The 144,179-nt window shown below is 39.5% G+C and overlaps 6 protein-coding genes across 7 annotated transcripts; 5 read left to right on the top strand and 1 right to left on the bottom strand.

Annotated features, from left to right (window-relative positions):
* Window positions 1-28,618: 28,618 nt before the first annotated feature.
* mmp2 (matrix metallopeptidase 2) lies at window positions 28,619-45,521 on the top strand. Its single transcript, XM_042517002.1, has 13 exons — window positions 28,619-28,943; window positions 29,142-29,368; window positions 30,412-30,560; window positions 31,435-31,563; window positions 32,377-32,550; window positions 33,271-33,444; window positions 34,921-35,094; window positions 35,847-36,002; window positions 36,175-36,301; window positions 40,999-41,135; window positions 41,761-41,920; window positions 42,241-42,350; window positions 44,350-45,521. The coding sequence occupies exons 1-13, from the start codon at window positions 28,791-28,793 to the stop codon at window positions 44,451-44,453; spliced, it is 1,974 nt and encodes a 657-aa protein (XP_042372936.1). The 5' UTR covers window positions 28,619-28,790; the 3' UTR covers window positions 44,454-45,521.
* Window positions 45,522-46,773: 1,252 nt separating this feature from the next.
* lpcat2 (lysophosphatidylcholine acyltransferase 2) lies at window positions 46,774-59,045 on the top strand. The gene is made up of 14 exons (XM_042516902.1): window positions 46,774-47,061; window positions 47,443-47,585; window positions 49,992-50,209; window positions 50,818-50,930; window positions 51,253-51,313; window positions 51,670-51,728; window positions 53,028-53,062; window positions 53,251-53,305; window positions 53,590-53,672; window positions 54,021-54,146; window positions 54,305-54,458; window positions 55,088-55,186; window positions 56,667-56,808; window positions 56,992-59,045. Exons 1-14 carry the CDS (start codon window positions 46,951-46,953, stop codon window positions 57,168-57,170), a joined length of 1,578 nt encoding a protein of 525 aa, XP_042372836.1. The 5' UTR covers window positions 46,774-46,950; the 3' UTR covers window positions 57,171-59,045.
* Window positions 59,046-64,974: 5,929 nt separating this feature from the next.
* Window positions 64,975-93,312, top strand: slc6a2 (solute carrier family 6 member 2). Of its 2 annotated transcripts, none has more exons than XM_042516726.1 (15): window positions 64,975-65,060; window positions 65,470-65,938; window positions 67,775-67,906; window positions 71,229-71,466; window positions 79,254-79,392; window positions 81,604-81,738; window positions 82,620-82,723; window positions 84,839-84,963; window positions 85,198-85,310; window positions 86,617-86,745; window positions 87,589-87,688; window positions 88,368-88,468; window positions 89,460-89,627; window positions 91,020-91,091; window positions 91,470-93,312. In XM_042516726.1, exons 2-15 carry the CDS (start codon window positions 65,644-65,646, stop codon window positions 91,491-91,493), a joined length of 1,875 nt encoding a protein of 624 aa, XP_042372660.1. In that variant the 5' UTR covers window positions 64,975-65,060; window positions 65,470-65,643; the 3' UTR covers window positions 91,494-93,312. The 2 variants fall into 2 exon arrangements, with proteins under 2 accessions (XP_042372660.1, XP_042372731.1); XM_042516797.1 differs by lacking the exon at window positions 64,975-65,060 and adding an exon at window positions 65,073-65,110.
* A 4,165-nt stretch (window positions 93,313-97,477) lies between these two features.
* On the top strand, window positions 97,478-99,043 carry LOC121944212 (E3 SUMO-protein ligase ZBED1-like). Its single transcript, XM_042487937.1, has one exon. It carries the CDS (start codon window positions 97,478-97,480, stop codon window positions 99,041-99,043), a length of 1,566 nt encoding a protein of 521 aa, XP_042343871.1.
* A 14,610-nt stretch (window positions 99,044-113,653) lies between these two features.
* On the top strand, window positions 113,654-137,340 carry slc12a4 (solute carrier family 12 member 4). Its single transcript, XM_042516538.1, has 24 exons — window positions 113,654-113,871; window positions 124,175-124,272; window positions 124,369-124,500; window positions 124,883-125,029; window positions 125,328-125,382; window positions 126,131-126,261; window positions 126,386-126,627; window positions 127,031-127,245; window positions 127,781-127,945; window positions 128,266-128,364; window positions 128,489-128,546; window positions 128,670-128,844; window positions 129,160-129,278; window positions 129,865-129,963; window positions 130,156-130,275; window positions 130,479-130,583; window positions 132,396-132,564; window positions 133,290-133,485; window positions 133,705-133,874; window positions 134,204-134,335; window positions 134,656-134,763; window positions 134,975-135,162; window positions 135,361-135,494; window positions 135,590-137,340. Exons 1-24 carry the CDS (start codon window positions 113,736-113,738, stop codon window positions 135,679-135,681), a joined length of 3,285 nt encoding a protein of 1,094 aa, XP_042372472.1. The 5' UTR covers window positions 113,654-113,735; the 3' UTR covers window positions 135,682-137,340.
* On the bottom strand, window positions 136,489-143,806 carry dpep2 (dipeptidase 2). The gene is made up of 11 exons (XM_042516631.1): window positions 143,748-143,806; window positions 143,067-143,227; window positions 142,826-142,952; window positions 142,523-142,652; window positions 141,952-142,102; window positions 141,421-141,490; window positions 139,995-140,171; window positions 139,160-139,244; window positions 138,993-139,068; window positions 138,374-138,509; window positions 136,489-138,095 (listed from the first exon to the last, which is right to left on the bottom strand). The coding sequence occupies exons 2-11, from the start codon at window positions 143,222-143,224 to the stop codon at window positions 137,892-137,894; spliced, it is 1,314 nt and encodes a 437-aa protein (XP_042372565.1). The 5' UTR covers window positions 143,225-143,227; window positions 143,748-143,806; the 3' UTR covers window positions 136,489-137,891.
* Between the last annotated feature and the right edge of the window lie 373 nt (window positions 143,807-144,179).

The raw sequence follows: 144,179 nt of genomic DNA, 5'->3' as shown, positions 1-144,179 counted from the left end.
AAGAGGGGTGTTAAAGAGAAAACACCATGCAGTCCTGACACACTCGGCCCTGCCTTGGGGCAGCCGAGCAAATTTATGGGTGTACTTTACTCATTACACCAGAGAATAATCAGCCTTTTAAAACAAACCTATAATTTTCTGGGTTTCTAATGTCCACAGGTCTATTTAAATAATTTTGCTGCTTACTCTACTCTAAACTGTGAACAAAAGTACCTCTCCATATATGACCTATGAGCTCTTTCTTATTTATTGCACACGTACTTGTGTGTAATAATTGTAAATTATATGTCGTTGTTGCCTTATGCTTCTTAAAAGTATAAACTAAAATGGATATACAAAATTAATGACTGGGAATATCAGTCATGTGATATCTTCACAGCAATAACTTGCTTAAAATGATCTCATTAATGAGCCATAATTCTTGTCAACAGGCTACTAAACACATACACACAGCTATACACAGTTCACCAAACACTCCATCACTGAGAGCAGAAACCTGACCCTCCATTCAGAACAAAGTGGAAAAACGCAGGCAGAGTTAAGAGGGAATCAAAAGGAGAACGATTTAGAAATTCAAGGGGATCAAATGGTAGCTTTATTAGGAGCTGAAGCCGCAGGGCTGGGTGGAATGAAAGCCCGGTCTGTGCGAGGCCTTGCTGGCCAGGTCAGGCGAGACACCCAGTGAGAGAGAGCACTCAGGCCTGGAGGAGCCTTCACACCGTCAACCAAACCCTCAAGGGTCATCCCACCCTCCTGCCTTAGCATACCGCCGCACAAATGTCTTTCTCAAAGGGTACAGTGAGCAGGGGGGCAGCCAGGTAACCCAACGCTGATGGGATCACTCAGCCTCTCTGCAGGCAGGGCGGTCATTTTTTTTTGTGATCATCATGTTAGCACGGTCGCTTATGAGATGGCAAGCTTTTAAGTGAATGGGCTAAATGAATGGGAAAAGCATCGCTCTGAGCAGCAAGTGCAGGTGACGACAATTCAGGTCAAAGATTATCTCGCGTCTTGCAGGGGTGTGTGGAACAAATCCAATTTTTGCAGCAGGGACAGAAAGTAAAGCAGGCCAAAGAGGATATCATTCATAATTACAAGGCTTAGCCAAAGCAAATGCTCCCCCACTGAGAACTGCAACAATGGCCTTAATTACATTTTTTTCCTCCAACCCCACCTCAAAGTAAAAACATGGATGACAAATTTGGCATTGGGATTCCAGCTCATGGCTACTCTCTGTGCCAATTTCACTTTTTTGCTTGTTGCCAAGACAAATCATATTAACATGTTACTAAAGAATACTAAAACCTTTTGGCTACACACCAGCCTACCGGTGCCAGTAAACTTCATTAAAGCGAAAAATGCTTTTAGGAAACCTTTCCTCAGTTGCAATTATAAATAAGTTCCTTCATGGAGCCCCCCGTCATGGGTGGGCCAGCAGCCCAGGGGCCACTGGCGTGCAGACAACTGATCACTAGCCTGAATGGAAAGCAAGCCCAGGGAGCCAGCTCAAGTAACTGCTTTGTTGCAGAATAAATGTCGCCAGCAACAAAGTTTACAAAGGACCATTTGTCAACATGTTTATGCAATAAAGGTCTATAACTGTGGTGACGACAGCCAAAAAAAAAAAAGTGTCTGAACCCATCAGGGAGAGGTAAATAGTCTGTTCTGACATAACACGAAATAGCCTCGGTGGGGAGAGTCTCATAGTGCTTGGATTGAAAAGAACAAAAGACTCAGTGGTCGATCCAGTGTGAACGTGTAAGGTGAGATGACTGGAGCTTCTGAGCACTACAATACTGGAGACTCTTACATATTCCCGCCAAAGGCCTCTGTCTCTGCCTGGTGTTGCTACTGATGAAAACAAAACTCTCCGACTTGCCTTCCCTAATTAAATCGAACTAAAACACACTGAATATGCAATTCATAAGAAGCGTTTCACAAATCTGGCAACGCTCACAGTTTTTCAGCCTCCTTATAGACCCCTGAGGTATAGGCAGGCACATAATAACATATTAATTTAGTCTTAAATTGCATTATTTATTACTTCATTTATTTGCTTAAGAAGCATTCCCAAATCTAGGAAAACCTGCCTGTTTCACCTGCCTGCAAATGAGCAATCTATTGAGACAAAGGAAAAATATTCCAGGCTTTCCAACAAATACATCTGGGCAAATTAAAGTTAAGTTTAGATAAAAGACGTGCAAAATTAAACGCCTAAAGCACTCAAATGTCACACCTAATACAACAAAATAATTACTGAACATTTTATGTTTTGGCTGTAGGTTAAAATCCTCCTCACAACAACCTTTGGTGCCAAAAGCCTGCAAAATACCTTAAGTGTCACAGCAAAAACACAGGCAAAAAGACTTCCTCTCTATTCCCCTCTTGGCCTTGATCAGCTATAATATGATATGGTTGTTAGAAGACAATTAGAGATAATTAGACATACATTCTCAATTCTTGGATCAGGATACAAGTCTTAAAGGATCAATGTGTTGGGGGATTTAGTGGCATCTATGATGAGGATTGCATATTGCTGAAACCAGCTGAAACTTCTCCTGGTTATAATTATTTCAGTGTTAATTGTTAAGGAGGTTTCTAACGGGAGCCCAGGTTGTCACAGAGGTCCCCTCCTCTCCAAAACAAATAGACCAGGTGATTCAAACTGGTAAAAAATATTGAAAAAAGCAGTTTCACGTTAAAAAAAAGTGTTTCTCCAATGCTGTTCAGACATTCAGGAGGTTTTTACAATGCAAATTGAGGTCTCTTCCTCTCCGAACAAATGGACTTAACATTTTTAAACTGCTAAAAACACTAAATAAAGCAGTTTCATGTTTTAAAAAATCAGCAATCACCTAACCCTAACCCAATCAACATGACAATCTCCGTGCACAAGGAGCCACTCCCTATGTAGATATAAATGGCTCATGCTAAGGTAACAAAAACACAACAATTCTCATTTTCATGTGATCATACAATAAAGAAAACATATTTACTATATATTTTATTCCATTTCTACCAATAAATCCCCCTGAATCCTACACACTGGACCTTTAACTGAATGTCATGAAGTCGTAAGTACTGTCGTGTCTTGTGTGTTAACATGTTTTTGCTTTGCACAAATTGTTCAGCGTGGCACTTCTCAAAACAAGTTGCAGAACAAGAACTTGTGGTTTGGTTCTATTCAAACTGCTCTTTTCATATCCTCATTAGATAAGGTGAGCTACTGAGTGTTGAGATCCACTGACAGCCTATTAGGACCTTTTCATCTGCAGCTTGCCTCCTGAGACTTGCTTGAGACAGGGCTATGAATGAGGGAGCTGTTCAAAGAGGCCAACCAAAGGCGGTTTGCCGTCTCCTCGCCACTCCATCACTCAGTGACCCCTCCACAGGACACGCCATACCAATCAGCAAAGAGGCCTTTAAAAAAATCACCCTACCTGTCCCATGTGATCCCCGGTCAGTTAGCGGACCCCTCCCTTGATAGGCAGTGCCAGAGTAACTGGAGGAAGGCCCTTCATTTCAAAGAGGCCATTAATCTTTCTTTCCTTCTCTTTCTGACACCTGAACCAGACCCACCCAGCAGCCAGCCGCTTCGCAACAGCCTCCTCTCTGGATCTGATCAAAGCCACACGACAGGCCGCCCAAAGAGAACCAGAACCATGATACTACCACTAAAACACATGTATGAACACATGCATACCAGGTAAAAAAAAAAACGGTATATACCGACACACAAATATACACTTTTTTGTCAGCTTACTTACAGGTAACCATCTGAGACTGACACTGACAGCAAGCTGATCCCTTCCCCTCATCTCTCCCACACTCACACGCACACCCTAACACATCCCTACCTGACAATTTCTCTCATTGTAGTCAGACACCAAACGAAAGGGAGTTGAGAGGCTTTAGAGTTGACTTCCGACGCTTGCTGCAAACGAGTTGCCTTAAAGATGCTCTTGAGGACGGGGGTTTGCCTAAATGCATGTCTGTTTGAACACACACACAGGTGCACTCACACCCAGATGTTATTCCTGTGTTACTGACACTAAAATGATGTTTCTCACCAAAACCCCTGATACTGGTGCTTCCTCATGAACTGGGTGGATGACGCGATGACAGTAAGTTCAGAGGATGCAGATGATGCGCAGTGATACGACAGCTTACAGCTGTGATACCTGTTTAGACAAACCCTCTGACAACAAGATGTGTCACTAAGCAAGGCTTTAGCACAGCCGATTCCCTCATAACAAGATGCGGATTTGCTTGCCTCATAAGTATGGAGACTAGTTGACGGAGCCTCTCTCATGACGGTGAGCGCTAAGCCACAATGTTTACACAGCCCCTCGGGGCTATTTCACTTTCCAGCACCAAAATAGCAGTCATCTCCCAAAATCTTCTTGTGAGGAGAGAAAGTCTCATTGATGAGGATAAGAGGAGAAAGGGACAAGACAAGCTTGGGGATTAGAGGCCCTAAACTCCTGCGCAGCACACTCCACCGTCTGGTGCTGTGCATTGAGCCATCTTGACAGGAGGGGGCCGTTTGGCATTTGAGGAGGTTAGATGGGGTCATGAAGCGTTGCTCAGCGGGGATTAGGAGGCGTGTGGCCCCCTTCGCTTTTAATCAAACCCTTCCAATCAGGTCAGATTACAATGGGATAAGCAGCTCCGGCACATTGTGTGGGTAATACTCCTCTCTTGAGGGGTCTCCCAAAGTCCCCTCTCCCTGCAACCAGAGGAGGGCTGCATTATGTCAAGAGCATGCAAATTATTTTCATTATTGCTTTTTATTAAATAGGTTAGCCAAAAGTAATGAAGTAATATCTAGAAATATTGTAATAGGGACTTTTCTATGATTTCTGTGAACACCCTTTTTTCCAATGGCCTACTGGAGCTTTAAACATTTGCTCTTTTTTTCCACAAGTTTGCCTCAGGGCAAACACTCTGTCCTTTAATGTTGCCCTTGTGTTGCACATTTGATTAAATTTGAAGTAACTTCATGTCAAACGGGTCGTCATAACTAATTGCTGTTCATATAAACAACAGAGATGTGGCTGTCAGGAAGTGAAAGGAAAATCTGTTAATGTCTTAGATGAGTGCAGCTGCCGGTTTGATTCACACACACCTCTTTAGATCCACGTTAGGCAGATCACAGAGGGGTTTTGTCACAACTGACTGCTTTACTAGTTGTTTCAATTCTGCAGAGCTTTTCTGAAGAGTTAGGTAAACAGTGTTAACAAGGTAGAGGTTTTCATGGTCTGACTGAACAAAAGCCAGAGACGAGGCACTTTGCCTGAGCTACCAATACGGCATGATCACTATCCTTAATCTGGGAGTCAGGCTGCATACCTTCTGATTTCTCTGTTAGAACATGGGGAGAGGAGCGGCCCGTGGAACTTCAAAGGGGCAGGGAGACGCACATGGCTGCTAATTTTTCAGACTGGGCATATGTGGCGGAGAGCTTGGATTTTGAGGCTCTCCTCTCACTTCAAAGCCAGGCGCCTTAAAAGGTCTGGCTGTGTTTTGACGTGGATCTGCAGAGGTGAATGAGAATCAAGCACCCGCTGCAGACCCTTCAGAAGTCAGGCTCACTCTGTTTAACCCCCCCTCCCTGATTCTCCCTCTGCACACACTCTCTCCTCCCTGCCTTGACAAAGAGAAGAAGAAAAACAAGAAAATTCAATAATGCCTTTGAGAGGCAGGATTACCTGAGGAGACGCCCGCGCTGCTATGCCGCGAGTGAAATCTCATGTGCCCTCCTCTCCGTCTGCTCTCACCACATCCCTCCCCCTTTTCACTCCTCTCTCCTTTCTACTCCCAAACTTGGCTAAAGACAGCCCTCAAAAAGCACATCAAAACTCTCCTTTGATGCCATGGCAGGCAATTAACCCCTTGAGTACAAAATTACAGATTGCTGGGGATGTGACACATTTTAGATGGGTTGGGTGGCAAGTGTGCATGTGCCTGCTCAGGGGGTGTGCGGGATTGGGGTGGGTGGGTGTATTGTTTGTTTGTTTTAAAGCGGGCTACTTCTTTAATGAAGTGATGCCGTGGCAGATTTGAGACAACCCATTTCTGTCAGTTTGAAAAGTAAAGTAGGGTAAACCTCTAGAGAAAGGGCTAGCTTCACCGGAGGAAGTGTTTGCACTCGATTATTTGTACTCCTGCTCACTTCTGATGAACAATGCTGCAATACAGAGGGAACAAAGGAGCCAAGCTCCTTGCGAATTTTAATTAAGTCGTGGGCGCAGCCAAACAATGATGAGGTCTATCCCAATTTCAACTGTGTTTTTGTGTCACTCGCTCCTCTTGTGTTGCTTTGCATAAAAAATAATTAGGCTGGGGTTGGAGCAGCAGCGGAGGATGGAGATGGCAGATAAAGCCCGGTGTTCCCTTGACTGATGTAGGTGATGAAGTGCATTGTACGTCACTGGGTATTAACACAGATTGAATGCCATGTGCCGTTTTGGCACTGCACGGATTTACAAAACGACTCTATTTTGGAGAGTGGTCCATCGCAGGGCAGGTGTTGTAACAAGCTTTGCCAAGTAATGCAATGACACTGTAGCGGAGGTGTGACAAGCACTACACGATGTGACAAGAATGGCATAGTGTGAGCCCAGTCATCCTGTGCGCCGTGACTGGTGACCCCTGGCAACAGGGGCTGTCTGTCTGATAAAGTGCTATGGCTGTTGTTGTTCATGCAGCTGACATTAAACACATCAAAACACCTGAGACCTTCAGCCTGAGGCATTCAGCCCCAGCAGTGTGTGTGCGCCAGATAAAACACGGCACAGGCCAAATAACACTGTTAAAGCTGAGAAAGTGACTGATGAAGATGTACACACACACACACACACACACACACACACACACACACACACACATAAACATACACACTTTTCTGTTTTTGCCTCAACATTTTATTATTCATGAGAGCGTGGACCTACCACAGCTTTCCCTCATGGCGAGTACCATTTGTGGCTTGCACCCATGGGTCTTTCACCTGGTAGCTTGGGAGTTAGTGATGCTGTCAGTCATGGCAGTGGACGCCCTCAACTCTCTTGCACATGTGAGGCCTCAGAGTGTCTCTCTGTGCACTGCCAGGCGCTCACACGCACAATTACCTAAGTTCAGGAAAACACGCAGCACTCTGATCTCGACAATTAGCACATATCACAGCGGTCGGGTACACAGCATAAATCTGCAGTTTTTCCTCCGCTGACGACCAATGAGTCATTTTTCCTCCCTAGCTGCAGACTCCCAGCCTTTTTATCCTGCCAGATACAGGCAAAGGCTTCTGATCTCCTCAAAACATTGTTTTACAGGGGGCTTTTCGCGCCGCCCTCCCCTGGCAGACAGCGAGATTACACAGTGATTATAAGCAACTCAATATTGTATGACAGCCTCTTCTACGTGAGGGACTTACAATCATGTTTCATTAATTCAGCTTGAATGAAGCCTCATTTCAAGCATAGAAGGAGCTTAAGATTTATGTGAAATTAATAACATAACAGATGTCTTCAGTATATCTTATCTCTAGTATAAGTAAGGGGAATCAGATTTTTTTTTTTTTTTTTAATTAAATAAATAAATAAACAAACTGTAGACCTGCGTACAACCAGACTTACAGGGGTGGCACCCAAGAGTTCAAGAGCTCTTCACTTATATCATGCACTGTAAGGTACCAGAGGGGGTGTCAAATGACAGATTTGTATCAAATGGCCTTATTTAACATTGCCTCTCGGCTTTAATACAGGCAAGCCACAGCGTGCATCACGTTGGATATTTCAATAGGATGTAATCACCCGGGGATCTTGCTGAAACATGGTATGCATCAGAGCTTTCCTGTTTTTAATTTTTATGAGTTGCCATTACCTCTCATCTATTCTTTTCTTCTGTAACAAAATGCATCTGTGTTTCGAAAAATGTCTCACGCACTTTGTTCAAGCTCAGAGAGCCCTACACAAGATAGCCTCGGGCCAGAACCGCTGTACTCCCTTTCCCTTTTGTATGCACTGTCTCTCTGCATAGACTAAATATGGGGACAAGAGCTTCACAGCCTACTGTCTTGCGTGGCGCTGCCCTCCCCAGGTACTCCGCCAGCGCAGCTCAAACAGAGACAGTGGGGAGACAGCGTTTCTCTGCTTCAAAGAGGGGGAAAAAGATAAATCATTCAGGTTGGGCTTTTGTTCCAATATGCCATGGAGCTGCGATCACAATCCCTTTTTCCACCCTCTTTGTTTTCAGACTTAAGCGTCTGGATGTGACAGTCAATCTGACTTCCTCTGCAGGTTGTTTATGCAGCTCAATCACGATAATTCTTCAAATTTGAAATGACACCATTGACGTGCTCACTTTTGGGAAAGTGGAGCTGTGAGATCAGCTTGTGCAAAGATTGGCCACTTGTCATCTAAGAAAACAACCCAGAGTGTATATTAAATATACAGATATATACTGTAGATGAACTATCTGATGTTTCAAACAGTACAATAAAGGCAATAGAGAACAATACGTGCACGCTCTGAGATGAAATGTGATTAAAAAATGATTAGTAGAAGTTTAACTGACAAACTGACAATGATCAGTGTTATTTTTTAAGCTATTTGAGCTGAGACTGATATTGATTTAGTGTAATTAATTTAATCACATCCATTCTGCTCCACTAAGTCAGTTGAACCGTGCATTCAACTTTTTGTCATCCTCACTGAAGAGGGCCTGTATTTATTCATGCTCTCAGTCATTGATGTGAGCCCTGTGTACGTCTTTGTCAGGCGAAGCTGCACAACTCCTGTCAACGCCAGCCTGCCTTCCCGCCTGGTTAAGTCGTTTAAAGGAATACAATGCAAACAGAAAAAACAATAAAGGAAAATCTGAGTTATTAAATTGGATATTGCAGTAATGCATAATCTAACTTCATCTCAATGGATCCGATGGAAATTCTTTGTTTAGCCAGAGAGAGCTGAGGCACTCTAATAATTGAAAAACCAATTCAAATTTATATGAGAGCCGGGTCTATGCAAAAGTGGGCGGATGGAAGAATGAGGTGTAGGGGTGCATTAATCTTTATAACATTATTATTTTTTCTTCATTTCCAGAATAACAATTGTCTGCTGTATAATAGGATCAAAGTGAGTTTGCTAATAATGTGTGAAGAAGAAGGGGCTTACAGTATGTCACTCAAACACTTTCTAATGGTTTCTAATTCAGTCTGAACTCTGCAACCCTTTTTGCACCGCTCACTCTGCTTTACACATCAATGGGCACAGTGGCCCTCCAGCTCCTGCCGAGAACACAGTGGGGCAGAATAAAACACAGCATTGTGCTAAACTGTCTTTAATCTATTCACTGTTAGGGCTCGCCTAATGTTCGGTGTTTCTGTTTTATAATTACATCCAGACAACAACTAGTACAACGCTTAACATTCATCATACATTCGTTCTACATCGTGCCGTCACACCATGGAAGCTGTAAAAAGAAGCAAATTCTTTGACTACAGCTGCATACATCAGGTCGTTGAGGTGAGTTTTGGAGATTTGGGGCAGGTGGTGGTGTGGGCGTTGAATGTGTATTAGTGTGACATGTTGTTCATTTACAAATAAACAGGGGAACAGAGGGTGACAGGGGGTCCAGAAGAGGGAAAAGTGCTCCTGCTTGTGGCCCCGGGGGTGATGTGTGGAGAGACATGGAGCCCAGAAGCTCTGGCCACTTGCCAGCGCTAACTGTACTTCTCCCGCTCCTCCCTGCTGAGAGAACATCCATCTCCCTCCCCGGCCTGACACTCCGTTTATTCCCAGATTCATTTGTCATGTCCCCAATCAGCTGGATGAATAGAAATGCTGTGACCATGATGAATGGTGATTCTAATTAAGACCAAAAAAAAATCTACACAACTTGAGATGCTATTTCCCTTTTTCCCTACTCTTTCTGTTTATCTAATAAAAGGGTACCCCCTCTTCTTTCCTGCTGGTGGTGAGTGATGGCCTCAGCAGTCACTGTCAGTCAGCTGTAGGTCATCTGACAGCAGAGAGAGAGACGGTGAGAGGCTGGATGGGGAGTGGGGGGCAGCTGAAGTAACTCTGGACCCAGGACGCTTTTGTTTGTTTGTTTGCTGTGTTTAAAACAAAGAGCGCATGGCATTGAGAATTCCATCTGAAGGAACTCCCCTCAGAGATTAGTTATTCAAAGGCATGCAAATGACATCGCCATGTGCTGGTTTACAAGGGGGTTGTGTTCATTTTGGATCTGCTTAATTGCTTCATTTCTAAAATAACTTCTCTGTTGTTTACCAGCACAATACAGATAAAGGCTGTGTACAGCAGAGCTGTATTGCATTTGATGCGTCCTTTTTTTTTCTCCATTGTATGTGCATTTTTTCACTGGTTGGTCTACAATGTGTTGATCAAAAATTCATGGGCTGCTTTTTAAAATACAGTATGATGTGGGTGAGGTCCTTTTGACAGCGTATTGCAAACACAGAAGAAGAAAAATGGAAACACTTGAAAAGAGGTGAGCAAAGAACCTCAGTGTTATCTGTTCTGCTTAACAGATAGAAAGGTTGTGATGCTATCATTTTCTGCCTGTTTAGGCGGCTTATTTTACCACCAAAAATCATTGCAATATAAAAACCTTAAAAGAGCATACGTACTGCTCTACCTGAATAGTCTTTAATGAATGGAAGAGGGAAATGCAGTTTCTACCAACAAAATCTGTTCATTCAGCTTTTTTATCCATTGTTTGTTTGTTTGTTTAAGAAAACACATTTATTTTTTGATTAATCCTTTACTGCAATCCATATGTTACAGAGATTAAATGCATTTCTGATTTGCTGGGCATTGGTCTATGCGTCTATTATATTGAAATTAATGTAGGCAACTACATTAATTTATGATTTGATAAATTAAAATATGTGATTTAAAGGTATCTTAACCATGCCAAGGGGCATGGTGGATGACATAACACAGGGCAAGATGCCCTCTAAGCTACAGACCACTGCAGATCACTGTTTGAGACCAACAAACCATGAAATTGGCTGTATTTTACCTGACACTGTGTTTCCAGCAGCTATATAGCCACCAAATGTGGGGATTTTTTAAGTGACTTGCTGTTATTTATTCATGGGCTTAGTGACAGGAAAAGCAGTTGTCAAATACAAGACATCACTGCATTACCTGCCAAAGTAGTGCCACGAAAAAGTAGTTGTTATTTACCGAGATATCACTGCATTTACTACCAGGACAGTGCTACCAAAACAATTTGTGTTTTTTTTCTACAGAAACTGATGACTTCTCCAGCCATGAATGTGTCCCCAAAACCCAATCTTAAAGCCCAAACATGTTTTTTGTCCTGACATAATCAAGAGCTTTTGTGCCTAAACCTAACCCCTTTTTAACCACAGTGTTGAGACACAAAATTTCAACATAGACAAGAATTTTTTTTTTTTTGCGATTGGGCTGCTGAAACGAACACACTAGGATCCCTTTAGTGGGTCCTCGTCCCCGATCCCTGTTAGTTATATGAAACGCTTTGGGCTGTCTGCTAACCCAATGTAAACCTATCCACAGCAATATTAGAGGCTCAGAGCAGCTGCTATACAGAGCGGCAGTGTCTCCATAGGAAGGTGGCTGGGATGGTGGATTGGCCAAACAAACATAGGACTTTCCCTTGTGTTAAAACAAAGTGTCATACTGACTTATTTTAACAAAACATTATGCAAGCTACGCACTTACATCATATACTTACCTCATGTCATGTATTTAAGTCACGTCACATTATGTCTAACTGTAATCCTGTAACAAACATACTTATTTGACGCCATTCTAAAAGACCTAACAGAGTAGTTTTGTTGCCTAAACCTATCAGCGACTGTTTCACAATGTTAACCACATTTTACAATGTGCACCCTCCTAAAGATTTTTTATACAGTAAATATGCCAAAAAAAAATCAGATTCCGGACCAAATATAAAATCACTGCATTTGTATTTGTAAAAAAAAAAAAAAAAAAAAGGAGGAGAAGAAAAAAAGGCACAAAACCAATAATGCAAATTTTCAAAGGCAAGTCGGATGAAGAATAAGAGTTTGTGAATGTGTGTCATTATGCATGAGATTACATGGAGGAAGCGATAGTCAATGGGCCTAATCCAGGAGAGGAAGTCCAGCAGTACTTGTGTCGTAGCAAGTTAATCACCTTGGTTAGGTGCAGAAAGGCCGGATTGAATTACAAGAAAGCAGCGTATCTGCGGAAGTAAGCCATGCGTGACATGCCTGCACTCCTTTTAAACATGCATTGCCAGCAAGGGACTCAGCATTTGAAAATCATTGAAAAGAATCAATTACTGTAAATGCAACAGGGGCAGTCAAGCATGTAACTCACAACATATCTATGCATTGCAGTTTGGGGAGCCTAAAGCAGCACTTGGACTATCTATTGTGAGGTGATGTAGGGTAGCCAACACTATTTTAAACGAATACCCATAATACATGGCACATACATCCCCTCAACGACACTGGATACATTTCTAATGCATCTTTTGTGAAAGGCTAATATCAGCCGACAAAGAGTGCCAGATTTATTATATCAGATACAAAATAACATACGCCCACACGGTGATGTATTCAGCTGTCATTCAATCACAGCAGGTAAAATTGCTGCCAATTTAATTAAATACATTTAAAAAAAATAAATAAAAAGATTCTGCCACTGCAGTTTGTGATAAGCACATAGCTTACTTTGAAGGCAGTATTTGTCTTCAAACCAAAGTCTCCAGTGAGACCTAGTGCAAAAGCAAATGGTTTTTTGATTGCTGTCCTCAACTAAGCCTTTCAAAATAACCCCAATATTGCCCAAATATTCTTATTATGTACACAACATAACCTGCTTTACTTCCAATCAGCCCAGAAGCCTTACTTCAGCTTTATATCAGTCATAACATGCCTAATCCCATGTTAAACGGAATAACACATAATAAAAGCAAAAAAAATAAACATCATCTCCTGGTCAAGGCCTAAATCTCTTTTCCATGTCCATCTTGAGTGGACAAGCAATGTTATTTATTGTGAAACAAGGCGGGGACAAGGATCAGAGCTCCTCTTTGGGCACCATCTGAGGACTGAACTACTGTTTTCACATCATATCCCAGTGTAGACAAGCTGTAAACCCGCATTGGTATGGCCTAGGCCCTTTGTTAACACTTGTATACTGGTCGTCCTCTTGATCAGAGATACTCACAAATATTGATCGCGACAAATTTTTTGACATTGTCCCCACTGCCAGAACAGCAACCTTGAAAAAATAAGGGGTAATGCAGAAGAGGATTGCCTGTCGACTGTAGCTCTGTCTGTGTTGTGGAATGACACCCCCCTCCCCTCCCTTCCTCTTCCTTAGTGCCTGTGTATGCTTATGCTGGCTGTTCTTGTTTGAGGGGCATTGCTTGATCATTCATTATTAGCTCACGTCTGTCAAAACCAAACAATGAATAGACTGCTCAAAATTGATGACTATATAGAAGTGCATATGAGCAAAAAGGCTTTCATTTAGTGCCCTACTCTCCATGTAGGAGGTGACAGCCATGATGGATATGACACTATACACCAGATTTATCTTGGAAATGGAATAATTATGCACTTAATGCATGACTGGTGGTCTGCATTTATACTGATAGCTAACAGGGTAGGCAGCAGGATAAGCAGAGGGGGTTGGACAGTAAAATCCCTGAAGCTTTATAGCCTTAGGCCCCATTGGAAATCTTTAACTACTGGGAAACACATTTTCTTTGGTCAAGGTTAAGATACAAGTCTACATATGCCAAGTGACACTCTGACAGTGTCACCTCCGCAGGGACGATCGGCTCATTGCAAGGTGACCTTAGAACAGCTAATGGTGACTAATACTCCTGTAGAGGGAAGCTAAGGGTCATAACACGCCACACCACTTACAGGAGAACGATACAGAGACACCAGCTAACACCGATCAATACGCCGCATTACAAATTCCTCCATCTTTCTTTGTTCCTCTCTACAAGATCAGACATGGAGACACATAATGTAGAAATAATGTAGATTTCCATCTAATCTCCTGTGAAGCCAGAACACAAACACCTGGCATGTAAATGCTCACTGTTTCAAGAGAACGACTTTCCATTACAAGTTCTCAGTTTGGCTGTTGCTCAGGGAACTGAACAAACAGCTTTACATGCAGTGCTGCCTTTGTAATTGAATGTGCATTTTCCCAAACATCAAAAATGATCTGAATGTTGCAGCGGAGGCCCTCTCTCTTCATTTTACCTCCGCCTAACTTCTGACAGGGTTTCTTTCTTATACCGTTGGGGCGGAGGATGGAATCCCTCAGTAGTGTCGCTGAGTGTTTTGTGTAACACTAGACAAATAATCCTTCCCTCTCAGAGGCGTGAATGTATTTTACAGGTATCCGTCATCCAAGTGTCAATCCTGCCGGCAGATTTCACACGCCACTGGCACCACTGCACCTCTGCCTGCTCGCTTCCTGATTGCATAAATACTCCCAGTGACACAGTGGACTGCATCCAATTCCACACCCGCTCAGACATCTCAGGCAAGTACATGCACAAGTCATGAGGGAGAGGGGCAAAAAAACATTAACTAATAAATACAGAGCACCAGTTAAGGACAGGATGAGGCTTTTATCTGCAAGACTGGTTTCTCAACTCCTGAACTCAAGAGGTTCATGTAAAAAAAACCCACTAAAGCGATGCTGTACATCATCAGCATAAAAATGAGCAAAGCTGAGAAATTTGTCATTTGGGAAAAGGGTCATAAGAGTGCCTATTAGCTCATATTAGCTAAATACTCCGTGTCTCCACACCTCAAAGACAGCTACTCTGTGATTAAAGTAATTGTGGTCATTAGCCATGCATTTTTTAAATAATAAATTCCCAGAGGCTTAGTATGATTACACTGTTGTGCTGAGGGCCTCTGAAAAGCCACAAATCCACCCTGGCGCTAAGCTATGTACGACAAATGTTACAATGCCAAATTCCAGGTACAGGATGATGAACAGCAGCTGAATGGGAAAAGGGTTCCAATCCATCTGGCAGGTTCCTATTCACTTCTGTTCCTCTGGTTTTAGAAGTGTGCCGTGGAGGTGCACCGCCGTGCCTTTGATCAGCTGATGGAGACAATGCCACTCTCCTCAGCCCTGTGGCACGGGGGTTTACCTGCTGCTAAGTCAGGTATCACAGCCGGGGACCGAGCACCTTAAAGAGGCTTTAACCCTCCTCTGGATCAGGCTGACATGATTCATGTGGGTTGGGTGTGGATTTGAGTCCCCGCTGTGGCACAGCGTCTTTCATGTCAGGCTGTTTATGAGAATATGGAGATGGGTTTTGCGTGCTCGCGGGTGTTCCTTAAAGCAGCGATACGACCTCAGGCTGGGCTTGATCCCTGACGAGTCAGAATCTACCTCTCGATGAATCTCTTGTAGCACACTTAATACCCATAAGAACATGGTGCACGAGGCCCCTCATCTTGGTAACAGAAAGGAATTTGAGAGCAGATTAATATTATGAACAGTAATATTCCCCCGGCGGCATCTGCATGCGCCAGGGATTACAGGGCTCTGGGGTGATTACCGGCAGGGGAAGAAGGGTTACAAGTCCAAAAAACTTTTCATCTTCACCCAGGGCACAAGAGCACACATATAGAAAGACATATAAACACATGTTAACAGAGCGTGTGTACGTGTGTACCTGCCCGCTTAAATTAAGGCCTTGTTATGTTCATCACAATTTATTTCTTCAGAAAAGGTATGCTAAATTGGTCACATTTTCTTACATATAAACTCAACTTTTTACTTATTTTGATCATTTATTTATAATTTCACACTGAGAGCCAAAATTCTACATTCCAGCAAGTAGACATAGTAGATATATTAATAAACATATCAGATGGACTGCATTACATTGGGCCTACCCAATGCTAAAGTCAATAACAAGGTCTGTCACTGTTTCTGAACATATTATCAATCATATGAATTACCCCACTACATCTGATTTTAACAGAAGCCAAATTTCTGTGATTATTTAATTTTTTTTTCTCTCTCTCTGATGTGTGAGTACACTATTAGTTTAGTGAATTAAGAAAGGATCATACAAGGCGAAAGGTAGCAAAGCTAATCTCCCACAGGATGGCATCAGAGATCCCTCAGGGCTCCATGTCCGGCCCACTGTAGATATTAGTTTTCTGTGAGGCATGAGGACCTGCCAGGTTTAAGGCCCTGCTCACTCTAAGCCTCATTATTCCCCCTTGCCACTGGGCTGACGCCAGGCCACGCGTGCAAAGCAAGCCAAGGAAATCGCCTTCAGGACTCGTCTTATGACAGAAGACTCAGCAATTTCCTCAGCACCTTTTGCGTGAGGATAACACACAGTCCACTTTGGCCATGTGCAACCAATAAGTCGGCCTAATGAAGGCCAGGCTGTACGGGCAGAGGGGGGCGAGAGCGAGCTGAAATGGGCCTCTCATGTCAGAAATTATCCAGAGGAAAGTGGTCTGACACGCTGTTCTGCTGCTAGGTGGTGGCGTGAAAGAAAAGAAACAACACTGTTTCCATTTAGAGTTAAGTCGGAATCACAGTGCGCCAAAGATTGCACACACTTGTGAGGGGAAAACAGCAGGATATTTCCCTTCTTTAGACTCTAATGTTGACTTTGTAGATTCCACAAGGTCTCAGGGATTGAGCAGAGGAAGGAAGGCAAGGGGCACTGCAGCACGCTGCCATGCAGAGTCTGAGTTTGTCGGCAGCTCATAAGCCTGAAGTTCAAAGAGCAATCTGATAGAAAAACTGTCTTGGCAGTGGTTTCCTCCCGTGTGTTTGCCAGCAGACTTCTTCCGTCAGACAGCACCCAGTAGTCATCAATTAGAAAACTGAAGGGTGCCATCCACACACAAGCACAGCCACTATCTGGGTGTGAGTTGAGGAGACAGCATTGCTGAAAAGGCCTACAATCATACGGGACCAATAAACAGCAATGCTATATGATATGGGCTTTCAGACTATACTACATTCCTTGCTGTTTTTGTTTAAACTGATTCTGTGAGTAAAATATGATCAATGTGAAGCAAACTTAAAAAAATAGTTGCAAACAGAAGACAATAAATAAATCATTCTACAGTGTTCTGCATTCTTTTTTCCCCAAAATGTTGTCATTCTCAACACACAGCACATTACTGTATTTTACACACACTCTCTATAGAAGATCACTGAACTAAAAGGGGATAATACCTCAGGCATACAGCATAAAAAGACAGAAACGGGGCTCAAACATATGCTATCATAGGAAACCAAATTTAGGTTGTAATTCATGTATCATTTGCAAGCAATGCCTCATCAAAGTAATTATACCTATAAAAACCTAACAAATGTAGAAATTAGATAACTTAATCCAAGTGTAATAAAACGGGTGGGAAACTGGGTCTATTTTTGCTCCATAACTTTGCTACATTAAATAATTTTCAAGCCATTCATTGGCCATTCAATTAAATGCTATTTTTGAAGGTAATGCAATGCAATGTAGGAAGTAATGCCTGAAAATGCAAAGCTTTAATGTTTCTATAATAAGTTGACGTGGATTGACACATTATATCACTTTCGATGTTATTTTCTAAAGCCTTGGATGGTAAAGTAAAGCTGCTATAATCAATACCTTTTCATGAGTCCCTCAAAGTGATCAAACTGCTTAGAATTATCATCTGCACAAATTTTGGCCACAGCAGGAAGCTGTTTTCAGCAGCAAAAATTCTACAAACCTCTAGTGCGCTACATGCTTAGCCCCAAATGACAGGCAGAGACTAGCTGGTGCACAGTGGAGAATTTAGCAACTAGAGAGCCAGATATTTCCCCAGGAGTTGGTGGAAACCAACCAAAGCTAAATGGAGTGAATATTGGACTAACATTGGCCAACTATCCAGAAACACAACTCCAAATGAATGCCAGGTATTTCTGTATTCTTGCTTGATGTGTAAGCAAGTTTACCACATCAGCTTTAAAGGTGGTAGTAATGTGTTCACTGTTTGATTATGCTGCCCCCAGTTGGCCAAAAAAAACTGTTGAAGCAGGCTGAGTGAGTCCAGCACATATTTGGATTTTATTATTGACATTTAAACAAGATACAAATGAATAAAAAGAACAGAAAATGTCAACAAAATAAATACCACAAATGCTTTAATAGCACATTATTTAAAAGACACAGGCCTATTCTTTACTGCCTAACAAATTGTTTTTGGAGATTAAACAGACTCTCAATTCTGCATGAACAACAACATGTGACACAAAAGGCTTATGATCCTTAGACCTTTTATCTAAATATCATTTAAAGTCTTGTGTGAGGAAACATCTCAATTCATAATGCTTGAAATTTATCATTATTGGGATAATACATTGGATGAATTACTTTGCGAAAGCACCAGATGCCTGGAGGGTGACCTGTGACAATTCCATACAACACGTCTTCAGAGCTTGGGGAATTCATTTTCATCTCCCACTAGCTGTCTTAATCACCGTGTTTCATTGTGACAGAGAGTTCACTGTGGCTGCTCACATTTCAAGAATGGGACTTTAAATGGGTTTCACCGCTGTTCAGTCACATTCTTCATGAGCAGCAACAAGGATTTTTAACCGAATTCGGACTTTGTGATCAAAACGACATCAATTACTGTTCACACTTCATATTATCCTTTTTTGGTGAGGACTGCCTATCAATTGTGAAGACAGGGTTTTAGAAAGTGCAGAGGTGGAAATCCACATCACACAGAATATAACTTTTACAATATGGTAAATGTATCAATCACAGTCAGGCCAGCTGTGTGAAAGGTTGACGGGATTAGCATTTAGGACACATAATAGCAAACCATCTGTTTCTGCTTTGTATCCTCTTTAATCCCCTGATCTCCAATTGACAAGTTTCATTTCCACAATGAGATATACAGATTTAATGCGTGATTTTGCAATAATAGTAGATATTGTTAGCTGACTGTACTTACAGAATAACATCAAATAAGATATCTCTTGCTAAAAAATCATGGGAAAACACCCTTTAACATTAACTGAAACATAAAAAGATCTGCTTTCTTGTTCCAGGTTGTTTAAATGACAATAGTTCTGGAGTTAAAGATGTGGTTGAAAACTGTGGGTAGCGGTAAAAAGAGTCATATCTGTGCTAGAGCAAGGATGCTGTAGAAATCAATACCCCGTTGCATTTGCATTGCTTTGATCATGTACAGCAGGACCGGGAGATTAAGTAATACAGATTCTGCCTGACAGGCCGATCATTAACACTAGTTTGCAATCTGTCTGTGCATCCACTCGTCCCGTCTAACGCCTTGGGAAACACAAGTGTTCTACATAAGTGAATTTAGGAGGGCACATGTAAGACAGTGGCTGTAACAGGCCGATCAGCCTGCTAGGTGAGTGTTGTCTCTGTAAATCATTGTCTCACTTCAATCACACCACCACTTAAGAAGGGAAAGAGGTGTAGGTGAGATCAAATGCTGCAATTTCCTGAAAAAAATAATCATCAGATCTTTGTAACTGAGGATAGATGGAATTTGGGTCAACAGTGACCATGTCGGAGGGCGACCTTTGCCCTTTGTGTCTCTCCTTTGTTCACCCTCTTCCCTCTAATCCAGTCAAGGGTCATTCTTCTTAAATGATTTAGCACACTGATCCAAGGACACAAAGTACTTTTTCATATGTCACTAATATTCATAATGCTCTCTACATATGACTTTTCAGGCCAGTCTGCCCCATTTTGCGTAGTCTCTACACACACACACACACACACACACACACACACACACACACAGACACACAGACACACAGATATGAAATGATAATACAGAATAAATCAGGTCTCAATATGGCCCAATTGTGGAAATCTCTGTCCCTGATACATTACAAATATCTGAAATATAACGTGGTGGATTATGCTTTGATATCAGCTCTTACTTACCGTATGTGTTCAGGAAAAAAAAAACACCTGCCCTCTATCCCAATAGGATCAGCAGATTAATCTTGGTAAGACGTAACACACACAGATGGTCAGACAGGAAAAAAATTAGAAAAATATGCAATATGAATACATTTGTCTTGTGTAATATCAAATATGATTCATCTATCATGGAGATAATGGCTTGATGCATTGGTGTACTTAGCAAAGAGACAAAGTTAATTTCTTTATAGGCCAAATTTTCCTACCAAGATCCCCATATTATTATATTATATAAATTAAATGTAAGCCATCTATCTGGTTTGAATAGTAATAGCAACAGCGCTACCTTGTGCATTGATTCATTTCTGGCCACATTTCAATGCTGCAAACACAATGCACTCAGGAAGATATGTGACTGCCTGCCATATGTTATATATTAATCTATACAGCAATAAATACACTCTGGTGGAAAATCAAACAGAGACCAGGAGATTACTTGTCTTTTGCTACTTCTTTCAACGCAACGAGCCTGTTGAGTGTCCCCTGTCAGACATCTGACTGTTGTTTATTAGGATGAATAGAGAAAGGTGATATGGTAATTTGGAGCAGCACGATCGCTGCTCCCCAACGGCCAGTGGGCCTCAGCTTCCTCACAAAGGTCTTTTTCAATATCCTGAAAACATGGACGGTGGCAGCGTGCATGCTATCCACTACTTAAAACACAGGGGGCCTATGGGCTGCAGACACAGCCCTACAAGACTCAGATCACAGGTAGCAGCAATAAGAGGAGGCATGGCTTCCAGGGTCAGAACACTGGCTCATACATCGGCACACTTCTGCCACTTCATCACACATAACAAAGCTGTTTTCATGCAGCAGTCTAGACACTGGACTCATGTTTAAACGAGCCATTACTAATGCTAAGATTGTGAAATCACAAATACAAAGTCCATTTAAGTTATATGGTCTCAACTCTTGCAAATATGTTATGGTTATTGTTTGCTGTGTGGAAATAAAATGAATATTTATTCTCCCTTTTTAAACCAGCAGTGTGTAGGATTCATGGAATTTAGTGGCGTCTAGTGGTCAGGATTGCATATTGCAACCAGCTGAACTCATCCTATGTGCAAATGTAAATTCCTGTTTAGGAGTCCTTCAGCAATTGCTGTTCAGGAGGTTTTTACTGGGAGCTGAGTTATACGCAGAGGTCTCTTCCTCTCCAAAACAAATGGAGGTGGGAATTGAAACTGGTAAAAACACTGACCAATCAGCTTTAAGTCACAAATCAGTGTTTCTCTGACCCTATCCAGCTTGTTGCAGATAAACCGAACAGGATCAGCAGCCATAAATGTGTGCTCACCTTCTTCCACATGAATTATCTACAGAGGTCTCCTTCTCTACAAAACCATTGGACCGGTTGATTTAAATCAATAATAAAACTGAACAAAGCAGTGTGATTATTGATTGTAAAAAACAAACACAAAGCAAGCAAACAAATGCTGCTCACTATGGTGACTAACTAGAGCCAGTGTTTGGGTTTGTCTGTTCGGGGCTACTGTAGAAACATGGCGGAGCAACATGCATAGACGAGGACCTGCTCCCTGTGTAGATGTAAACGACTCATTCTAAGGCAATTAAAACACAACAAATCTTATTTTCAGCCGACTATACACTAAAGAAAACACACTTGTTATATTATATTCAGTTTCTGCCAGTATATCCCCCTACATCCTACCTTAAAAAAGCGCAAGAACCTAAAACACATCTTTCAACAGTGGAAAAACCTCTTACTGGTTGAGCTGTGTTATCAGAGGATAGTCAGAGTTGTGTGTTTCTTGGAAGCCTGCAGGGTGCTTGCAGGTGAAAAAAAAAGTAATTCAACTCCCTCTTACTAACAAGGTGACTAGGGGTCAAAGAGAAAAAAAAGAGAAAACTTTATTGAATCATGCTCCCTCACCTTCAAAGGTGACTTGGAGCTTGTTATTGACAGGGAATAGGAAATTCACTTTGGTCTGGAATTTGTGACGGTGGGCCCAAACCATAATAATGAATGGCCTATTGAGCTTTAAAGGCATTACTGTTATCTTCCAGGAAGCAGGTTTGGTAAGGTGACTGTGGGGATTTGTTTGAGCCACTTCAAATGTGATGTGACTGATGTTTGAATTTAGGAGCGGACAAAAACAAAAGAAAAAAAGAATGAAATCCAGCTGTTGAAATTTGCTGTTTTACGTAATGTAGGCATGCCAAAATATACACATCAAATCAAATCCTGTTAGTGTTTTTGCAAGCTCAAATCAGATTAAAGCTGCTTACCTGAATAGAGGCCTGAGGGCCAGGTTTCTCCAGACCTAACCTGACTTACTGTGCAGAATCTTTACAAAACTGATGTATTTATCAAAATGAAATGACCTAGGTTTGAAACTATCCTCACCTGTCAACAAAGTGCATGGCAATGAAATATGTGAAAAGGAGGCTCGGCAGTTTAAAAGCTGATGGAGCCAGGAAGGAGTTGCCAGGCCTGGTCATCGTCTTCTTCTAATGAGTGAAAGGAAATGATAGTGAATCTGATTTCCCGAAGGGTCTCTGTTGTTCTGGAAACACTATTCTCATTCTCTTCTAATGGACGATTACTTATCTTCTCATTGTTTTCTCATTCCTAATTACACTTGGAGGGAAATAAATCACCATCAGCATAAAAAGATGGTATTAATGTATGAACTCTGGCTGAGGTGGGACCCTCGGATTATAAACCAAACTCTTAACAAATAAATTGTCACACCTAACGATGAACATCGGGGTGAAGTCATTATTATTTAACTAATTCATATGCTTAAAGCTACTAGTAGGCAGACAGAAGCTTCCCAAGTCGACATATGCAAACAACATAATAGCTCATCTGCGGCGCAGCTCTCTGAACTGTCAAGAGCATCAGACAGACGGGAGCCTTTCAACACTTCTTTCACTCACTTGCATCATGCAGTATTTCATTTTCATCCAACAATCCAGGTAGCAGTGTTCCTGACTTATCAAGGCTATCCATTTACTGTGACGGACAAATCAGATCACTGTTGAAAAATTCATCCCAGAGGGTCAGCCTGCGCACAACAAGCAAGAGCCACGGACTGCACTCTGAAATTACCACTGTGAATATTTCACAGTTACTAAAAGCAATCTAAGGTAGACATTCATATTTCATTTGCATGTCCGTGTACCTCAAGATATCTTTGAGAGTAATTTGTTTTTGATGTGAGAAAGGCATCAATATTTGAATTTCTTAAAAGATAATGTCTCCATGAGGAAACACAGCATTAGCAAACAAGCAGTTTAGCTGTCCTGAGTTGTGATAAAAGACAAAGCAGTCCCCCTCAATGTTTAGCAATATGTGCATCTGTATACCCCTCCCAATAAGACTTGAGTCTATTTAATTTATCAAAATGACAACATGCAATGACACTAATCATTTACAATACATTAAAACATGGTTGCACCAGATTTGGCAAGACGCTAATTTCCATCTGTAGTCATACAACTGACAGACTGACACACAATACATACAGTTACAATACAGGCTACACGAAAAGCAAATGCCCCCCAAAAAAGACAATAGACACACACCCTACAGCACAAAACACAACATGATGAACATAATAACCACATCTTTAACATGTGCAAACAATATGCACTTCACAATGCAGAAATCGGCACAAAACACACAACAACCACAATTAAAGTGACCAATATTTTACAGCGCAAAATTTCTTGGGGTTCTCCCCCAGAAAATTATTACAAAATTTCATATGTTTGTGCCCCAAAGTTGAAATGAAACCTAAACCCTTGACTTAAATATAAGCAGACTCCTCAAGGAACAAGAAACAAGGCAGGAAAAATATGAAAACAGGTACCAGAATTAAGAAGTTATTAGTCAAAAGGTTAAAAGGCAGTGGTAAAGAAAGAGAAGTATTCTGCTAAAAGAGAGTATAAACTGTGAAGTGCTGTTCCGAGGTCAGCCCTCCCCTCTCTTGCTTATTTCTATCTGCTGTTGCCAGCCTCTGCCACAGAGTGGTGCCAGCACCGCTGTCTTGGAGTGAGGCAGGGCCAGCCCCGTGTCCTATAAACACACACAAATCATTTACATGCTGTACTCATCAAAGGCAACTCTTCCTCATCTCCGCCGAGATTTGCTGCTGATCTGAGCCTCCAATATTGCATCTCAGAGCGTCGCGGCTAACCTTTGCAACTGCCAAGAATGTGATTAATTTTTTAAATACAGCTGTTGACCTATTATTGAGATGGAGAGGAGCCACGAGAGACACTCATCTCCTCTCCTCTGTATAATGGAATGCATTATTGCATCAGTGTTTACAAGGCGTGCTAAAAGAGAAACAGAATGTGGGAGAAAGCATTAAATAAAGCAATTCGGCTAATGTCGCTTTGGGCCTTGTGCACACACACAAAATGTCAATCAAAACTGGAAATTCTTTGATTCATTGCAGTTTGCTCTGGCAGTTGCATCGGAGAGAAGAGTGGTGACACAATGTGGAACAATAATTACCCTGCAGTGTTAAAGTCCTCTAGTGTCTTGGTGCATTCATAAATAAAATATGTTCAAGATAATGGATTTATGTTCAATAATTCATCATCGGAATGTTTCAAACCGAGTGATATAATATGTGTCACAGTCCTCTGTAACACAGTGCTTAGCCAAATTAAGTTATCTTGAAACAGATTTATTGACAGGGCTGTTGCTGCATTCATTTACTCAGCAACCATTGCTTAATTACTCCTGCAAAGCTCATAAAACAAACAATGCCAATAGACTGATTCTAAACCACTCAGTGTCAGTATTAACTACACACCCAGGCTAACTATGTATTCAAGCCAGGACCAACAGTACTGAACACTCGATCCTCTCAAGCACTCTGAGTTGGAGTGAGAGGAGAGAGGCGGATGGAGCAGCAGTGGGACTGTGATATTTGTCATTCATGACCTTGGTGCAAGCCAACCATACAGACAGTTTGGTTTGATGACCCATCAGAGAATCTGCCTGGGTCCTTGCAAGAGCCAGTGGACCGGGGTTCAGGGAAAAGGGTGACATCCAGGGCTGCGGTCTGTTCAGCTGGACTGGGGTCAATCAGTGGATCTGAAGATGCAGAGCCAGCTGGAGAGCCATGATACGCCTGGCCTTCATGTCCAGAATGTCCCATTCCCAATCGCAAGAGGAGGCCATGCTGGCATGCTGGAGGAAGCCACTCATCCTCATAATTAATGACATGAGTTAGTACGGTGTAGGACCAGAGCAAGCAAATTGCATGAAGTTGCATGTGGATTGCATGTAGAAATCCTCAAAAGTCACTCAAGCAGAAAAGAAATTGTCCGTAATGAAGGTGACATGTGTGATTTATAGTTGAGGTGTAAACGCTGAAGTACAAATCAGCTCTACTTGTGTAAAGCGTTGGATACAACCACGTTTGTGTTTAAATCAGCAATCTTGGCAACAAACAAATACGAATGGAAGAGATGCACTAGCAATCAACAGCAACAAGACATACTTTTTTTTTTTAAGCTAACGGTATTTCATCAAAACACACAGACACAAACACACACAATGTGTGCTTCAATCTAGACTAAGCTTAAGCATTCAATGGATGCAGAAAAAAGAAAACAATTTACATGCAAATCAAACCTTATCATCTCAATCTCTTTATGCCACTTTCGCCTGCAAAATTGCATTCATATGCACAAAGGCATTCAATTACTGTAGCTGTGGCTCAGCTTTTCACATCTCAGCGTTTTCTATTTGGAGAGGCAGGCCCATGTACATTTAATAGGTAGCCATTCTGTTTCCCCAGCTCTGCCAGAGATCACTGCGAGTGTGTCAGTTAGAGGAGATGGCAGCATGTATCAGTGCATGAAATAAAGCTCCTGCTCCAAAGTGACAGGCCCTGGATATTGTTGGAAAATGGATGTTAAATTCACTCTGCAACCACTAACAGCAGCCCCGGCTATGAAAAATTAACTGTACTCTGGCTAAAGGGAAGGGAAATTGCTTCGCTAGATATACCACAAAATCCTGTTTGTGAGCTATCCATCTGTCAGATCTCTTTGCAAAAAAAAAAGTCCTTCAGCTCTCTCTATTAAAGAGTCTGCTCTCATATGCTGTTCAGAGTAATCCACTATGAGAGCGGAAACAAAGAGATGTCAAAGAGAGTTAGAGTAAATCCTTAATCTATAGCATAGACCACGTCAGTAAAGGAGACTGGCTCCATGGGCCTCAGAGCAGACAAAGATGTAAGGCGTACGTCAGCCACTGGAGGGCAGTGAGACTGACGGTTCTTTGCTGCAACCAACTAACTGCACAGTTTCTGTGTGTTTGAGTCACCACATTGTCATCTGACTTTCTGGTATTGATTGGGAACTTATTATATTATTCATACTATGATGAGTCAGTAATCTGCAGCATCTTTTCAGTGCAGCACAAGATAATGAAGTTAGGTACAGTGAAACAAATGATTCAAACTGGCTGTAATTGTTGATTTAAATCTAGACTGAAAACCTCATTCTCAAGTGCATTTAACCAAATAGTAAAAATCAATGGATTTATTCATTATTATTATTATTATTTATTATTAATCTTTTATTTGTTATGTACTTTCAATTGCATTGTTTAACTTTAAATTGTGTTGTTTTAACTTCATTGAATGTTTTTTGTTTTGTTCTTTTTAACCGCTCTGTGCAGCACCTTCAGCCTACCTCTGTGTATGAACTTTATAAATACTTTATAAATAAAACTGCCTTACATGGGCTTAGAACAATACTTTTCTAATTAATTTAATTCTCAAGGAGGTATCTTCACATGTGTTTCAAATCATTATTAAATAATAATAATAATAATGAAAATGAAAGAAAGAAAAGAAAGAAAAACAATATAGAAAATACATTTTAAGTACAGTTAGCCTGCCCTTCTGGATGCTAATCTTCCAATGCACTAGAAAAATTTTGGTAACATTAGAGATATCTCCAGTTAAATCAATTACATTGGAAATTACTTGACCATGCACCATTTTTAGTGTATGTGAATAGTAATTTATTAGATAACAAGTCAATGACTAGAAAATCAATATTAAACAATCTCAACAAAGACAGGCCAAAAATCATGGTACAAAAACTCAAATTGAGAAAAGGATGAATCAGTGTTCCCAGAATATTACATAAGGCACACAGGCCTTTACAGCAGAACACAGAGGTGAGATTTCGCATCCCGCCACCAGATGTCATTATATCACTTTAAATAACATTTGGTCTGTCTGCAGCTGGGTGTCTCTGTTTCTCTGCTGAAAAAGTAACATTCTTTGTGATGTCACTTACTTAAAGAAAATAACAGCCTTGTGTCTGTTTAACGAATCCGTTAAAATGAAATAGATAATACAGTCCTAGTAGAAGAAATGACATGGGTCCCTTTTTGAGCAATAATAATCTCTAGTCTCTTTGGTAAATGTTATTGTTATCTAAAGAAAACATTGTTACTGCGGGGAGAAAATGTTTTCCTGATGTGGAAAGAAGTGATAAGGACTTAAGGGTGAAGTGGGGACACTGACACACGTAAACACCCACTTCTGGATCATACAAAGTTATGTGCAAACAGTTGTGGGCAGGCACTGTCAAGAAACCAGAAACATTTTGTTTAGTGGGGCATGAGTTGAACAGGGCACATTTGCACAAGACAACTTTTTTTTCTTTTCAACCTTGCTTATTAATTAATATGAAGCTAATCACTGTGCAGCATGCCCTCTCAGAGAAAAAGCACTAAAAGATCAAAAGAGACAGACTGGCAGAAAGACTGGCCTCTCACTAATGCTTGATGCTAGGTGGAGCATACCTGACCCCCTCCACTTGCACATAATCCCATTATTCAACCCACTTGTAATGCAACCAGTGGGAGGCTGACATTGAATAAATTTTAACAAGTAATTTTAACAGTCAATCTGATACAACATTAATGCAGAATCCTTATGTACTGACATAACCAAGTGAAATAAGATATGCCTAAAAGCTAGTCTTAGAAATCAACAGACAGTATGTTAATAATGATGCATGTAAATTATGAAATGATCATCTGAACTAATAAGCATCAGGAATGATGGGTGGTAAATATTTAAAAGATCGTCTTTAAATCCAAGATCAAAAAGTCAAAAAATATCCTAAGCATGGTAAAAATAAAATAAAATGTAAAAAAAAAAAAAAAGAAAAGGTGTAAATTGCCAATAATAATAGTAATAAATATACTACTACCACTACAAATAATAATAACAATAACAATAATAATAATAATAATAATAATATAATAATAATAATAATAATAATATATATTTTTCCATACTTAGTCCACATTTACAGCTGGTCATATAAGAGGTCTAATATGGAAATAGCCAATTGCCATGAATTGTCCGTTCATCAGAAAACTGGCTCTCATTTTGGGACATTATGTTTGTCATCCCGAGCTGGAACCCTCTTAGTCATTCCAGGTTTGCAAAAACAAGGCCGAGTGAGAAGTTCAGCGACTAAGCATCAAATCAGCCCAGTGTTTTTGCGAGCTCCCCGCTCCTATTTCTCAACCTGGAGACTGCGCAGAAAGCTGTCGGAGAAAAGTGCATGTGCAAGCAGAACTGAGAAAGTTCATAGAGCCGGGGTGCAGGATGTCCCGTTAAGGAGAAGAGGGAAAAAAATCCTGCAGAGGAGCAGAAGCAACACAAGCTGACGGGGTGAAAGGAGTGCAACTCAGAGCGAACGGCATTCACCGCACCGAAGATATCATTTAACTGAGCAAAATGGGCTTTCCGACGATATTTAGTTGTCGTCGGATTCTTCTGAAAGTGTTTTTGGTTCAGTTCATCGCATTTCAAGCAACTTATGCTGCCCCTTCGCCTATAATCAGGTTTCCTGGAGACGATACTCCCAAAACAGACAAAGAAGTTGCTCTGGTAAGTTTTTTTGTTGTGTTTGCCTTAAGTCTAAGTGGATCAGTCCTTTTTGAAATAACTGTGTTTTCTCATTAACTAGAACAACGGAACTGTTGTTGCATGTTGTTTAATTATTTATAAATGGCAATAAATCAAAAGTATCACCTTATCCACTAAAGTTAAACCATTTGTATGTCTGTTTTTTTTTTCCTTCTTAAGCACTATCTGAATAAGTTTTATGGATGCCCACAAGACAGATGCAACCTTATGGTGCTCAAGGACACCCTGAAGAAAATGCAAAAGTTCTTCGCTCTGCAAGAAACTGGAGAGATTGATGCCAAGACGGTGGATATCATGAAAAAGCCCCGCTGTGGCGTCCCAGATGTGGCCAATTACAACTTCTTCCACAGGAAACCCATGTGGCAGAAGAAAGACATCACTTACAGGTCAGGGAATTTACTCTACTTATACGTTTGCTGAAGAAGCATTGGGTGATCCTACACTTTAACTGCAAGTGGTACGTTAAAATGGGAGTGGGTCCCAAATTCATTCTGACTCCGAATTAGTTACACTCAAATAATGACATCATGGAAGTTTTAAAGCAGCAAGGCCCATATGAAGGGTACTAACATTACAACTCAGCCTAATACTAAAGTTACTTGAGATGCATTGCATGTATCACATCGGGACATCATATTTTATGTTAACCAATGACAGAAAGGTAAAATAATTTGACCCCACCCAACTGTTGCCCGTAAATCCAACCCTAAATATTGAGAAACAGTACTTTGAATAAGTCTGAGTCACTCAACAACACTGCAGTTTGACTGTAATTCTCCAAGTATTTGATGAGTGCACAAAGTATAAATCTGAGTCTGTTTGCTTGGAGAGATGGACCACAGCTTGGCCCAGTCTGATCCCCCCCCCCCACAGCCCTCCCCTCAACCTCCTATCCACCCAGCCCCCATCCACGCAGCCGTTGAGCGCTTGCATCTTGTGTCTTGCTTACACCAGCATTCCTACACAGTGTGTGTCAGGTCTTTTGTTTTTGTTCTGTTTGAGGTTTACAACAATGTGGAATGGGTTTATTTATATCAGCGGTTTTGTGTGCCCTGATCATTCCAGCCTGTCTGTGTGTTTGAAAGGAAGACTGCAAGCCAAAGACAACAGCGACAGAGATCTTAGACTGTTTTTAAGAAAGCACTGTGTAGACAGGCATATAACAGGGCCTGTGGCTGTGCAGCTTCAGGGATCATTTTCACCAGATGATTCATAGACTGACATTGGCGCTGTTTAGCTGCTTTTCCATGATCTGAGGTTGAGAAACAGATCTTGTGATATTTCTGCTGGTTTTCAAACACGACACTCGAAAAGTTGGGGTCACTGTGCTGATGACAAACGCTTTTTGTCTTTATGATATACATGCACAGTGTTTTGTCTTTCCTTGTCTTTATTGTAGAATGAAACTGACTCTCCGTTAACTCTGTAGAATCCTTGGATACAGTCCTGACCTGGATGAGGAAGTCATAAATGATGCTTTCTTCAGAGCCTTCAAAGTATGGAGTGATGTCACCCCACTTACATTTGCCCGCATCTTCGATGGAGAGGCTGACATCATGATTAATTTTGGCCGCAATGGTATGCAATGTATATTGACAATGTAGTATATAGATACTATATTCATAAAGACATCTATAGTCAGCTTAACTATTTGCAGGTTATCTTTATGCTTAAACTCTGTTGTTTTAGAACCCTGACATCACTCAGAGGATTTGTATCATGCGTCTGCAACTCTGATCCCATCACATTTTGTCCCCATACAAGCTCAAAAAACCCTGCTGACTGCAGCTGCAACATTTGTCATCTTTGCCTCAGTTTTCATCTCTTGAGATATGAGAAAAAGTAGTGCGTGCTTAGTTGCCTAAATGAGGCGAACAGATGGCATTGCAGGTTAAAATTCTAAGATTTATGCACTCTTAATAACAAATATATAATTAAATGAAGTTGCATTGCACTTCCAACTGCAAAAATTCAGCAATGTCAAGTCATAACCCAAGTTAGAAAACAGTGCAGAAGTTGACTGCCTTGTCAACTAATGGTGAAGGAGCAATGTGGTTATTATAACAACTGTGCACTGCCAACCTACATTTTAGGAATACCTCGTCATGCAGGTCATTCCAGCTAAAACAACCATTTAATATTTAGGCACAGTGTCATAATGTCTGTCTGTCTCGCCATAGCAGACCGTGTCAAGAAAGAATCTGATAATTATAGCAGAACACAAACTAAAAACACCCACTTAAGAAGATGTATAACTATGAAACAATATTTTGATGTAATGAAACACACACAAATGTCACATTATGTAAAAAAAAAAAAAAAAGAAGAAGAAATGTTTCCTCTTTCTTATAATTTCTCTTTCCACTTATTGGCTAGGTAATAGCTTGTAGCAATACCAATTGACTTCTGATATTTGCATGGAAGAATTAATATTGAATGGTGTCGTCAACAGAGCACGGAGATGGTTACCCCTTTGACGGCAAAGATGGCCTCTTGGCTCATGCCTTTGCTCCAGGGCCAGGAATTGGGGGAGACTCCCACTTTGATGATGATGAGCAGTGGACGCTGGGAGAGGGCCAAGGTAATGGAGAAACACTATTGCAAAAGCCCCACTTCAGCTGTTAGTGATTTTTGCAGTACTGGTTTATAATTTCTATGAATTTGTCTCAAAATGTACTATGTGCCAAATAGGGGGATTTTGCCTGTCAAAACCCAGTATTTTATTCAAAACATTGTATAAGTAACATTGGTGACATGACACATAACTTCTGACATCGATCATACTTTTGACTTTTGAATACTTTGTTTTGATTTTCTTAACTTTGTCTGAACTTTCTGGCACTGGATATGACAAACCTCAGCCATCTGGAAGCTGAATGGAAAAAAAAAATCTTTGTTGCATGCTCTTGCAGTTGCACGCATTGACCCAGTTAGTTTCATGTATTTCCCATTATTCTGATCCTCTTGTCTGAATTCATAATTTGTGCAGAGGTAATCTATAAACCTATTTCCCGGTCTGTCTGTCCCCTGGGGCATAGAAGTCTCACAACACTTAGAATGAATTGTGTTTTTTTTTTAATCATTATTATTATTATAACAGTTAAATCAAGTTTTATCTCATTTACTGCAACTAATTTGCACCATACTTCTCTGCTGCTTGTCATTGAGAATCTACTTTTCAAATTATCCCATAGTTTAGGTAGCTACTTGTTTTTATTAAGTTCAAAACAACATTTCAGTTACTTGCTTGAAATATGCAGTCTATTGAACATCATATCAACTTGCATCAGTGTGGGAAATTGGATGCTAGTAATATAATGTGTAGAAATGTTGTTAAATAAAAGATTGTTACAGTTTGGCAAAGTGACAATATGATCCTTAATCTTTTCAACAGTGGTGAAGGTGAAATATGGCAGTGCTGATGGGGAGTTCTGTAAATTCCCCTTCCTGTTCATGGGCACTGAGTACAACAGCTGTACACCTCAGGGCCGTGATGATGGCTTCCTGTGGTGTTCAACCACTTACAACTTTGACGAAGACGGCAAATACGGTTTCTGCCCCCACGAATGTAAGTTTGTCCTGTGTTTCTATTTCCTTCTGTTGACGCAACAATATGGTATTGGTATGTCTCTTAACTCATTTTGTTGTAGTGTAGTCATAAATTTGTCATTCTGTGACCCAACTTGACCTCAGCAGCATTGGTGTCATGCCCTACTTGCCTCAGAACCCAAAATTGAAGCACAGTCTTCTGTACTGGCAAAATACCACATATCAGATTTTTTGCTATATTCCAAGCTGTTCTGCTGATTTTGGACAGAAAGAAAGTAGGCTAAACAGTATGCCAGGAAAGTGATGTTTTTTTTTTTGTTTGGAGTGGATTATGGAACATTTCTTTTCCAAGTCATTGCCCCACTTTAGAACACTGGGCTTTGTTAAACATTTTGTTTATCTGTGTTATATTGCTGTCCATGGTACTAACATGATCACATGCCCATAACAACTAAGTGCCAAACTACACATGTACAAAGTTGTTTTATATGAGAACACAAGTAATGCCTGTTTGTACTGGAAATGTCTGCTCTGTTTAGCATGATGTCAAATAGTTTCATTCCACCTTTTTTCTTAATTCAGATTTCTCTTTTTCTCTGAACACCTTCGTCTGACATCATCGCTCAGGGTTCTAAGGGTCTTAGTTGCTTGCAATGCTTATTGCTTATTCTTTATAAACACTGAAAAAATGTGAAAATCTATCATGCACGATTTTATTAGTTTGATATTTGTTTTACAGTACTTTTCACCATTGGTGGAAACGCAGAGGGCGCCCCATGTAAATTCCCCTTCACCTTTATGGGAGAGAAGTATGACGGATGCACCACTCAAGGAAGGGATGATGGTTACCGCTGGTGTGCCACCACTGACGACTATGACCAGGACAAAACCTTTGGGTTCTGCCCTGAAACTGGTAGGTGGTGTCATCTACTGCCTGTTAACCTGACTACATAATAGAAAAAAAAACTTTAGTAAACTTATTTGGGGAGAAACATTTAAAAAATGTATGTATGTATGCTGTGCACTCTTTCATCTCATGCATAGATGATTTGGCAATAGCAAATTCTATAAAATTACAATCTTCTGTGCATTCTTCCATAACAGCCCCATCTGAGCTAAATGGCTGTATATTTTCAGTTAAGTTCTGATTTTATTAGTGGACTGGATATATTTTATATTTTTATGATATTTCAGCAAACAAGCAGATATTAGCTAAAAGGAAAGTACACAGTTAATGCCTTCTGCTAGTTTTTACTAGTTAATTGTTACCTTGTGGGATGTACAGTAGCTTGATTGAGCATGTTAATTGAGGAATTTTAATGAGTGTATTTTCATTCTTTCCTGAAAGTAAAACATTTACTGTAAAAAGGAGTTGCTTGATTTAAACCCTAAGTTTGCATACAGCCCACACTGTTGGCTTGAATTTCTCCATTAGTTAACTTGCAGCTAGCTACATCACCAAATGTCACATCTCACAGTGTATGTATTTGACAAATTAATGGATTTATTTGGCAAACGAATGTATTGTGTTTGCTTATGATATGGTAAAAGGTTGGTTTCCATCTGCATATGACATGGTAAATACAGCCTGAGCAAGTAACCCCTATATATATGTTATATTTCCCTTATTTCCCATTATTTTTCATTAATTCCCACTAATCCCCATGGAAAGTTTCCACCTTGCATATTCCCAGAATTTTGCAACCTTAGGCCTGTTATGTGGTTGCTTAGATGCATACAGTGCGTTTCGCTGGCTGTGTGTGTTTTTTGATGTGCAGTGTTTGTGCAGTGTACGGTGCCCTGCCGTGTGCTGGTCTGCAGGAATGCTCCAGCTGAGGTTTTCGGTCTTGCTTGTGGTCTGCTGAATGGCTGTGAAAGTATTTTAATGTGCACTGGCAGGGCTTATTTTCCATTCTGTCAGTGGGACTGGATTTAAGGGTTGAGGTAGTGTAGTAGGGAGGGAGAAAGACAGAGAGAGGTACAGCCACTGGAGCGTTCATCTGGTTGTAATAGATTAGGAAAGTAACATTTTTGGAAAGCTTTTTGCAATACCTTGTGTTGAAGAAGAAATTATTATTATAAAATAAAACAACACTAAACTAGTGTTTGCCAGATCGAAAATGATCTCTCTTTGAAAGAAAATCAATTTGGGTGGGTGCTTTTTGGTTTTGTGCCTAGTGGATTAGTTATTGATGTCATGTGCAGTGTGCCAGTTCTTTCATGATGCTGCTTTCAATATCATCTGTTTTTGCTTCACAATACAATACAAACTGTTCTGAAGACATTAGAAAATTGGCATAGGAATGAACTTTGAAGTTCATTAATGAACTTTGAAGTTCATTACATATTTCACTTTTACAGTTTTACCTTTTATCCCCCCCCCCCCCCCCCATGTCAACAGTGGGAGGAAACTCAGAGGGAGGTCCCTGTGTCTTCCCTTTCACCTTCTTGGGTGACACCTATGAGGCCTGTACCTCATCTGGACGCAGTGACGGCAAGATGTGGTGCTCTACCACCAAGAGCTATGATGATGACCGAAAATGGGGTTTCTGTCCTGACCAAGGTATGAATAGTATTTGTGGATATGTTGTCATATGGATTAGTCATTTTGTGACTGGCACATTAATAAACAGGAAAATAAAGGAAAAGGTCTGGTTAAGATTTTTCGTCTGAATTGTCCTGATGAGAAAAAAATTATTAGTTATTTGGCACTCCCAATAAACATCATATCTTATTCATGTGCCCCACCCTCATGTTCTATGATGCACCACTACTGGTAGACTGTTGCAACTGAAAGACCTATTTATATTATCCAATTACCATTTTCTATTGCACAGAATCAGTATTTTATGAAGGGATATTCACTAGGGCTAGGTATGTGCACTGAATACCTTAAAGGTATCATTTTAAATAGTCCAGTAGCAAGTAGTATCAGAACTTCTTCACTCAAACAAGACCTGCATTCAATCCTGACAGCCAATCATCAGAAGCGTTCTTGGAATTAATGCGACACGTGTGTGGCCCGCTACCTCAGCAGCTAAAACCTATACAGTCTGTGGTGTATAGGTTATAGGTTCAGCATGCCACAATGCTACCAAAACATTAAATAGTGTGGCTATACTACACACCCATGGTGTCTGGTCGTATTTTATGCAACTGAATGCTTCCTTTTACATGACAGGTATAGAACAAGGTAGAGGTAAAAAGGTTTAAGAGTACTGGTATTGGCACTGGTATCATAATTTCTTAAACAATAGCCAGCCCTAGTTTTCACACTTTACAGTGAAGTTTCTTCATTGTGTTGCATGTTTCCAGGCTACAGTTTGTTCCTGGTGGCAGCCCATGAGTTTGGTCATGCCCTTGGCTTGGAGCACTCTCAGGACCCCGGAGCGCTGATGGCCCCCGTTTATACTTTCACCAAAGACTTCAGACTTTCTAATGATGACATCAAAGGCATCCAGGAGCTCTACGGTGAGATGAAATGTCATATGTGGCAAGTTTCCTTCATAGGGATTAAGCCTACTAAATTAAGTCAACCACAACAAAAAAAGTGTCTTATTAGAAACCATGAAGGATTCATGTACAGTACGTGTGTAACCACTCCCTTAAATATGAAATATTCTTGTAAATCTCTTCTAATCAGGTGTGCCAACAGACAAACCTTTGCCTCCAACCCAGGGTCCAGTCACTCCAATGGACATCTGTAAAGAGCCAGTTGTGTTTGATGCTGTAGCACAGATCAGAGGAGAGACCTTCTTCTTCAAGGACAGGTAATACAATTAAACAAGAAGTCATAATTTTGTTTGACCTAAACCAGACTTCAGCAAGTGCATCTATATGACGGTAGACCCAATTTGACCAAAGTCAGTGTTCTTGACTGTGTTGTTTGAATATGTTAGCTGCACAGTTTTCATGAGCTCTGTGAGTCATGCCATATGAAGTCCATGTTTAACTCCCATGAAACTTGTTGAATATCCTGAATCAAAATCCAATAGCCTATTTCTGGCTCCATGACTTGTGCAAGTGAAATAAGTGAGTCAGATTTCATTATAGTTTCCCTGCAAACAATGGGTTGGACATGAGGTTTCTTGTTAATTACTGTTTCTCATGTTGCAATCTTGTGCCACTTGAAGACTGTGGTTTAGATGCTTGTTTCATGATGTGACAATAAGTAAGAAGGAAAAACACTATTCCTTCACTCATGCAGTGACAACCAAAATAGTCATCAGCCATAAACACTGTCTTACAGTTCTCTCCTCTACCGGCGCCAGTGAATGCAAAACGTTGTAAGCTCACTTTGTCAACTGGCTGATCCTGTGTGGAAGAGGAGGTTCACCAAGTGCTGTGGTTTTGTCAACAGTCTTTGTGAGTCAGTGTATATTCCCGTAGGGAGGCGAACATTTTCATTACAACAGCTGAAGTTCATTACAAATTCTAAAGAGTCACTAAGAACAAATGCAGTAATCGGAAGGAAATAATAGAAATAATAGAAAACACAAAGGGCGTTCTTGTTAGGTATGATGTCCTCATGCTTCTACTGTAGCAGTGCAGAAACATTGACTCCTTGCAATTTTAAGGTTAACAGAGCTATATACCTGTCATGGCCATAAATGTGTCCAAAGCAAACAGGCCAGCATACCTCTGTACCAAAGAGTGTAGTCTTTCATTTAGGCTGGCTTTCTGCTCTGAGAACCTAGAGTTAGAAACTGTGAGAAACAAGCCACAATCCTGCTCACAAATCCTGCTTTAATACAGAATGACTTTTCACCTTGCCGTGGCTCCCTTCCACACAGTTGCAGTAATCATCAGAGCAGCACAGACATACTTAGCCTGTTTTATGGAAATCAAGCTGGGCTGAGACTTAATTCTCAGCTGCTTTAACTTCAGGTAATGCTTTCTAAAGATTCACAAGGACGAGATATCAGACCAACAGAGAGTTGTACCCGACATCATCTGAACTGCTTATGATTGTATGATCCCATTAGATGACTTTAGCATTGCAATCCTATGATTATTAATTGTAGCACACAGATGCCAAAATGCCATTTAGATATTTGCAGGGAATTGGTAGCAATGATATTCATTATATTCCTTATTTTCTATTTGAGTCAAGGGGCTACATCATTGTTTAAGTATTTGCAGCTGGGCCAATTTTTACAGATGTATAAACTATCACATTGGTCTGCCATGTGCAATTGCCTAAGTATGTCAAGAATTCTAAAGCTGCATACAGAAAAATTGCATTTACTTAAATCATTTAACTTATTTAAGAACAATTCTTGATTTGAAAAATAATTTTCAGTGGCTAAGTGTAAATGTTACCGAGCACCAACAGACTGAGAACTGATGTGAAGGGGAGAAATTGAGGACAGAATAATCTCAAGGCACGGATGTGATCGCACAGTACAGTACTTCTCTCTGAAGTTTGAGATTAGTAAAGTTTCAGTACGGGCCTGTTGTTCTGACCTTCACAGAGACTTAATGAGTTGCCTGGAGGCCATGTCAGGTTTGTGAGCTGTAGAGCTCTGGTACAAGTAAAGTTTTATAGCTTCAAAGAAAACATGTTGCCCTCTGGGTTTCAGGGCTAATGCCCTCTTGACTCTCCCATTTTAAAGTAGGATCCCCCCTTTTTTCTTCTGCCTCAGCATATTTATGATGTAGGACAAATCCTGACACGATGCAATGAGTAATACATATAGCACTCCCTGAGCTCAGCATAAAACTGTGTCTGTCTGGAGGCTTAAGGGGAGGCAATTATAATGTCTGTCTCATACACACAGTTTGGCCAACCTTCTGACTAGGTCTACTGCAAGTAAGCTACGGTCATGTGCTTGTATCCTAGCATGTAACCAACAACAGCTTTTTGCAATGTACAGTATTTATTTAAGGTTGTAATCCTTAAAGTCCCCCTCCACTCAAAACCAATTTATATATATAGGTTTGTGAGCTGTAGAGCTCATATATATATATATATATAATATATATATATATATATATATATATATATATATATATGATTGTCTTCCCTGAAATGAATGACCTTGACTGTACCGAGTATCTGTGCAAAGTTTGTAAGATATGTCACAAATATCAAAAGTTTTATATATAAACGGGGAAGCAAAAAACACACACAAGCAAAAAAAAAAAGAAATTTCCAGCACAGAGCAGACTTAATAGCAGTACAGAGAGTGAGAGTTTGCATTAGCATAGTAAATGTTTTGACAGCATGTTAGAGAGTGCAGTTTCTGGATGTAAACCAGACCTTGGAGCTGCCTCCTACTATCTACCAAAACCATGTTGTAGAAGATATTGTATGTTCTGCAAACACAAATGCTGCGCCAGCTGTTGCCAGTTAGCCTACAAGTTAGCACACTAACCAAAAACATAAAGGATGCTAACTACACTTAACATTCTGACACATCTGTTAGTTACAGATTTTGGTACACAACAGACTCCTCATATGAATCTCTCTGACTGAGATTCAGACATTTCTGGCTGAATCTCTGATGTTTCCTCTAATACTAACTTTAACCATCTTGATGTGCACTGTTCTTTCACCGGTCACCCAATCACGAGCAGTGCTGCACGAAGCTGAAAGCATAAACTTACCACAAGCAAATTTCTCAATGAGCGTGAAAGCATAATTATTATTGCTGACGAACAATGCCCAAAAAGACTGACTTTTGCATTTTTAATGAACAGCTGTGACAAACACAGCGTGTTTTCTGTGGCTGCTTCAAACTAAAAGACACCCTGTGTTTCAACAGTTGAACAGTTTCAATCAGTGCCAGTAGGCTATGTTTCATTTACATTGGAAGTAACTTATTACAGCTCTGACAATTCTGTAAAGACAGCAAATACTAAACAGCAAGGCTGATATCAATTAGATAAAAGTGCACTGGATTACACAGATGGCTTTACTGTGAATCCCTCATAGGTTGGCAATATGAACAGAAATGGCAGACTCTGCCACTACCAATAAAAATGACCATTAAAGAAAGGCAATTACTGTATGTGGCTATTACAGAAAAAAGCTGACCATAAATGGCATCCTAAGGGTGTGTTTACACAGCAACGGTTTTTGCATGAAATGTTAAACTTTTGTTGCGGTTTGGCCTTTCCTTCTCGGGGCAATGGCATTTTGGGGACTTCAAATTACAAACTTTTGAAACCAGGTTCCAGATTGTAATCTTTTGAAAATGCAACCCCTTCTCTCACCGTGTAAACTGGCAATGTGCAGATTCTGTAAGAACAGAGACGTCACAGGTGCGGTGTTTTTGTATGCCGTGGCATTACAAAGATACATCGCCAACTTCTGACCTGGCATGCATACTAAAGTGTTTTTGGTTGTGTTGCGGATCCACGTACACAAGGATTGTTCTGACAATGTTATCATATGAATGCAGATTTTTTTTTTTTTTTTTTTTACGCAAAGTAAAGACTTTTTACATTTTTAGTAGGGTCATTCTCGTCTGAACGTGGCCTATGAACACCCCTTTAACTGCCTGTTGGCCCCTCTACTAAATCTGTTTCCACCGGAGAACAATAAGAATTATTTGTAGGCTGCAAACAGTATTTTTAATGACTTAGTACAGTCTGCTTGCAGATTTGAGACAGCAAATACAGCAAATCACTGCTTAATATTAAATTTCTAACAAACTTAAAACTGGCAGCATCATAATGAATTACAGACCTTAAACATAAACCTGCATCACCACATAATTATAACTTTGATAGCGACAAATGTGGATGAATGAATGACCTACTTGAAGGTCTGCAGAACAATATATGCTACGCAATATCCTGGTAGTTTGTCCTCTAACCAGCCACCAGACAGATCATTTATGTATGTTTTTGTTGATAATTAAATAGAGACAGGAATAAAAGACAGTAAAGCCCTTAGGATATTGTTGCTGCACCACATGAACTTGACAAATTGATCCACAAGAACTCTGCTAAAATGATGCAATTTATAGATTGTTAGTTGAGGTTCAAATATGTCTCCTTATTCTTCCTGACAAATGTATACAAAACTTAAGATATGTCTGTATGTTAGTGAAGTTATATTTTCATCCCCATTTTGATCATCATTGCCACTCATCTTTGCAATCTGCATTTCTTTTTCTTTTTAAAAATAGGTCAGTGGAAAAGAGTTTGGGAAGCTGCAGTTGTTGTGCAGCTGTGTATTGGAAATCCGGGCAAGATAGGTCTTGTTCCGCTGGCGTCTGCAGCCTTAGTCCTAACGAGAACCAGATGCTCATGAATCAGGCCATTGTGGCTGGCTCGGCCAGTGAAGCACTTGCACTAAAGCCTCTTCTTAAACACACACACACACACACACACACACACACACACACTTCCCCCACCTCCTCATCACCCCCCTCTGCCCTTCTTTCACTCTTACTCTCATTTCATCCCCAGCTCATCTACCTTATGACCACTCACCCACCTATTCTCTTTCTGCCAGATTCCTGTTCAGGTCAGTCAACTTCAGAAGCAAGCCCAACGGCCCTATGCTGGTGGCCACCTACTGGCCAGACCTGCCTGCCAAGATAGACGCTGCCTATGAAAACCCAGTGGAGGAAAAGACAGTGTTCTTTGCAGGTATGCTGGAGAAAACAAACAGTGGAGAAACATTTTAGACCTCTCTGAATATCGAGGTCATGCTGCATGAACTGGTCACCCTGTTCATATCCTCCCTGTACCTCTGTGGTGATCAGAGCAACAGACAGTTCTTCCATGAGTAATGGAGAGGTGTATTCACTCCTTTAGAATTTGGATTCCCTTAACGGTCAGGCGTTTCTACGAACTGAAACATTAGGAGAAGCAGGAATGTTGGCTGAGCACTCCTGTGTGCGGTGTGCACTCTTGGGACATTTGAGATATTCCACCATAGTTATTAGTGGTTTATAATTCATTCTTTGCATTTCACTAATATGACAAACTTCCTGAATACTGATGAAAGTTACATAATGTGTCCATCAGTTTTAAAGACATTAACAGCAGGGCTGGTTTGGCTTACAGAGAGACTTAACCTCTCTGAATGATTAAGCGATGATCTCATATTGACCATATAATATATTTGGTTGGTAGATATGCAGGAATACAGGATAATACCTTGATCAGACAGTTCTGTGTTAAACAAATAGCCTAATATTAACAAAACATATGTCTTCAGTGTTATTTTATCCTTACTTCTACTTTTAATTTAACAATTCCTTCTTCCCAGGCAATGAGATGTGGGTCTACAAAGCGGATGCATTGGAGTCAGGCTATCCCAAGAGGCTCTCCAGCCTTGAACTTCCCACTGACCTGCAGCATATTGATGCTGCCTTCAACTTTAGGAAGAACAGGAAGACTTACCTGTTTGCTGGGGATAAATTCTGGAGGTGAGGACAGGCAAAGATGATGCAACCATTCTTGAGCCTAAAGCCCTTGTGTAACACACCCTTGCTTGTGCTGTTGGTGTCATCGCCTCTTGTTGCAATGCTGGGCTACGTCTGGATCTAGTTAGTGTTTGGTGTGACCTAAGCTGCACTTTAAACCACAACAGCTCTGTAAGTCCTTGCACAACTTGGGAATTCATAGTGTTGACAACTAACTGTTTTATGGAAAACAGCGTGCGTGCGTGCGTGCGTGCGTGCGTTGGAAATGTGAAGTGCTAACTTAAGGAATATACTTTACAAATGAACTTTTTTTATGTGTACAGATACGATGAAAGTCAGAAGAGAATGGACCCTGGCTTCCCAAAACTTATTGCTGACTCCTGGAATGGCATCCCAGATGACATAGACTCTTCCTTCAGTCTTAATGACATTGGTAAAAAAAAAAAATAATAATAATATTACTTTTTTATATTTTGTGAAATTACAGTGTGAATCTATATGATTTGAAGATGGAAAATTTGATGACGAGCTGGCAGCACCAGTTATGCATGGATAAACCAAACCTGTTAGAAAATGAAAGGACCATAGTGGAGGTTTTGTAGCGTGATCCTTTGAATCAAGATTTATTATACAGTACTTAATGTTACTGGAAACCATTTTCCAAAGTATACCATACACTTCAATCAGATTTTTTATTCTTCGTCTTCTAAACAGCACTGGTTTCACCCCAAGTTATTGCAATATAACAAGACAAAGTGTCTAGAGCAATGCTAGCGGCTCTGTGAGACTGCACAGTGGTTCCCCGAGCTAACATGCTCACAATGACAATGCTAACATGCTGATATATGGCAGGTATAATGTTAACTATAGCTACAGGTGTTGCCATTTTTCTTTTTAGCATACTATCATTGGCTAATTTGTACTAAACAAAAAGTACAACTGAGGATGATTGGAATTAGTTTTGCAAGTGCAAACCAAAGGATCAGATGCATTACATTTCGACATAATCAAGGATGTCAAATAAATGTTAAGGAACACCAAAGTTATTAATTGATAACAGTTAACTGTCTGAATGTCTGTACCAAATTCCAAGAGAGTCCATCAAATAGCGGTTGAGACATTTCTCTCAAAACCACAATGTCAACCTAGTGATATGACTACATGAAAAGTCTAATTGAACTAATTTGGATTCATCCTCTGAGGACCATGACTATCTGTGCCAAATGTCATGGTAATCCATCCAATAGTTGTTGAGGCATTTCACTCTATATCAAAAATGTCAACCTCTACAAAAGGTGGACAGACCAAAAGAGACATTTCCATCCATAGTCCCATGGCATAGCATGGCTAAAAATCAATCACTGCCAGTTGGTTTGAATACTACAAACATAAACTAATCTTTTACAACATGAAACCCATACTACACTAATGTACCAATCACTCTCAGAAGGGCTACCAAAAAATATGATGAAATAAAACAGCAATGAGCAATGTATTCCTAGTAAATGAAAGTTGAGTCTTTAAGAAGACCTAAGGGAAAATGATTTTGTGGTGGTTGTGGTGCTTTGATTAGAACTGGATTAGAGCTAGTGCTTCGTTTGTTAGTTTACAGCATTCAGGCTGGCATTCCTTCTGGTTAGATAGCAGGCAAATCCAGTCAGCTCTATCAGTGAGTCTGGCTCTGTGCCTATGTCAATAAAACCTCATATACTGTACCACAACCCAAGTAAGCAATGATGCCATCTTGCCAAAAATGAATAGTTCTGAGGAACTGACTGAAAATGAGGAAGCGGGGAAGGCCAAAGGGAGTAGCTCTAAAGCTAGTGAGTCATCTGTGGCCTGATGTTGATAAAAGACAGTCACAGGGAGTGCTTAATGTCTCTCTTTTAATTTGCTGTAAGCAAATACCTCATGAAGGTTTATGTTAGCTGCAGCGCATTGCAACTCGAGTGCAAGAAATGTATAATAGTTAATGTACGTCATGACACCACCACTAAGCTTCCTCTGAGACAAAGTAAGCCATGTGTCCTTGAGGTTATGCAGATTTTTGTCTATAGTAAGCAACCGGGGATTTTTCCATTACTGCTCCCCTAACATGCACACATTACTGTAAGCATCACCATGCCCCTTTCCCACACAGTGGACAAACATATTTATATAAAGCAAGTCTGTGCCCCTCTACAGAGGTGCTTCTGTATGCTTCCTGATTAGCATGATTCATAGAGAGAGGTTTAAAACTGGCTTCAGCTGAGCCTGACTGGATGTTTTAATCCTTGTCACGTTAATTGAAACAGATAATACTATTAGTCTTTTAATATAAACTTGATTGTTTGACTGTTATTACAAGGTAGTTTTACTTTTTATTTACAAGCAATTTAATGTGGTAATCATAACTTCAGCAAATGATTGTGTGTTGTGCTTGTCTTTAACAGATTACAGCTACTTCTTCAAAGGCAGCCACTATTTCAAACTTGAAGACAGCAGCTTGAAGATTGTCAAGTTAGGTGAAATCACAAAGGACTGGCTCGGTTGTTGAGTATTTCCAAAATGTCTCACAACTGGCTAATTCCTGTAATGACATCGGGCCTCATGAGGACATTGTCAAAGTATCACACACAACTTGAGGTCGCTGCAGTGTACACTGTTGTAAGTTTTTATCCTGGCAACTCTGCACGCTTCTGTGGAAGACTTATCCCTTCCAGCCTGTACAATGGGCCTCCAGCTTTGTAGACAGGCACCTCGGGACCTTTCTACACAGGCTAAACATAGGCAACTGGATATTTGCTTTATTACTGTGTGATGTTGACATGTTATTTGTTATGCTGATGCAGATTTAATTCAATATGTACCCCCCGTTTCATTGTTTTATAGTTGTTTTTTTTGTTGTTTTTGAAAAACTCAGACATCAGGTATGTCAACACTGCATTGAACGCAGTGCTATACTGTGCTGTGAGATATTGCCGTTTTATGCAAATTTAATCCTGAAAGGCTGTTTTACACCATATGAGGAATTCATGTTGGCTTGGAATTACTTCTATGTCCAGTGTACTAAGTGCATTTTTTATAAATGTATCACTTTTTTTAATTAATTTTCTCAGTGTTGTGCAATACATTTGACAAAATGAATTTGCACAATGTATTTGACCGAAAATGGTGCTTTAGAGATTGCTTTTTGCCTATAGTCCTATATATACAGTATATACAATTCATATTATGTGTAACTATGTCTGAGTACTTTGTATCCTTTGGATGTTAGTAGTATTCGCAGGCACACATTATTCTTCATTTGGTTAGCACTTTGTATAGGACTATATAAGGGAATTGCTCTTTTTGGAGACCAAATTATTGTCATGGGAACTCCATGCTGCATTTCCCTTCACTAATGGTACAGAAAGATCAAAGGCACAGGTTGCCTCTAGAGGCTGTATAGGTTTGCTGCATGATGGAATCATGACAAGAGTACCGCAGTAGTATTGTTTCATGATCTTTTTTATATTCTCTTTTCTTTCTTGTGTTTTAACAATACAGTCATTGTGTTTTGTGTTGTTTTAATGCTTGTGCACTTTGTTACTGTCATCAATAAAGATGGTCATTATAATGTTGATCAATGATAAACAGATTAACAACTCCATATACTTGCAAAAAGAATTCAAGAGGGTGATTGATGCAATTATGGGCCTTCATCATTTAGCTTGAGAATTTAGCTGCCAAGTAATAATGGTGGAAGTGGTTTTCAAATCATTTACTTGAGCAGATGTAGCAATACTTATATGCAAAAATACTCCTACAATAAAAAGGCCTGCTTTCCCTGCATTCAAAATATATCTAAAGCAAAAAAAAAAAAACCTCAAAATAATTATCAGCACAATGTATGTGTTTCAAAAGTAAAGTGTTAGAATACACATTTTCCCTTTTGTTATTTCACAGTAAACGTACGCAAGAATTTCTTGATTCTTAATAATGGGTACACAACACTTCAGTGCTGTGATGCTGTAGCTGTTGAAGCAAATCTTTACTGCTGTATTACTACAAACAATTTAGTATCGCCAATTTTATGAGTGCATTGTATGTTTAAATGGGGGGGGGGGATTAACTAATGTAGCCATAAAATACATGTAATGGAACAAAAAGTACAAAAATCCTCGTTAAGTGTAATGAAGCCTAAGTAGCCAATGAAGTGGCATAAAATAAAAAATACTTCATAAAGTTGTCTTAAAAGACCTTACAATTGCAGCACGGTAGGGTAAGCTGGAGATAATAGTATCCAAAATAATACCCATAATAATACCCACATCAAAGCCACATTCTCTAATTTTGTTGTAATTGCACAAAAATGAAGACATACCTATTGTACTGGGACATCTTGCCCTACTATTGTTGGGCAGAGGGGTCATTTTTAGCCCTCCTCCACTACTGCGAAGCAAAATCTCTTTGAAGAGAAGGCAGGACTTTTTTTAGGGCAGCACCAGAAGAAAATTGTTTATGAAACTGCGCCACCCTGTGGACATTTATGATAGCTTGTAAACAAATGTTAATACGTCATATTTTCCCCTGAAATCGGTGCATAACTTCCACTGTCGTTTGACACACATGAACTGTTTGAAAAATTGCCGGTTTCTTATCAGTATTTGCAGAAAGCAAGGTCACCGCAAAATCACAGACAGCACCACCTTGGCTTTTTGCTTTTCATCTGAATTGTAATATCTATTACAGACACGTCGAATGCGATAATTACATAATGCAAACATTCAAAGTAAGGGTTTGCATATTGCAGAAATGCATGCAAATCGGCCTACAAGCTTAAAAGAAAGCAAACTGAGGACACGGACCCCTCTGCGACCACGTTGGAGGTGGAGCCTGAAAAACGCTTGTCTGTCTGGTTCCGCCCGCGCTGCTGCGGGATCGCGTTCGCCCGTATGATCGCCTGATATGGGGAGAAATGAGACAGCATGGTCCCCCTTGAGGAAGTGAAATGATAACATAACGGTCGCCTCGACTACAACATTTGCTGGTTCTTCGTTCACTGGACTGCAATGCCGCCACAGCGAGTATTCGCCCTGCCGAGGCAACAATCACTGCTGCTGCCTGCGGTCATCAACCCGTTTGTCCAAGACACCAAACTAACCAAAGCTACCATAATCAAAGTGAGTATTGCGTTTACTTTAATGGTCATGCAAGGGAAAGCTTTTGTAGAATACGGTCATCGATTTTGGCAACACGGCTCCCACACACACACACACACACACACATACATCTGATGTGTGAGATTACACACACAGGCTGCTGTGTAACCAGGGCCTATAATCTTCTCCAACGAGGCTTTGACAATCGGCTTGTAAAGCACTAACAATGAGAGCCGTTGTGTGCTTTTCTGGAAAGCTGTCCAGTGATGTGGATTTCCATACTCGTGCATATGCCTGCTCTGAGGAATGTCAACAGTCAGGGTGTAGTTAACCCTTTCAGCAGTCTTCCCTGTATGGCTGTAGGCCTGTCATATATGATGTGTGTGTTCCTTCTCCATGCAGTGTGTCCTCCTGGGAACTTTCCTGGTCCCTGTTCGCGCCATCCTTCTGTCTCTGGTTCTCATGGTGACATGGCCAGTGGCTGTCATAATAACCCTCAACCATCCTCTGAAAGGAGCCGTGGAACCAATGACAGGCTGGAGACGGTAACTACAAACACCATCCTACTGCAACACAGCTTCCCAAGGAGCTACCAATGCCTCACAAGCACCAGATCCCTAAGGCTCACCAGACTGGCATCAGAAGTCCTGGCTGTATAGATATCAGACTCACTTAATCACTTATGAATCTTAAATCACTTTAAAACATACTTATTGCACAGCACAGCTGCCTTACTGACATCAGTTTTGGTTACATGTACATAATATTACATTATTAGTACTTGGTTACTCAATTACATTGAGCTTGCATGTACAGTTACCCAGGGTATGGTGTCAGAAATGCACTTTACTGGTACAGTAGCAGGCTAATATTTGTGTCTGCAAAGCAACTTCAAAAACTAACATTGCTTTCATCAGTTTGTCACCTTAGCCTACATAGTAGGAGTTTTCCTTCTACTGTTTGTTTATTAAGGTGAGCCACCCTATTCAGCATATTTAAAGATAGCCGATGGCGTAGGAATACATTGAGATTTAACAAAAATACACTGGAGTTCACTACACTGAAATAATGCATTTTACTAAAGCAAGAAGTGGCAGAAGCAGTGCATTTCCTGGGTTCATAAACTGGACAGGAAACACAGACGGCAGCATATTCTCAAAATAATAGCTCATGACATCACTTGAAGAATGTGCAGCAGCTTGAATTACTGCCGAATCATCCTTCTCTAGATCATATCTGCAACACAAGCATTACTCGAGCTCAGTTCCCCTCAGTTCTCAGAAAGGAAAGAGTCAGTGGTATCAGAGAGTCTTAATAGAAGTTACTAAAAGAGTGATTGTTTACATTTTCTTTTTACAAATATAAGCCACCATGTAATTGTTTTTATTGTGTAAATTATTAAGATGGGTCATCTAAATTGGACAGCATGTATGTCCACATAGTATAATTACAGTTTGTGAGTATCCTTTAATGGTTCACTATATGACATTTAGAGCATTAACACAGAAGCAAACAACTATTTGTTATGTAATGATATAGTGGAGTAATGGTGTCCTGAGCAGAGAATGACATCACGCAACATCTCTGTGTGTGGTAAAATAAATTTCTCTGTTCGTTGTAGTGGTAAACAGTCCGGCCACGTGTTCATATTAGCGCATCTGAGTCCCTATGTGTGTAATCACAGCCACTCTGCACTGCATTCATGCGGCAGTTTCTGCTAAAATGGCACTGGCATTGTCGTGGGTTCCCCCTCAGTATTACACTGTTTGTTCTCCTAGCACCGTTGCCCCTGTTAGTGCTATTCACACTGTTAGCACTGTTAGCTGCTAGCTGTCGGCTCAGCCATCTCCATGTTGTGAGCCATGTGCAGACAATCCAGACTCGGAATCTCAGAAACAGAAATACGCCCTAAATGTGGTGTAGAGCTTCTTTAAGGTACCTAACGTCATAATTAATATATTGACTTATAAATGTGAAATATCTAGTGGTTGGGTGATAGTATTTTAGAGTACTAAACAGGGTGTGTCTTTTAAAACTGTTCAGTTGTGCAGAGAGTAGCTGCCATATAAACAAAGTGTGCAGTTCCACAGTTAAAAGGGAAATTCTTTTGACCTTAGACCACAGCTTTTTATATGGTTATGACCAAACATGGTGTAGATGATGGAAACAAGAGAGAAGCTTATCTTGCTCACCTACTTTATGCCTTGCTGTAAACAGGCTCAGATATTTTCACAGTTGAAGCTTTTACAGTAAAATAACAAGATTAGTAAATAGTACTAATAGTAAATTTGAATACGTTTTTATTGAAAACTTAAAGCTCAGATAAATGGTGTTTGTGATGTTACCGCTGGATCAAAACAAAACTCTAAATGCAAGCCTGCATCGCTCTTTGTTGCTCTAGGCCCTCTGTATATTTAAGTTGGCAACATGTTAGCCATTAACTTGATCAGCTGATAGTATATCAAGGTGTTGCTGATGCTTTGTATTTGTGCATTTCTGCATTACATTACCTTAAGCTTCATGTCCCATTGAGTGGTAATATTAAAGCAGCTTTAAATATTCGTAGGCTTGATACAGTGGACAAAAGTCTTCAAAGTTCCAAATCACATTGTTGTCACTTTGTCTTTATGACACAACCTATATACTTTGACTTCCTTCCCTTACTCTAAATTATGAGGAAGTAACTGGTGGTGGTAAAAGTCTCAGTTAGAAACATACAAAATGGTGCAACTCTTCCTGTTACAAAAAGCTGTCCGTTTGTTTAAAAAAAAAAACCCAGATGACCTCTCCCTGTGTGACATTGACAATAATTAAAAAGGAAACATTTGAACTTGGCTGATCCCAAAGTGTAACAAAGTAGTGCCTTTTGAGCTACACACTTATTTTGTCATTCAACAGTTTTCAAAAATTATCTCCTTCAATAATCCAAAGCTTTTTCTGCTCATCTCCAGGTTCATGTGTCAGAGAGTGATGGCTGCTCTGGGGAGAGCTTACTACTTCTGCATGGGCTTCAGAGTGGTGGTTAAAGGCAAGCAGGTCGACAGCAGCGAGGCCCCCATCCTGGCTGTGGCGCCCCACTCCTCCTTTTTTGATGGGATTGTGTGCATCGTTGCAGGCCTGCCCTCCACTGTCTCCCGTGTTGAGAACCTGGCTACACCCATCTTTGGCAGTGAGATGCTTGTCATTTGCTTTGCTGTTTCAGTGCAGGAAAGGCAGTATGTGTGAGCTGTTATGTTGCTCAACCTCAAGTATGTGTGTGTGAACGTGTGAAAATATACAGATGTGTGAAACATGTTAGTCATTCAGTTAATATCTTTTTTATCTTCATCTGACTGCACAATTTCAGACCTCCTTTTACATGGCTCTTAATTACAAGAGGATTGTAATATATGTAATTCAAAGATCTTTTACTCCTGGTGAGATATTAGTCCATAAAAGAGACCCACTGACACAGACCCTGGTCACTAAGATATCACAAATAACAATCACAGATGTGCTTTGTGTAAGAGTGTGTTGTGGACTTGATAAATTGCCGTTACATCCATCTTCTTGATAGCCGTGACACCACACTCTTGATAGCTTTTATCACTTAATACCTGTCACATGATGGTGATATGATCACCAAGTGGCCATTTAATGAAATGGCCCTGCCCTATACTCTTAATAAAGTCATGCAATTAACCAAGGCTTGAAAATAATCAGTGAAAAAAATATAACAAAAAACAGTAAATATTTTCTCTTTCTAAATGTGTATGTTAATGTATACATTTTCTGCAGGGTTTGTGCGCTGTCTTCAACCAGTGCTGGTGTCCAGAAAGGACCCCGACTCAAGGAAGAACACAATCCAGGAGATTGACAGCAGAGCCAAGTCAGGGGGCCACTGGCCACAGGTTTGTCACATCAAAATTAACACCTGCAAGCACACATTGCTTAAATATTAACCTGGAATTAGCACTCACTAAAGCTACAGAGGAAAGTCAAAGCCTGTTAGCTCAGAAAAGCAAAGAAACTGTAACGCAGGATGTTGATTTGGTGTCACAGTTTCCTTTGGAGAACCACTATTTCTTTTTTTTTTAACATCAGATAACTAGAACAAGCACATACAGTGTTTACTCAATTACAAGTACCACTGTGTGTACTACATACTTCCCATGTTGTGAGAAGCAGTAGCATAACATTACTTAATAAAAGTAATGATGCTTTGTTCCTCAGGTCCTGATATTTCCAGAGGGAACATGTACAAATCGCTCATGTCTCATCACTTTTAAACAAGGTAAGATATAAGATGTAAACTGAATGCAATGTAAATGTAAAGGGTTTTTTTTGCAACAAACTCTGTTAATTGAAAAGGAAAACAATAACAGACAAATGAGAAAAAGCAAAACAACTATTTACTAACAGTTCCATTTGTTGCTTAAAGCACATCCAACATTTTGACTTAAGTCCAATCAAATGAGTGGGAAGGCTACACAACAGAATGAACACTTGATACTACATATCTCCATTCATTCATTATATGATGTGAATGACTGATGGAAATGGAAAAATAAGGATGTCCATTATGTTAACAACGATATAGCTTTCATTCCTAATGAGAAGTCTGTCACGCTGTGTGTTTGCCACCTCTAGGTGCCTTCATCCCAGGAGTCCCTGTGCAGCCTGTAATTATGAGGTATCCCAACAAACTGGTGAGCAGTTGTGAATGTTATACAACATTAAAGGGGACCTATTATGCTTGTCCTTATTTCCTGTCATATATATATATAATGTTACAGTGTCATATGTTCATATGTAACATGGCCGAAGTTTCACATAATGACCATAAGTAATGATCTTGTGAGCACAAATCTCAGGCTTCTGACAGTTAAGAATACAAGTGTTTTCTACTTTCAAACAAGCCTTTTTATTTGGGCATCTGCTTCAGGCATGTCCCTGCAAGTGTTAACACTATTATGGGGGGGAGTTTTCCTCATCCACTGTGAGGGTCCAAGGACAGAGGGTGTCATACACTGTAAAGCCCTCTGAGGCAAACTGTGATTTATGGTATCGGACCAAATAAATAAAACAGAATTTCACTGAATTATGTAGCCTACAATGCTACATGTAGCTACATGCTACCATATGATTGATGTGATCTTGTGTGTTGATGTTATATCCTCCCAGATTTCAGATCATATTCCTGCTGGAATATGTCCGGTTGTGTCTTTAAGTTCCTATAGGTGAATTTTAATACAATGAAGTGCCTCTATACACAATCATTCCCCTACTGAAAATACACTGCTATTTATAGCTTCATACTAATGTCAGGGAAACATGTAATCTTGGTTGCTGATGTTGTTAATGTCTCCTCCATTTTGAATCATAGTCCTTCTGGAACATGTCTTGTAGTGAAACTTTTGGTTTAGAAGCTTTTATTGGTGAATTTTCATCGTAGAAAGTGCAGCTGTGCTCCATTTAAGTTATTTCCCAGTTTCAGTGACATTGCAAAGCATGGACTGAATGGTAAAGAGACACGAGAACACAGATTCTAAAAACACGGAAATGCTCACCAATGAGAGCAGACTGGGGGGTTAGAGACAGGCGCTAAAAGAGATCCTTCTCAGACAGAGGGTGAGTCCAGGTGTTCCAGCACTGACAGTACATGAGGGAAAAAGTGTTTTTAAGAATAAAAGCATGTAAACATGTTCCAGCCAGAAACCAAAAATACTGGTATGAACATGGGAACGAGCATAATAGGTCCTCTATTACATATTTACCCTCACATTTTGAATAACAAATCATAGGGGCCCACCGTACTGTATCAGCTTTATAATAGAAGTTCATTCTGTAGAGGCAGAGCCAAAGATGTAATGCAATGGGAAAGTCCATACACTTAATCTGATGGCAACACTATAAGCTAGTCTGTATCACACAATAATGTATACACAGTTTTTTCTCAGTGTTAATGTTTTAATAAGCTTTATGCTTTACTTTAATTTTCCCTCCAGGACACAGTGTCTTGGACTTGGCAGGGTTTCAGCTCGTAAGTATGCTTTCTAAAGTTTCTCATGTTTCACCTATAGCATGCATGTTTCCTGAAAGTGGTGTTTACTTGCTCTTCATTGGTAAACACAATATTAACAACACAGTGTCAGCAACATCATTGCCATGTACTGAAACAATTGCTGAATCAACATAGGTAACTGACTGTTCTGCATGTGTTGTGTGCAGGAGGACGCTGCTGCTTCTAACTCTGTGCCAGCTGTACACCACAGTAGAAATAGAGGTAACAGACACTCCCCAAGTGTGCACCCGAAAATAAAGATGCTACAAACCGTTTCAGCTTTACTAGTAGTATCAGTGCCACTCTGTGCTATCAAATAAAACTAAAGGAAGCTGGGTGTGTAACTTTAATTTGCTTAAATTAGTTGTTGGATTTTATGCTGTACTCAAAGATACTATATCAACCACAACACATTGTTTTCTGCATTTTGGTTCCATACAAAGGTTTAAGAGTTTACTTTATGCTCAATGTTCCTTTTTTGTCTGTGTTTTTTTTCTGTTTTTCAGTTTCTGCCAGCATATATCCCCTCAGAGGAGGAGAAGAAAAGCCCTCCTCTGTTTGCAAACAGAGTGCGAGAAACTATGGCACGGTAAGTGTTAAACGGCCTCAGGTGCACATTCCACCATGTGTTGCTCAAGAACACAGTGCAAGAAAGTGCAATTAAAAAAAAAAAGCAAAGGAACATGCTTATACAAGTAATACATACAACATCAAACATAAAGGGAGTGCCTGCGGAGACAATTAAAGAAGGTGTGAGTGGTGGAGAGTATTCTTTTTAAGACAGCCATGATGTTATGCTTACATGATTACATGAGTGTACAATAAGTTGGCTAACTGTCTGACCTTTGCATATCTTCCTGGCCTGCTGCAACCAGTTCTTCACAAGCATCATGAGCATTTCAGCTGACCACTGTATGCACAAACTGTCTGCTTTCAGGGCTTTGGGAGTCCCAGTGACAGACCACACATATGAAGACTGTCGCCTGATGATCTCAGCTGGTGAGCTAACGCTGCCCATGGAGGCCGGCTTGGTTGAGTTCACCAAAATTAGCCGTAAACTCAAGTAAGAACATCTCACTTAAGTACTGTTGGCATCACCGGGAAGGGACAATAACAATCAAAAATATGGCTCTAAAGACTTTTTTTTAATAAATTATGTAAAAATGCAAGTATGTAGTATAATGTACACTGGTTCCTCTTCCTTGTGTCCTATTCCCTTAGTCTGAAGTGGGACAATGTGAAGAAGGAGCTGGAGGGCTTTGCAGCTATGGCCACTTCTTGTAAAGGAGGACGGATCACCATTGAGGAGTTTGCCAGATTCCTAAAACTACCTGTCAGCACAGCCCTGGAAGAGCTGTTTGCACTCTTTGACAGGGTAAGAGACATGTGTATCAAATACTGAGTTTTTGTATGCAACCACAGAAACTAGTAAATACTGAAGTTGCTTTTGTTGACACAAAGCCAGCGTGTTGAAGTAATTGTTGGTGTAGAAATATTGGCCCTGACACATCCTGCATAAAACACACCATAAATATAATGCTATACAACATAATGTGCAACAATTTTAATTTCCAATGTAAAGATTTGCGTAAATATTACATCACTGTGTATAATGTGATGCTGATGAGGACATCATGGTGTGGGTTCAGGATTTAAACAGCCCGGAGGAGAAAACTATGATCAAAGTAGTCTGGCCTCTTTCCCTGGTATGTCTACCAGAGGTTTGAGTTGGAAGCACAAAAACAGCCTCTCACATCCAGTTCAATGAGCATCCTTCTTCCTCAGAAAATCAAGGCCTCATAATGTTCCAGTAATAAAGATCTGTGATTTATAGAAATCACATAAGATATTATACCTGCATATTACCCTTTAAAATCAAAAACTGTTGATGCGAGACAGAAGTCTGTTTCTAGACCATCAAGCATAACATACTATCCATCATAATAATCTGTGCATTTAACTGACCCCAAGTACTTTCTCTGCTGTCTCTTTGACCCTGTCTAGAACGGAGATGGCACGATAGACTTCAGAGAATATGTTATCGGTGTGACCATCTTGTGTCGACCAGCTAACACAGAAGAAGTTCTTCGAATGGCTTTCCAGGTACAACAGAAATATTCTGCTTCAAGGGTTTGGAGAATGTGCTCTGATGTTACTGTAGCATACACTGAAAGAAAGATTTATCCCTAATGTAGGTCTAGTTCCCAAAATACTGCAATAAAATAATTATTTTTTCAAGTTAGACAGTGTGCAGGAGTTTGTCCGCAGCAGACATTGAATAAAATTACTCAGAAATGTGTATGTCTACTTCATTGGGTCATCCAAGCTAATGCTCCTACAGACTGTTTATGTATGTGCAAACAGAGCAAATTCTTCAACGCAACTAATCAACACTGTATAACCCCCTTTCCCACTGGACAAAAAAAACAGAAAAATCCACTTACGTCTAACTTTTGACTATCGTGTGAAAGGTAACTATCATCATTCTTTCTTAGGACAAATGCCTTTGCAGTATTCAAAGGTATTTATTGGCTCTGACCAGCAAGGCAGTGATGGAAATATGACACCCAGGTGGACATACACATTTTCGCCTCTTCTGTGGCCCCATGCAATGGTGCACTGCCACATATCCTGTCTGTCTCTGTCCAAGCAGTGCTCACGACATTATTTGACATTAGTCAGCACTGAGTTTATAAGAGAGACTGAATAAGTAACAGATAAAAAAAGCAGAAATCACTGTAACAGTTTCACCGGCCTCCATGCAGCTTTCTTCTGTTTTTTTTTTTTACTGTTTTCTGGCATGTTCGTGACATCCAACATGACACACCAGAAAGAAAAAAGAAATAGAAAGGCATACTCATGTAGCTCTGGTCTACTGAGAGCAGGGAAAGGAGTTCAGTGGATTTTCCCACATTAAAAAAACCCTGCATATATGTGTGAATATTGGTGGGAAAAGGGTTCAAAATGTTCCCCATTGATCATGCTGATTCAAATTGTTTTACTCTATACATGGTATACCTTAGTTGCAGAATAAAGTAAAGCAGACATCTCTGAGATGCTGTAACTATAACCTGTGACAAATTCTGTGTGTATTTTTACAGAGTACAGTATGATGTTGACTTTGTATACGAAAGATGAAAAGTAAACATTCACTAATATACAATAAAGAAAAGCCAAATGCAAAAGCTGTATTAAATCTGAGCTAAATCACTTGTCCCTGCCTTGAGTTGACATTAGAGCACAGCAGTCAGTACAGTAGAAAGAACAGAGGCAGCATTCAGAGAGGATTGGATAATGTCAAGTTAACAATGTGTGTCTGTTGTGGAGAGCATGGAGTCATTTTGCTGACCTGAAGGTCAAATGTGGTTTTGGACAAACAGTTCAAGTGCTTATCCAATGTGAAGTGAAAGTTATTTTTGTCCTACTAACTTTGCAAAAACTGATGACCCCAATGTAGTGTTTTTTTGTTTTTTCAAACTCACCCAGCTATTATCCCACCTTAGTTAGCTCTACTTTTCCTGAACATGCAAGAATCTCAAGTGAAAAACATTTTATCTGTGTTTCTGTCCTATTTCTTGCGCAGCTGTTTGATACAGATGAGGATGAGAAAATCACCCGAGAGGAGTTTACTGCTCTGCTGCGCTCTGCTCTGGGTGTGTCCGACCTAAACATGGTCAAGCTCTTCAAGGAGATCGATGCTGATGGTTCTGGTTTCATCACCTTCAGTGAGTAGATTTCAACACCAAGCTACATTTTGGCCTTCCAATTTCAGTTTGCATTTCGGCCAGGATATTATGGAAAGGGAGTATGTGCAATGAACATGTACAATATTGTAGTATTATTATTTGTACTTCTCTTGTCCTGAGCTACACTTTATTCTAAAGCTTTTCTCTGTGCCTGTGATTCAGGTGAATTTCAGAGCTTTGCTATGACCCACCCAGAGTATGCCAAGCTCTTTACCACCTATCTGGAGCTTCAGAGATACCAAGCAATCCAGGAGGCAAGTCCAGGTGATCTGGAACTGTCCAGTCCAACCAGTTCAGTGGAAAAACAGGAAGACAGCACCTCTGACAAAAAAGATGACTGAGACTGACCGTGAACTCTCCTTGTATGCACTGAGAGACAGAACACGCAAAAGAGTCATCTGCTCCAACGAATTTAAGCAGATTCAAATCATTTGCCACAGCAGAGCCATATTATAGGTCATGTGCTTGCCTTTTTATAGATGGTTTTTAGAGTGCTTCTTTCTTCAATTTTAGTGCCTTATAGAGATTTCAAAGAACCACTCCCCCAAGTCACTGCACAAGAAATGTCTCAATGCAGACTATTTCCATCACTAAAGTTCTGTGTGTGCGTGTGTTTTGGTTATGTGTTCATCAGAAGAAAAAAAAAATGAAAAGCTAGTCATAGGATGAAAATATGTCACTCAGTGTTTAAAATTTCTAAACCCTGCAATCTTTAGAGTTTTAATGTTAGTGAAAGTGTTTTACGATATACTTAAACTGCCTCACCATGGTTTTGTCTTGGATAAATTATTCTCTGTAGCCTGAGCTTACCCTTGCGTGGACTTAGATGAACATAGCGTTGTGTTCCTTCTCCTTTGTCTTTGTGATCTTCTGTAAATGAGTGGGAAAAAAATTGCCAAACCAACACCTTTTTAAATAAGCAAAGAGTCCGTGTACTTCTGTGTTGCAGTATAATTAGTGTACAGTAAGCTTTATTAGGATTTCTCCAGCCTGGCAACCCGCAGATGTTCTGTATTAAAGCTATGTCTACGAAGAGCATTCATGCTGCGCATTACACTTTTTTCCAGTGCTCAGGGACACAGACCTTGTAAGACGGCTGTATAATTAGCCAGAGGTTTGCTTTGCATGTGTATCTATTTGCATTTCTACTGAAGATTGTTGTTGCTGAGACAGCAGCACGTCTGCGCGGCTTTAAGTTTACTAAAGCAAATGAACCACTGAAAATAGGGCAATTTGTGAGCAAAAAGGCAACAGTGCTTCTTCACAACAGCATATCCCAGCGGGGTATGCTTTCAGATTAACTAGTGGCACTGTTATTTATTTAGCAAGGTGCATTACAATAATATGATTTTTTTTGTTAACACTGCAAAGTTTGCTTTTTAAAATAAAACAAGAATACAATTTTAATCTTTGCCTGTGTTTTTATATTCAAAGCTGAGGGAACTTGTAATGACGTCTGTTGTTTCTAAAGAGGCATAGGTGCAATGAATGGGGCTACAGCTGCTCCTCTGGTTCTCTAAACCACCACCAGGTGCCAGTAGTTACCTACTACAATTTAATTGTGTGAGTTTGTTTTTGCTCTGCTTGAGTTTTAAATCTTTTATCATTTTGGCCTGTCCTAATAATAAATGGTAGAGCTGAGGTTGAAGTTAGTATCAGTTATTTTGTGGCATGGATTGGGAAGAGAATTCACAAGTGAGCGCATGTGTACAAATGTCACATTTTATCACGAGGCACTGAATCAAAGGATAAGGTGTGATAATAATGAGTTCTGTTATCACCTTTAAACTTTCAACCCAGCAGAAAATACATTTCAGTATAAACATTTCAAGAAATCTATCTCCTTTTTTTTATTTAATGGAGCAATATCTTAAAGAAAACAATTGCGTTACTGTGACTTACGTGCTATAATTGCTCATTTTGTCTGCGATGTATTTCTTCATTTGGGCTTTCTATGACCCAGCATGTTTTTTTGTGAGGTGGGAAGAAGATATAATCATGAACAGATGCAGTATTTTTGTTTTAATGGAACATTTTATCATTAAAGAAACACAAGAATGGACACTCAACAATGTACCGTGAAGTCCATGTGAAAGTTTGTTTCTGTTGTCTTATACTGCATGTGTTTGTCTGTTCTGTCAATAAGATTTCTCAGATGGAAAATTTGTGTAAATCACATGTAAATCTGTGAAAAAAATAAACATTTTTATCATATAGTCCCTTTTTTGGCTGAAGAACTACTTTAAAGTGCTAAAACAATGAAAAGATTTTGGCGCAAATACATATTCTAGCTCAACTGCTGTCAAGAGAGTAGTTCATCTGTAAGAAGGCCATGATGCTAATACAAACCTAATATATGCTGTTGTAAATACAACCAATGTGAAATGTGCTCACATCCACACAATAAATGCAGTCTTGCTCCATACACACAGAGAAGGCTGAAATGAATGATGGCGAGCAGGTCGCTTCATTAAAAGCCCGCTGTTAGACAAACGGTGATTACCAGCTGTGATTTCCCCCTTCAATTTGTTTTAACCTTTTCAAACGTACAGAGGCTCATTTCATTTTAATCAAAATTGATGAGATGGCATGGAATCAATTAAGTGACACTGTTGCTGCACTTACAACAGTGTGACCATCCCTACCCACAGCTCCTCGCTCTTCCTTTATGCCCCCCCTCCCCCCTCTTTCCTCTGCATGTGCTGTTGTATATTGCTGTATCCATTTCAGCCCTGCCCGGGGGGTGATCCTGTCGCTGTAGATTGTGGGAGATATGTGTCGGTAATTTGATTTGGTCTCTTCGGGACCTGAGTGAGTGAGCAGCTTCTGTTGGTGGACACAAGCTGGACACAGACCTCATACGGATGGAGGGACTCACTGTGCCACGCTGGAAGGAAAGGTCAGAACCGACAGGCCTCGCTGTTAAATTGATGCGACACTACTGTGTGCCTAGATTGAACCAAGTAACCCGTCTTTCTCAGTTCAAATGGGAATGAGTCCCAGCTGAGTCCCACTCCACAAGTTCAGACCCAGTCTGACATTCATATCAAAAACTTTGAGGGTATGTTGTTTCTTACCACCGCCCAGAAGATCATCGGCTGCCCTCCCCCCTCCCCGGTAGATCTTTACAGTTTCCGCTGCCTAAATAAAGCCCAGAGCATAAAAAAAGATCCTTCCCATCCCAGACACTTTCTGTATGAACTGCTGCCTTCGGGCAGACGTTTCAGGACAATAAAAACATGAAGAAACAGACTAAAAGACAGTTTTTACCCAAAATCCATAACTGCGCTTAACAATGCCAAAACATGAACTATGCAATATCAAGGAAATGAATTGTGCAATGTACACCAGCAAAATATAAAAATGTCTTGTATTCAAGGTATGATGTGGGTGTTTTTTTCCTTTTGAGAATTTTTTTTTTTTTTAATATATTTTTTTATAGTTAGTTTTAGGAGGATTTTTCTTTTATTTACTTATTTATATACCTTTACTGATGCTTGCACTTTACTGTTTGCACTTGATAGGATTGCATCCAATTTCGTTGTACATGTACAATTACGATAAAGATATTCTATTCTATTTTATTGAACAAAGAAAAAAACATTTTTTTTAGGCTTAACGTTCCACATATTCAGGGGCAGGGCAGCTTGAATGACAGGCTATCTGTGAGGTGTTGCTGCACATGAGTCAGAGCGACCCCTCACTCCTCCCCGGCTCCACCCTTTCATCTATATATGGTCACTTCTTGCTCCAACAAAAAGATGGTGATGAACGAAGTTTCAAAATCGAGGCTTAAAAACTGCAGTCCACAAACCAAAGATTAACGTCAGTTTATATATGGTATGGTATGATCACATTCTTTTTACATCTCCATAAATTCAGAATATGCAGATTTTAAGATGCACGCTTTACCTGCCGGACTACAATGCAACTAATGGTACAATGTCACTGTGATAGTTCAACAATTTTCTGAAGAAAGTGAAGAGGGATGGGCCTCTTTAGCACATGGACATTTTAGGAGTGTTACATAAGAGGGAGAAATCAAAGTTATTTTATGTCCCTCAGGACTTCCTGCTTATAACAACAGGATACCTGTCCTGGGTGTGTATATACACTCCTGTGACCCCTCCTTTGTCCTGCATGACAAACTTGGATGTATGGCTTCAAACATTCAGCACAAGAACTACTGAGTGAGTGAAAATACCGTAAAGGTGAGGGAATAAGGAATAGTTAAAGGTATTCTTGCCTATTCTGTACACATGACTGAAACAATGCCTTTGATAGGTAATGAAAGAGCATCTGATGCTTACAATGACTGAAATAGTCCAACCCATATCTTATGCATCATTTAAATACATTTATCTTTATGAGGCACTGGTATTGGTTATTTTGGCATACTTTGGGGTGTCCAGTATAATTTCCAAGAGAATTCTCTGAAATCTGAACAATGTTTGGCAGCATGACAAACCTTTGTAAAGATGGACCGACCCACTGCTTTGTCCACTCATAACTGACTTCTGTGCAGCTACTGAGTGCATAGAGTTCATTGGACTCTGAAGGGTGTTAGCTTCTATAGGGGCTGGCATAGTGTGATTTTCTACACATTTTTGATGTGAGTCATGCACTCACAAACACACGCTCACACAGCACAAACATCTTGCACCACCTTTGACTCCTGCAGTCTCGAGCCTGGCAAGCTGTCTCCTTTCAGCCCTTCAGGGAGTTCCTCCAAACCTCATTGTTACGTTTCCTTATCACACTAGATGACACCTTGTTGACTTTCTCTCCTATTATTCTCTCAGGAAAGTGATTGTTCCTCATTTCCTGTGTGATGGTTTATAGGAACAGTGAAGGTCCTGGTGAGGGCAAGGTTTGGGGAATCGTATAAAACATCAGCCGTCCATCACCGGTATCTGCAGCCCAGGTTTGTTCTCTTGCTCTGTTGTTTTGGGTGTTACACATCTCGGCATTTGATTCTTTTCCAGATGTTTTTTGGACGACAGGCTACAACTTTTCCTGTGTAATTTTAGAGGATGGGTCAGCATGAGGTTGTGGAAAAGACATTTGTCTTTTACTTTTCAGTGAGACTTACCAAATAAGGTGTTGAAGTGTTTATATGTTCCAAACAAACTCAAGCTCATCCCTCTACACTCTGAGAGACAAGGAAAAACAATTTCAATCACTGTTACCAATGTCTCTCTTTTTCTTTCTAGGAACCAAGTGACAGAAAGTACAATGTGTTACAGTGTGTATAACAGTACAACAACATGGCTGATGCAACAATTACATAAGAGAAGAAAATAAAAATGTCTCCTCTGAGAGATGTACATTTAGTCTGAATCTTACTGTGAGACTTGCCAGTCAATCACAGCTTTTTTCCCCACTTTTTTTCCCAAAGCACTCTCACACTTCAAACAGCAACAATGCCATCCTCCTGCTGTCAAGCCTCCCTTTGTGTGCCCCCTAATTACTACCCACTAATCACACTCAACATGCATGTGCCCCCTACTGTGTTCTTCATTCACCAGTGGCTTGGACATTTAAGGAATGTGACTGCTGAAAGATCAAACTCTTTATATATACGCGATATTTAGATAGGGACTGCCAAAAAATGAGTTATTTTTTTAAGCATTTTGAGGACAATGGCACTACATCCTCTGAGATATATTTTAGAGTATAGATGTTGGCTGAAGCATGAGATGAGTTGCTGCTAAGGGACTGGCTTTAGTGCACTCTGCCTTTTGTTGGCAACATTTTCCAGATGTGGTACTGTCAAATGTTGCACTCTGTGACTGGACATCTAAGTCAAACTGCTATTTCTTCTCACTGAATATATAGTGCACATAGGGAATGAGACTTAACATTGCTGAGGTGCTTAAATCTTTGCAGATACTAGTAAAGCTCAGAGAGAGAGGCCTAATGACACTCCTTCTTCTGTGAGGCCCGCAGAGATTTAATCCAGAGTGTTTTAATGGGGTGCAGAACAAAAAAAACTCCACTCAACACAAATACCATGACCTGATTACCATGTTGTAATGACCTGGTACTTAAAGTCTATGGAATGACTAAACAAGAAATGCAATTTTTTGTGAGGAAAAAGGTCAAGAATCAATGGGCATTTTCTAGATTCGAAAATCTGACTCACACAGCACAACCGGGAAAGTCTCAGTTAAGTTATGTCATCAAAGATCCAGAAATGGCCATTCTGAGTCATTCGTATTTGTACTGTTTAATTGAGGCACTTTTTATGATGCAGGATTGACACTAATGACAGAGTTGATAGGATAGGGTAGGATAGGATTGGTAGAACAGGATAGGATTCAAACACAAAAATGCAAGTGCTAAAGTACCACCATGCAAACAGTAAGCAGCAATAACATCAATAATATTTAATAACACTGAATAAATAGATGGTTGGTGGGAACTACTGTAACTGACACTGTGGGGTCATCTAAATACTCAGAGCAAGCCAATCGGCAGAATAAATGTTGGCATTTTACATCTCTGCAAACCACGAATATGTAACATTTGTACATTATTATGTTGAGGATATGTTGAAATTTACATTTCTTTACATTTCAACAACACTGTGGTTAATGCGTGGTTATATTTAGGCACAAAAAACACACACGCAGCCTTCTTGCCTAGGTGTCATGTTATACTCTCCACCTTCCAACAATAAAGTCAGCTTTATAGACGTAAACACAACAGCTTCACTTTAGAAATGTTTATACTATGTATATGAAACAAGTAACAGTGCATTTTTTTCAAAAGTAAGCACTGACACCTTAAGACAGAAAGGAACAGAAGTAGTGCTCTTTGCTGTGACCCTAACTAAATGCTCAGGTTAAATACAGAGGGTCAGACTGTGACTGCTGCGTCTTGTTTCATTAGCTTCTCATCCTCAGGTCATCATTGGAGAGCCCGAACATTAAGGAAGAGAAGTCAGGTCTCAACAATTGTTCGCAGCCAGAAGCTGGGATACAGGATGATCGAGGCAACAGGTGAAGGATGATATAATTTTGCCTTTAGCAGTCCCATTCACTTGTAATGGGAGCAGCATGACTATGAGTTTAGGTCCCACTTGTGTTTGTCAATTTTCTATATATACACCTGCTGTACATCTTTAAGTCACATCATGAAGGACAGTTTCCATCAAGCCATGCTACTGTGCATCATTTGTGAAATCTTAAATTTTAAGAAACCCAGTTATCAAATGTACACTACTTATTTAGAAATGCACTTCCCATCAAACACTCTCATGATGTAAAACAAAACCTTTGGTAATTCTTGGCAAGAGACACCTGACAACACAAGACAAAGTGCAAAAGAATAGAAGTAATTCTGGAGAAAACAACAGTAATAACACATTACTCTTCCTTGTTACCTGGTCTTTTGCTTTACCATCACTGCAGTTATTCAATCTTCACAAACAAAACGCCCAAAACCAGCCCTATTAGAGTTTTATAAAACAAGCACTGGAGAGCAAAGAGGACATTCATTGACTTTAATAGGATGAACTGATCAACCATATCTAATAAAAATCATTGCCCCAGGCTAAAGCTGCTGTAGAATTGAATTACACATGGAACACAATGCTTTCATGGCTTCTTAGAAAACTGTAATTCAATCTGTTTAGTACAGAGAAGAAACAGATAAAGTCCAAATTAAAACATTAAAAAAAGTTTTGTTGCATGTGAAATTCAAGCACTAATATAAAGCTGAAGGTAAAGCAATCTTATGTCTCTTGAAAAACCTTAAATGCAGGTGCTAATGTCAAAACCAAAATATGATTTGGTGTTTTCATTCTACTCTTGACATGGAGGACTCTTCTTTTTTTTAAAAAAATAGCATAAAGTTCACATGAAGGTTTTCTAAACAGGATATTTGATTTAAAAATAAGGTAATGAGTCATATTATCTTCCACTCTACTTGGATTAATCTTAATTCCGCTGTGCTCCCGACTGCTTGCTGCACTGATAAGCCAGAAGTTTATGAGAACTCAGGCAAAAAGCGATCATGCCAAGTCCACATCAAACTGGAGAGAAAGTGTTCAATTATAAAATATCACGTGGAAGAGAGAGAGGAAACCGATTTAAAAGCACGCATTTTATATCGTCTCTGCTGGAGAAGGCGAGTCTTATAGTTCCTTCAGAATGGGCAGTCTCCCCTCAGATGCATCTGGACAACAGCAGCATCGGGTCATGGAGAAGTGTCCCTAGCTTTACCAAGTACGGAGGACAGCCTTTCAGCTGCAGACCTTTAATTTACTTTACTAACGGTGACATATTGAAATGATTTGTTTCTTATTATCCTTATGAAGGACGTTTTTAGGTGATTTTAATGAGGTTGACTATTTCTCGCGCAATACGCTCAGTGCGCGGTGACGTGGGGAGGAATTCGCTCCGAAGTGTCTTTCACCTGCTATTGCTGGGCATCTGACTACAGATAATGTGGTTTATGTTAATACTGTAGTGGTGTAGGTAGCACACAGACATTAGGTCTGACAGCTGTAGGGGGAATAATGTCACCTGTCACCCCCCTAACCTGTATTTCTCGCTATGCGTAACTGTACTGAAACTTTACGCACAAACACAAAACCTCTCCAAACTATTCTTCTCTCTCTTCCCTCCTCTCCAGCACATGTACGCGGAGGTAGCAGCTTCTTTCGGTGGAGAACACTCGCTTGTCCGGTTTTTGTCCGCGGGATTGGCGTCCTCAAGCGCACCGACTCAGACCATCAGCTCCACCAGAACCCGCAGGGCGCCGTGAGAGCACCGGGCCAGCGTGGGCTTCGTACGCACCGCAGAGAAGATGAATATCCAGGTTCTGCCAGAACACAAGCTCTCGTCGGTGGCCCCGCTGAAACAGTGCAATGTGGAGAAAAAAGAGGTAGAACTGATACTGGTGAAGGACCAGAATGGCGTTCAGTACACCAGTTCCAACATCATTCCCACCCCTGGCCGCCTCGCAGGTCCTCCAGGATCCGGCGAGGACGACCGAGAAACTTGGGGCAAGAAAATAGACTTTCTCCTGTCGGTCATTGGCTTCGCGGTGGACCTGGCCAATGTTTGGAGATTCCCTTACTTGTGTTACAAAAATGGAGGAGGTGAGTAAACTATGTATGTCTGATCTATTACAGCGCGTGCACGCATGTTTCAATATTTAGAAGAAATCAGGAAACTTATCACGGCGCACCGCCGGGCTCAGGTAACTTATTGCAGTAAAAATAAAGAATAAAAGGCGTGATGGGGTCGACAAGATACACTGCAAGTTATAATGAATCTCTATAGTACAATTATAGTAGTTTTTTCTTCATTGATGTCCTTCTTTCATTCAGCTTTCAGGTGCCAAATAGTCTCTATTTCTACTTTCAAGTTTTTCAAAAAATGTTGTTGACACTGTCATACAGAGCAATTACTGCATGTGTTATTTCAGATAAGATTTAGATTAGATTTCAGTGATTTTTCTTTGTTGTTGTAATTTTTCCTTTAATCTCCTTCAATTAACTTTTTAATAGTCCCATGCCTATTCATGGGGAAGTGAATTACTGTAGCTTACATGATGAAGGAAATACCTCATTTCATCAAGGCATGCAAATGGAAAAAGTACAGTGTAAACTGTATCATGAGAGACTGTCGCAAGAAAAGTCACTATGTCTCCTGCCAAATTCATGATAATTTTTGTTACCGGTGTTGAGTATACAATTTATGATAACAAGATATAATAATAATCCAGGCTCCTGGTTATGTAGCCAGTCTGAATACAAAACAAGCACCCGTTTTACTATTTGTAACTGAAGGTGCAATTAAGAAAGCAGGGGGGACAAAGTAGTTTGTGTTGTTCAATCACAAAGAACAGGTTGTTTTCAACAGTATTTTATCTTAAATAAATGTCAGTTTTCCTTTCATTTTTTGCAAAGTAGAGGAAATTTATGTTAACAAAATAATTACACTGCAATTTTAAATTTAAAAAAGTGTAAGCTTGGCTTCAGCCCACCACTACCCTGTAAAGAATATGTGGTTACAGACACTGGATAGATGGATTTTAAATCGCTTTAATATCGTGCCTCTTTGAATTCTTAATATTCATTAATAGTTCATCAGAAACTGTTTTGGCTCACACAGTGAAGAAAACGTCTCTTTTTAAAAAAAAAAAAAAAAAAAGGCACACACTGAGCTGCTCTGAAGTTCAATATTTTTAGATGAATTATAAAACATTTCAGCATCTACTTATACATTTTATGAATATCTGCTTTATTGAGTGTAATGTTTAATGTCTTTGCCTGGTCTAATGTTAAATTAAACAAGTGTCTTAGCTGAGATTTACAGTAATTCTGAACATAAGTGTAAAAGATGGACAACTTTCGTTGTTTTCACAACTACTGTACACTAAGGCTGCGCTGTAGTGAGAGAGAGAAAAGAAAGTACAGTGTGTGTAGTTGAATCAACAAAGGATGTGTTTTAAACAAAGTGTTGTTTTACTCTCAACACTCATCAACAGAGTGCTCACTAGAACATGTGCCCTGTCCCCTGTTTGCCTCTGTGTCCATTCACGTGGCGAAAATCAACATGTTGTGCTCAGTGCCCCAAGGGTCAACTCCACCGCTGGCCTGTCAATCATAATGGCCCTCAGCAAAATGTATTCATTACCGTAGATAATGTGTCATTTGTGATGGACAATGTCAACAACAATTCAATTATGGGAGATCATTTCCTTGTTGGTGGATGTGTGCTACCGACGCACAGCGTGAAAATAGCTATGAGGCTTCCTGCTTGCATGTTATGGTGTGTTGTTTTTTCCAACAATGTCAGGACCCCCGACTGCCACTTTTTTTCATGTGTTTTGTCTAGCACTTATTTCCCCATTTAGCACCTATCCTACAACATCAAAATATGAGTCACAGCAGGATATTAGCATGACATGTAATTGTTTCTCTTTCCAGGAGCCTTTTTGATCCCATACATTCTTTTCTTGGTCATTGCGGGGATGCCATTGTTCTACATGGAACTTGCCTTGGGCCAGTACAACAGGGAAGGGGCAGCTACAGTTTGGAAAATTTGCCCTGTCTTTAAAGGTGAGCTTTAAAACAAACACACCTATTATGCATCCACATGAACCTGCATGTCCATTCTCATCCATTTCCTTCTAACCCCTTAAACTGTGCTACTTACAGCTCAGACGTGCTCTTTTTTTGTTTCTCTTCAGTGTCTTGCCCTTTAATTTCATCCCTTTGTTCTTGTCCCTTAACCCTCATAGGTTCATAAATGTCACTTGTAACTAATCTCCCTCTGTCACATTACCTTTCACCGCTCTGTATTTTTTAAAATCTTTCCGCTTGTGCTTCTAACCTTTTACCCTCGTCTGTCTTTTTTCAAATGTCGATTTCAAATGAGCGAAGCAAATTCAAACCAGGCTAGTGTCCATGGCATGCTGGGGAACACAGTTGGGGTCAATGCAATTACAGGTCAACTGATTAAATTAGTCTGAGATACAACCAGAAAGCTCAAATCAAAAGGAACCTATTACATATTATTATAAAGTTTTGGACACATACAAGAAAAACAGACTTGCATAGATGTATGTTGTGTTAACTTAAAAGGGCCCTATGTGAAATTCAGAGTGTATCGGTTGTTTGCACATCATTCTCAACATGGACATGGCTGAGTCGGAGGTAAGCAGCCTACAGTGCTAACTCCATAAACAGTGCTAAACAATGGCAGCGGTGCTGACAAAGGTAATGGTGCTAACCAGGGGCGAACTGGAGGATGGGCACTACGCTTCCACAATGATGCCATCCTAATATCATCTGTTACCGCCATATGAATGCAGTGTAAAGTAGTGGTAATGAGCTGGCCAGTGGGATACACAACACACATGCACTAACATGCATGGTGGCCAAACCAAGACTGCACAGCAAACCACAGAGGAAACTTGGATAACCACACATGGTTTCTCTATACATTCATTTATCCGTGGCGGCCAGACACATTTAGAACATCTGCTGCCAAGTTCTGGTTTGTTATTTTTGTAGCTGGACTGTTCACTAGGAGCACTGTTGAAATATAAAAAGCGTTTGGTTATTGATTGCCCCACATTGTCGGAGTGCAGCACATACTCTGGGCTCAGACAGAGCAGCAGAATGCCAGGTGCGGTGAGAGTGAAAATTAATCATTTATAGGCTACTAAAAGTTTCTCTTTGCAGAAGCTGCTCCTCTCATCCATCGATCTGATCTACTCAGCTCTGACTGGATCAAAAGATCAATTATACACTCCATGGCTCTAAAACTTCTAAAACTGCTGCTGAATGATAAAAGAAATCAAATCGAGTTTTGCCTGCACTGCAATCAAGTACCCACAAAAATGTCCAGATTTAGAGAGGTGACACAGAATGATAAAAAAGGATGCACACAAGATTAAAAAAAAGGGAAGCCAAAAGACAACACCAGCAATTTGATGATAGATGCAAACTATTTAGAAAAGCACTGCAAGAAGCTCACAACACAACAGAAACTGTTTCCAGGTAAACTGAAAAGTTATGTACATGGCTGGGAATACCTTGCCCCTCTTCTCATTTTTTCTCAGTTTATACATTCCCAATTTCTTTCCTTGCCTCCTCTCTTCGTGTCTTAGTCCCTCCAATCTTCTATGTGAGTGGAGGAGTCAAGACAACAGGTACTTAAAAAAAGGAGACCTCTGTGCTTCGGAGACGTCATTTTAAAGCAACATCAATTAAATATGACGTGTTGCACAGCTGCTTTATCAGCGGGGTGCGTCACACCTCTTTTATATGTCATGGGTGCTGAAAAGACTAATACAAAGGATGTATCTGGGCATCCTTGCACATAGCTTCTCCAACAAACCTTCCATCAAGATGCATTTAAAGAATTAAGACATCCTTTATAATGGGGTGCTGAGATAGGTTTTTGGGTCACAAAACAGAAATGAGAAGAGCCCTAATTTTTGTTGTTGTCCTGTCTCTTAGAGGTTTTATAGCAGCTGGCATATGTTATTTTGCATTGCTGCCACTCTCTGGAAGTAGTCCATTACTTGGCAATCTATGCTTGTTTATTGCCAATCCAGCAGTTCTTTTCCTAAATGCTGCAAATGTGTTGTCAAATTGTTGAAGATGCTTCCTATCTTGCTTGCATAGATCATCGAGAAAGAGATCAAACAACAAGCATTTGAAAATCCAAAGCTACAGATAAGCCAGACTTCTACTTGCGCTGTGCTCTTTCATACAACAGACTATTATTTGAAGGAGCATCTCTCAAATACTGTCAGACAAGAAACCTCAGTCGGCACTACTAAATCAGCACCAGTCCCTGCACACTTTGGCTACAGGAAGGGTTCGTTTTCTTTCCTGCTTAGAATGAGTGGTTAACAAATGTATGGCTTCTCTGTTTTTATGAAAGGATATGATATTCCAAAACAAACAAGTCATCCCAGAATTTACTAAAGAGAAAATTAAGTTAGTTTAAGTTCAGTTTTGGTTTGACAAATAATGACTGTAGTGTACCCTCCACTACACGGCTGAGGTTAGGATATGTGTATCTCATAGTGATAAGATGGTGATTGGGGCTGGAATATTTTGAGGTGCACAAGTCTCAGATATTAGGCAAACATCACAAACGTTTATCAACAGAACTTTATTACATAGGCGACTTTTTATCTACGTAGCACATTAATGGTGGTGGGAGATGTTCTTAGAGACTGGGCATCAACTGATATGATTAATGTCAATATTGCTTCAAATACAAAATGTTTACCATGTATCCATAATTTGTTGCTTTTTTGTTTTGCTTTGTAATAACTGAAATGCATATATTCCTTTGATATTTGGGGTCTTGAGATTGGAGTAAAACAAATATAGTTACTCAATATTATGACACATAATACAGTAAATGTATCTGCACATATCAGCAATACTAAGATGCAGCATAGCTATACAAATTATTTGGAATTCACAAAATGAAGCCTAAATTAATAACAGGAAATAAACCAAACATTATTAATATAGCAGAAATCACTAATTGCTTTGTAAAAATATAGTGGAGTATGGCACCCTGGGCAGAGAATGAAGTCACGCTACCTATCTGTGTGTTGTTTTCTGAGCTTCTCTGTTCTGGTAGACCGTCTGTTCAAATGCATGAGTCCACTGTTGCTGTTACAAGCTCTGTTAATTGAGTTAGCACCATTAGCTGTTAGCCACCTACTCAGCGATCTCCATGTTGACAACTTTGTGCAGACAATCCGAACCCAGACTCTGAATCATAGATAGGCTGTGAATGTCTCATACAACTCCCTTAAGTAATTTTTAACTAGGCTGCAACTGCACTGGGCATAGTGTGAGTAATAACATCATTTTTTCTCCTAACTAATAACTGTGTGTTCCTCAGGTGTGGGCTACACTGTGATCATCATAGCCCTGTATGTTGGATTCTACTACAATGTCATCATCGCCTGGTCCCTCCACTATCTGTTCTCCTCCATGACCACTGAGCTGCCGTGGCTCAAATGTGGCAACATCTGGAACAGTGAGAACTGCACTGACCCCAAAGCTATCAACGGATCCATCATCGGCAATGGAACGTCTTACGCCAAGTACAAGATTACTCCAGCGGCAGAGTACTATGAGTAAGTGAACTCTGAAATTCTAATTCATTCATTCATGTATCAGAAAGTAGCCTGTGTAGGTAACTGCACGGATTAATTTAAATGCTGCTTTTCGTCACACCTTTTCAAGTGCCAGACCCAGATTACCTTACCACATATTGTGCAAAATCATGAGCTACAAAACACATCAAATCAAATAATACACAGTCACACTGCCGTCTAATTGCTGTTGCTCTCATGCAACCCTCTGGTGACACTGTGATTAAGACAGGAAGGCTGAATCTATTCTGAGATCAACTAAAAATCAAAACATCACACAATTTAGTCAAAGTTTTAGCCTGCATATAAATGCATCCACTGTCTTTATTACTCAATCTATGTTTGCATTTTTTGTTAATTTTGTGTTTGTCGATGTCGGTTTGTCTTAGTCACTTACAACTGATAAAATTTTGCTGAGTCAGTACACTGAATACAGTCCACCCAAAAAGAAACGTCATGTGGAAGTGATGCGTTCTTGTTTTGGCAGTGTTGTCTAATAATATAGTATGAGCATCCCCATGAAGAAAGTTAACCAGTGTCCACATGAAGATGGTGAGCAGTCACTGAAACACAAGTAGAGGACTCCAAAATTAACCAGCTATAAATGTTTGCACTGTAAAAAATTGTATACATAAAAAGTTCAAATGCACTCTTTGAAGCGCAAGAAAAAAAAGCTCCATCTGTTTATACTTCAAAGACAGCCAGTTCTTCCCCAGCTTCTGTGAAGACTGACTGTGCAGCCCAGAGGAAGTCTGTGAAGTCACTTGGACAGTACAAGGGACACATGCTAGGCGTGACGCACAGAATACATTGAGCATGCATCCCGGCAAGTAATTGAGCTTGGTAAAGTCCCACTCCCATTCTGCAGGGCTGTACTGTCTGGTACTGTATGTTTATTTTACAGTATCCTTGGATATTTCTGAGACTTCCAGGAACCCTCAAACTCTACATGTTTTGAAGTGAGTGAAACACAAACACAAGGAGGTCAGCTTTTGCATGAAAACTCCAGGCTCATGAATTACTACAGACTTTCAATAAAGTGATGCAAAGTCCTTCAAAGAGTAGACATGGTGCATGAAGTCAGAAGGCACACTGTACGTTCCCAGTAGACAATTACACTTCAGTCACTGGGAAAAAAAAGTCTGTAGATTCACATAGAAAGACTGACACCAATAGGATACTTCTAGACAGATCTTGCATGAGGTTAGTCTCTGTAGGGGACAATAAATCTTCCTGCTTACAGCTAGCTTTGAGCACAGGAGCAATGCCAAGGCACAGCATGAGAGAGTGAGGCCAACTGAGTCAACAATTCTCTTGCTTCACCTCTTAACATTCATCTACATCCACAAACACTCTTGAGCCTACTGTCTTCTGCTATCATAAACCTAGTTTGCAGAAAAATTCAAAAGTAAGACAGATTTAAAATAGCTCATTCTTTCAGACTTAGTTAACACCAGAGCTGGTGTTGTATTTAGGCTTGCTAATCAAGGTGCTTTACAAAGTATACAGTATACCTATTAAGCCATATTTTATCTGATTTATTGCCTAAGAATTACAGCGCAGTAGGTTATTCATGATCACACACAACTGTATAAAGTACATGCAATTTCATCAGTTTACTGTCACTGCAGATAATGGCATTGTACAGGAGGACAAACATTGCATTGGCCACTTGCTGGCTGAGGGGAGTTGATAATTCTGTAGATTCGTCACTACACTGGCAAGTGTCTGTTCAGAACGGGCTGATTGCTTGGCCCTTTCGAAGACCTAGCGTCCCAGCACAGCCTGCCCACAAAGCTACCATTCTTCCCATTGTCCCTTGTCAATTTGTTTCATTAAAAAATAGATTTTTATAAAATGTAGCAAAGGGGAGTTTATTTAGCAGGCATAACAGGGGCATGTTTGTTGCCTGGCTATTTGCCCTTAGCCATAGTTCTTGTATTACTGCCAAAATATTTAATATGGATATGAATTATGAGCTCATACAACCTCTGAATCTTCTGTGACAAACATAGCAATCCCAAACCTCCTTATTCACATGTGCATCTGACACACACAAACAAACACGGAGACATACACACACACACACACACACACACACACACACACAATTAGTGTTACCAATATGGCAGCTTTCCCGCCAGACACCAACTTTTAAGAACCTTTTAGCCATTTGCTGCTCAGAATAAACTTAGTTAGATCTTTGCCCACCTCCATCTCCTCTCCCACTGCACATATGCAGGTAGGCGTGAATTACTATGGTTACTATGGTTAGTATTATGGTTAGCCTCCTTGTGAAATGCTCATGTGTAAAGTAGAACAGATGAACAGTTCTAGAGATACACATAGGACATACATGCAGACAGATGGACAAACATAGAGTCTGAGTTCACATAGGTGAAGACACGCTTGACTCAGTCATGCAGAGCCATGAAACCCCATCTCTGCTGATGCACAGAATGATCTTTGCATGTCTATTCAAAGTCTCTTAATACTGAACATGTCATGTGTCCATATTGCACCAAATTTGAAAATGCACATCCTTGCGTCCCCGGCAATACATCCACCAAGTGTGAAGTAGATCTGATGAATGGATCTCAAGATATGCAAAGGACAGACAGACATACAGTCCTAGAGTCCTTGGTTTAGTGAGATAAAAAATGTTGATTAGAGCGGCCTGTTGTGGAAAGAATTGACAAGACCATTAAACATAACTAAATACAAAAAACTATAAGAACAGGCAACACATAACACTTAATTGTTATGTGTTAAGGATAACCATTTTCTGATTTGCATAAATTTTTTCATCTTTCCTGTAACTCATCATATTTCATCATAGGGAATCCTCCTGAGTAACTTTTGGGTGGTTCATTCACAAGAATATGAGCTATCAGCTAGATAGTCATCCATTATAACATCATCAGATTGTATTATCACTGTATCACCAAACTCTATAGAAATGGGGTTAGTATTTTTAAAAAGGCTACTTCTTTACTAAGTATTAAGAGGAATAGATAACCCTCCATTGTATTTACCAAAAGTTATCCAATACAAGTTTACACCGCACTGCTATATGTAGCACTGAAAATTGATTACAGGCAAATTTACTTTAGCTGAGAAGAACAAAGCTGGTGTGACTTCACCATCATCATGAGACAGGGCTTAATGCTGTGGAGTGGAAAGGGCCATGTGAAGAAAGCCAAAAACATGGCCTCTGCCAAAAAACTGACCTGGAAAAATGAGCTCTGGGCATTTCTCTGTGATTAATTTGATAACTTGTGTAGCCTTAAGAGATCAAAGACACCACTAGATATTTAACTAACCAGTGATGTCCCATTGCTTTAAGAGATACAAATCATGCAGCAGTTGGAATTGGCTTTCACAGAGTTCTTAAGCGGTCAGTATCCTTCATCAGAAGTGCTTGTTGGATGGTTGAACACCTTTCCGACAGGGGAGGGTTGTGTCCATCAATTCTGCAACTTTCCAAAACCCACAATCTGGCATCCATGTCAAGGATGAGCAGTGATTCTAAATTTAAATTAAATTATTATTACATCTTGTCCTTTTCACTTCTACTTTTAAAATTGGCATGTAGAATAGCTACATATTCTTTTGCCTTCAGATGTGGTCAAACAACACGTAGTACGAAGTAAGTCTTTTTAGCCTTACAGTCGATTGTAAAAGTCAACACTCTAGCAAGCATCAATTCAATAATCCATACTAACTAGGCTTTTATGTTTTGTGTTTACACTGGAAAAGTAATCAAATTAGGTATATGCAATGGGGAGATGGATGTGCATATTTAAGATATATATTTAATCTGCTTGAGTTGTGAGTGTTTTGTTTATGCACACCATTATTTTACAATGGACAGTATTATATCTATAGACAAACACTGGGCTTTTTGTATAACTCTCCCTGCTGCTAGGCATAATCGGCATGTCAGATTCAGTCACTCAATGCCAACTTTTCAGAAATAGAAAAAAAAAATTAAAAAAAAAAGATAGCAACACCATCACCACATCGTTTCATTACCACACTGCCATATCGCTTCCATTTAGATCTAGCCTGAAGCAAACACATCTCATTTCATTTTCCAGGATTATTAGACTTGATGAACAGCCCTCATTTAAACAAAAAAAGGTGTAATTACAAAGACACTTGACAAGATTGCTTCCACTTCAATCTCACATGCAAATGAACATATTTGTTTAAAAAAGTACATTCAAAATAACAAGTACAGTACATTTACAATTAATTCAACAACTCAGGGTGAAATGAGATAGAACCACTCAGCTGTGTTTTGATACTTAGGTTGGTATTATTTATATATTTTTTGCGTGCCCCATTTCTCATTCTGTAACCAACATCAAGACCAGGCTGCATGCAGTAGTGTGCCAACCCACAGTACACGGAGACCAACTAATGGTAACACTGAGTGTTAGAATAGCAGTAAAACACTGAGCGATGATAAGAGTAAATGTGTTTAAAGTAACTGGGCCAAAGGGACCTGGATTGATGCTATAGTGAGTATTTACTGGCAGTGCCCTATTGATGCTATCAGATAAACAAGGAGGCCTTGAGGCTTTACAGCATAACACTGACATGATGCATCCAGAGGCCTGTACCACCAAGCAACTTTGGCATACCCAGGATATCTTTTTGTTAACCTGTTTCAGGATCCCTAAGATTGGCCATCTGGATACCTGCTACCATGAAGCTGGTTATCAACTTGCTCAGTCAACTCTGGGTTTTCCTATTCAGCCACGAGTGCATTCATGTGTTCAATGTTGCAAACGATCTTTCTGTTTGTTTGAAGCTCTGTTTTAAAACCAGAGTGGAGTGTTGGAGTGAGTGGGGTGTTAAAATCCTATTCCCTATAGGGCTGCTTGATTATGGCAACAATCATAATAGCGATTATTTTGGTCAACATTGAAATCACTTATTTACTACGATTACTCATTGACTTTGTAAACCTGTTGCATTTATTGAACATAAAAAACTTCTATAAACAGCTGAACTCTTTTCCCATTGAGCTTATTTAAATTCTTCACTTAATTACTATGAAGTTGCTTTTTATATTGTGTCCTCAACTGATGACTGTGTTGTGGTGGATGTTGATGAAGTTGTCCTTTTCTCCTTTTGTTTTTTTATTATTTGGTCATAGGCCACTTTGCGTTTAAACTTAAGATGATTATAAAGATCTGACACGTTGCTATGTGGTGCAGACACCACCCTGTAGCAAATCTTGCATTTTATCCTTTTGTGCTCCATGACGAATACCTTGTATCCAAAGTGGTTTTACACAACGGAATTTGTTCTGCCTAATATGCTTACCAAACGCTGTTGCTTTTCTTCAATCATTCTTTGCGCTTATACAACTTGCCTTGCTGGTAGTATCGGCTGCAAGTGTTGAGCTTAGGCTGTATGGCGAAAATGTGCATGCGCGTGGCATTCATGGCATAAGACAAAATAAGGATACACTTGCAGAACGGAATGTGGAAAAAATAATTGTTAGGAGCCAAGATTGCAAGTGAAATTGAAATCCGATTAATTGTACAGCCCTACTATTGCCTACACACAAACACACACACAGTGACAGAGCCAACTGTTAGCATCACATAGCTAACGTTACCCAACAGGTTTTTTCAAGAGGGTTGAGCAGTTTCATTGTCAGTGTGACTTTGTTGGGAGCGTTAAAGGGCTCCCTCACAGATGCTAGCTGCCACAGCTTTGTTAAGTAGTGTTAAGCGGGCATACACTAAACTGACAACTATGTGTAATTGCAGCAACAGAAAGTTCTCTGATCATTTTCACCAGTGACGAGGATTAGTGGCTATCCAATAAGGGGGCAACTGTCTCTCATGTAGGTGTCCACCTCTGCCTGTGGGTCATTAGCTTGTTTAGAGGTGCTCGTCTTCGAGGAGCAACATCATGTCATTGCCACGGCAGCGGCATACATCTCTATCCTGGGCAGCAGCAGCCTCTGCTGTCTCATCACCTCCCCCTGGAGTGCCAGTATTTCATATTTAATTTGTTTTTAACTTTTAACTGACAGTATTAACGGTCAAAATTCATATTGCTGGTTAAATCTTTTACTATTTACATCCCTAGTAAAAAGTGAACTAACTCTGTAGAACTGAAAACTCAAGGTTAACCCTTGTGTTACCCAGCTAATCCCTAATCTTCCTTACTAGTACAAGCCGCAGGTCACAGCATAGACTCTAAATTTTCCTCCCTAAATGAACTAATGGCTTCAGGTCGCTATCTACGTCCCCAAAGACCTTATAGCTTTGAATTTATTATCAGCCTGAGATAAGTAAATGCTGGAGAGGAGTTTCACAGATCCTTTGGTCCCTTCAGATTGTATGTCTGGACATATTTCAGTTTGCGTGTTCCTGAGGGTGTTTCATCTCAGGCTGTTGTGTAAGCAAACTGTGCATCAGATCCAAATCCAGTTATGCTGTTTATCAGACCATAACATCACATTCCGACTTCATTGGATCTTTTTTGATGAAAGTTTTAGGACAGATGCAAAGAGAACAAATGTGAAGGGAACAAAGGTGCTTTTAAATGTTTTACAGCAGGATACTGATGGCCAAATTAAGTACAAGTTGTTCCTGGTTGTAAGGGACATTGTGTGTGGTCTATCACTGGTGTGCTGCAGCTAGATATTCCTGCCCTGTGCTAGAAGGTGCAGGTGACTGACTATGATGAACAGTTCTCAGTCCCTGTCCATCAGACAGTGTGAGTCTGCCACTGTCCCTTGTTGTTGGTTTCTTGTTTACCCTTAACAAGGCCTCATTTGGACAAACAGATGTTTTAGTCTGCTTGTGAATACAGTGTTTAATGTCATTTCCCAAAGATTTTAATGCATTTGAACAGTCTTGCCCAGTATTTGTTTACAGTAAAAACAAAAGAAAGATTTCCAACTGTGATACCAATTTGCACTTCCTTCCTACTCTGAGCAGAAATTCAAAGAATGAGCCTGCAGCTGGAAACAATATTTAGATAGGAATAGAAGAGAAACCATTTTTCTCCGTTTATTTCATTATAGCACAATAAAACACTTGATCCTTGATCTGACAGTAAGTGTTTGGCTCAAGGACAATGGCCAATAATAGCGAAACAATACCACAGTATTCAAAAGCGTTTTGTGTGTGGTTGGAAGAGAGCGAAAGAGTAAAGTGATAATTCACTTTGAGAGCCATTCAACAGAATGGTGCTCCAGCTTCACTAAGCTTTCACTACGAGTGTTGAAATCATTTGTATTAGTTATTTAACTGAATATTCTGGCCAATGATGAAGTGGGGTGACAGTCACAGATTAGAAATTCTGATTGCAGGTAGACTGATGTACTGCATGTCCTAAGAGAACCTCTGTTCTATACTTCATTTCCTCCCATCTTCACCTCAGACACCTGTAGTGTAGGCTGTTTTGCTTGGACTCAAGCCTGATGGGCCTGATAGACAAAAACATCTCTATCTCTGGCCAAAAGAAACTAAATACCATAGAATAGAACAATGCCATCACATTATGAGTAGTGTTTAGAGCAGTTTTGCTTGGAAATGCATCACTGACAAATGTTATCCATTAATAAAATAAAGCAATTGTGGATTTTTCACCGATGATAATATATGGTATATGGGAATTAAAGAAAGTCCTCTTAATATCATGATGCATTATATATATATTTTCTATAATTTTCTGTGTGTGTGCATGCGTGTGTGTGTGTGTGCGTGTGCGTGTGTGTGTGTGTCTTTCTACAGACGGGGTGTGCTGCATCTCCATGAGAGTAGGGGTATCCACGACCTGGGCCTGCCTCGCTGGGAGCTGACCCTGTGTCTGGTCGTGGTGGTCTTCATCCTGTACTTCAGCCTGTGGAAAGGTGTCAAGTCCTCAGGAAAGGTACAGGCTTGGACCGCCAAACAGCAACAACAATTGTTGCATTCTCAATTTGCTTTTTTTTTTTTTTTTTTTTTAATTTAGAAGAAATTAGAACCCAAATTCTCGTATACCAAATACAATATCTACACAAAATTTGCAGCTGTAACTGCAACAGACATTTTGCAGGCATCTTGTAAAGCAGCTCAGTATAAACTGTTTGTACTGGGTCAAAAAAGTCAAGAGGCAGAGATAGACATTGTCAGGGACCAGAGATTATTATCCCATTTGCATTCAGTGCTTTATACTATACTGTTGTTACCTGCATTTAAGCTACAAACCGTAGCAGTTATTATTATTTTTAAGTTGCACTAAGTGTTTAAGTTATCCCCACTACATATCGCACTACATATCAAATGTCCAGTATTTTGACATGCTCTCTTAGCATTGCACAACACCTTTTAACTCTAAAGCTGCACAGTAACTGCTTCGACAACTGCCAACCTTCAAGAGGGTTTCCACCCAAAAGCAGTGCAAGCTAGCTTGTAGCTGTATACTGTAGCAAGACAACACAAATCACTGAAATTAGATTTTTACATATTCAGACAACTTTAGTCATCATTTGAAGTTTGGTTGAAATGTTTTCCCAGGCCCTGTGTCTCTTGTGGTTGTTCTTTTAGGTTGCTTGCGCCCCAACAGCCCTGACTCTGGGTATTCGGGAGTCCAACATTATCATCTCCTCCATCTTGTCTCCTTTCTGCTTTGTGGCCAGCTACAGTTTTTGATCAAAGCCAGGTGGCAAGAAGTTCAATACTGGAAACTCTGCGGGGCAGAGCAAAATCTGTGCACATGCATGTGGGAGGCATCGCTTCGTACCCCTACTGCCGTGTTGGAAACTGCTTCCCATTCTACCACATTCTCCTCATTGAAATGACTGGTGGCAGCAAGTTATCGCACTCCTGTGTGAAAGCCCATTAAGGGCCCACTTTAAATGGTCTAGGCTTGGTCTAGAGTTTATGGTTCAACTCCATTTAGGGCATGTCCAACTCCACTTTTGCTAGTTACATGGTGCATAGTCTGGGCACTAGGTAAGGTGCAAGAGGCAATGGGGTTGTATTTAGTCCCTTATTGATTATAGGTGTGTTTTAAGATTAATTCATCCAATCAAGGTGTCATCTCCCACTGAAAGCCAAGTGCACCTGCTCCTGGCATATTTTGCTAAGGAAACAGATCTGCTCGTGCAAAAAGTGAAAGCACGCAAGTGGACCACCTTGAGGCACAGCAGGAATCCACCAAAGCTCCCTTTGGTGAGGCAGGCATGGGAGGAGGTAACAGTGAGCATGTAATCATTTTCTGGCATCATCAGAAAATCCACACAATCCTGAAAGTGTTATGATATCAGGGACAGGGAAAACAAAAGCTTCCCACTCCCTATGTGTTTAATAAGCAGATTTCATTCATGTTGTGATCCCACCTATGTAGGTGTGTCTTACTATCTGAATAATGCCCCCTACAAACAACAGGAATATACTGTGCCATTGACTTTAAAGCAGGATTTTGTGGGTCAATGGCCCAATCACTTTCTGCTCCCTAAAATAGCAATGTGCCTGACCACACCTACTGTTAAGACCTACACACCCATAGGCAAACAGATGGGCTCAGGTACATTTGTTACTTTGATAAAGTGGGTGATAGAGTGGCCATGACAAGGACGACTACGTTGATTTGAAGAGAAAAGAAATGATGTATTTTTGAGGGATTTAGAAAAAAAAGTGTTGAGCGACACTTTTTTTTAAAAAATATTGCGCACCGAGAGAATTTTATGTTGTCGACACCGACTGACCTGTGTTCAGCATCTCTGTCCATATGAGCAGCAGCAGGTCAGCAATAGCTCCTGGAAAGCTTAGAGGACCATGGTTAGTCAAATTGCCTTCGCCAGCCTGACTGACAGCAGATATTTACTGAACCAAAATAGTTTTCATGTCAGCCCCACAGGAATCTGCAGCTCACAGACAGACTGGGGGATGAATAATGATTGAACATACGGTACATAAGTTAAAAAGACAAGATGACCATAAACTATAAATAAGATAGGGGCAGGGAGATTTTTTTTTCTTTTTTGTTAATACATATGGTCGGCCAAATTCTGTGTGTTTACTGATAAAATGGTTCATTGCATTAAGGTCTACATGATGTACTTTTTTTCCCCTTTTACCTGCTTATATGTGTTTTCAGGTGGTGTACATCACAGCTACCATGCCCTACGTGGTTCTTTTCGTTTTGCTAATCCGAGGCATAACTCTGCCGGGGTCTATGGATGGTATCAGGGCCTACCTCCACATCGACTTCAAGCGGCTCAACAATCTAGAGGTTAGAGACAGTGTTTGTTGGTCAAAACACACCCGTGGGTTTTGGTGAGGTTTTGAATGGTTTGCTATCACTATTAACAAAAAGGAATAATTCTTCATTATAATTCTGCCATTATAAAATCCCAGGTTTAAATGGTGGACAGACCATCAGTTTTTATTTGTCGACATCTGGTTTTATGTTAACTTGTGGGACTTTGAGATATATTATCTATGTTAGTCTCTATGAGTAACACTTACGTCAGTCTACGTGTGATTTAACAAGCTTTCTTTCAGGGTTACTATAGTTCATTGAGTGGAGCATCTCAAACTCTCAGGGTTAAATGATTGATTCTAAGTGGTGCCTCCCATACTATACATACTGCTATATATGTACAATATATAAATTAATCTGCTCCATGCTCACATACTTAAGATAACACTTTCCACAAGCTAAGCTGATGTATAGGGTATGTGTCATGGTTGAGAAAAAGCGCAGCTGCTTTGCAGATTATACAGATTAGATTAAGTGGCACTTACTTTTAGACTTATTTCACCTTTTACAAACCAGAGCCACATGTATTCCTATGCAATTCACAATGCTTGGTCTAAATAATGAAAATAATGGCCTACATCAGGGGTCAGCAACCTTGGGCACACTACAAAAGGTGAGGACATAGCAAATGTTTTTATGGAGCATTTAGAGGAACAAGCGAATTACACTGATTTGGAAAACTGAGAAATTTAAAAATGGCACTTTATATCAAAAAGGTTGTTGACCTCTGGCCTACATAATGAAAATCAGCTTTTACATTAAAGTTTGGTCCTGTCTGTGTAGTATTTTAGTCTGAAAGTCTCTTTTTTTTTTAGTAATCATGCTTTGTTTGTCTTTTATTTTTGCCATAGGTGTGGATTGATGCAGCCACCCAGATATTCTACTCACTGGGAGCAGGATTTGGGGTGCTCATTGCATTTGCCAGTTATAACAAATTTGACAACAACTGCTACAGGTAAGGGCTTGCAGTTTGTGATTTTTGATAGTCCAAAACACGCCCATAGCATTATAATATCCTGCTGCTTTTAAGCAGCCAGCGTTTTCCAGCGTGTAAGTGGATGACGAAGCAGCAGAGGTGATGTTAATCTGTTCAGCTGACCCGAATGGCCAGGTGTTAACAGGACAGATAAAGTACAGGCCAGGAAGGGTTGCCAGATAATAGCCAAAGGCTGTATGTTGACTGATTTGTCATAGTGCTGCTCTCCTTCAGAAAAAGAGCAGACATGATGTTTGAGCTTGACTTATCTTTTTCCACATTAATAAGTTGCAGTGGTGCTGTTGGAGGCTGGTGGGTAAACAGCAGTCTAACCTATCACAGTGGTAAATACCCAGCAGACAAAACATATCTTTCTGGAGCAACATAAACTGACATGATGGTGCCGCTGCAGTACAACTATCTATAAAATACAAAGGTTCATTAAATACATTACCTCCTAATGGGTAGAATATAATGCAAAGTGTCATCACAGAGGCTTCCAAGCAAGAGCGGTGCTGTACTGTAAGTTATAAGCATTATGGACCCCTCCTCTACTGTCCACTCTCATTTCCTCCACCCTTTTCAACCCCAAACAGGGCCTCCTGCCTTCCTCCCCTTTCATGTCCTATTCAGAGATGTTTTTGTACTGCTCGCAGGTGGGGTTTGCTTTATGCCCTTAACAGCAAATGAGCAAATCTGAACTAGGTGAAAGGCAGCAGCAAGGGAGAGCAGGAGCTGTTAAAAAAAACAAGCACCTGACATCAATGTTTGTTTGAATACCCACACAGATGGTAGAAATCTGCATATAGTAAAGTGCAGCAAGTGAGTAGTAGTGTATTCCCCATCACAACTACCTGAAATAAAAATATTACCTCAAAAACTGAAGAACAAACATTAGGTTTAAATGTTTTTTTTCCCTGACGTCAAAGCAATCAGAAGAGTGCGAGATCGGGATGCGGCAGTGCTGCCATTCTTTGTTAGTTATGTCAGCTAGAATATGTTAAAGGCCTGCTTTCAAAACGTCTTGTGGCCTGACGGATTAAATTCAAAATGCCTCCTCTGATTTATTGCTACAATAATTTCCAGCTTGAGCTAAAATGTAGCTAAACTGAAAAACTAGATGTCAGACAAAGATAAAGACTTGAAATCTAAATCTTGAAATACTTTTATGATTATTATTTTTTGACTTTTCATGCCTTTATTATAGCACAGTTATAGAGTGACAGGAAAGGGGGGAGAGAGAATGGTGATGACACACAGCAAAGGGCCACAAGCCGGAATCGAACCCAGGCCGCTGCAAAGAACTCAGCCTGCATGCCTGCAGCCTGCAGATAATTGGAGCATCCTTGTTAAAATAACATTGCCAAAGCCTTGTTTTTTTAACTGGACAGCTTCTAGTCCTAAAATGGACACAGATTCCGTCTTCCTAGTCTTAATACTAATTTTTCTGATCATCTTTGTGTTCACAATGTAATATGTGTGTGTGAGTAGGACTTAAAACGATATTGAAATTCTGTCAGTCTCCACGCTAAACAAAAACTATGAAAAGTTAAAAAAACAAAAATACAGGGAAAGTTGGTGGAAATAAAATGCCTCATTGAGAGATTTCTGGCCCCTCAGCCCAGGTGGTGGCCCTGGTCAAGTTGAGCGTGTTCAGTTTGTCAAATAAGGCAGGTTGGTGGCCACAAAAGAGCACTCTCATTAGGCCTACCGATCAAACCGCAACAGGAGTAGAGAACAAAAAGTTCTTATTAACCTGAATATCCCATCTAAAACACATTTGGCAGGCGATCAACCCATACAAAATTTGGAAGATTTGAAAGAACACATGGCCTCATTTTGACTTTGCATGTTCAGGTCAAAAGAATGATACTGGTTTAATGTTGCTTTTCATAAGAGACAGTTCGGCCCTCTTAATAAACAAAGTTGGTGATTCTTTAGCCAAACTACAACAGAAAACACAAACGTAGATTACTTGTATGAGGACCACCAGGGTTGGACAGTAATGGTGTTAAGAAATGGCAAAAATGTACAGCTAAAGAAACCCAGATTTCTTTTGAACCCAGTTTTGTTGTTGTGCCTTTGTTTCTCTAGGGATGCTCTCTTGACCAGCACTGTGAACTGCGTCACCAGTTTCTTCTCAGGGTTTGCCATCTTCTCTGTGCTTGGATACATGGCTTACAAACATAAGGTGAAAATAGAGGATGTGGCAACAGAGGGTAAGTGCTGCTGGTACCATACATAGAAACACTAAAATATATCAGTAACACTCCTGCACTACACCAACAGTGACTGGCTTCAAACTGTATATTGCTGTAAGTCTGTGCATCACATGAGCAGTATCTTTTCTCATTTGCTATAGAATTATTTCGTAATACTTTTACTTTTACTTTTACATTTTTTATGAAAGTTGTAACTTTTGTGCGTGCATGTACCTGTGTTTGTACGTACAGGGGCAGGGTTGGTGTTCATCATCTACCCTGAGGCAATTTCTACACTGCCTGGCTCAACATTTTGGGCTATCGTGTTCTTCATCATGTTGCTGACTCTGGGTATTGACAGCTCGGTTAGTCCCAAAGACCACTATGACTGCTTTGTTGAACTCAGCCATATTCATATGACCAGAATTAGAAATAGTTTTAGCAGGATGACAGTCCTGTGAATATTGTGGTGAATATTATTGATGCATACATACAGTGCTTTTAAAATGCTGAATATACTATAGGTTTACATGGTGCTTTAGCCTGTACCAAAGGTGCAGAAATTGATAAAATTCTTGGGAAAAGACTTCTTCATTTTAAACATGGCATGGTTTTCCCCATGTTTGACTTATTGCAAGAAAAACAGAGCTCCCTTTCTTGTGCAGGTACAGAGCAGAACAGAACAGACCCCTTCGGGATAGTACTGATATATCATGTTGGAGGAATTTCTTAGCCAAGTTGCCCAATAAACCTGACATTTGTTGGAACATAATGGTTATTTCATACTCACTGTGCAAGTTAATCTCTGGGAAATTTGACTTGGCTGACTTTATTACTTAAACATATATTTTATTACATAACACAACTGTTTATGTTACTGCTGTATGATTCTTTATGACTGATTGTGTGGTTAAGCAGCAAAATGTGACCAGAAGAGCAAAGCAGTGTAGAGTAAACTATATTTCAGTGTGGTCAGCGTTAAAGTGAGTGTAAAACAGTCTGGGCCAACAATAACTTAACAAAACATCTGCCCAATGACTCACTCAGATGCTGAATAAACAAAAGATAGTTTAATACCGCCTATCTGTCATCAAATGTCCCCTAAATATTTCACATATCCTCTCAATCATTTATCAAGTCAATCAGATGAAGACCATCCCAATATTAGGCTACACACATACTGTAATGTTCTAGGTATGTATGTTATTGTATCCTATTTTATTTGTTTGCTTTATTTTATTGTTATGATGAGGTAGGACCAAAGGCACATCTACAACCCTGGTTGGATAATAAAGTTTTATTCTCCTGAATTCTGTCAAAATTGAAAGCAATACCTATCAATTTGTGTTAACGCATACATGATGTTGTAATTGTAAAATGATAGGTTTGGTTGGATATTACTACGTACACCACTGTACACCATACAAATCTAGTATAAAGACATTAGGGTACAGTAAGTATCAGCATTTCATTAAAGTGCAGTACTTCAAATTATCAATAATATATATTTTTTTATGTTAATTCTCTAAAAGGGATTTGTTCTGGCTAAACCACTCTGAGCATGCAGAATTGACCAAAATCTTAAATTCAACTGTAATTGCAAAGTGTCCATTAGCGGACACTTTCAGTAGATTTCTGAGTCTCATTTCTCTCTCTGCTTGTGTCCACCAGATGGGAGGCATGGAGGCAGTCATCACGGGTCTGACAGATGACTTTAAGATCCTCAAGAGAAACAGGAAGATCTTCACCTTTGCTACAGCCTTTGGAACCTTCTTGGTTGCTCTCTTCTGCATTACCAACGTCAGTATGAGGTTGCAAAGTGCCATACATTTACTACATTTACATGCTTGAATGATGTACTTGTTTTGACAAACCCCACCTTCAACATAAAGCCTGCTGACGTAATGTTTCACTTTATCTTTTAAAATCCAGCTTTGCATTCTTTCCAGCCATGCACAATTACTGCACTGTACAAGTTGGCTGTCACACAGCAAGAAAAAATGTTTTAAATGTTTCAATTTGGTAATTGGGATGGCCTGTAGTGTAAAAACATGATAAATGAGAACTTTAAACTGCATGTGACTGCTGCCTGGAAGGAAGTTTTCAGGTCTCGTGATATGTCATCACAGGACAGTTTCAAAAAAATATCACAGATCTCTTTGAGCAACATGATCAAAAACTAAAATACAAAGTTTTATTTTCTCTGTAGTCCCTACTCACTCACATGGCACAAGCGCCCATGAGAAATGCTTACCGATTACAGAAACACAGACTTTGGACACTATGCTAGTGATTCACATACTTTCTTCCATTTATCCTATCAATTAATTATTGTGTAGTGAATGATGCCTTTCCCATGCTAGCTCCGTAGCACAAGATACACTTTGTACCACTCTGGATACAAATCAAAGATTTATTTCTAATACACATGGAATTCTTCCTTTATCCATGTGAGGCCTGTCTAAGTGCATGTTACGTCACCCCAAACGGCAAAACAGGCATACAGTATTACAGCAGGGAGGGCATTGCTTATTTACTGCACACAAGGTTCCACTTATCTTCAAAGGTCAAGATTTATATACCACACACACACACACACACAAACACACACACTAAATTTTCTCTGCCTCTTCTCGTCTCTAGGGTGGGATCTACGTTCTGACACTGTTAGATAAGTATGCAGCAGGGACTTCGATACTGTTTGGTGTGTTGATCGAAGCCATTGGAGTGTCATGGTTTTACGGTATGAAATTCTGCAGTACTCTGGCATTAAATAATTTTCTCTTTTCTCTTTCTCTCTTTCTCGTTTACTCCATTCATGTATATAATGTAATCATAACCCACAACAAAATTACATGAGTCATTTGTAATAATGATACAAAATGACAATAAAATTAGCAAAATAAAACTGAAACATTTTATCTGCTAACCCATTCTCACCTTCTTGCCATAATCTCAGTGTAAAAAAAAACCCAACAAGATCAGAAATATAATCAGGAAAATTTGTCTCAGTGATTGTTACTTATATGATTCAGTGCCACGTTTCTGGAACAGTCAACAAGTTGTGACGCTTGAGTTTATCTCTGTGTATGTTTCTGTATGCAGTATAGTGGAGGAAAGCAAGATACACCACAACATAAGATAATGAAAAGGAACTAAGAGAAGACAAAGCACAACTTAAACACGTACAGTAGCAGGACTGTTAACCTATACAGTGCATTTTATCTCTATCTTTTCACCATCTGTAGACCCTTAGGAAAGGGAAGGTAGAATTACACAAAAAATTCTCGAGTGTTCCCTCCAACTGACTAGTGAGACTACATACTTGGCACAAAGAACCTGTTAAAGCTTATGATGACTTAATGTTGTAACTTTACTCTCCACATTAACCTTTGCTGTGTAACTTTTCATGCTCACTCCAGGTGTGGACCGCTTCAGCGAGGACATAGAGCGGATGATGGGCTTTAAGCCAGGTCTCTACTGGAGGCTGTGCTGGAAATTTGTCAGCCCAGCTTTTCTGCTGGTGAGAGGAATAAAAAAAATTGGAGTGGTTACATTCATCTGTTTTTTTCCTGAACAATGTCTGGTCCTGGAACAATTAAGCCTGTTAAAATGTTGTGATTCCACTAACTGTCATTCACAAATTCCTGCAAGATGTATTGAGTCACTTCTTCAATCCAGAATGCAGTAAATTAGTTGCGAGTCAGTGATACAGTTATGCAACATCAAATCAAAATTGGATTCCTATTAGTTTAATGGCTGAAGTAGAAGTAATGTAATAAGTTGGATGGCACACAGGAGAAAGCATTCACCCACCACCTCAGGGTGCAAGCAAAGGTGCTTCTGGGTTGTACCAAGAGGGACGGTGGGATCATGGAGGGCAGTTTAAACCTCGGTGCAACTCCTAGCGACTTCTTCACTGGGAGATAAAATAATGAGCCTGTGACTCCACGTGCATTAGAGGAAGCGCACAGCTGTGTCCACTGCTTTTCAGGGGAGGGTGTAAGACAGTGCTTTCTCTAATACAAATGGCTGTCTACACCCTCCCCTGGACAACTGTGGAAGTTGTAGTAATAACGCCTGCTATGCTGTAGAATTAATCATTCCACATTGTGAGAAAAAGGGACCAATGCAAAAATGTATTATCATTATATACATATATATTTTGGTATATGGAGTACTGCTGCAATAAACTCACTATTGTTCTCTTTAAGAGTACATACCCTTGTCCAAAATTGCCAACTTAATGGGGTGAAACAATTACATGTGTTCTCTCAGTTAGATGAGTGTTTTCATCAAGCACACTTGTGCCAGTAACATAGGAGATAAGTAACGTGATTGTGAAAATAATGATAAAAAACCAAACCGTAACAACTATATTCCACTTCATTTACCCATTTCCTTGTAGTATCCTTGGATGTGCAATGCATATATTTAAAAAATGACATCAACATCATGAGCAGCACCAATACATATAGATGTAACACTCCACCTTCTTTCTCTTCTCTCAACAGTTTGTTGTAATAGCCAGCACTGTGACATCTTCAGGCCTGAAGTATGATGACTACGTATTTCCTAACTGGTCTAACATAGTTGGCTGGGGTGTGGCCATGTCATCCATGCTGTTTGTCCCTTGCTATGCCATATATAAATTCTGCAGCGTACCAGGAACAATCAAACAGGTCAGTATCAAAACACGTCTGTCACACGAGCTGAAAAAGACTCTGTAAGCTTGACATGTTTGGTAGATATTAAAAAGTTACACACTGACTGCAAATAACTGAAAGGATCATCACTGAAGAGAATGGGATATAATTAACGTTATTTCACATGACACAAGAACTTAGTGGGAATAGTTTGTACGTATGCCCAAATAAAATAAGATCTCAAACAACGCAAATTGACATTGCATAATAGAAGCCAAATGTGATCACTAGTAAACAGTGCAACAGTGACTAAAGGGCATACAGTGTGCTCTTCTTTAAAACAAAACTTCAACCTGATTTAGCAGTCAACTTTCCTCTCTTAACTTGATGACACTGGCACCGTGAGAACACTTTCAGATGATGCTTCAAAGCCGTGAGAGTTTATGATTGTAAACATCAAAGCACCGGAGAGCTTTTTTTTTTTTCTTCAGCAGCCAATCAGTGTGTGCTTCACTCTATTGTAACATTTCTCACATCACATTGGCATTTCCCATTGGTACTCAGTGTTTAAGATTCTCCTCAGGTTCTCAGGACACATGTTTTTTGTGATAATTCTTGTCACCACCTATCAAGTTTTAGTTGTCTCCTCCTCATAATATGCAGAATAAACATCTCTAAAGTTTGGATCAGGATTCCTCAAACATTCCTAAAGGCATTGGCATTTTTTGTCAGAAAATCCATGATGAGTGTTACTAATGTCTGACCTTAATTTCAATTGCATTCCCCTTTTAAATCCCAGGTAGTACATGGACACTGTGGCTTCTCTTAGAAAATGTCCATGTCAGTAGTCGTTTAAAGATTTATCCCTTTAGGCATGCAAGAATAAGAAATAAAAATAAGATATACTGATATATATTAAAGGTTCATTTGGTAACTTTTTATAGGTTCCTCTGGCTCCTTCTAGTGCCCCTGAATGAAACCAATCAGAGCCAGGAGGCATCTCAAACGTTTCAATCACTGCTCTTGTACACGCTGCAGTGCTAACAACCTCGGACATGGCTAGACAAGTAAACAGTAGAAGACTGTTGATGAAAAGCAAATAAAAAATTAAGAGTTAAACCAAGCCCGAGATAAAACAAGAGCAAACATCAGAGCAGTGAATTCTTGCAAATGTTATTAGGAGCACTAAAAGACGCCAGAAGAACCTGATTTCTTTTTTGTTTTTGTTTTTTTACACAGGTCATTTGTCTCACTCACTGCTGTCAGGGTGTGCTTATTTACAGCACATAGACAAAAAGTTATTTTTTTATAAAAGTAATCTTCTGAACCTTTAAAAGAAAAGTGTGATTCATATATGCCTCAAAGAAGATTTGAGTTTTTTGTGAGTGATGTTGAGAGTGATGTGTTATAATTGTTTTTTGTTTGCAGAGGATAGCCTATTGCATCACTCCAGAACATGAACATCATTTGGTGGCTGAGGGAAATATACGCCAGTTCACAGTAAGGGCAAATTTTTGTGCTATTTATAAACAGTGTTAATTTCATTTGGCGTAATGGCTACACTTAATCTGGATTTGTAAAGACTGAAGTGCTCGTGAATTGACTTGTGTTCTGAATTCTGCTTGATGTATTAACAATCTGAAAAGCAGATGAAAAATGACAGACGGTACTTTGGGGTGCAGGCCTTTTAAAATGTGGCTTACAAATCAACAAATGAGGATTTAACAACTACTGTAAATAACATTTTTAGCAAGGAGAAAAACAGTTACCACTGAGTGAACAAGACAACAAATGTGTCAACCAAGGTAGTTAAAATTGAAGTAAATACACCACACAATGAGTCACAGAACAGACCCAAGACTTTCTCTTGTTTTTCAGCTCAAGCATTGGTTGGCCATCTGATGACAAATATCAAGAATTCCCTCATCCATCCTCACATGTGGTGTTTGGACTTCCTTTGTGCCAACAGTGGTCGGACAGACAATGAGAGCAACAGGCTCCCACCTCTCTCAGCAGTCTGCCTCTTCTCCCTGTACATTTACAGCAAAGGCCTTTGTTAACAGTAGCTTCAAGCACTTTGATTTTAGAGTTATGCCTGTTAACATTTTGAAACCATTCTAAAGCTTCAGCCCATGGGAAGGATGTGCTGTTATTTGACCATAGACGTTGTTGTTTTTTATATACTCTTTAAATTAATCATGACTTTAGTTATTTTTATATTTTTTTTCGATGTGACTATTATCTCCTGGAAGGGACATAAACTTAAATTAAAACCAAAACAATCCTTTTATCCTGTGTTTTACTATACAGGGGACCCTTAAATTTAATTTCCTTTTACTTTTTTTAGGCATATGAGTGGTTAGTATTAGATTAATATTGGAAGAAAGTCTCTTTTCTCGCCGTTCTGTTGGCAGAGTGGCTTATCTGTGTCAGTGCCTTATCAAGTGAGACACTCCATGTTTCTTACAGTCCGTACAGGAAGAACAGGAAGAAATGATAAAACTGTGTTGACTCAGGAACCCACCAAATCAAGCCACAGTTTGTGGATGGCCATCTCTCGATTTGATTCAGTCCTTTAATACTTAAGTCAAACAGCTGAGGGTCAGCAGTGCATCAAGGTCAAGCTCCTTAGCAAAGATTATATTATACCAGGCCTGATATAATGCTTTTGTGTCACATTCTGTTACAGAAAAGGGAAGAATGCATTCATCACTCCAAAGCTTTAAAAGAACTGAGGCAGGCTTCATTCACCTCTTGTATTTTAAAAGGCCAGTCTCATGACCAGGCCTTATTCTCAAAGACCAGGGCTGAATCTGGTCAGTGCCTGGCTACTTACTGAAGGTGAACAATTCAGCAAAACAAATGGCGTAACTGTTACAGTTTTGTATCATTGTTGTGTTAGTTTTACTTGACTTTGTTTCTGTTCAGTGCTTTTGAGGAATATATGTGGCTTTTCCTCAAAAGAGAGCGCAAGAGAGATGAGAGAGAGTGAGATAGTGAGTCTGAGTGTCTGGTTGTTTGTGTGTGTGTGTGTGTGTGTGTGTGTGTGTGTGTATTGGGATTTTGTTGCCAACCATACATTATGGTGTTCATGCATAGTACATGGAGGACTGACAACTCTCACTGCACTGTGTATTAACTTAAATGCATAACAACTATTATATTTTCATCTGAAACATATCTTGTGATGTTCCACTTTTTTAACATAGAAGTGCCAATGTGTTCCTTTAGGAATGTTTTTTGATTATCTTATTATGTTTATTTTATTTATTGGAATGAAGTTTAGTTTCAACCATAAATCATAACAGACCGTTATTGAAAGGAATAAAGCCACAAAGAAAAAAAAACAAATATATGTGAAATATATAAGAAGATATAAAATATATATATATAAATATATTCTTTTGTTATGTATAATCTTGTATTTATCAAATTGTTTATAACAAAACGTGAATGTAAAGTATTTTAAGCGTACCTGTCCACAGTCATAACATGGTGTTTGATGTATAGCTAAGACGAACTATTTAGAGAAAATATTCTTCAGTGTAACCCTGGGCTACTGTGTCACATGTGAATGTGAACAAATGCACCCTGGCTTTCCTGGACTATGTTTACAAAAATACTGTGTACAATACCAATGTCCTGTTGAACGTGAGTGACAACTATCTATAAAGAAGTCTGAAGTATTCGCATTATGATAATAAAGAATTTCTTCTACACACACTTGAGGACTAGTGCTTTGATTTAATGTCAGTTTTCAGGTATTGGCCCCTCTTGTCTAACTCTATTTGTTTTACTGCTGACTGAGGGCTTCTCATAGTGGCTGACTGTGCCTTTCCACCCTCTCTCCCTTTGTTAGCCCACTGTACCACTGGCACACAGGCCTTCAATGTCCATTATTTGCACCTTTGCTGGCTAAGCTTCTTCTGTTCATGCTGCACATATGCCAGATTTCCACGCACATCAGTTATTCTTAAAGAAACACATTTCTAAAACACATTGTGCTAATAATCTTCAATACAACGCCGTTGACATAATACTCTTTTTTTAAAATCACTAGCTCTGGGTCGGTCATTACTGGGAAGAATCTACTGTAGCATACTAAAAGTAATACATTTTCTGATTGTTATTGTACCCACATTTCACATCAGTTACATAAAAAAACATTTAAACGGTCTAATGCTGCTTTTTGCTGTCGTCCATGGTGTGTGGTGTGGGAGGATAAGCATTTGCTCTTACACACACGGAGCAGAGGAGAGGCAGACAGTGGAAAGTTGGTGGGGGCTGCAGTCCGCATTGCTGTTCATGAAAGCTTTGCAAGAAAAAACACCTGTGACAACTGAGGTTTAACAAAGAATGGGATCAGGCTCTGCATAGCTCAATATAGTAATCCTGATCAGTTAAAAAATGCCTTGATCGACTCCAACACTGATCTTTGAGATCAGATCAGGACATCCCTAAATGTTAGGCCTACTCATTACTAATTTTCCACTGTGAACACACAATACTAAAAATACAGTACAAGTTTTTATGTATTACTTGCATACTTGATTCAATTACTAACTTGAAAGACAAGGAACAGTGTTAACTGCAGAAACAAGCATAACAGATAAGCAACGAAATGTTAACTGAAAAAGTAATAAACACTGACATTATCTTTTTAGGATAAATGGCACAGTATTTATGAAAATATGACTCTTTATATTTGCAATTCTGAGTTTTGATAACGCTTAATAAATCGGAAAATCACTTACTATCACATGAAGGGGGGATTGGGACACACAGAATGTCTTTCTGCAGTACTCTGTCAGGAAATAATTTCTGCCAAAGAGATATTGTTGGCACGGTATATTGACCAGGGAGTTTTTAAGCTGTATGGAATCCGAGCATTTACAGAGAGTTATTGGTGGACATGACCTGACTTTGGCCTCTGTGTAGAGCTGAGACACAATGGGGAGTAAAATAAGATGGATCCCAACCAACTAACAACTTAAGGGAAAAGCCAGAGATATCCCAACACTATGTTAACCCTGTGGAATTCTTTTATAGATGGTACTCTATCCGTTTTACCACCCAACAAGCACTTCATCACTTGTACATAAGGCGGGGCTGAGAGGTCTAAGACCCAATCTCAGGCCGCTAAATTTCTTTCTAACTTCACCCATAAGGTAGGGCTAAGTGCCGGGATGGTGGTGCAGTAGTTGGCATAGTTGCCTCACAGCAAGAAGGTGCTGGGATAAAGCTGCTTGCAGTTTCCTGTTGGCAGCGTTCAAGACACACACAGGAGCAGAGGGCTGGCTGGACCAAAGAACAAAACACTGGTCTTGGCCAAGATCTAAGGAGACTTAAGACTGTTATTGGCGAAACCAATGGCCAAGACCAAGAAAGACTGAGGCAAGTTCAAATTGGAGAGAATCCATAAAAAATGTGTTGGTTTATTCAGTTATAGAATAAAAAAGGAAAGCCCGGAGCAATTTTTAGGAGACCCAGAGGGGTGTAACTCTACAATACACTGCAAGAACAAGTACTAAGAAGGAGAAATACTACGAGAGTTCAGAAAATGACAGAAACAAAAAAACTGAACCTAAATGAAAAAGAGTAACTCAAAACAAAAGTTTCAAGTCTGTTTAACCTACAACCAGACCCAGCGTCAATCATGTGGTAGGTTTGGGTGTGGTAAGAAGTGGGCTCTGTTGCACAGAACACACCCAATACTGAAGTCACAGAGTACTGACACACCCTGGAGTAGACGTTTCATCATCGCAGCAAGGTGCGAAGTAAACCTGGATATTTTGGGACTCTAAAAAGTGCTAAATGAATCCAAAGTTCAGTTTCTGGTTTGAATTCAAGCTGTTAAGTAAAACAATATAGTCAAATATATTGGATTTACCATATGTACAAAGAGTTTAATTCTGGAACATAATTACACCAACAGTTATTATTATTATTAGGTTAAGGCATTTTGTTTCATTACAAACTGAGCCCTACAGTGTAGCAGTGTTCACACCGGCAGCAAATATGGCGTGTAAAAAAGAGTTAAACATGTGGTTGATTACTTTGACTGAGAACATCACATTTCCCAATAGGCCTTGATTGTGTCTGTCATTTCAATGGAATGGAGCAGGTCAGGGTTAATAAAATATAAAATGGAGTAAAAGTAGCACTATGTGTCTCCAGGTTTCCTCCTGAGCTACAAACTGTATAATTTCTTCTGTAATGGCTATAAAATGAGCAAAGCAGTTTATTGAGACTAGACATTTACCTATTTTTGATAATATTCACCTAATTTGATAATGAACACTTCCAAAGCTAGAAAAGGAAATTACGCTTTTTCCTTTTCATCTGTTGTTTTGAAGTTGGGCTTGAATTGTCTGCGTCTTCCGTCTCATCTCATCTCAGCCTTGCTTCTCAATGCCTCCAGTTCTACCTTAATGCAACAAAAAAGGTCAAAACCACAAACTTTCATCGAATTTGTTTAGCCAATAAAAGTCAAGAACGGACCACCACAGACTGCCTCTTAATTGGCAGCTCTGTGCGGCACTAATGTGATTGGGGCAAGGGAGAGCCATTTTTTAATGCGCCTCTTTAGACTGAGGACTTGTTATATACTCATAATCCAATTGCCAGAGAATAATCCATGTGACTGAGAGGTAAAACCCTGCTGTGGCTGGCAGGAGCGTTTCGTGCAGAGAATCCTGACATGAGGAAATCAGTAAAGGAGAAGTTACAGAGAGGTTAGTTATAAGATTATCTGTGGCAAATGTTAGAGATTTATACACATAATTTTGCTACCCGTACCTATAGTCAAAGACAACTGTTTTGCTTATGAAAATTCTTAAGAAATACAACTGTTATGAGTTAGCACAGATGCTGCACTGTGTCACATTTCAGATCCACTCTAATTTCTAAGGATCAGTTTAGGGCTGAAACGATTCCTCGAGTTATTCGAGTAATTCGATTACTAAAATGCGTCGAGGCAAAATTTTCTGACTCGATGCTTCGTTTAAGCCACTTCCGCTTTTGATGCCGACATCCGCGCAAATTGTGGAATGCAAAATGGAGACGGAGACCGACGGAGACGAGCGACAGGGAGAGCAAAGAAAACGATGTAAACTGTCGAAAGTGTGGGACCATTATAAACTAAATCGGGCGAAAAACACAGTACAATGCGTGCACTGCAAAACAGAATTAGCTTTCCATAATAGCACTTCTTCAATGCTACAGCACCTGAACCGAAAGCACCTGCCGTACGCATCAAGTTTGCCGAGCGGATCCAACAGGTAGGTCTAATGCTAATGTCACGTTCACAAAAGTATTTAATTTAGATCAGTGATTGCTAGTATAGATTACGGCACGTAAAGAACATACACGTAGCTAAATAATGGCTGATTAACTTAAATAATTGTAGTGGCCACATAGGGAGGCATTATGTGAAAAAGTGTATTAGTGAAGTGTTGTTAGAAGATTACACAGAAAATAAAATGCTAGTTACTTTACGCTTCATTCACGTTATTATTATGATTGTGCCACATAGCATACACTCTCTCTCTTTCTGTCTCACACACACACACCACACCAGAGGTTGTCAGACCTGGTCATTGTCTGTTATTTATTTGTTTAGGTATATTATATTAACGACAATATATTGGGTTTATTAATGTTATTTGTATTGCAGAGAGTAGGGTCATCAGTTGTAGATCACACCATAATATGTACATTAACCATTAATTTAGGCCTAGTAATCAATGAATAAATAACAAAATTAATTATACTCTACTACTTTTTTTTCCAGTAAATCGCAAAGTGGTACTTTGGACAGCTTCGTACAGAGGGCTCCATCATGTTCAACTGCGCAAGCTGCAGAGTTCACAGACAGCATTCTGAACATGATTGTCACAGACATGCGCCCACTGTCCATGGTGGAGGATGAAGGATTCCAGAAGATGATCTCCGCTTTCAATCCAAACTATGCGCTTCCTTCAAGAACCTATTTCATGAAAATGATGGAGAAAAAGTACGAGGACATTAAAGGCAAGTTAAAAAACATGCTAAAAGAGACTGACAGCATCGCTCTCACAGCCGACATCTGGACAAGCGTTGCTACAGAAGCATATCTGGGTGTGACGTGCCACTTTCTTGGGGAGGACTGGGGAATGGAGTCCCACAGCCTGACAACAATGCCCCTTGAAGAGAGACACACAGCGGCAAATATTGTAGAGTGGATTGAGGATGTGATTGCAAAATTTGACATTCCACCAGAGAAAATCAAAGCTGTTGTCCATGACAACGGTGCTAATGTTGTAGCAGCAGCTAAGATTTTGGCAGAAAAACATGGATGGGCATCAGTGCGATGTGCAGGACACACGCTGAACTTGGTGGTGCAGGGCGCTCTGAAGAAAAACCAGGCTATCTCTAAGTGTGTAGCTGCTGCAAGATGCCTTGTTGAACACTTTAAGAAGAGCGAGCTAGCATGCAGCAAACTAAAGGATAAGCAGCAGCAAATGGGCACACCATTACACATGCTGGTGCAAGATGTAAGTACTCGCTGGAACAGTACTTTCCACATGCTGTTCAGGCTGCTGGAACAGAGATGGCCAGTAACTGCTGCATTATCTGACCCAGCAGTGACACCAAGAGGAAAACACTACCTTGATCTCAAGCCTGAACAGTGGGATGTGATTCAGGAGCTGAACCAGGCCCTTGAGCCATTTGAAGGAGCAACTGTGTTTCTGAGTGGGCAAGAATATGTTACCCTCTCTGCACTTCCACAGCTTGTGCAAAGTCTTAAGAAGTCCATACAGACTCCAGCCTTTGAGACTGCACCAGTCAAGTCATACCAAACTGATGTGACAGAACAGATCACAGCAAGATGGCAAGGACTATCTGTATTTCAACCTGAATCAAACCATGTCCTACTTGCTGCTGCTTTAGATCCCAGGTTTAGGAAACTTAAGTTCCTGTCTCCTGATGAAGTTTTCAAGGTCCAAAGCACAGTACAAACCATGGCACTTGTTGCCAAAAAGGAAGCGAGGCAGAAGAATGCAAGTGATATTGGGTCTCCCAGCACAGCACAAGACATGCCAGTAACACATCAGGGGGATGTTAAATCATTGCTCGAAAAGATACTGGGGTCATCAGACTCAAGCACCAGTGATGAAGAGGATGAGGAGCAGCAGTTGAGTCAAACTGTCCAGAAGGAGGTTTTGTTGTACTTTGGAGAACATCCTCTATCCAAGAAGGGGAATCCGCTGTCATGGTGGAAAGCGAATGCACCACGCTATCCAACACTGTCAAAGCTAGCACAGTCCTTCCTGTGTATCCCGGCAACATCTACGCCATCAGAGCGCCTGTTTTCTGCAGCAGGGAATATTGCATCAAAACGTAGGGCGAGCCTCAGTTCTGAGCATGTTGATATGCTTACTTTCCTTCATTGCAACCACAGGCTCCTTTAAAGAGATGAACACACACACAGACACACATCAGTGTGGAGAAAGACATTTAATGTTTATTATTATGCCTCAGTTTTACCTTTTAATTTTTATTTATACCTTCTTAAAAAGTAATGTGAAATTACTGTTACTATTATTTATTTTTGCACTTTAGAAAAACAAAAAACAAGAAGAGTGTAATGTGGCAATATGTTTAAGTTTTTTTGTCAACTTTTTTTGTCATCTTTAAAATCCAGAATGTGCCAATGACACGTAAATGCACTCTGTTCTTTCTTTAAAGAAGCAGCTACCAGTTCAGTTATGTTAAGTCTGCCAATAAAAATGTTTATCTTAAGAGGAATTGAATTGGTTGTTAATTTAACTGACTTCTATTATTTTCTCTGTCTTGTATTACTATTAAATTAAGCTCAAGTAATTTAATGAAATAAAAAAAAAAATAGTATCCGATTACTCGATTAATCGTCAGAATAATCGATAGAATACTCGACTATTAAAATAATCGTTAGCTGCAGCCCTAGATCAGTTGTTTGTGTCAACAATCTGTACCCCTGAGCTCCATCTACTGTATTTACAGTATGTGAGCGCACTTCTTTTTTCATACATCTGTTACGTACACAGCTTGAAGTAAATATCATCACAGATACACTACATTACTGCTGATTAGCTGTTGACTGATAGTAGGTAAGGATTACTGTGGAGTTTAAATCTGACGGTGGGACCGATCTCAGACATCAGTGCCTCTCTTTGGTACAGAAAATATTCCCTTGTTTTTGCTGGAAATATGAAGAAAGCTCAATAAGCGATGAAATTTTCCACCATGATGCCCAACTGTGACAACAACAATCTTTTTAGTGCTTGAGGTTTAACAAAAACATTTGCTGGTACAAAAATACTTGGTGGTTCCTCAGCATGTGGCTGTTTTTCTGTTTTAATGAATGGTATGTCCCAATTGCTGTTTCCCATTTTAGGATGCCAAATTTAAATAATTAAATTATTTTGATTTTACTGCTGTTTTGTACCACAACTAATGTACAATACAAAAGGGCCAGTGATTTATCAATAAATCATATTTAAATCTTTCTTTAAATGGAGTCTCTCAAAGCTGGGAAGTTTGTAACCACATGGCTAACTTGGACATTCAGCAACTGCAGAGTAGCTGTGGGCATGGCATTATTGCAAGTGTTCCTCACAGGCAGGAAACTCTTCTCCTCCCATGGGCACACTCTGTGGATGATGCATTTCCTGTTTATTTCTTAGGCCACCCCTGTAACTGTGAACACCACAAAGAACCTGGACCAAATCCAAATAATCTTCACAAGAATCAGAGAAATGTAAAGACTTTGTGACCCTTCCCTCCACATGTGAGGTTTCACTTTGTGATTATTCATCCATACCAGTAGCAAATGTTTCCATAAAAGTAGCGCCTGTTTCCTGTCTCCCAAGCAAAAGCAGACATTAATCTAATACACGTCAAATTGTGATCTCCACATAAGATATGGGTTCATATGGCAACAGCTTCTCGAAACTCCTGGTAAACATTAGTGACCTCAGATCATGAGTGTAACCTGGACATGGAAGCTTAAATGGATCCATGTCTAGGAAACACAAAATGTGTATCCACCAATGTACAGTATTATTTTAGAGAAGCATATGCTGTTGGAGTAGTTTACCATAATATGTGCTCCTTCCACTATGTGATTCATCACATGTCAAGTTTAAGACATTCAAAATGTCCATTATTTATTACTTAGATCCGCCTACAGTCAATACAAGTTGGTTTTTTTTTTCTTTCGACACATGAAAAAGCTGTTTTTACTTCATATTTAATTCTTGGTACTCTTAAAGCTGCCAAATGTATGTGTGAAAGGTTTGTACACTTGCCTAAGAACAAGCATTCTTACTTTCAGAAGAACACAGGTGCTTGCACAAACTGTGTACACAGACTAACATACGCAAATATTTCCATTGCAGACCACAAAAATCCGATATAAATCCTTCAGGGAGGGTTAGTGGGAGGTTGACTTTTAAAAATAGACACAGAGTTGCTCTATGAATTCTCCATTAATTTTACATGTTGAAACACCAGTGAGGAATTCTGTCATTATCACATCCTACAGGATTCACTGTTGATGTAACATTGTATTTCATGACATTTCTAGTGGTGATGTCATTGATTTAGAAATCATCTGACCTTGATTTTTCTGAATTTGTTTACTTTTTGTTCTTGCTTCACTTTTATGTTTTTTCTCATGATGCGGCTATAATAATCCACCTTGTCAATACTGAACAAACTTTCATGTGATAAACTCACTATTGATGGCCAATTAATGTTTGTGACCCTCACAATTTGATCAAGTCAATTGGGCAATTAACAGTTAGTCTTTCTAAATCTTTCCAGTAAGGATAAGACCTCTGGGGTTCAGTCTACTGTAATGTGCAGTCTGCCATGATGGATATCGCAGAACAAAATGTTTACTATTGACACTGAGGACATTTGTGTTTATTCAATCATTAAAAAAAAGAATTACAAACAAGAACAGATGAGATTGAGTTATACTGACCTAAAATGTCAGTTCATATCCATGCTTATCTCTGAAACATCAGTATCAACAGGAACAGTTATGCAGTTCTAGATCCGCCTCGCCTTCTCATGAAAATGAATAAATTCAAGCAAGATCCAATGGGACAAATAAAACAAAGTGCAGAGAGGAAGTACACTTAGTAAATCTGACATTTTTTTCAATTTTATGAAGCAGCAATGATGTGATAGTGCTTTATATTATTTTGTCTCTTATACTGTATGGGGTTTCATCAAGGGCTCACAGTGCAGCTACATTACTTCCTGTGCATGTAGGGACTGTTTGTTTATGTTTGTACATTTATGTTGATGCAAGTGGGGTGTATACACAAATATTCATTGAAGCATGTCGGTGTGTACGTGTGCATGCATGTGCATGTGCTAAACATAATTCCTTCTTTATTAAGAGTTAGTGTAATATGGTTTATATTTCGTAGGTCTTTACACCAGCGAGAATCAGAGGCAGTTCTGGCCCATTTATAGTACAGGTGCCAGACTGGGCCCAGTTGTTCTTTTAGAGGGGCCAGTTAAATTAACCCTGAAGCTAAGTGATGAACTGAGTGTTCATTATAACAGCGGCTTGGGAGAAGAAAAAATAGTAAAGAAACCAAGTGAGATGGCCTCAAAAAATAAGTAATAAAGAATGACACACAATGAAGCTGTCTACACAGACTTGCATTTCACTCATGCGCTACATGAATATCCATAAGTCTATGGTTTACTTCCATTTTTACATTGTGTATTGGACTCTGAGCATCCTGTGACGGAGGCATGACGCTGCTGCTGTTGCTCTGTTAATGTACAGGTTTCACTACACAGCCTCAAGCAATACAAAAACTACACATTTCCAGGTTTAACCAAGGTGTGACATTTCCCTATCAAGAGTCATTTAGAGAAAGAGGGAAGAAGCCAGAGTAATTTATTACGTTTGTTCTGACACAACTCAACTTTTTTCCTTTTCATGGGAGTTGCTAATTACAATAAAAAAAATATAGGTAAGTAACAGATAACACATAGGTTTTTTTGTTTTTTTTTACTATGGAGCCGTTTTTATGAATGGGGCATAGTTTGGTTAGTCTTGTGGGTGAAGATTCCTGCAGCAATATGCTGGCATAAGAAGAAGACTGATAAAAAATCATCTCTGCAACTGTTTACTGAGAAAGGAATTGTATTAATCACATTTGATTGACCTCAAGAACACACACATATGATATGATCAGAACCAAGAAACTTTTGTTTGCTGACATAAAACTCTACACGGCAACTTTAGCTTTAAGGTTGTCTTGCCTGCACAGATTTTATGTTTGAATCTCACCACCCTCATTAACTATCCTGTACAAAAAAACATAGGCAAAATCCATCTCAGTCAAAGTCTATGGTAACTGCACCAAACAACAGTGGTTAGCGATCAAAGTCAAGCATCTAGCAAACTAAAGACTAACTAATCTGGCCAAACAAAATAAAGATGCCCATTTTCTCTATATAAGCTGGATGTGTAAGAGTAGGCATTGCCTACTTGAGCAGCTACTGGTATGTTGTTGCTGTATTTGTTTCAACGTTTAAGTAATTTCCCTTCGGTGAACAAAAATTATTATGCATCTTTAGGGAAAACAAAATGTTGGGGAGATTTCTTTATATAATGGCAGGATAGACCACTTCTATTGAAAGTAGCAAACTGTAATGTATTATCTCAACAAGTTGAACACTATGACCATAACAAAGCTTTACACTTTGTTCCTATGCTTGCGGCATAGCTTTGTGTAACACTTTCCATCCATCCTCATGGGGAGTGCTCTAAAAAAATGAGTGCTATTTTAGCAATTAGAAGTTCTAAGAAAAGGACTCACACAAACTGACATCTGAATCTGCATATACAATATGATTGCCCCTATGAAATACATGTACAATACAATCCATATATTGAGGTGCAGAGGTACACCTACTTTTCTATTCTGAAATATGCTACCTGTTCCTTTATCATTCCTGTTCCAGCCTGTTCCTTTACTCAGTCTGAGCTCCAATATTTTCAGTGAATTCAGGCAGCTAATCGGCATCTCTTGTCATGTTGCAGACAAACAAGACAGAGGTCAAGGCCAGTTAGTTGCTTCAAGTTCAAAGGGAAAAATGTGGAACCTCCCCACTGTCGCGCAAGCTTTATGTGTTTATAACAACATTGTGTTGGCCAACATTTTTGTTTATGCAATGCTTAAAAGTACAGACGTTCGATGATGTGGAATGGCTATCTACGGAGATAAACCAGAGCAGGATAGAGAAAACAAACATGTCCTGTGGTGAGTGAGGGGAGAATGTTTGTTTTCACCTAACCATGGAGTGATGTCTCTACCCCCTCTTATGCCCGGTGCTTGGCTCCCTCTCAGTTTAAATCTGCACTCTCATTTTCTTCGTTTTTTACCTCATCTCTCTGTTTCTCTTTTATGCTCTTATTTGTAATCCAGTTTGAGCTGGTTCCTAGTCTGCAATCTGTCACAGATGGAGTATGGTCCTGATGTTATCATGTCCATCAGCAGTAGATTTCCTGAGAGGATTCTCTGTGTTTGTGTGTTTGTTTGTGTGTGTGTGTGTGTGTGTGTGTGTGTGTCTGTGTGCATTGTACAAAAATAGTAAGTTTGTGTTAGCAGACTTTGAGTGGCACTAGTTTAACAAAGCAAGAAAAGATAAAAGGCACATTTGCTATTAATATGACTCTTCTTTTTGAACAGTTTTTATTAACATGCTATATTCCACATCATGGTGAGTTATCCTGCTTTGCCAACGCATCTCTATAAGACACAACGTGTGCATTAAGTGGGTGTGAGAAGAGACATAGGGCATAGTTATCTGAGCTGGTTTCTTATCAGACAAATTTATGGTCTCAGCCAGGGCATCTGGTGTGGGAGCTGTGCTCAGTAAGTTCTAGTAATTGAGCGGCATCCAGGGGGAATTACAGAACACCTGGAGGATATAAAGTTGTTTTTTGACAAAACTGTTCATCACAAAGTAGATACGTAAGATGGGGTGCTGCTTAGGGAGACCAAATCACTCCACTGTCTATCTAGACTGGGTTCATGTCACAAGTCATGTTAAATCTCGATTCCATCTGTTTAACGTTGTACTGAGATTCTGCTGAAGACTATATACCTAGAAAATTAGCTGGGAGATGTGTTTGAAATACAAGTTTGCTAGTTCTACATGCTCTACTGTCAAGAAAGGTAATATTCTTACACTATACTCCTTAGTAAACAACACAATACAACCATACACCTTCTGAATTTAAGTTTCTCTCTTCACCAAACTAAGATTGACTTAATTGCCTTGTTAACTCACTGTAAAAACAGACTCATTCAAACTCAACAGGAACAAACAGGAAACATCTCAGTTAGTCTCTCCACTGTTCCAACAATCACTAACGTTAGATGTGAAAATATGTTGGATCTGACATTCTTTTTCCTTGATGTCTTTCTTTGCTGTTGCTTTTTACAAGTCCTTTAACATTATCCCCACCCTCTTTTTAGGCCCATCTCCATATAAAGAAGAAAGAGGAGTGTCTCTGTTATTGACGGTATGGGATACTATAATACCTTGATATTGCCCAAGCCCAAAAGTATCACAAAATGCCAAAAAAAGAAGTGGAGTTGAAACATACATATAGCCAATAAAATGGATATAATAGCACACATTTTCTAAACCTATAGCAGTGAATTGTACTGTTAAATCCTAATCCGTGTGATTACAATAAAATGGTTATAGTAGCACAATTTGTTCATGACATGGTGATCTGTGCTGAGCATGTGATGCATATGGATCACAAACCCGTAAGAATTGAGTTACATGTGATTTGGGATACAGATACTTTAAAGTTAAAGCCCACTAACTTCCATTATATTGCAATTCCTGCTTGTCCAGAATCACTCACTTTCTTTTTGTCAACTGTACATGTGTGTATGTGCTTGAAAACAATATAATACATTCTTTGTTGTGACACATCAACTGTGACGTATCAACTGTTGGTGTAGTTAGTTTGCCGGGTTGGATAAGCATTGCAAAACAAGGAAAACATTGGAGTCTAAAGCCTATCCAAAACCTTTTATTCAGCCTTCACATATGGTCTTCAGTCCCAAATCATCGGGTTTATGAATGAAAACAAGCATTTTGTCTGCAGATTCAATATGGATTCGGGTGATCTAATTCATTAAGTGCTTTTTTTTGGCCTTGGATTAGATTATGTGACTGAACAATGAAAATGATTCCATCAAGTATTTGGTCATTGGGTCTCTGTGACACTGCAGCTCTAGAGGGTCCAGTTACAGGTTCAAAACCTACCATAATAAATGCCAGCCAAAAAAATGCTTACCAAAAACAAAGCTTCAATTCTTTCTTTCTTTGCCTCGGTTAATCTTTATCACAATGCATGGCATACTGGGAAAAGCAGTTTGACTTTGTCATTCTTCGTCTACATACACAGACAGGGCCTACCACATTTTTTAACTGCAACAGACAAAGTTTTGTGTTTTTATCAAGATAAAAAATGGTGCATGTCTTAAAGCCTATCTATTTGAAATATTAAGTATGGATTTGTGGTGGAATGTACTTGGCTTTATAAATAAAACTGACTGAAGTTCACGGATCACAGTGAAATGGAGAAATGCATGTATCAAATACATGACTTACACACCCGTCCAATCTTTTGATATATAATTAGACTTCATGCAGTATTCCTCAGCAACTTACCTATCAAAAATAACTGTCAAATACATCACAGCTTAAAATCCAAACCAAATTGGGAAATTTGAAATCCAAAGCCTCAGCAGGCCCTGTCCATGGTGCTGAGGGTCTGTGGTTGGACATCACACAGCCCTTAACACACAGTATACATTTAGGCAGACATGATACATTGCATTGAAACTGCAACCACATCAGAATCGGGCCTTTTTCACTGCACCGTTTGAGTTGTCAAATCACAGGTGATACCAATAATATTAATGATGTCTCCATTCTACTCAAGTGTCTTAATACAACAGGTGTGACAATGAACAATATGAGACCCTAAGACCAAAGCAGCTGAACAGAATTCAGCCATTATTAGGACTACTGTAATTGAATTATTTACAGCTGTGCCCACACTGACATGGAAAAAACTTTCTTCCATAGAAATGGCCTAAGGGTTGTGTTGGTAGACAGGCACGGCGGCCATTTTATTCACATTAAAAGAAAAGGTGAGCAGAGAAAGACAGGATGTCACTTACCTCAGGAAGACCACTGTCCTTCATGGTGGCAAAGCCTCCGATAACCGCATAGCCTACTTTCCCACTGGCCTCGAGTTCTCCACCTTTCATTGAACCTTTCACCTTTCATTTTGGCCAACTCTCTTCTGTCCACACGTTTTCCACTCCAGTGTCAAAGTTCACGACTAGCATCAGTTTCTTCTCAGTCAGCTTTAACAGGTCCAGATATAAATACGCCATCTTCTGTTGCTAGTTAGCACTGCAGTTGAAGCCTACTAAAGCACTGTTGACTTCAATTAGGCTATAAGCAATACCCAGGTAAAAAAAAAAAAACACTTTCCTGGCTTCTTTTGTTTTCTTTTTCTATCCTTGTATGGTTGAACTGGTACAAAATAAAGTCCACAGTGGGAGTCACGGTGGGCTGGTCTCCTTCCGCATGCCCACAATACCGACTGTTTACAATTTCGCAGGCGCATGAAGTTACTAATCACGGGGATTAGCCTCACTTGAGTTAGCTTCGCTAGCTACGCTATACTTTCTTTTGACCACAAATGCAGACGTTAATAGCGAATGGCCGACCAGAGGGCCGCTGTTTCACTTACTCCGACTCCCCCTCCATCACCTGACCACCACACCTGTTCCCTCAGGCCTACATTTTAACTATTCAAAAACGGCAACAGCAAGCGTTGCGCGTGCGTGTCCCAGCCGTGTGCATCACTCTTTAATGTCCCCTGGATTTTTGTTGTTGTTGTTATTTTTGTTATTAGCTTCTTGCTTCTTTTTTTCTACATGTGACATGTATCCATATTGAATTTTGCTGTAAATGCTGAACATGTTGTGTAACTGATTATGTTAATTAACTGTGTTGTGTTAACAAAAAAATGTAACAGTAGACCTGTTGGAAAATGCTCCAACGAAATACACCCAGGCTACCCAATGTCAGCATTCAGGTTAAAGGCCCATAGCCATACAAATTTACAAAAAGGGTGTACAGCAAATGTAGGAATAGGAGACAGAGTAGGTGATAATGCCTGGAAAAAAAATTATAAATTTGAACAAGACAAAGTGCAACTCAATATTAAAATAGGGTGTATTATACTTTATAGAGTCTAAAAGCAATTTGTTTAGCTATAATGTGAGGGGTGAGTTCTGCCCCATCAAACTAAATATTTCTCACTGGAATACAGAGACTAATGTTATACCACTAAAGTTGCTCTCAGTCTGGCCATACAGACAGGTAAAGTGCTTCAGGGACAATATAATACCATGGCCAACCTTTTGGTCACCATTGCTGCCAGGCTGCATGGCATTCATTGTCCTCAGATGCAGATCTTTAGTACTAGAGACAAAGCGGTGGGGGCCCTGGGGCCATGTCAAGATAATGATGGCAGCCAAAGGTAATTGGATCGACTTAAGTCCCCTCAGGCTCAGTATTAGAAAATCCTAATCAATGTAGAAAGACAAGGAGTGCTTAGCTTTCACAAGCAATTAGATTTAGCCATGCAACTAAGTACCATTCATTCAAAACACAGAGAAATCCCCTCTCGCAGATAATAATCTTCAAAGTTGTTTTATATCTCACAAAATTTTAGGAATTAGACAGGGTGACCGTGGGAAGAGATGGTTGCAAGAAAACCCAAGAAATACACATCAGAGCTTTCCAGTATCTTTGACAGTGACATAACTAATTACCATATCAGTTTAAAAATATGTGGTTTAACTATTCATTCAGAGAATAGGGCCCAACAAACCTTTGCTACAAACAAAGAGTACTTTAATCAGAGGACTTTAGAAATACACCAGAAAACGGTTTGATTTAATGTAATATTTTCTAATTATGATAACAGTTTGCTTGCAGCTATTATGTTCCTGAACATAGAGGTAAATCAGGCTTGTACTTTCAAATCAGTTAAGAAACATAGATGATTTGGGGTTTTTTTATCCTTCTTTTAGCCTTTATGTTTGTATATATGCATATGATACCTTTCAGATCAAAATTTGTTTTGTGAGATTGACGATTGATACATTTTTGTTTATTGAATAGTGGTAGGTTATATTGGAATATAAGTAACTGCTATATTTACTAGATGTTACAAGGATGACACCTAGAGGGAGCTCCCTTGCATTTTTATTGGGAAGCTAAAAATACCAAGTGCATCTGCAAAATGTTTGAGGCTGCCATCTACTGGGTGATAGACACAATTGCAAGTCATTGAAGGACAACTAATTGATGAATAGAGGAAATACTTGACAGATTAATCACAAATTAAAGTAATTGTTAGTTGTAGCCCCAGTCAGGGATGTTTTCTTCCCTTTTCCTGGCAGTGTGTCTTATTCACAAGCTGAGGCAAAGCAGGAAAAAAAGATATATTTCTTTGAACATCCTTTAAATCTAGTGGGAGGCAAGTTGCCCACATACCTGCCCGTCTGCCATCTTTAACCTCTGCAAATCATTTGCTGTTCAGCTCTTTCAGAGATAAAGGGTTGTCTCTAAAGTCAGCCTCTTTTTGAGTGGAATGAGAGGCATAGCTTGACCTTAATTCACCTTTGACCTATACATGGTAGGCTGAGATGTGATGCAGGACTAGCCCAAGTCTATCGTGAGCAGCTCCCATTGCAGTACTTTTTCACTTCAATATCTTTGCCAGATTTTCAAGTCTCTTCCTGTGCTGTAAACAAACCAACCCTTGAGGGCCTCATGTTTCCTTGGACTGGCCCCTCCTGCTTATATTTCTTTCCACAAGGCTGAGTAATTGTGGTGGCAGAAAAGAGTGCGTCAGGTCCTGCCTGCCTGCTGCTCACTGACCCTCCCTTGTACACAGCACTGCTCAGGTTAGTCCATCTAGGAAATAACCTTATATGGTTGTGGCATCTCATTTGTTTTACTTTGCCAGGCCAGCCAGTCAGTCAGGAAAAAGAATCACTTCTATTACGTCAAAGTCTGAGAGAAAAAGAAAATGGCAGTAAGTTTTATTGTGAGACAGGACTATAAAAGCACAAAGGCACCAGTTACTGAAGAATCTTGAGATTTACAATGGGTCATATTTTGAACAAAAGGGTAAGAAAACATGTAAAACATGTAGCAGTAATTCTTTTTCTACCATAGGACAACTTTTTCCATAATAGTTTGATAAGATGCGATATGACACAACATACTTAATTGTCCCAGTGGGAAATTTGTTTTGGATTCAGATACTGTGCCCCTAAAATGCCTTCATTCCTTTTTGTGTTTTTGCTTACATGTGCTAAAACCATGGGCTGCACAAAACAATGGATATAGTGACTATGACTTCAAAGGACTGGACCAAGGTGATCTTAAAAAATGCTCACGTGTGCAGTGCACTCTTCATATCAGGTAAGGTAAAGGTAAGTATTGACTGTTGTTGGGATGAATAACATTATGTTTATTACGGATTATCATGTCCACCTAATAGGAATTTGGGGAGGTATTATTAAGAGGAATATTGGATTTCTTCAATCTAGGGGGCCGGCTGGTATTTCAGGGCCGATACAGATTACTGGTACTTAATAAGACTGATAACCAATATTTGGAACCAATATGCATTCACAATAACAGTGAACATATTTCTGTCAAAATTTAGAATATGGAATACAACAAACTCCAACACAAAACTTTGTTTCAATGCTTTTTTTCTGTAAAGTACAGTGAAAATTTAAATTAAAGAAATAGACAAAAATAGGTTTTACAAAGTAAAAGTTCATCCCATGCTGACACTTTCTTTACATGTATTGCAGACTGCCTTCCCTGGTGTCGGTTGAGTGTAATACGCACATTTTTTCCATTGATTTATTTTATTGGCGATTTTATGCATTTTTCTTTATACATAAAACATGACAGAAGACTTAACTTATTTATGTCCTTTGCTTTTCATACTCGCCCCTACATTACACTGTTATATCTCCATACTCAAGGACTGTGATTTGGTTTCAGTTTTACAGGAATTTAAATGGATAAACCAGCTAGAATGACCATGACAAGCTGGTAGGACCAGCTAAATCATCAAAAATTATGCGAATACCTTAAACTGGTCAAAAAGATGGTCAACCAGTTTACCCATCTTTAATTGGTCACAATGTTTTGTTTTGTTTTTTAGCAGGGAATCGGCTTAATGTATGTTGATTTCTGGTGTGAGTAACTCCCACATATAAAGCAAGTCAAAACAAAAGCGTTCAAACTCGCATGAGAAACACAACGCGACTTTTTTTTCGTGTCCGGTGTGAAGTTGAGAGTTACAGGGGTTAGTTCTGAGGCAGCAATTTGATTGGTGGAGAGGCACTCCATGAGGGCTGGTATACAGTACAACAGCACTGGGACTTTAACACTTCATGTATCACTCCGCGTCACAGCTGATCTAAAAACGTTAATTAGGTCTACATTAACAGTCATTAGTCTACTTACCTAACATTACCCTTACAGTGGCTGTGTGGAACTGTTACCCGTGCTATTGTTTTTAGCTTAGCAGCTAGCTGCACACCCCCTACATGGTGCTTCGGACACTTTGCACAACTTGGTTAAGAACATGTGACGCAGAGACTAGGACCCTTTTAAACTCGGCATGGGATGTTTGACAGTCGCTCACCCAGCAGGGACTCTTAGGTAAGTTAAGCACCGAAAATACACCTTGGTCTTGTGTAAGCTAGTTTTGTTGACCTGATTCTTAGCAAAATGCTCTGAGTAATAAGTTGGCCTTTTATTATGGAAAGTTAACAGCCGAGGGCGTTTAATGTGCTGCCCTGATATCTGCATCTTGGTTCACTCTGCTTCAGGGCACATAGTTCATGTTTATATCCAGCTTTCTGTTGTATTTCACAGAAAACCACTTCAGCTGTTAGCTGCCTCTCCTAGCTAGCATAAGCACAACCACAGCTGTTGAGGGCGAATTTTTGCCAGTTACAAACATGGTTACAAATTGCTCCAAAAATAAACAAGCGGTATACGCGCGAGTTACTTGACGCGAATTTTTTTAAATTTTTTTTATTGCATCTTGTGTAAAAAAAATCATAAGGTTGACCTGCCCTCTCCCGTCACTGGCTTTGGGAGCCAGACTTTCCTCAACTGGGTGAGGCTACTGGAGGTCAGTGCGAGAGCGGGAGGTGGCAGACACCGTATGAGCAGGTGAAAATTCTTCCTACTCACCTCAGCAAGTCAAGAGAGGCGCACAATATAACACAGGCTCTTAACATATTCTTATTTCACAGGATACCCACAACATTATACTAAGCAGCTGCCCTGCACATACCTAACTAACACAGTAGCAAGCTAGTTTGCAGGAAAAATGTTTATGTGTTGTCACTGCCAGGGGTTGCGGAACTATTTTTCAAAAAAATCATGAGATGAACAAAAAAATCATAATCTGTTGTTGCTTAATTACTGTAAACTAATAAACGCTTGTTGAACTGTTGTATAAAAACAATATTACACTCAAAGTCGGGTCATTGTACTGAATATCATCACGGCTTTGATCATCTTCGGCACTCGGGCTGCTGCCTCGTGCCTATGACTGAATCACAGCCATAATCATAAACAGTACAACAGCACTCCCTCTCCTGTGATATTGCTGAATCGACAATATTGCTGGAACCACTGACAATGATCTCATATGAGCTGACATCCTGTAACAGTAGATTCCTCTTATTATTACAATTTTTTCTTACTTTTTTGTATTTCTTACAACTGAGAAGACTACGTCACCCTTGACTGCAAGGTCTGAATAATCTGTTTTCCCTCTCTCCCTGGAAAAGGTCTGCAAATGAGAGTGTGTTTGCAATTAAATCGAGTGTGCAGCAGCTCTTTGTTTTTCACATATAAATACATGTAATTGTTCGCCAGCACCTCAGCCAAGTCAATGAAATAAAATTTAGTTTATTCGTAGATTTTTCTCTTTAAATGGAAGATAGTTGTTTCTGAACCAAAGTGAAAAACATCCAACATGCTCATATTTTACAAAGCCTCTGAAATATAGGGCTCAGTAGCGAGACCCTAAACTGCCTTCAAACAGGACTTCTAATAACAGCCTTACTAGTCTTTGATCTGCTGCTTTTATGGTTTGACGAGCTATTCTTGGGAATGGGAGTGTAAGCTTTACCCTCTTTTGGTGATGTCACCGTAATTCACTGCTGAGCCTTTCCTTATAGCTTCAACAGCTGCAGAATGTCTCAGTTCATAATGTTATAATTAACATTTGTTAATTGTTATGTAATGAATGATTTAGAAAACAGTGGGGAAGGAGCTACATTTCAAACTCTGATTGACCATGGGGTCAAAGGTTAAAATGACGTCCAAGTGTTCAGTTGTTTGAACAGGATGGGGGCTGCGACCATTTTCTGTTTCTTCTCTTTTTGATTCCCCATCGTCAGTCTCTTTTCCATTCTGTGCTTGCACTTCACCAATTCAGTTTGATTATTTTCCAAACTGCCACGTCGCTGTCTGTGTGTTTTGGGAAAGGCCTGCATACACAGAGGACTGTCTGTCTGAACCTTGAACGGACAAGGTTCACTCTGTTGGCTGTCATTATGACACACACGGCAGAAAGGGGTCACCCTACTCTCTCACCCTCTCACTCTTACATGACTCAGGGATGATTACACAAACTCTTCAATCTGAGCTGTGCCCCATGACTCACTCCTTCTCCCTGGAGGGGGTGTGAGTGTCTTTCCAAAAGCATCCCTGAGACCCCTATACCCTTTCTGTTCACACAAAAAGCCCAGGAGGGGCCGGCCTGTGGGCGGGGAGTATGATAATAGCCTCTAGAGGAAGTGAGCGCAGTGTAGTGGAATGTAGTTGCCATTAGTGGGAGTTGAGCTGAGGCTGGCTAACAGCTAGCCTGCTATGTTGAGTTGCTGAGCTTGAGACACAGAGGATAGTGATGAAAACATGCCTCACTTTACAGTGGTACCAGTGAAGGATCAAGCTCAGACCAGCTACGACAGTCTTGAGGGGATTAACTGGGTGGATTACAGGGACACTGGACAGGACTATCCTGATCATCAAGACACTGTCAGCTCTGATGGTGAGTCTCAACTAACTTTTTCCTCAGCTCTCTATCGCTCATCTGAGAAACAACATGACTTATTTGGAAGTTTTGAAGTTGACAAATGTGTCTTAAAAGTTGTACTTTTTGAGTAGGACCCAGCCCAGCATGGTAGGGCTTTGCTTTGTCCTGAGAGAGCACTGTGAACAGCTGGTTGTATGGTTACCATGGCAATTCTCCACGGCCAGAAAGCAGTTTTACTACAGCGGGCTGGCCTGTTTTTTGACAGCTCCCTTTGGGTTAAGTTGTAGAAACATTACTTTTATCATTTTGGAGTATTTTTTCCCCTGCCCATGGAAGCCTTTAAAAATAAATTCAGGGACAGATGAGTAACAAAGGGAAAACAATGAAAGGGGTGAGAACCGTGGGGGGAAAGACACAACAGGGGTGGGATTGTGTGAGGGGGGGCCGGGACCGCCGCAACAAGAAAAAAGGCCTCAAGTGCTTTCTTGCACAAAAGATGGAGCTCTCTTTGTGCCAGGGGAGGATTTCCTTTTATACAGATTGGCTGCTCAACAACACAGGAGCAGATTTCTCCCTCCTCGCTTCTATGTCGCAGCTTGTCTCTCACTGTCATTCACTTGTTTCTCCACTGTATCAGCATGGAAAGGGAGGGGGCAGTCCCAGACAGAAGAGAAGGGAGAGGAGTAAGGAGTTTGTTGCCGCTGGGAAGGATTATGTGAGAGCAGCGCTGATTTGTGTGCACTGAAAGAGTGAATCAACTGGGGGAGCAGGGTTTTTTAATAAAAGACACAAATGGGTGCGGCCTGCCAGTGAAGCACCCACGCTTTACCAAGCGCCCGAAAGGCCAGACTGGGCACAAACCCACAAACCGGCTGGCCTCCCACTTACATTATGTCTTCATTATGATGTCATGCTTAACTTTGAACTCCCTGCAACTGAATAACATTGGAAAAAAGAGTTCAAGCTTAAAGACTCATCTATGTAGTGAGTGAACATCCAGTGTGTACACAAGGATGAAATGCATTTCTGTGCTCGTGCATAAATGTTTGAGTGCATGGGTATGAATTTGCAAGAAAACTAGCCGTGGAGATGAGATGATCTCGAGCAGGCTGATATTTGAAGCATGACAAAAGCACATGGTGACCTAGTTTATTTATTTCTGGAATGCATGGAAGTTGCCCTTGAGAGCCATTCTTGCAAGTCAATAAACTTATAAGATAACAGTGATTAAAATGTTAAAAGTAGTGGCTCCAATGCTGTCTGAGCAGAACTCTGTACTCTGCCCCTACGAAAGGTTTTGATGATAGAGGAAAAAGCAGATGTCCTGAAATAACCCTCAGAGTTTCAGGGGTGAGTTTCGCACATGCTTTTCACAGTCTCCCTTGTCTTCCTGTTGTCATAATTCACTCTAAGTTACCCGAGGAAAGCTTCCTGAAGCCTGAGAACTAAAACAACAACCATTTAACTTAGTGGGTAGGATGACTATATGCAGGACATGGTCAAAATGACGAGAAGAAGGAAGTGGGACTGATGAATGATGAGTATGTTACAAATAAGTTTCAAGCATGTGTGGGAACTAAACAGTAACAGCTATTAAAGTTAATGTATGAATGCATTTTGTGGCATCTCTGCTATGTTCTTGTGAGAGTTGTTTGAGCACCATACAGGACTTATATTTAAACATAAGTTCAGAAAATTCAGTTTACAGTTTTACATGCAGCATTATAACAAACTGTAATTTAGCAGTAAAAAGTTGGGTGGAAACAAATTTGCTGTGGTAAAACCATCTAGAAGATACCGGGTGATTTCATCATGGGAGTGGTGGGCCTGGGTATGCTACATGTTGTATGTCTTAGCTACAGTGTGATGTGTGCAGCATGGAGGAAGTGACACAGTGCAGAGTCTGTTCCAGCCTGTGAACTCAGCTCTGTTAAACCCAGGACAGGGCTAACACTGTGATCATTGTAACAGTGCTCTACTCCTGTGCAAGAGCAACCACCCTTAAACAGCCTTCACTTTACAGGGAGGAAAGTTTGTGGCTGAGACTTGCTCTTCTTAGTTTGTCTGTGCTGTTTAACCAAGCTTGTCCACAGCAAAGATGGCATCCTATCATGCTAGTTTGCTTCATTTTGTAGTTTGTAAAACTCAGAGGGAAACAAAAGATCCAATCTTTTAAAATCACTGTCAAGTTTCTGTAATGGGGAGGGCTTACAATTCCAGGAAGGAAGAAACATTTGTGGAAATATATGGCAGTCCTGTTTTGTTCATTTTCTGCCTGTGTACCTGCATCTCTGAGTTTGTAATATCATTTCTAATTCATTATCTGTTTGTTGTGACATAAAAACCTTTTTAAAGGTCCAGTGTTTAGGATTTAGGGGGATATATGGACAGAAATGAAGTATGATATGATAAGTATGTTTATAAAGTGAACAATCACCTGAAAATAAAAACTGCTGTGTTTTTGTTACCTATGAATAAGCTGTTTACATAGGAAGCAGGTACTGGACTATGGAGTTCACCATATTGCACTGCCATGTTACTATAATAACTCACCCCATTTGCATTTTTGCATTTTTCGTCTGGTTAACAGACCCTCTTCGACAAACTGTGTTAGGAAAACACTGATTTTTTAAACATCAGCTGGATTTTTTGGACAGCAGAAGACCTATGTAGATGATTCAGCTTCTGGTAAAAATCTCTTGACCAATGAACATTGAAATAATTCTAATCTGGAGAAGTTACAGCTAGTAGGATCTGTAATCCTAACCGCTAGATGCCACCAAATCCCTGAAATCTTTAACACTTTGGTACAGCATGCAGAGATTGTAGGAGTATTAGAATATATGAAATGAGGCAACAAGTCATTTCACATGAACTAAAGAAAGCCAGTGTGTTAAAGTTTGATGTAACTAATGACCCATCAAAGACATTTGATCTATAAACCTACAATTAACTTTTCTTTTTCCAATAAACAATTTAATTAGTGAAAACTCTATTTTTTCATTGTTAGTGGAAAGAAAAAATGTGCAGGTGTGTTTGGGTAAGTAATGTAATCATGTAGTGCAAATTTCTCCTTTGCTTGTATTGGCCTCAAACGTAACAGGTGCTGAGATGAATAGGAGAATGCTGTTTGCATGCTCCCTCTCTAATTCAGGAGAACTGGATGACCATTCCTGTCTTGCTGTCCAGCATGCCGCTTTAGATAGCCGTTGAGAGTTAAACAGACTGTGGTTGAGCAGAAATGCGAGGCTGATGACAGAGTTAGAACATATTCACACACACACACACACACACACACACACACACACACACACACACACACACACACACACACACTTGTGCACAGCTCTTAACAACTCTGAGTTTGTCTTTGTCATAGGCCTACTCTAGATAGCATAGATGATAAAGAAGATCATGTTTAATTAAATTATTGGTCACACATCGTTTCCTATGATGCAATGGTCTTGCCATCCAATCATCTGCCACCTTTGTTCTATCTCCTCATTCACATCAAAGTGACAACAGGGTCAGCAGAGCAGCTCAGATGTTGTTTTCCAGTATGTAGCTCCAGTTCTTCCTCAGGACCTCTTACCAACCAAATGCATTCAGTGTGTCCTGGGTCTTCCCTATTTTGTGATTGTGACTGGACAAAACTGTTGAAAGAAATGAATGAATGGAAAAAAACATCCACACAGTCAAATGTGTATTAACAAAAAATCTTTAGAATGAGCAAGCTTTTGAACAGAGACATTCTTCAAGACATGATCAGCTGACAAGTGAACATATGAGAGGGAGTCTGATACAATGTGAGCAGTTTTTTTTTTTTTTTTGACGAAGCTGTTTACAAGATAAGAGCATGGAAATATTGCTTTCATGGTAGCAGGCCAATTCTAGCAATTCAAATTCAGTAGGCTTGAGTGTTTTTTCAAGTTCTTCAGTCAGACAAAGGTTTGTTTTTGGTATTGAACAGGGAATCGTAACCGGAGAAGTAACTTCACGCTAAGCAGCAACAGGGTGTGACTTAATTGCATTTCCAGAGGCCTGGACAGCAGCTAAATGTATGATATTCTGTCCGTCTTGAGTTTTATTTTGAAACATAAAAGTATGAGTGCCAAGAGATATAAAAACTAACAGTGTCTGAATGTGTTAATTCAGTAAATATTTTTATTAGCTACAGTGGAATTAGTGGACCCCATAACCTGGGCTGATAACTGACATTGCAAGAACTCATGTATTAGTATGGCATGTGATTTTTGAATATGGATAACACCTACATACACTTTCTTATCGCTTAAGTAGGTTGTTGCTTCACATTTCCCTTCATTCATTTACAAGCAAAAGCTGTCAGCCAGGTTGCAATACATTAGTGTTAATGGGAGCTTATTCACTATTTTTCCCAATCTCATCAGTGGACATGACAGTGTTATTGTGCAAGTTCTGATAGGGATAAACGCCGCTTACCTACACGGTAGTGTGCCATTTACAGTATTAACATACAGTGTGTCAATAAAGTAGATAATTCATCTGCACCATAGACTGTACCATAGTCCATAATCTGTACATGTAACATTTGCCCAAAGCAGACATTACAAGTATGGATTTTGTGTGCAGCAAATGCACAGATACCACTTCATTAAGGCATGAAACCATTTTATAAAGACACTGCAGTGGACAATTGTTTTGTACATACCACACTTTGAGTTTGCTTAGTCAGTAGTTCTACACCCATTGACGTACCCATTTTGTAAATTTGTGTCCTTTTTAAAGTCTATTGTACGATGCACCTCTTCCCACCCACCTTTACCCCCTGAGGTAATCAGGCTGAACTGCTGTCCTTTTTCTCATCATTAGCACACATCAAAGCTAATGTGTTTTGCTGTATGGCTCAGCAGGTTAGCATTCCATTGCTCAGTTCAGATGCTGCTCTGCATGAAACTCAGCCGTTACAGCTATCATTGGCCTATCACCACAGCATAATTCTAAAAGTACAATGCAAGAAACATCTTTATATAAGCTAAAAGCAATTTTTGAAAAAGAAAATAATTTACGTCTTTAAAATTGGATTGCCTGGCATCATGTTTTTGGAAAATGTCTACCCACCACATTGCATTTTCATGACCAACATGACAGAATATGCTGAAATATATAATGCAGGTCTTTAAAGGGAGATTGGGGTAACTATATGCCTACCTAACAATACATGCAAATAACATTTATGTGTAATTTAGGTTATTTCATTGGATTAAGATTGGATTTTACATTGCATTGTGGGATGTTGAGGAAGCTGTCAATCAGTAAATGATCAATATGAAAATGATGGCAATGTAGGTTTCCAAAATGATGTAGTTCTGATTAGATATATTTAAGCCGAATTTCACGTGGCATGCACCAGTTATAAGATGTTATTTGCAACTATGAAAAATACCATACAGTACAATGTTGAATCCTGCCTCCACAGGGCTGCACCACACTGTAACTAACATAATGTTTGCCAACTGGGTTAGCTCTGTACTGTAGACAAATGCAAACACATGATGACCCGACTGGACTTTGTTAGATTTTGGACCTCCGTAACCTCAGTAGTGGAAGTTAGGTCACGGATGTTGCTGGACTGGTTTCTGCATAGCAGGACTCCAGATAAGTCATGTCAGGTTGTAGCTCAGTCTTTGGAATGGTTGCTCAAACACTATTTCCCCCTCACGCAGTCTGTTGGAAAAAGCAAAGCTGGTAGAGTGCAGACAGTAAAGAGGTCAGAGTGGCTCTGAGTATTTGGAGGATCATTTTACAGGCCCAGAAACAAGAACAATGAGCTGAATGCAGTGCAAAATAGAGAACAAGTTTATCCTTTAAGAATTTGAGCCTCTGTCATGCAGTAGTTGTATCATATTTACCCAACCCAGTTTCATATTTACATCTAGCTAAGAATAACACACATTGTAAAAAAGCAGCAGGAGTGATGAAAAAAGAAAAATTGAGCAAAGGACACGCAGATACAGTCTCTTTCACTGTCTCTTTTATACCCATACTTACACTAACACATACAGCCTCCAAACACATAATCAGCATTCCTGCCAACTAACTGTACAAAGTAGAGTTAGCTGTATTACTTCTCTCCCTCACAGTGTTAAGTCCTAAGTGTTTATTAAAGAGGAAGTTTAGCAAAGAGGCTTTTTCAAACCCTAAGTAGCTAATGGACAAGGATATTGTTTTCCATGACTAATCGGCTTAAAAAAGTGCACTTTCTTTCTTTCTCTAACATTAGTTGTTTGGAAAATGTCCTCTTTAAAGACCACTGTAAAACTCCCATACTCAAAATATCCCACCCAAGTATACTGTGCAGTCTAGATCAAGTAAACAAATGTCCTCTATGGTCAAAAGTTTTTCTTGCAGGAGCTATTTTCTGGAAATGGTTGGACAGACCTATAACAAATCATAAACCATATTGACTTTGTCTTTCAGATTTGCCCCGAGACATTTGTTCTGTTGTGTACTTTGTACTTTGAAAAGACCTGACAACGTAGCATCTTCTCTTGGAAAAAACACAGCACAAATTATACCCAGACACATGGTTAGTCTGTCAAAACATCTGTTGTCGGACTGGAACTACAATTGAATGGTGACAGCCAGGGGCATTGGTAGCTTACATGTCGTCTCTGAAGCCTGCAGAATTTGGCATGTATAAATACAATAGCTCAAATAGTACTTTTAATCTAGGCTAATGAATACAGTGTATGTTTTTTCTTTATATTTGTGTTCAACTTGGTTGCAAGTATAATATTCAGTGCACCCCAACAGCTATACATATCATTTTTGCTGAGAAACCTCTCGATAAAGAGTAAAGAGGTACAGTAGCTTGTTACTAGATAGTTAGTCAGTGGAAAGTAAAAGTCATATCAGCCTGTGCTTAACTTCTTTTTTGATTCACCTTTCTGTTAATTTGTCAGTCCCGCAGCACAGACACTCTTTGATCTCCTGGCAGTGGTGGTGTGGTGTTTCGGTGGGGGCACCGGTGACATGTCGGCACATGCTGCCGTAAAGCCTCTGTGCTGCTCTGTGCACACAGCATGACTCTTGTGTGCCTTCATAACAAACCAGTTAATCTTTAATCTTTGTAATTCGGCATTTAATGTGAGGTTATTAAAAAGAGACCCCCACTGTCTCGTCATCCCTATCGTTAAAAATACCTTTGTTTTTCTGGTCCAACAAGTGGAGTGAGTGAGAAGCTGAACTATTTTAGGTTTGGTATTGTGAGGAAAGTCATGTGGAACACAGTGTTTGGAGCAGCACTGATTAAGTAACAGTTCTTGCACATCAGAACATATTTCACTATATAGCAGATGGTGGAGCAACATCCATCTGAATTGCTTCAAAAATGCTAGATGTCTTTTTAAATTAATTAAGGCCTCTATCCCAACTGCAGTAGTCTCCCCCCATTGCTTTTTTGAACACAAATGCTTAACCCCAAACCACTGACAGCATGATGACACTAGAGGACAGTGTTGTTACTGTTTTTACTCTCATTTCTTTCCAGGCATCGCTGTGCTCCAGCTGTGTAATGTTAGAGTTTGGAACAAGGTTATGAGACAATAGGCCCCTGGGCACAGACATGCAGAAGTCCCCACCACCTCACATAGGAACAGGATACACTGATTTTGTACTTATTTAGCCTTTTTTATGTTGTTTTGAGTCTCTGTAGTTGTTGAGCATCTCTCTGTTTGCTTTGGTGGTAACTCTGTTTAGTTGTCCTGTGTCTGTGGATGTTTTGCCCCTTTTTGAGATAATTTTAAGTCTTTTATTTTTATTATTATTTGCTTTGTATCTCTTTGTAGTCTTATATCTTCATGTTCATTTTGAGTCTCTGTAGTTGCTTCGCATCTCTTTTTTGTCATTTTGTGTCTCTTTGTGGTTATTTTGTGTCTATATCTACAGTAGATGCTAATCTCCTTTTAGATTTTTTTTGCATCTCTGTGTAGTTTTATTTGTTCATTTTGTTTTCCTCGTGATATTTTTGTCTCTTTAAGTTACATTTTGCAGGTGAAGGTCAAGGGGAGCCCTTACACTTACCCTGATGCTGACTTAAGAGAAGTGCAAAAATAAGGAAACTTTGTTTAATTCCAGAAATCAAAGGGTGCAAACAAAATAAGTTGAGAGTATAATTCTACAGACATGTAGGTGCAAGGCTACCAAAAAACTGTATGAGAAAAAAAGTTACTTTTTGTTACTTTTTTCCTCCATACATACAAAATAAGAAAAAAATATGGATAAGAACAAAAATAACTTCCTACATGAGGCCCACTGTTTTGCTTATTGCATAAAATGTGACTGACACTGAACATCAGTACAATGTAGGAATACAGACACTGTCATACTCCACTTCTCTCAGCTACCTGCAGCCCAACCCATGGTTATGAGCAGACATGTGCTGTGCATGTGTGTGTTAGTCAGTGAGTTATCACTGTACCCTCCTTTCCCCACCTCTCAGCCCCCTAAGCGTGCACCATGTATTAGATCAGGCCCCCGAATGAGTATTCATCCTGGGTGACCGGGTGTCCTGGATAGTAATCGACTGTTCTCCTAGCGAGAGCACAGAGTACTCTGCTGCAGTCTGCACACAGCTCATAACTATGCTGACCCACAGTGATACTAGCAGCAGTTGGACTCAGAGCACAGGTGAGTGAAGACCAGCACTGAAGCTTAACCAACTCACTCACAACAAAGCTGGTATATTTTCAACACTTATGAGATTATTGTTTCTATTTCATGCCCACTTGGTAAGTTGGCAGACTTTTTGTTGCAGGCTTAATATGGGTTTTGAGATGTGGCTGTTAAAAGTTTACATGCTCTAATAACCCAAGGTTAGGTAATTTCAAGGTAATGAGGTGTGTGCACGCATGTGAATGTGTGTGTGTGTGTGTGTGTGTCTGTGTGTGTGTGATAACGTTTGCAGTGCTACTTTGCGTGCAATAATTGCCCCAGGCACTGTGCTCTGCTTCTCTGCTTGATTCTTTCCTTCAAAAGCAGAAGTTAATGAGAGTAAAATCTAATTATATGCCTGTTTATCACCTTGACTTTGCTTTGTTGGTCTGTGTTACATTTGGCCTTTCACTGCAGCTTCGCTGCATGAGTTGTGTTTCTGAAGTTCACTTCTATGTGGAGATTATTAAGATGTGTAAATCATAATTAATAGTGACAGTTCAAAGCTAACTGAAAATTGAAAAGGATTGCCATGGAAAATAGTGCTCCGCTGTTTTTTTTTTGTTTTTTTTTAATCTCAGTAATGCCACAATTCACAGTCTTTGAAACCTTTTACTAGTTACAATAGTTACAAATACAGTTTGTTTCTAAAAAGTGATTTTGTTTTATTTTTTTATGCAAATTGGTGATACTGATGAAAACCACAACTGTTTTATTGTTTATCCATTAATGACTATTCATCTCTAATTAACTTAAAACTTATACAATGTAATGCCACAATTTTACCAACTACCACATGTAAGACAACCATTGTGGCTGCAATTATGACTCTTTTGATCGTAGGTCCACTGTCGTTTCAATTTATTTTAAGTTGTCTATAACGTAAACTAAAACTGACACATCATTAAACTGTAAATTATTCATTTTTAAAATTATTAAATAGATTTTTAATAGTATCTTATATAAGAAATTGAAGTGAGCATTACTTTGAATCAGTACGGACACAAAAGTCTGAATGTTATAGTAAATAAGCATTACCTTAAGTTCTGTTGTGTAGGATTTAGTGGCAGACAGCAGTGAGGATGCAGGATTGAAAATTCTCCCGTGTGCCAAGAATTTAGGAGAACTACAGTGGCTGACATGAAAATGTGAAAATGCTAAAATGCTCATAGCCCTATCTAGAGCCAGTGTCTGATTTGTCCACTCTAGGTTACAGTAGAAACATAACCACATGGTGGAGCCTGTGGACAGGACCTGCTCCATATGTAGACATTAGTGGCTAAAGTAATGAAAACACAACAATTCTTTTTTCTTTTTTTTCAGGAGATTATAGATTAATGAAAACATAGTCATAAATATAATATATAATGTCTACCAATAGATGTTCCTTAGTCCTACACACTGGACTAACAAGATGATGCATATATTATTGCAGGTTTAACAAACTTTCATAGAAATCAGTGAAGCACATTGACTTGATGTTGCAGTTTAGGTATTACCACAATGTCTTCAATATATCTGAACAACAATATTTGCCTGATTTATTGACAGGGGAATGTATATTTGTTTGACCCCTATATCTCAAATTGTATATATTTATAAGCCATTTCCCTCTCTCCAACAGGACATGGGAATCATAAAGAAGACAGTCCATTTCTCAACAGTGCTGATGCTGCCAGCAAGAGGAATGACTACTATGACAGGAATCTGGCTTTGTTTGAGGTGTGCTTTATTTTATTTTTAAACTTTTCAATATTTCAGATTATAGCCTGATACCAAAGTCATTTATTTACCCTCTGTCCCCTTTGTCTGCTCCAGGAGGAGCTTGACATACGGCCGAAGGTTTCCTCTCTGCTCAGCCGCTTGGTCAGCTACACCAACATCACCCAGGGAGCCAAAGAGCATGAAGAGGAGGAGAGCGCTGAGACCTCACGTAGGAAGACCCCCAAGGTCAGTAGTTCCGGGTAGAGTAGAGGAACACTATGCCTTTTTAGTTGTTTTTTTTTTAAATAATTGTGCATACACAGTCTTTGCAGGTTTAGAAACAGTATCCTCCACCCCTGGCTCTCTCCCTGGCTCTCTATCCAAGTTCTAGTTTTGTATTAGGAGTTGTTGATTGATTGCTTATGCCTTTGCACGTTTCGCAGTCAGACTGTAGCTGTGTAAGACCTGGATACATGCAAAGAGCTGATAACATGATTGAATGACCTTTAAAAAGTGCATCAATCAATACAAATGATCGATACACTTGTTTCCTGAAATGTCACAGTCAATATTCTCCCCTTTCTCTCTTTGTTCCCTCCCTCCTTCTCTCCCTCTTTCTCTCTATCAGTCTCCCAACATGGGCACTCTGATGGGAGTCTACCTGCCGTGCCTGCAGAACATCTTTGGTGTCATTCTTTTCCTCCGACTGACGTGGATTGTTGGGATGGCAGGCATCATGCAGTCCCTCCTGATCGTCCTCATGTGCTGCTCGTGTGTTAGTATGAGCACACACACACACACACACACACACACACACACACACACACACACACACACACACAGAGTACTGTACACTGACACACGTAGACACAAAGCGGGCCAGTTTCTGTTGCTAAACCAGTCAATAAAATCCACATGGTTACATCAGCAACAGGAATTTGCTCTCTTAGATGGGCACTGTGTCAGTTTCAGTGGTCAATTTGATCATTTTTATATTAGCCCCCACAAGGTGCCATGATGGTTGTGTGTGTGTCCTTTTCCATATTAATCATATTTTCCCATTTCCTCTCCAGACAATGCTCACAGCCATATCAATGAGTGCCATTGCAACTAATGGGGTTGTTCCAGGTAAGACTTTGAACCTTGTCACTCTGTTGTGTTTAAATAAGATTCTGTAAAATAGTTTAAAACTTAACATTATCCAATAAATATTGCTTTGAGCCATGAATAGATTACTAATTGGGCCTACCTGAGGAAGCTCTTGGGGCCCAATGTGTCAGGGACCCCCCTGGCCTTTACCTGCATAATGTCATTCAAACTAACACGTACTGACCAGGTTGAGACACAAAACAACCATAATGAGACACAAAATGATAAAAAAGACACAAAACGACTACAAAAAACACAAAATAATCACTGACCAACAAGGACAATTTTTTTTTAAAAAGAGACACACACAAAAAACAGGAAGAGACAAAATGACTAAAATGAAACACAAATGATAAAAATAAAAAGACTCCACAAAACAATCACAAAGAGGCACGAAATGCACAAGGGACACAAACTGACCAAAAAGACACATTCTTACCTCAAAAATACACAAAGAGATGAATAACGACTGCAAAGATATGCAAAGCCAACACATTTTGTTTGTCTTGCTCCTATGTTGGAGAGGTAGTGGGGCCTTTTGCACATCTGTGCCAAGGAGGCCTTCTGTCTCATAATCAGCTCATGCTCTGAGCAGATGTAGAAGTAAAATTCTTCATTCCATATTTTTCCACTTGGGGGCAGTAGAAATGTACTATTACTTTCACTGCATACAGACTGTGGGCTTTTCATTGCTTTCTGTATGTAACACTTTGTTTCCCTGTTGTAGCTGGAGGGGCATACTTCATGATTTCCCGCTCCCTCGGCCCTGAGTTTGGAGGAGCTGTGGGTCTGTGCTTCTACTTGGGCACCACGTTTGCTTCTGCCATGTACATACTGGGGGCCATCGAAATCTTCCTGGTCAGTTTGCTAAAAATATTATTGGGATGTTACATTTTAGCTCTTTTTTTTATGCCAGGATACGATACAATTCCTAAAAACTATCAGCCATTACATGCCCCTGTTGCTATTTTTTTCTCCTTAGAAATATCTGGTCCCCCAAGCGGCCATCTTTCATGCCACAGACCCCCTCGGGAGTGATAGCGCCATGCTGAACAATATGCGAGTCTACGGCTCGATCTGCCTCAGCCTGATGGCTGTGGTGGTTTTTGTAGGAGTCAAATATGTCAACAAACTGGCCTCTCTTTTCCTGGCCTGCGTCATCATCTCAATTGTCTCTATCTATGCTGGAGCATTCAAATCCTTGACTCATCCCCCAGAATTCCCGTAAGTCTTTAGAGAGGGTTTGCTATGATAAACATGTGTTTGAACAGAAAGTAGTGTAAACTATGGGGACCTTAGCAGGTTGTAGTGGTTTTCATGAGGGAGAGAGTGCTAATTTAGTGTGGTGTGGATTTCACATTTAGAAATGTTTCACATTTCTTGTTCTTGTTCTTGTTCTTCTATTTCTTCTTCTTCATTATCTTCTTCTTGCAGTTTTACTTTTCAGTCATATACTTGGACTGTAATTGACCTTCTAATAGTTGAATTAACTTTTGGTCATAATGATAAAGAAGACATTTAGAATGAAGACCAGACTGAGAAAGATGATGATGACAAAGATAGTGTTGGAAATAAGGAAGACTAAAACAGTTCTCACTTTATGTCTGTCCATGTTATTATACTGTAGGATCTGTATGCTGGGAAACAGGACGCTGGTCAGAGATCGCTTCGATGTGTGTGCTAAGACTGTGACAAAGGGCAACGTCACAGTACCCAGTCAGCTGTGGGAAAGGTTCTGTGTGCAGGGGAACATGAGCAGTGCTCAGTGTGATGACTACTTCCTTCAGAACAATGTCACAGAGATACAGGGTATCCCGGGACTGGGCAGTGGGATTATTCGAGGTAAATTTATCATCAGGTAACCAGGGATTAAAGTATACAGCATCAAATTTTGATAAATAATAAAGGTAATGACTGTTACAAGTGTATATATCAATAGTGTAGACGTGCTGATTGAAGAGTGGCATACAGTATTGGGGTGCCAAATAGCTCACCTTGTAGAGCAGGCACCCCATGTAGAAAGGCCTATGTCCTCGCTGCAGCAGCTGCGGGTTCAGCTCCACCCTGCGGCCCTTTGCTGCATGTCATACCCTATCTCCCTCGTTCACACTAATAGCTGTGCGATCAAATAAAGGCAACAGACAATAAAAAAATCTTAAAAAAGAGTGGAGTACAGTGTTGGTTTTCCCAGTCAGTGCCAAATTGCACTTTGCAAATTATGCTACAAATCTAAAGTTGAGAATCAATATGTTCTTTTCCATCAGAATATTCTAACACTTTATTATGAAACGTCCTGCCTCATGATTAACACACAAAACTGATAGGATGTCACGCTCTTAGTTTGTTGCCAACAATGTATGTCTGTTCTGTGTTATAGAAAACATGTGGGGCAACTACCAACAGAAAGGGGAGATCTTAGAGAAAGAGGGGCTACCGTCAGGCGATGCCCATGGTGCCATGGAGAACTTCGGCATGTATGTGTCAGCAGATATCGCAACATCATTCACACTTTTGGTGGGGATCTTCTTTCCATCTGCCACAGGTATAACAATGATAGAAACCGCAAAAAAAAGTGCTAATATGCCACAAATCTCAGCCTGTTTCTGTAAAACTGTAATAAGATTTTTTTCTTTCATTCTTCTTCTTTTTCTACCTCTCATTCTTCTTCTTAACAAACCATAGAATTCAAAGTGTAATTTGTGCTTTTTTTTTTACAGAAGTAATTGCAAAAACAAAATCTGCCTTGCAGATGCACAAAAATACAACAGCTTCAAACCTCTCTCTAATCCAGTCAGTAGGTGGCACAGTTAAAGAAGTTTTGCATCTTTTCTGTTATTATCAGCTGTCTATTTCTTCTTGTAGGTATCATGGCAGGCTCCAACAGATCTGGTGATCTCCGTGATGCTCAAAAGTCCATCCCTGTGGGAACTATCTTAGCCATTACCACTACTTCACTTGTTTGTATCCTTATTTTGGAGACTGAACGCAATAAAATCAGCAATCTTTATCGCCTCAAACAGAATTAAAAAATAGATTTGATACACATCTCTGTGCCACCTTGAGCTCCTTGACCTCTTGTATTCAGATTTTACTTCTGTGGTCCTGTTTGGTTCTTGCATCGAAGGAGTAGTCCTAAGGGATAAGTAAGTCTGTTTGTGTAGAAGTTTGCACCATGAAAACATTTTTGTCAAGTAAAATTTAACAATTGAAAAGGAGATAACCTTATCATAAAAGTCAAGTCATATTAAGTCAGCATGTACTTGCAGGTTTGGGGACGCCGTTCGAAAAAACTTGGTGGTGGGAACGCTGTCCTGGCCGTCTCCCTGGGTTATTGTCATTGGCTCCTTCTTCTCTACAGTTGGGGCAGGCCTGCAGTCCCTCACTGGAGCTCCCAGACTCCTTCAGGCCATTGCCAAGGACAACATCATTCCTTTCCTCAGGGTGGGACAGTGCACTCTGTCAATGACACATTGTGTAACCAGTTCACATTCTCTAAAAAAAAAAAATGCCATCACTGCAAGCAATAGAAATTGCTGCTAGAGACTTAGAAGACATACAGTCAGAGACACCAGTCTGTTTGTTAGTTCCAAAACTTGATCATTTGAATATTCAGAAATAACCTTTAAATCACATTCAGTATGTTTAGCTGGAAATGTTTGCTAATATTTGACTTGCAAGCTTATTTGAATATGATGCAGTACCAAACGAAGTGATTTGCATTGCTACGTGTGAAGGTTTTGAATTTTTTTTTCTCAGGTGTTTGGTCATGGAAAGAACAATGGAGAGCCTACATGGGCCTTATTACTGACTGGTCTCATAGCAGAGCTGGGCATCCTTATTGCCTCGCTGGATATGGTGGCTCCTATACTTTCCATGTAAGCATTAATATGACATTTGCCAGGTATATGCTTCACATAAATCACACATTAATTTCTCACAAATTTGTTGTGTACACGAATTTCTTAATTTCCTGTTTGATTAACCCTTTGAAACCAGAGTTAGTGGCTTGATTTCTCTCATAAACATTGGAAGAAGACACTGAGCAACAACAGAAGCAATGACCCAAAAAACTAGTAAGAATTCATAAATTCTCACTAGTTTTTTGGGTCATTTCTACGGGAAATGTATTTGAAAATTTGTAAAACAAAAGCAAACAAAAAAACAACAATGAAACAGGAACAAACACACAAGCAAGACTTGGAAAAAGTGCTTAAAAATGCCAATAATTATGTAGCATAATTTTAAATGTAATTTTCCAAATCTACTAATTTATTTCAGTTTGTGGGGCATCTCTAGCCAATTTGCTCAGGGTTCAAGGGTTAAAATATTATGAACAGCATCTGAAAGCAGCACAAGAAAAGTGATGTCACGGTTTTAAAGGGTTAAGGCCAACAATGTTAGACCACAGATTATGCATTATGATCTCCTACAGTTGAAAATTCTTCTGTCTTTATTCAACAGGTTTTTCTTGATGTGCTATCTCTTTGTGAACTTAGCCTGTGCTGTTCAGACTCTTTTACGCACACCCAACTGGAGACCTAGGTTTAGATATTACCACTGGTGAGTACAGGTGAACCTCCTCTCCCTGACTGTCCTGGCTGTTTCAGGCATTCATATCGACAACTATTTGAGTACAAGACCACCATTTGGTTTATGCTCCAGTCACCTTGACCAGTGCATTATACAGACTGTAACAATGCTGTCCTCTGTATCCAGAAAAATGATTTGATGCTTTATGTGTCAAACCCTCAGGGCTCTGTCCTTCCTTGGCATGAGTATGTGTCTGGCTCTAATGTTCATCTCCTCCTGGTATTATGCTATTGTGGCCATGGGGATTGCTGGGATGATCTACAAGTACATTGAGTACCAGGGGTATGTCTGGGGTCTAATTAGTATGTTCACTCAATTTGCAGTCCTATTACAGTGCATTCTTTTATGGTATGGGGTGATAATGGTTGTTGCTCTGTGTTTCTGTCTGATCGCTGCATATTTGTAGTGGATGCTGGTTGACAGCGGGTCACTTAAATTGTCGTCCCTTATGTCTGTTTCTTTTCTCCTTTACTCACAATCAACAGAGCAGAGAAGGAGTGGGGAGATGGTATAAGAGGACTGTCCCTTAGCGCTGCACGATATGCCCTGTTAAGACTAGAGGTCGGACCCCCGCACACCAAGAACTGGAGGTACAGATACAGATACAGAGGCTACTGTGAATGTCTCCCCAAAAACTCCTTTGGACTGCATTTCTCAGGAGCCACAGTGCATGTTGGGATATAATAGATGCTGACACATTTGTGTTCAGTTATGAGAAGACTGCACTGACTATAAATTTAGCAGCATAAAAGATGTCACGCTGTCACTCCTCTAACCGTTTAACAAATAATTTACATTGTTAGCATTTTACCAAAGCCAGTGTTAAATTCTAAAAATGTTGGATTAAAGCGAAGCTGCAAGTTTTTATCAAAATCCTGTCAGTGGCATTTGAGAAACGTGTGGCACCCAGATGGACAAATGTAATAAATAATAGATTCTCTAGCTTCTATAAAAATGGTCCTCCAGAGTGATGATAATGCCAAACAAAATAAGCAACATATGAGAGATTTACACCGGCTGTTATCGATATTGACACTCTATGAGTAAGTACCATCTGTCAAGTATGTATTTAAAACAGTTTCGGTCAGAGGAAGGGTTTCATTTTTCTGATTTATAGCATGCTTCCTGGGCATTTCCAGTAATTTAACTTGTCACTTTGTCCCGTAATTACTGTGATGCTATTCTTCCTCTTTTTCCTTTCACTTTAAATGCAATGACAGTGACACAATAAGTAGTCTTGATAAGTAGGAGTGTTGGAGTGTAGGAAAATCTAAAATGGAAATAAGGCAGCCCAGTTTGCATTGACAACATGATTCTGTGGTCAGAAAATGTATAGACATAACCGTTAAAACTGGGATAGATAAGGTAGACAAGTGAGAGATATTTAGATGTTAAGGTAACAAAAAATGTTGTCTCAGCAGCATTTTTATGACTTTTTTTCAATTGTAGTACATACAGACCTGAATCGAGGCAAACTACTGTAATTTAAAGGGGACATATTGTCAAAAAAACAAAAACAAAATCAGATTTCTGTCTTTTTTATTTTTATACAGCAGATATAAGTGTTTTATAAATACTGTAAAATTATCAAAATGCACAACCCACAGAGAAATGCTGTCTGTATTCAGTCATTGTCCCTTTAAACAAGTTGTCAAAACTTTCAAACTTGGTTTCTTTGTGTTTCCTGTTGGTGATCAAGGAAACTATAAATTATCTTTTATAGTTTACTGGTTGGTGACGATTTGCAGTGTAAGGGAATTACATTAGCTGAGAGGAAATGAACATTGATCCAAAATGTTGCCAAAGCAATTCCAGTGAAACCTTCAATAAGCTGAATCACTATGCAATACAATCATATGGCGCTCAACAAACGCTGCACTAGAATACAGATGTTTCAGCACAGAAGTTTTGAGGAAAATAATGGCTTTTGAACATAAAGCATGTCAACATATTCTTGTAGAAACCCACAATACGCATATGAACCTAAACATGAGCATAATGTGGGATCTTTAAATGCTATAGAAGTAATGCTTTTGTGTGTCCTAGATGTCTCAACAATTTTTTTTTCAGCCACATTTATCCCTGTTTAAAGTTGGACATCCAGATGTGTTTCAACCTGCAAATCACACTGCAAATTACATGTGCTTTACACTGGCACCTTAAATATGCAATTTCAACAAAATCCAATTAGCATTCTCTACCATCTTTCTCCCAATGGCCACTCAGTTAATTTTGTTTTGATAGATGAAAACTAGCATACTTTTATATCTGTGTTGTCTATTCAAATGCATCCAGTGGAAACGATAACGGTTTCTGTTTTTATTACTTAGGTGACACCAGAGAGACATTTTTGATCTAGGCCTTTGTCTCATATTGTCTGCCTTTGACTCTTTGCCCTACAGACCTCAGTTGCTTGTTCTGTTAAAGCTGGATGAAGACCTCCATGTGAAATATCCCCGTCTGCTCACCTTTGCCTCACAGCTGAAGGCAGGAAAGGGTCTCACCATTGTTGGCTCTGTCATCCAGGGCAACTTCCTGGACAGCTATGGGGAGATGCAGGCAGCTGAGCAGGTAAATACTAGAAAGAGGTGTATGTATGCTGTACATGCTCCATACAATTCTCCATTGTACTCTGATGCTGACTGTGTTGCAACTAATTGTTACAAATGACCACCTTTTGTAATTTGAAAAGCACAGCCAAGCGAAAACATGCTTCAATGTGAATTTTCAATTTTTGTGACATTTCTTCCTCAGCAACTGTTTTTGAAGCATTTTTCACTTTAATCAAGGGGCATGCCTGTAAACAGCTTGTTGTTGTCACTACAATATGGTGCCAATGAGCCATTTCAGATAAAATAAGGGGCTGGTGCGGCAACATTTTTCATTATACGATGTGTTTGGTAAAAAAATTAAACAAGTGAAACAAAGTTTGCTCTTGTTTGTGTGACAACAACTCATGAAATTAATCACACATCCTTGATTCACTTAGTGCTAAGCCAAAATTCATGCATTATGCATCAGGAGGTGTTATTAGAGCTTGTATTATACAGGAGGTAGTGAAAGTAAAACATTATTAATTTAATTTCAGTTGTTGAACAGTTGTTTTGCTATATAAATCCTTATTATGTACATTTTAGGCACGCACTATAATCAGTTCGGACATACAAACTTTTAGATAATTTTCTTTTAAGGCATTATGTATTAATGATGTATGACTGTTTAAAAATGGTTTATCTGCTTTCTCCTTATTGTGATAATGAACTTAAGTTCTGTTCGCCAATATTTTTGCCTGCCAGGCCATTAAGAATATGATGGAGATTGAGCGAGTTAAGGGTTTCTGCCAGATCGTGGTGGCATCTAAGGTGCGGGAAGGTATTGTCCATCTGATCCAGTCCTGTGGTCTGGGGGGCATGAAGCACAACACTGTGGTGATGGGCTGGCCGTATGGCTGGAGACAGAGTGAGGATCCTCGTGCCTGGAAGACTTTTATCAGTAAGAGTCTCACTAAATTTTACTGTTCACACTAACACAACACTTTAAAGGTCCAATCAGTATTGAAAAAACTCATATGAATATACTATTTGAATGTTAAATGCATTCTGTTATTTTCTTATATTCTTTTATCTGGCTTGTAAATAATGTAAGCTGTTACTAAATTCATTTATACTATACAGTTAATATCCATATCTCCATGTTTTCATCTCTACTCAGATACAGTCCGCTGTACCACAGCTGCGCACCTGGCACTGATGGTGCCCAAAAATGTGTCCTTCTACCCGAGCAACCACGAACGCTTCACAGATGGCAACATTGACGTTTGGTGGATCGTTCATGATGGGGGGATGCTAATGCTGCTGCCTTTCCTGCTCAAACTGCACAAAGTAAGATGACAGATATCTTTTATCTGAGTTGTTATCCAATAGGCTACCTTAAAATGTGTCAATAATGTCGATTTACTATTGTGCTCAAAATTATACATATTTCGATAATGTCATTTCATTTACAGTAAAAACAAAACAAACTTGAAATATTGTCTCTCCAAATTCACATGCTGACTCTGAATCTTTGTTTATTTTAGTTGTGTTATTTGAAGCTTTCCTTTTTGAAGATCTTTTATTTTGAACTATGTTTTCTGTGAGCAGTTATTGTCACATTTGATGCTGCACAGGTTATGACGTGTGGAAATAAAACGGTTGATTTTGCATTTTAGGTTTGGAGGAAATGTAAGATGCGTATCTTCACTGTAGCCCAGATGGACGACAACAGCATCCAGATGAAGAAAGATCTGGCCACGTTCCTTTACCAGCTGAGAATAGAGGCGGAGGTGGAGGTGGTGGAGATGGTGAGAATCCCTCTTACACAAATTTTTAACTTAAATTGTGCCCTGAGGGCAATTTGTTACACAACCACTAGAGCAAAATTCAAGACTTGTTTGAAGCTTTTAATGGCTACAACCTTCTGAGAACAAATTTATCTCAGTAATAACAATTGCAACTGAAACTAGATGCCCATTACAAGATGCCACAGAAATGTTTGTTCCAAAGAAAATTAGTGTTAAACACTTGTTGACGAGAACATGAATTCCTTTACTTCACTCCGTCCATGTTCCACAGACAAATGTTTCAGTACGACTAACCATTAACACAGTGTTTTTCAAATTAGCATGACAGCGACATCTCAGCATACACCTATGAGCGAACGTTAATGATGGAGCAGAGATCCCAGATGTTGAGGCAAATGAGGCTGTCCAGTGCAGAAAGACAAAGAGAGGTATGCTTTTTGTGTGTTACATTTATTCCTGAAATATTTTTACAGATCAAAAATAAAATCAAATAATATTCTATGCTTGGTAAATCGCTGAAAAACTTAAGGCAGCTATTTTTTCATATTTGGATTTTTTGAATTGTCACTAATGGTTGTATGTAGCAGTGCAATTTGGGAGTTCAACGTGCTCAACCTGATATTTTAATGACACTTGCAGGCCCAGCTGGTGAAGGACAGGCACTCATTGGTGCGAATGGGGAGTCTATACTCAGATGAAGAAGAAGAAGTGGTGGAGGCTCCTCCAGAGAAGGTCCAGATGACATGGACAAGAGAGAAGGTTGAGGCTGAGAAGCGGAACCGAAACAATGCACCCGAGAACTTCAGAGAACTCATGAGCCTAAAACCGTGAGTCACGTTTTGTTATCTTCAGCATTTTCTTCATAGTCTTTCGTTTAACCAGTACCCTGTAGCATTTAATGCTTAACCTTTGACCTCCTTTTTCCCTCACCTTGTTGTACTTTTCTCTGTTTGACACAGTGATAGCTTGCTTCAAAATAGTCAAATCCATTTCACTCCCTGTTTCTCCCCCTTGCTGCCCTCCAGGGATCAGTCAAATGTGCGGCGAATGCATACAGCTGTGAAGCTGAACGAGGTAATAGTCAACAGGTCCCATGATGCACGATTAGTGCTGCTCAACATGCCAGGGCCACCTCGGAACACAGATGGAGATGAGAACTGTATCCTTTGCCAAAACTATCAAACAAAAAGGGTTCTTGCATAAAATGTGTAGAAGATTGTTTGGCTTGTTGTACATCCTTAATGTGTACCTCAGACATGGAGTTTCTTGAGGTGTTGACTGAAGGCTTGGAAAGAGTGCTGCTGGTCCGAGGCGGAGGTCGGGAGGTCATCACCATCTACTCATGATCAATTATTAGCTACCACACAGGAGCATGTGTCTCATGAGAACACATTACATCTCTGGACATGAGGCAGCACCTGCTGTGTTGCCAGACAGCTTTTGGTAGACACATGTATTTCTTTATTGTGAAGTATGGACTTTTCAGTACAAAGGAAGTTTATTCTATTCTTGTAGAATATTGGGACGCACTAGCGCACATATCCACCTGTACGTTCACGACTCTGCCATTCTTTACAAATGAGATCTGTTATTTTTCTCCCTCAGAAATCAATACTTGTGTGTCAAACACAAACTTTAGACAGCATTTGTTATATATAGGTCACAAATACCTCTTCATATGTGATAACAAACCTGACAATTTGGCAGAAGATCCTGAGTACTACACATAATGGTATTACATTTTTAATAGTATGGCAGATTTTTATTCTGAAACAGCTCTTTGAGTATTTTGGAATCTATATTTATTTATTTATTTTTCAACATTTCCCCACAGAGGCAAAGAAAATGTTTTTTTTGTGGACGTTGAATACAGTGCTCGACGTTGGTTGTGCTGCTAAGATGGCATGCCAGAGATCATAAAGCAAGTTTTTAAAGAGAGTTATAATTTATGATATTTTGGACTGATATTTGTGTTACTGAAAAATGTTTATGACTGACTTTTGAACTGTTACATTTGTACTTTTCTACAGACCTGAAAAGCTTATCTGCACACAAAAAAGAAGGCTTGATTTACATGTATAATCCTTAAGATTTCAATGAAATCAAACCCACTTTTTGATACTATTTGTGGTCTGCATATTTTCTGCAATAGCCATTCAATATATGCACACACTGAATGGCTATTGTAAATGCCTTTCTTTATGGTAGCTTTCATCGTTAGTGGCGGAGTCTGTCATTCCCGCACTGGATTAAAATCGGCTAACTTCACATTCTTACAGCATGTATTGTGGTGTATTTCCGAAGAAGTAGCTGCTCATGGAGTGTTTGCTTTAGTATTAAACTGCACTTGCTGTTTCCAAGGTAAACACAGGTGCTGCCAAATCAGGCCAGACTGAAATGTCAAAGAAGAAGAACTTTCACGTCCTGTTTTTTATCTTCCTTTTCCTAAGAAGCTGGGTCTGATCAGTATCGTCAGGCCAGCATACCGTTTAGAGAACAACTGTTTATTTTTATGCTGACTAAATGATCTGTTCAAGCCAAGAGGAGTGAACCATGTGAAAGTGTGCAGTTATTAAAAACTAATCATGCAATGCTAAGAATGCTCCTGGTCCTTTTTTTTGTGAAAAAGTTTGGCACGTATACTCTTTAAATGGAATCGTTATATTGGCAGTATTTTTGTGAAGCCAAAAACATTTTAAAGGAACAACGAGGCTATGCCAATGTGGTTATGTAAAAATCATAAATAATGTGAAATTCATAAACATCAAAATGCAAATTCTTATCAACTTTTTGGGCAATACATGAATCTGAATCTTAATGAGGGAAGTTTTCACACTGTTTCTTTAAGTAACTGCTGATCTAAGTTCAAGATTTTTTTTGGTTATTTCCATGTGAAACAATTTTCTTTTTGGCCAGAGGGCAGAATAGCTCACATAATATGTTTTGTAAAATTCCATAATATCGTGTTATGCTGTATGATTAAATAAAAATAATCTGTTTATTAACTGTTCCCCCTGTACTGTTTTGTTGAAGTGCTTCATAAAAGAACTCTGAGTATAGCATAAATACGATGATTATGCAAAATTGAACATTTAATTGTGACAGACTCAGGGGTTTACCTTTGCCATCAACCTAGTGATCTTGCCTCCTGATCACTGTTCACAATATATAACAAAAACTAAAAATATGGATTTCAAGCAACTTAGAGCGCCGTCCCTGTAGTTTTATTAAGCAGCTATTATTCTCCTTCATATCATAAGCTTTTTTAAGATATGCCAGCACATGTACAACAAATTACATATGTAATAAATATTACATAATAATTGATATTCTTTATGTTTTCATTTTTATGCCCCAGATCGGGCTGCAAATTTAATGTTTTTTTTTTGTACTGGTGGTAAAAAAATTTTAAAAAGTGAATCTCCTCTTATCTTTAATGGCCTGTGAGGTGCTGGGATGACCCACAAATGGCTACAGCAATCTCCTTAAGCCCTCCTTATTTATATTACAAATATGCACTTTAAAAAATAAGCTGAACTTAGTTTGTAAATATTAATTAAATCATAAAAAGGCTGGAAAGGAACAGAACTATGGCCAGGATAAGCAGATTTTTTTGTTCATGTTGGGCTCCGGAGGAGGGATTCTGGCCAGTAGGCCCTCTGGGGTCAGGGGGTCTGAGGACGAGCCTGCAGGGGTTCTGTACCTCCTCCACTCGGATCTGGACTTCACTCGGTCTGTTTAAACTCAACTGATCTCGGACCTTGGGGAAATGCAGTGAGACAAGAGAGAAAGTTTCAGCTTCAGCTTTTGAAGTCTTCTGTGCAGTGGTTTTAGTTGAGATTTTTTTCAGACATAAAAATACAATACAGAGTCACACTAATAAAAAGAATACAAACTTATGACATACTCTGCCAAACAATACAGCATTATGTCCTTCATGGAGTGGACATGGAGTGAAAACATGCCTTACAATTACTAACCTACCCTTCATTTATCAGAGAAGGCTTTTCTTTGACATAAAATATATTATTAGCTCACCCTCTCCACCTCCTCAAACACCCGCAGGAAGTTCTTTCGAAGGACATCAGCCAACTCATTCTCAGTCCAGTTCCTCTGCAAGAGTTCCTGGATTAGGGTGGGATACTTTGACACATCCTCTAACCCCCTGGGAAAGCTGTGGACAAAAAAATAAACACATTTCGATTCGCAGATATTTGTTTCGCAAAAGAAGCCACTTGTTCAGACAGTTTTGTGTAACTTAATATGTTACTTATCATTGTGTAAAAGCAATAATAATAATAAACATGCAAATCTAGTCCTTCCGTATCATTTGTTTTGTGATGTTTCTATTTAAAGTAGATTGTGTCTGTCTGCAGGGGAAAAAATGATTCAGTGCCAACCATTCTGTAGCAAAGTTGCTGATTTTTCACAAATTTTCAGCCTGTTGACAGCTAAGACAGCCAAAGTGCTGATTTCATGACAGGCCAACAAAAGCACAAAATTGATCTGGAGAGTGTCAGAGATGAGTATGAGTTTCTATGTGTGTAAGTCGTGTCCCTGAAGATCCCCGCTTATCCTGATCACAGAATAGAAGATATGGAGACTTACTGTCCCTTGACCTCTATCTGTATGTTAAATGTTTGCAAGTGAATATTACCTCGTAGCACCGTCAAAGTCCCCTCCGATTCCTATCGACTCAGCTCCAATCATCTTCTTAATGTGATCAAAATGATCTGTAAAGACAAATAAATCATCTGGCAAATAAGAAATGCACACTACAGATGTAATTCATGACTTAGAAAAAACTCAACATGGATGCCTCACCAGCCACACGGGAGACGTTGGCTTCATCCCCGCAGGATATAAATTTGCTGTGGAGATTCACCATGATCAATCCCCGTTTCTTTTTCTGAAACACACCACAGAAGAGTCATTACAAAGTCTAATGAAAAGGGAGACATAGACGGAGCAGGTAAAATGAACTATGTATACATACATTTTTCAGATACAACTAGCGTTTATTTTCATCTCCCTAACATTCACCAGTTGCAGTGATGGATGTGGAAAACATCAGGTTTATACTTGTCTAATCTCTAAATCCCTGCAACCATGTGCTGAAGTAAACCAGCCTGTTTTGCGACATGCACGCATGTAGCATAATGAGAAACATGCTCGCTCATGAGGAATCTGAGTTGATCATACCAGAGTTGATCTTAAATAGATCTTATATTTCACAAAGTGTGTCATAATCAGGTTTTTCATGTTTGTGCATGATGAGTCCAGAGTTAATGGTAGTTATGTGTTCTTTCCAACTATTGAAAAGAAAACATGGACATGGAAATAATGGAGGTTATGAAACAACAAAAAGTCAACGATGATATGTTAACTTGATTTCTTGATCATGCAGGTACATCCTTGATATTTAGAATCAATGACACTGCCTTAGTGCACTGAATAGAATAATTAATTAATGGTGGAAATCTGTTCAGAATTGTGTGATTTTGCTGATACAAAAAAAAGTTAATGATGAAAAGGAACTCTTGTTTTCAGAGCTACACATAAACATCACAGTTACAACACATTAATCAGTGACTTGACTGATAACAATGAATCAACTAACTAATAAGCGATGTATCGCTCAGTGAACTGTTTTTCTCACCAGATCGTGCAGCAGCCAGTCAGGTACGTTGCGGCCATGGTTACAGATGGAGAAGGAAGATGAATGGCTAAAAATAACGGGAGCCTTAGAATGCTTCAGAGCGTCCCGGGCTGTGTCCCAAGAAGTGTGGGAGATGTCCACTATCATTCCCAGTCTGTTCATCTCCTCCACAACGGCCTCGAAAACACATTGAAAAGCCATTTACAAAATCATGGGAAGGAAGGAAGACAATTCAGGCAACAACAGGAGATGGCTGCACGTACATGCACGTAAACACACTCATGCAGAGAGCAATTGAGGAAGTCCTACATGCTGCTGTTGAGACGGTCAACTAAAGAGCACAAAACAATGTTAATAACAGCAATCCACTAACTGACTCAAGGCTTGAAAATGACTATTATATCATATTTTTAAAAGCACCATTTGCACTAAAATAACCAAAACAATCACAGCCACTTCTAGTGTACTTCTTTTACAAAGAACAAAATAATAAGAGTAACAAGTTATAACACAGTTTCCTCATGTTTGTTGTCCAAAATATAATACTCACTCAGTACTTAAAATGCACTAGCTAGTAGTCACATTCAATGACTTCAATTTGAAATTAATCTTTTTTTTTTTAATTCTATGCCTGCACTGCTACTGCTATATATGTCAACTGATAAAAATAATAGTAATAATGACAAACTTTATTTGTATAGCACCTTTTATACAAGAAATGCTGCACACAGTGCTTAAAAATAATGGCATTATTTGCTCCATAAGAGCTTAAAACAGGCCAGCAAGGCAGTTACAAAAAAACATAAATCATAAAATCAATTGAGACACAACATTTTAAAAGAATTGCAGCAGTCTGAAGCATAAAAAAGAAGAGCTTTGGAAAGTCCAGGCTAGTTAAAGGCTAGAGTGAACAGATGCATTTTTGTTTTTTTGTAGCTTTAGTTAGTGAGCTGGCTTATCTGATATAGATATATCTGTATATATCTGTGTGCTCCGTAGCTTTGGGGCATAATTAACAAAGGCTGCATCCCTGATTTCCTTTTGGGTGTTGCTGGGACCTTCAATAAACCAGCAGAAGTGACTGAGCTTCTTACTTAAGATAAAATTCCACTGCTTCGTCATGTACCAATACCTTCTCAAAAAAGGCCCTAAACACACCTTTTCAAAACTATATATATGAATGAATAATATATGAATAATATTATGTGGGTTTTAGTGTTGTGTGTATTTTATTTTGTGTTTTGGTGTATTCTGTTTTATGATCTTTATTAACTTATGTAAAGTGTCGTTGAGCACTATGAAAAACACTGTAAATATAAATGTATCATTATTATTCATTATAAACTCAGCAAACATGCTGTGAAAAATGCAGCAAGTCTGTTGTGCAGACTGTACACTCTTTGATAAAACTGAACATTAGGCTTACCTTCCCAAAGTGTGTCAGGCTGTTGTTCTGTCTTTGATAGACATTATAAAGTTTTGAAGATGATTCAGCCCTGCATTGAAAAAGAATATTGTCAAAACCACAAATCATGTGGTCGGTGTCACCCATTATGTAAAATATATCCATATATAGCTCTTTTTAGGGCATCTGGCTGGAGCCTGTTAGCTACACACAATGTCAGGTTACAAAGAGAGCACAAATGTAGGTTCATTTGCATCAAGGTAATAAAATGTAAGCACATTTGACCTTTCCATTCAGCTAACCCTGTAAGTAAGCCATTTATATTAAATGCAGCAACAAAAGCTCATGTTAAAGAAAACTATGACAAAATGATTGAAAATCGTTCACTTTTGATATAAAGTATTGCTACAGTAGCTTTATAAGAAGTTTAAAATTCAAATATCTGTAGATATGTAGATCTTATAGTGCTGTGTCCACAGTCATTTAGCCACCATTGATATTCTGCAATATATAAATCTTATGTAATGCATTCAGAACAAATGTCATGATTACCAGGGCGTGTTGCAGGTATGTGTGAGGGCCATGGAGCGGACCCCCAACTGGTAAAACATCCGCAGGGCTGGCAGGCTGCTGTCAATAGAGTGGCCCCCCTCGATACTTATTAGACAGGCTATCTTATGTCTCATTGCAGAGTTCTCCAGCTCTACAACGACAGAAACACATGTATGACACTAAAAGCACACAAATTATCGAAAATGAATGCCTCTCTGGGAGAAAAAAAAAAACAAAACACAATTATGTTTTGTGTTATGATTACTTGTTTGCAAGTGTTTAACATTTCATTATTCAAATAAAGTGATGAACTTCTTATTATGATTCAAAAATCATGATAACTTCCATGGCTCTTTTCCTAAAAATAGATTGTAAATAAGACATATTTAAGAGTATGGATTTATAAATCACATAATTACTGATGTATTTTATGTATCTCCATACTAGGATAACAGCATCACAAAACACTGAATCGTAATTGTAGATAATCAACTATATTCAGTCCCTCTTTCACCTCCATTATGGTTTTGGTGGTAAATTGCCTGAAATACCATGTTGAAGTGGACTGTACCCTGTGCAGATGTAACCAGCTCAAAGTCCTGGTACTCGGTGCACATGCGTCTGACCACATCTATTTGTTCCAGAGTCAGCCTCACAGCATCCTTCTCCTGGGCCCCACACATCACATAGACTGCAAACATCTGACAAAGGGACATGGACAGCACACAAGAGAACAAGAGAGACATTTAAGTTTCTAAAGTGGCAGTCATTTTAGGTTTGATTTTTCCACAGCATATACTTTGTAGATGCTGAAATTAAAAGGCACATCACATCACAACAGATCAGGATTGAAAGACTGATTAAATTGCAATACCTGCGCCTGCACATGGCCTGCTTGGAGGCGGGTGATGTCAGTGGACACTTTGCTGACATTATGAAGGTCAATTTGGCTCAGGCGATTGTTGTGAAGTATCCTCAGCTGGAGAGCGAGGTCGTTATGACTGACAGATGGAGAGAAAGGGTGCAAGAATACAGAGCAGATGTAGAGGGGATTTTCATTTTGATTAATTCATTTCGACGAATGTCACCTGTGGGCGACAATAAACATCCTTTACCCATCAATAAGAGGATATCTGGACATCAGTTCATGTGCTCTATCTCTCTGTGAGTATCCAGATATCAAACAACACAGAGAGGAGAGAACCACCAGATGCCTTGGGATCTTCATCCAGAAACTGTTCGATGCTCTCGCCACAATCGCCCTGGAATCCATAATCTGAAGAGAGAAAACACACCAGTGCATTACAGTTATCTGATAATAACTAAACAATCGTGGATGCATGGACAAGACACAAAACATAAGCCATTTAGATAACACTGACTGTTTTGGATTTCTAATTAATTTTGGATAGAAACTAATATAATTGCACAGATAAGAAGCTTTTGGAAGAATTACAGTGACAGCTATGAATAAAACATGATAGCATCATTGTAAACTTTTTTCTTGTTACTCTTTTTTTTCAGTCCTACTTGGAACACATTATACTACAACTGATGACATTTAAATCCCCCAATGGTATGATGGCATCCTGTATTCTCACTACAAGGCTATTTATTAGCACAAAAACACAGCAAACAAAAAACAAACTGTTGAAATAGTTTCGACGTGTTATCATCCAGTAGCAAATGTATGCAAATACCCACAAACGATGATGCACATCATTTTCAAGTATATTTATATCTACATATTAGCGGAAAACAATCAAATTATAAAAAAAAACTAGACTTAGACTTACTTGTTGAAAGCAACTTGTTGGCCACCTTGTTGGACAACTGCATACAAACAGTGCGAACTTTCCAGCTCCTCTCGCTTCAGAAAACTGTGGAACAAACCTATTCAAAACTGGCAGCTGCGCTCAGTGCTGCGTTCAATTCCTGCCGGAAAATAATACTAATAGGCTACTTATAGTTTCATATTTCCAACGTCTTCAGACAGCATTCACATGTTACTTAATGGTTTCATTACAATGGTAGCTACAGTCACTGTATCCCTATATGAATTTTTACTTTTACCGTAAGGCACCTTTTTTCACTTTAAAAGCCTGCAAATATGTTAGTGTTGCAGTTTATGTAACCAACGATGGTTAAAGATTTGATTAACACTAAAATAATACAATGAAACTGTGGAAAGCAATTGAGTATTTCATTTTAATACTTGAAATTTGCAA

This window comes from Plectropomus leopardus, chromosome 1 (assembly GCF_008729295.1).
Source record: "Plectropomus leopardus isolate mb chromosome 1, YSFRI_Pleo_2.0, whole genome shotgun sequence".
Taxonomy (NCBI): domain Eukaryota; kingdom Metazoa; phylum Chordata; class Actinopteri; order Perciformes; family Serranidae; genus Plectropomus; species Plectropomus leopardus.
This window is presented reverse-complemented; position numbering and strand designations above follow the sequence as displayed.

Excerpts from the sequence above, each read along its gene's own strand:
- mmp2 (XM_042517002.1), top strand. The coding sequence starts at position 28,791 with ATGGGCTTTCCGACGATATTTAGTTGTCGTCGGATTCTTCTGAAAGTG. Across the intron at positions 33,445-34,920 it reads TGGGTTCTGCCCTGAAACTG|CCATGTCAACAGTGGGAGGA; the intron begins GTAGGTGGTGTC and ends CCCCCCCCCCCC. Across the intron at positions 36,302-40,998 it reads ACCTTCTTCTTCAAGGACAG|ATTCCTGTTCAGGTCAGTCA; the intron begins GTAATACAATTA and ends TCTTTCTGCCAG.
- lpcat2 (XM_042516902.1), top strand. The coding sequence starts at position 46,951 with ATGCCGCCACAGCGAGTATTCGCCCTGCCGAGGCAACAATCACTGCTG. Across the intron at positions 50,931-51,252 it reads CAGGGGGCCACTGGCCACAG|GTCCTGATATTTCCAGAGGG; the intron begins GTTTGTCACATC and ends TTTGTTCCTCAG. Across the intron at positions 56,809-56,991 it reads TTCTGGTTTCATCACCTTCA|GTGAATTTCAGAGCTTTGCT; the intron begins GTGAGTAGATTT and ends CCTGTGATTCAG.
- slc6a2 (XM_042516726.1), top strand. The coding sequence starts at position 65,644 with ATGAATATCCAGGTTCTGCCAGAACACAAGCTCTCGTCGGTGGCCCCG. Across the intron at positions 79,393-81,603 it reads GTGTCAAGTCCTCAGGAAAG|GTGGTGTACATCACAGCTAC; the intron begins GTACAGGCTTGG and ends ATGTGTTTTCAG. Across the intron at positions 91,092-91,469 it reads GAAATATACGCCAGTTCACA|CTCAAGCATTGGTTGGCCAT; the intron begins GTAAGGGCAAAT and ends CTTGTTTTTCAG.
- LOC121944212 (XM_042487937.1), top strand. The coding sequence starts at position 97,478 with ATGATTGTCACAGACATGCGCCCACTGTCCATGGTGGAGGATGAAGGA.
- slc12a4 (XM_042516538.1), top strand. The coding sequence starts at position 113,736 with ATGCCTCACTTTACAGTGGTACCAGTGAAGGATCAAGCTCAGACCAGC. Across the intron at positions 127,246-127,780 it reads GGGCAGTGGGATTATTCGAG|AAAACATGTGGGGCAACTAC; the intron begins GTAAATTTATCA and ends TCTGTGTTATAG. Across the intron at positions 133,486-133,704 it reads TGCCTGGAAGACTTTTATCA|ATACAGTCCGCTGTACCACA; the intron begins GTAAGAGTCTCA and ends ATCTCTACTCAG.
- dpep2 (XM_042516631.1), bottom strand. The coding sequence starts at position 143,224 with ATGGATTCCAGGGCGATTGTGGCGAGAGCATCGAACAGTTTCTGGATG. Across the intron at positions 142,653-142,825 it reads CAGGCCATGTGCAGGCGCAG|ATGTTTGCAGTCTATGTGAT; the intron begins GTATTGCAATTT and ends TCCCTTTGTCAG. Across the intron at positions 138,096-138,373 it reads TGTTTGAGGAGGTGGAGAGG|GTCCGAGATCAGTTGAGTTT; the intron begins GTGAGCTAATAA and ends CATTTCCCCAAG.